Source organism: Denticeps clupeoides, chromosome 4 (assembly GCF_900700375.1).
Source record: "Denticeps clupeoides chromosome 4, fDenClu1.1, whole genome shotgun sequence".
In the NCBI taxonomy this organism is placed as follows: Eukaryota; Metazoa; Chordata; class Actinopteri; order Clupeiformes; family Denticipitidae; genus Denticeps; species Denticeps clupeoides.
In genome coordinates this window covers 31,151,985-31,286,185 of record NC_041710.1, presented here as the reverse complement: position 1 = coordinate 31,286,185, position 134,201 = coordinate 31,151,985, and the positions used below count along the sequence as shown (strand labels likewise).

The 134,201-nt window shown below is 47.3% G+C and overlaps 2 protein-coding genes across 11 annotated transcripts; one reads left to right on the top strand and one right to left on the bottom strand.

The window, feature by feature from the left end:
- Positions 1-12,658: 12,658 nt before the first annotated feature.
- LOC114788215 (zinc finger protein 521-like) lies at positions 12,659-96,002 on the top strand. Of its 9 annotated transcripts, none has more exons than XM_028976545.1 (8): positions 12,659-12,893; positions 22,885-22,938; positions 28,026-28,217; positions 54,414-57,901; positions 57,984-58,068; positions 81,630-81,761; positions 85,453-85,568; positions 95,028-96,002. In XM_028976545.1, the coding sequence occupies exons 4-8, from the start codon at positions 54,770-54,772 to the stop codon at positions 95,055-95,057; spliced, it is 3,495 nt and encodes a 1,164-aa protein (XP_028832378.1). In that variant the 5' UTR covers positions 12,659-12,893; positions 22,885-22,938; positions 28,026-28,217; positions 54,414-54,769; the 3' UTR covers positions 95,058-96,002. The 9 variants fall into 9 exon arrangements, with proteins under 9 accessions (XP_028832378.1, XP_028832377.1, XP_028832372.1 ...); XM_028976544.1 differs by having other exon boundaries at positions 22,882-22,938; XM_028976539.1 differs by lacking the exon at positions 12,659-12,893 and adding an exon at positions 13,245-13,506 and having other exon boundaries at positions 22,882-22,938; positions 81,633-81,761.
- An 8,932-nt stretch (positions 96,003-104,934) lies between these two features.
- On the bottom strand, positions 104,935-127,251 carry LOC114788684 (histamine H3 receptor-like). Of its 2 annotated transcripts, XM_028977492.1 has the most exons (4): positions 125,191-127,251; positions 124,801-124,967; positions 109,828-109,997; positions 104,935-109,755 (listed from the first exon to the last, which is right to left on the bottom strand). In XM_028977492.1, exons 1-4 carry the CDS (start codon positions 125,579-125,581, stop codon positions 109,227-109,229), a joined length of 1,257 nt encoding a protein of 418 aa, XP_028833325.1. In that variant the 5' UTR covers positions 125,582-127,251; the 3' UTR covers positions 104,935-109,226. The 2 variants fall into 2 exon arrangements, with proteins under 2 accessions (XP_028833325.1, XP_028833324.1); XM_028977491.1 differs by having other exon boundaries at positions 104,935-109,997.
- Between the last annotated feature and the right edge of the window lie 6,950 nt (positions 127,252-134,201).

Genomic DNA, 134,201 nt, shown 5'->3' with positions numbered 1-134,201 from the left:
GCAGGAATGGAGGATTCCCTGCGAGGCAGTCCCGGCAGCGCAGTTGCTGGCTGGCGACCTCCCGTCGCCCTCTTCCACCAGCTTTCCTCTCACACTGCTGGGAGGGACGTGGTCTCCACGGACCTCGTGACGATCCTGGATGGGCGCGATGGGCGGAGCCATCCCCGGCACCGACTGCCCAAACGGCGTCATCCTGGTCGTCGTCCGTGTCAACCTCGTACCCCCGGAAGTCACATGGGTCATCACGGACGCCGCGATGATCTCGGACGCGCACGCTGGGCGGAGCCATCCCGCACCGACCGCCCACCGAAAATCCACGTCATCATCGCTTTCGTCATCCGTGTCCTCCCACCGGTGACTCCAAGGGTCGTCCACCCTGCGGACATCCTGGACCCATGGCGCGATAAGCTCCCATGGGCAGTACTCTGGCCATTCGGGCTGGAGGCTGCCCACCTCCTCGCTGGAGGAACCGCCGTTGTTGTTGCCGCTTCTCACCCCCCTGGAAGTGACGTGGGTCCCCACGACCTTGCGACGATCGCAGACTGGCGCGATGGCGGAGCCCAACTCTCGTCTCCCGTGCTCTCGTCGTCGTCCGTGTCGTCCCAGTCCACGGGGAGCCTGGCCAGCAGAGCGCAGAGTTCTTGGCTCGACATGCTGAAGATCGTGGGGGTCGCATCTTCTGCGCTCGCTGCCCACATCACTTCCTCGCTGCTGCCGACGCCAACGTCCTCGCTCCGCCCACTCACTCACCCCCGACGTTGTCGCTTCCGGGTTTCGCGGAGTTTCCGGGGTGACGTCATCACGTGGCGCCGCGTACCACGGCTTCTCGGGGAGAAAACGCTCCACCAGAACGGGCGGCGCGTCTCTCCCCTGCCGTCCGCGTTCGCCGCGCCGGGCTGCGTCCTTCGCGGCGTTTCTTCTCCTCTGCTTTCTACCTCTGCGCTTTTGGGTGGGTCGCTGGCATTCTGTCACGTCTACGGACTTAGGGGGGAAGGAAGCGCAGAGGTCTGACATGCTGGGAAGGGGGTTTTATTATTATTCATAAACAAACAAATACGAAGAAACAATGGCGCGGTGGCCGAAAACAGTTTAACATAAATCAAGAACTAAAACTAACCCGTAGGCGTGTGGCGATTGCCAGAACTCAAATTATAAGCAGTGTTACCAACTGAAGTTCACGAAAATGCCAGCGACCCCGAACGGGCGAAAACTTCCGGCATTTATGGGGCGTCAGGATTGCATTCCGGTGTGGAGCCCAGCTGCAGGCAATCCTGACATATATTTTTTAATGATCGCGTGTAAAAAATACCTGTGCATTGTCATAGCCCATCAGGTGTACAATCCTGTGTACAAATGCTGCATACATTTATTTAAGTATGCAGCATTTGAAGACATGCTAGCATATAGACATAAGAAGGCAGTTCTAAAAATCTCATTATATAAAGCTGCACCACCCATGGACGGAACGGCAATCATTGTTCAGCACGTTATTTGACTAATATGTGTGCTTATGATTCTGTCGATTGATCATCTGTTAGTCTGGAATAGTGAAAGTGAAGTGATTGTCGTTGTGAAACACAGCACAGCACACAGTGCAAAGTGAAATGTGTCCTCTGTATTTAACCATCACCCTTGGTGAGCAGTGTGCAGCCATGACAGGTGCCTGAGGAACAGTGTGTGATCACGGTGCGTTGCTCAGTGCCACCTCACAACCGGCAACCTTACAATGACACGTCCAATTCCTTCCCTGCTAGGCCACTGAAGCATTGCTTTCAGGGGCAAAATGAAATCTGTAGACATGACATATTCATTCATTGATAAGGGTCTATCAGCAGTCTAGATGCGATTACCACATTAGAGCACCACACACAGCCATAGAAAATATCATAGATTAAATTTGATGTGTGTCAACAGGCATAAGGAACATCCTTCTAATGATCACAACTTACAAAGCTGGTTTTATGTAACCTTGTCATGACGGCTGGACATGGCGAGGAAGAAGGACGCATACGCATGATGTCACAAAATGAGGGTTTAATACTCAATGATAAGACCAAGGGAACATCACCAGACACTGACCCGACGGCGAACAGGCACAACAGGGCAGCTTTATACACTCATTGAATTCTACAACAGGTGAACACGATCAGGGAACATTACACAAGACTAATATGAAACTCCGGTCCAAACTCCGGACCCGGAGTAACCCCTGCCGCGACCGGATCATGACAGACCTATATGAAAGTGAAAGTCATTGTAACACACTGCAGCACCAGTCCATGACAGGCGCCGGGAGCAGTGTGTGGGGACGGTACTTTGCCTCAGTGGCTTGAATCCCAAACCTTGACGGATCGGGATTCAAACCAGCAACCTTCTGATTATGGGACCGTTCCTTAACCGCTAGGCCACCACTGCCCCGTTGGTCGATAAGATTGGTCGATATTGGTCAATAAGAAAATGCAAATTTTCTGATGTTGACAACCGGACCAAGCGATCAGTCACGTTTTCTTAACTCATACACATAAAATACATGACCTGTAATAAAGCACAGCATACTGTACAAAGCGAAGGCATCCGTTCGATGAGTTTCCCACGCTCAGTAGCCTCTCTTCATCCTCATGTAGACATGTTGGTCTTGTTTGCTCAGGCCTTTGGCTGCTGTGGATGCGGCAACACTGTAATGGTCGGCCGATTATGCTATGTACCTTGGCAATTAACGCCTGTTAGAGACATAAAACCTTGAAATTCAAGCTGTTAGTGAGTCCTTGGGATTCAGTCCAGGGGCAAATCCATAAACCAAACTGGGCTCCACTGGGAAAGCTTTCTCCGCTCTTCCCTCGGATGTGTAATTACCTCGGCTTATTTGGGAAGGAGAAAAAAAAAGCGAGAGAGAGAGCGAGCTTGCTCTTGTTTGTTGATGATGCCTGAAGTGTTTATTGAAATTAATTAAGGTTATCAACACAGTGATTTGGGCCAACTTAAAACTGTGGCTGTTAAGAATCTGACACTTTGCGTTCCTCTTTTACAATGTACATGGTCACATGGTCTATTCACAAATTGGACCATTTATTAATATATATCAGTATAAATCCGTATTATATATTTACTATTTCCTGAGTGCACCTAGCTACTCTGTTCAACACCTTTGTACAGGTTGGAATAATCAAATTTGTGTGTTAATTTGGACCATGGACCAGGTCAACAAAGACCTGATCTTAAGCCACCACAGGTCCCTTCCTTACATTTGTAGTAAAATCTGTGTGTGTGTGTGTGTGTGTGTGTGTGTGTGTGTGTGTGTGTGTGTGTATATTATATATATATATATATATATATATATATGGATCTGTATATGGCTGGCAGTGTGTGAGAGTGGAGCCATGTCTTCTGTTGATTGTAATTACCATACCCCTGCTGCCTTCAGCACCACACGGCCCTCAGCCAGACATTATCAGGAGGCTGGGCAGAGAGCGGAGGCAGCTGCCCTCACCTTTCAGCACAAGGCTGGTTTCACACACCGGTGGTCTGAATACATTTTTCTACAAGAGACGTGTTCTCGGCCCCGGTCTGACAGCTGGGCGAGATGAGAAAGCGCAGGTTGCCGCGCGAGGAGGACAGATGAACAGATGAGCCCTAACAGGAAGATCCTCGGTAGAATCCGGATGCCCCTGAGCCCCAGAACCAGCAGCGGCTCCACCCTGCCGCCCGCGCCCCTCTCCCGATCCCTCCTCTCTGGGTTGCCAGCCGGGCTTTCAGCTCTGCCCTCCTGCTGGACGCCGGCAGGACAGCTGATCCTGACGCCGGAGATCCTGTCCCCTCGTGCATTAACCTTTTCCTTTAATTAACACAGTCACTGTGGCCTGGGCTGGTGTAGCCCATAGAGAGGAGAGAGGGCCAGGGAGAGGTAGGGGGAGGAGAAGAAGAAAAATGATGGGAGAAAGAAGGAGGGGGTACGGTCAGAGACACTGAAGAAGATTCAGAGAGAGAGAGAGAGGGAATACAAATGAGCGTGAAAGGGAGATGATGGAGAGAGAACTAGGTAGAAAAGGACTGAAGCTTTTATGGAGGAGAAGAGCATGTACCCACACAATTGTTTGTAGGGTTTGAGGATAAAGACTTTAAAAGTATTAAAATGTGGTTGTTGCTCACCATCTACATGGTACATTTTTTTTTTCCATTTAAAATTGTAATGTTGCAATTCATTGAAATGGCGTTGAATTTGATGCAGTTAAATCTCACAGAGGTGAATTATAAATTCCTTCAGCCTTATATCTTGATTACCGGGTTGAATTTGAAAACCAGTAAAAAAAATGGGGTTTGGAATATCAGTGAATATCAATATGTGAATATCAGTGGGAAATTTTTTTGATTGCAGATGCATTAAAAAGCCTGGACATTTGTGAGATTGTAAATGGACACACTGATTCACACACAGTCTGTCTACACACCTACACGTACACAACCGCATCACGGCTCATTAACACAATACTTAAAAATAGTACATATACTGCACTCAGTATACAGATGATGCTAAAAAGAAAGGTCTGGTATAAAGTGCCCATAGACTGTGGCGCGCTCATGTGACTCATTTAGAAACCTCAGACGGGGACCCAATAAAAAGCTGAGGTAGAACTGTACATTGCGCCCGACAGCTTCGGCCAAAACAAACATCTGTTAAACTAAATGCAACGTCCCTGTTAGACAAAATGAGAAGAATCGGGAAAATCTCGAGCTCAGCAGTCTGAGCGCCGCTCGTATGTCAGAGCCGACTGTAACTGCACTTGAGGTGAGCCGGAACGACGTTCCGGAATGTTCCGAGAGATAAAGGCGCTGCCACGCAGCGCGCTACTGATGGAAGCTGCGACCGGTGGCCTGATTAAAGCGGCTCATTACGACACAGTGCTAATGAGACGCGGACGCGGCGCAATGAATCACTCTCTCCCCAGATTAACGCCTCGCGGAGCGGCCGCTCCCCCAGCGAAGTCGGGGCGCCATCTCCTCGCCTCTGAGGCCCGATAGTGTGCTCGGGCTTGTCATTTTTGGAAGTGGGACATGGGTTCTCTGGCCGCCATCACAAAGAGTAGCATCTTCGAAGTGCAGTACCACGCGATAAATATAATTCTGGCTAATAACAGTGATTAGCATCGAGCGCTCGCCCAAAGCCTTACGCCCATTAATTACAAAATCTTAAACTCTTGTGAGTCACGTTGGAGAGTCATTTAGCGACAGAAAGCTCGACAGGCCATTGTCCTGATAAGTGCGGCTAATGAGTTATTCCGACGGCCTTAAAACGCCACTGCGGATGGATAAAAGCTTTACTGTGCTCGAATGTCATATGTGTGCGTACGGCGTTCGTGTGTGTTGGCATTAGCGCGTTGGCGTGCCGGGGGGACAGGCTGCAGGACCTTCCTTTCCCGGAGACCCGAGCAAGGGCAGGCTCTCTTCCCAGCCCCCATAGATCATGCCAGGCCTGGATGTCACTTCGCCAAGCGGCGGGCGGGCGGATGCCAGGGAGTCCCTCTCCTCTCGTCGCTGGCCCGCCCGGTGATGCCGGCGCGCTCAATGACCTTGATGGGAGCTGCCTCGGCGGGACAGCTTGGCCCGGTAAAGCGCGGTGGTGGCGGGCGTCCCAACTGGCAGGTCGCGGCGGATCGGCCCGAGCCACATGTCCAACAGCGATGCTAACAATGACCGTCAGCGCAGAGTGCGGGGGACGTTGGAAGGGTGAATCCTGTTAATTCCAGATTACGAGCAGAACGTTGGTTTCTGACTCCGTTCTTCAACAGAAGTTGCATGTTTAAAGCCCTGAGCAACACACTGTTTGTTATTCCTCTTCTCTTTTCTCCCAAGCAGGAAGAGTTTGGCTCCGGAGCTTGGAGAGGGCCGCTCTGCGTCCACCCTACGCGCCCAGTGTAGGTGGTGCTGGAGCGAGCAGACGCAGCAGGTCACTCCCCTGGAAGTCCTGGACAAAGGGGCTGGGGCGGCTGCGGAGCCCCCCATGAGCAGGCCTCCCTCTCAGGGTCCGGGCGTCTGAGGCAGTGTGGGTAATTATAACAGGCAGCGAGCACGGAGAAGCGCTCAGCAATCTCGCAGATGAATACAGAGCCGCCCCTCGAGGGACATATTCACATCTCAAAGTTGTAGTAGATGAGTTTTAATGAGGCAAGTCAAGTGTGCATGTGTGTGTGTGAGCTCACCAGCCCGGCCGAATATGGTAAGTGGCAGACCGCAGAAATGCATTATCGTTTTTTCGTATGTGTGGGGGGCACGCCGGGGTCTTGTAAGAGCAGCTCACTAATAGGCCTTCAGCAATCATTATTTCACACTGAAATAAGTTTATTTTGGACGGCACTTCGCAGCTAGGCCGGGGGTCACATGCAAAAACACAAACAAGCTAAGACAGGGCAGCCACAAAACCTGGGTGGTGCGCTTGGCACAGCAGAGAATTATGGGTAGGCAGGGCACCAACCAGCACATGCTCATCTCCATTCAGAATGCTCACATGTGTTTACTGCATCAGGTTTACCTCGCTGCCTCTGGTCTTACAGTATGACCGCTCACTCTGTGGCCTGTGGCACGAGACTTGTGGCCAGTTTCACTTCTGCCGTCTTCATTCACAGAAACATGACCCCCAGAAAACACGTCACTCCAACATGCTACCCTGTACTACCTGTCAGTTATTTCTGTGAGTTATAATATAATTATGCCAATAAAATTCAATATTTGAAAGTGAAGTGATTGTCATTGTGAAACAACTGCAGCACAGCACCCAGTTACACGATGACATGTGTCCTCTGTATTTAACCATCACACTTGGTGGGCAGCCATGACAGGCGCCCGGGGAGCAGTGTGTTTGGACGGTGCTTTGTTCAGTGGCACCTTGGCATTTACATTTACATTTAAGGCATTTGGCAGACGGCCTTATCCAGAGGGACTTACAACATGCTCTGTTGTAGTTTCTATAGATAAGTCATTTCTTATAACAATAAGAAAGTTACACATTCATCTAAATATTCTCTAAAGAGGAAGGTCTGCTTGGCCCGATTCGAACCGGAAACCTTCTGATTACGGGTCCACATCCTTACCTGCTTGGTCACCATTGCCCCACTAATGAATTCTAATGAATCAGAAAAAAGAAAAGTATTTATTTAACTAAAATAAATATAATTCATAAATATTTTTACATTAAATATATAACAATAAAACTATTGAATTAGGCAAGTTAAGAAAGGGATGTGTCAGGGTGGTCTACCACCGTGGTCAGGGCACAGACACGTCAGAAGCGACTGGGTACAGAGTAAAGATGGAACCTCCCACATTCAGATGCTCATCACACCATCCGGTGATGTGCATGTGATGGCTGTTTGTAGGTGCGTAGAAGGTTTGAACTGGAAATGAGATCTTAATGCACATCACACAAGGCAGGACGAGTTGTGATGCCTGCGTTGTGTCTCTTTTCGCAATTACATCACTCTCACCTGCAACCGAAACTCATCAGTATTCTTCCCATAGGCCGACGTGTCACTGTTCTCCTTTCGCTCTTTGAAGTCACGCGTTTCATATTCTTGATCATCTCAGTCCAATTTTTGATCACCAACGTGTCAATTTGCACACACAGAAAAGTATATGTTCCAAACAGTAGCTGTCCCTGCGGAGAAGCCGAGCTGTCTGGCTGCCGCGGCGCCTCCTGGTCTTCGGAGTGGCGCCGGCACCCACCGCACATGACAGGCGTTGCCGCAGAGTTCGAACCGCCGAGCTGCCGGGGCCCTCTCCGACTTTGTTGCTAATGAAAGCAGCAAAACAGCGGCGCGGAGCTGGGGGAGCGGGCCGTGTTTGTCTCCGCCTGTTTGTCTTTGTGTTCTCTTTCTGTGTGTTTGTGCATGGATGTCTGAGGGCGGACGGGGAGTAGGTTGTGTGTGTGTGTGTGTGTGTGGGGGGGGGGGTACAGAGGGGGTTCAAATTTGGGGAAAACAGCTTGACAGAGCGCTGGGACTGGGGTGCAGGAGAAGACAACAGACGCGAATGAAAGTGAACGAAAGCACCTACAAATAAATGTTTACATGCAACGCTGTAGTCTGCTCAGCTTTGAATGCGCCAATAAAGCACATCACGCCGCCCCTGACTGGCTTTCTTGTTTACATGCTCTTTTGTGCACATTGTTTGGCAGCTGGTGGGTGGGGAGCGTGGCGCGAAAGAAGAAAGCGCCTGTCAGGATTTAAAGGTGTCCCGAAAAACTGTGAAATTAGATGTAATAAAAGTACAAATGTTACCTGCAACTATGTAGGTCATAAGTTCCCAGTTAGGCTCTTCAAATCTCACGTTGCATCAGACAAAATGCTTGCGCTCGCGGCGATTTGCAGTGACAGATCTCAAACAAGAAAAACAATACTTAATTCCATCAACTTACAAACAAACAAGTAAATATTTCCCGGAGATGCATTTCTTCTTTCTTTCTATTACTACACAACCAACCTGAATGCTTGCAGCCGCTTGCTTCCATAAGTGTCGCTACGAAATCATTCCACTACACGCACAACTTTTATAAAACTGCACGATTTTAAAAAGTTTAATTTAGAATTATATCACGCTGAAATGCATTAAAGTCAAATCACCTCCAACCACCAAGGACAAAACTCTATGGGCGCCACTGTTTGTGCACAGTTTAAAGCTTTTTAGTACAATATAAAGCTCTTAATTCAGTTTCAAATGTTTCTCTTGCTTCTATGATGCAGCGCTTTTTAATTATTCAGATATATTAAATAAAATATGTTATTGTTATTAGTAGTAATATCTTATCTTACATTAAAGATTTAGCCAGAGATTCAAGTTTGCTGACTTCTATGCTGCTCCCCCACATGAATATATGAGTAAAAGTGAGCATTTCTGAATTTTTATGTTCTATTGTTAGTTTAATAGGTAAAGCAGACAGCAACTGGTTGTGCTGTCATCCAAATTCGCAACAGTCTAAAAGGGTGAAAACAAAGCAGAGCTGAGGAACCTTCTGGCAGGCACTAACCTGGGCAGATCAGAATCTGATGATGATGTTTTGGGAACCTTCTGGCAGGCACTTACGCTACCTGGGCAGACCAGAATCTGATGATGATGTTTTGGGATGCATTCAAGATACTGACTTTTTGGAGTGCTCCGGTTCCGTGCTCCAGGCCAGAGTTTCATGTTCACTGTGCGTGTTCCTAATTTCAAATTCAAATTTTATTTGTCACATACATAGTCATACATAGTATGAAAATTGTGTTCTGATTGTGTGCGCTTGTTATGTTTAGTATAACTGTGTCCTTTCAGTGTCCTGTCTCCGCTCGGTTGTTGTGCATTTTACGGTGTCTTGTGTACTGATGTGAGATACAGATACGCGACCACTAGCCGAGGGTGCACTTGAAAGAGCATTATTAGAAAAGAGTTTAGGGAGAACTTGGCAAGTGTTGGCGAACCCTCACATTCACTCCCTCAGACATACATATTGTCATTGTTGCCCAGCAACTTCATTTTTGCCACAAAGATTTTGGCTTGTCAATGTGGGCAGCTGCTCATTTCATTTGAGCTTGAAGGTGTTGGTTTTAGAGCAGGGCTTCTTTCTTTGTCCATGGCAGCGTAGAGCTCTTGACTCTAGACAGTGACACTGGTGATGCTCAGCTGAGAGTGACAGGTCTCCTTAGTGAAACACCTCTCAATAACATGCATTGTAATGCAGTTGTTTGTACTGATGATCTTGGGTTGATAGAGATCTACAATTCCCATTTTTGGGGATTTTCACTGTGAATAGACTTTCCCATTGTCCTCAGCATTAGTGAATACAATCAGTTATGTCAAAACTTCTAGGGCAGTGGTGACCTAGTGGTTAAGGAAGCGGCCCCATAATCAGAAGGTTGCCAGTTTGAATCTTGATCAGCTGAGGTTCCACTGAGGTGCCACTGAGCAAAGCACCGTCCCCACACACTGCTCCCCGGGCGCCTGTCATGGCTGCCCACTGCTCACCAAGGATGATGGGTTAAAAGCAGAGAACACATTTCGTTGTGTCACTGTGTGCTGTGCTGGGATTGACAATTACTTCACTTTCACTTTTTAAAAAACAAACTTAAGGCTCCAACAATATGAGTCCTCAGACTGGACAGTGTGGTGCCTCTACAGAAGGAGAAGCTAATCCAAATATGTAGAAAATACAAGTTTGATTTATATTTGGGGATCACCAGAATGGATAGGCAGATGGTGGATGAGGCCAGGCACTGAGGTGCAGGGATAGGCCGGGACACCAGAAGATGTGTCAAGGAACAGGAACTATTAAAAAAATCACTACCTGGACCATACACTAAATAACATTTTAATATTATGGCAATCCAGTAGAGACAAAGACTATTGATTTACATTCTCGATCATTTGATTCCTTTTTGGAGAAAAGATATTTGTAGCGGAATAGTGGTAAGCAACAAGTACATTCAGCAAATTTACATTTACATTTACAGCATCAGTAGAACAATCAGTACTTAAAGGGACAGTTCCCCCTGGAGAAACTTAGGCTTAAGTGTCTTGCTCAGGGACACAATGGTAGTAAGTGGGATTTGATCCTGGGTCTTCTGGTTCATAACCGAGCGTGTTACCCACTAGGCTACTACCACCACAAGAATTTTGGGTGAAAAAAGACTGCAGGCAGACACCGTGCGCCCAGCCTTGTTCTTTTCCATATTTCTATCTAAACTGCAGCATGCCTCTCAACCAGAAAGTAAACCAGAATAACAGAACTCAAGATGGGAACTCTGCAGGTTCCATAGGTGCTATTATTTTGTGATATATATACATATATGGCCACTTCATCTACACATTCTGATGATTGTGCATTACTTTGCAGACCATTGTATTAAACAGAAGATACAAACTCCTGTTCAACACCATTTTCAAATCCAGGAATCAGCACCACACTGGACTCACCACCATTCGAAGGCTTCCATGGCTGCATCCCGACACTGGTTTACATGGTAGTAATAGTAACAACAACAACAATATATGTATGATTACGTCATTAATTTACAAAATTGTGTTTCTTGGGAATAAGCAGCGTGAGCTGAATTAAGCTATACTTACTGAAAGCAGCACAACTGAACCTAAACTGAATGCTAAAGAAATTCATCATTTGATTAAAGGCATTTTACAATATTGCTATATATAATGTTTAGCTTGTGACTGTAGGCACGTAATTGTACAATTTATTTAGTTACCTTCTACAAAACAAATACCAGTATAGTCTATAATATTACTCATAATAACAAGCAGACAATGGAGGTGAATTTATTTTATAATTTATTATGAATACCTCTGCAGAACTTAACAAGGTGGTGGCATTGTGTGCACCGTACACATACCAATACAATACAAGCCAATACAAACCAGTGAAACAAAACCACTGTTCATCTAAGCTGCAAGCAATTTAGTTTACAAATCCCAGCATGTCAAACATTGATCAAATATTGATTTACCCAAACCTTTTATTGCAGAATTTCTTTATTTCCATGAAACAATGACATGACATGTGGAGAGAACGGGAATCTGTTCTCCTGCTGTTCTCTGAGCTGCAATACAATATTGTTCTCCATCCGTAGACGTTTGCTTGTAGGAGATTGTTCGTTACCACTTTCACTTTTTAATCTTTGTTATTATTGTTCTACATTTTTAGATGTAGAACTTCTGGAACATTTCCCGAAATGGAAAGATGAAAAACATTTAATTAAATTCACTAAAACGTATGATGAGTACAGTATATAATTTTGGTGGGACTGCCTGAAAGGACCCTGCATGGCAGAATTTAGGCCTCTGCTGGCCGTGAGGGCTGGTCTTGGTCAGGGTTCTGATGGTTCGTAACTTACGACGCTCCTCTCCTCTGTGCGGCTGCGTTTCAGGCCGGCAGGGCCGTGGCGGCAGCATTCCTAATGATGGAAGGGAAGGCCAGGTGAGTGACAGGCCAGGGTTGCCTTGTCACGGCAGGTGACAGAGGTCAGGGTTCTGGGTGCTTTGAGCATTTACATTTATATTCACATTTACATTTATCAGAAGCCCTTATGCAGAGCAACTTACAATCAGTAGCTTACAATCAGGGTTAAGTGTCTTGCTCAGGGACACAATGGTAGTAAGTGTGTTACCACTAGGCTACTACCAGTGGGGCAGAAGTGTTGATCACCATGCGTGTTCTAAACTGTTACTTCAGTCACCGTCAGCCATTTCCAAACATTTCTCCCGCATCCCCACAACACAGAAGAAGTCCCAGAAGAGATTGGAGACAGAACTGAGCTGCGTGTCTCCGGGGTAAGGCGCCCACAGCGGGGGACATTCCGAGGGTCTAATGGCACAAGCTCCGGCATAACGAGGCAGGAGAGAGAGGTGGGAATGCTCCGGAACATTCCGGCGACCTCACGTTCAAACACACAGGCCCTGACTTTAATGAACGGAACGTCCAGCCCAGGCAGGCGCAGGGCTATATTAAGTTAATATTTTTCGCAATCAAGAGCAACCAGAACATTAGAACCTCGGTGCGTGGAACATGGCAGGGAGAGAGAGAGAGAGAGAAATAAAAAAAAAAGAGAGAAAAAAGCCCTTTCTGCCAGAAGGGGGACCAATCCGTCTGCCGGAGAGCCGACTGGCGACTCCCGATCCGGCCGCGCCGCGGATCCAGGCATCCGCATCTTGCGGCGGCCCCGCGGATTTTAATCATGCCTCTCTGTCTGTGTGTGAGTGCAGGCAGGCTGACAATGATTTCCTCAGTGATTACGTACAGAGCGGGTCCCTGCGGGGTAGAGGCCCCCTCTGGAGCCATCCTGATGGCTTTGGGGGCCTTGCTTCCATTTTCCATTATTATGTGGACTACCGGAGCGACAGCGCAGTCCAAGACCTTGCAGGTTTGTGATGAGGAGGGAGCTCACGTCTTCTCTCCGCTACTTCACCCTCTTTTTTTTTTTTTTTTTTTTTTTTTTTAAAGCCATTTAGCCGCGGAGTTTTAGTCCAGATTCGGAGCCGAACCCGCGATTAGCTGCCGGGCGCGGGGAGAGAGACGCGAAAAATGACTTTTACCGCCTGACAGTTGGCTACGTGAGGGGGAAAAGTCGCGCTTTTTTTTTTTTTTTTTGCCTTTTATTTTATTTTGCGGCGATTTTTTTTTTTGCTTTTCTCGGCAGGCGTTTGCTGGCGCGATTGCGATTGTTTAAAAAAAAAAAGTCGAAATTACCATTATTATCGTTTATCGCTCGGAGATGGATCCGCAGGACGGGATTGAGATTTTGACACTTTGCCCGGTGCCGCAGTTACACTAAAAAAAAAAGAGAAAAAGCCGCCAGCAGCCAGCCAGCAGCCAGCAGCCAGCCAGCCAGGCACCGAGCAGCCCGGTGATGGTTTAGCTTGAGAGCCCGGCGGAGAGCAGGTATCAGCCGGTATCGGCGCGGTCTGTCCGGCCAAGTTCAGCGCGGTTCTGTAGGATGTCGCGCCGCAAGCAGGCGAAGCCAAGATCCCTGAGAGGTAAGTGGGCTCCGGCGCGCATCCTACGGCATGCTACCGGGTCCGAGACCCCCGCGAACCGGCGCTTTCTCTCCCTCGCTCCCTCTGCCGCCCCCTCCCTCCGTCCTTCCCTCCGTCCTTCCCTCCTTCCTTCCCTCCTTCCTTCCTCGCTTTTCATTTTATTCGCAACTGTGGCTTTCGGTCGTTGCGCAAAGACGCGTCGGACTCGCCAAATCGGAGCTGCGGTTGAAACCACGCGCGGTAATTTCTCAAAATGTCTTTTTACATTTTTGTAAATGTATGTATGCATTAATTGTCGATCAATGTCAGAACGGAGAGACACTTTCGGGAGTTTATTGGCGGTCTGGCGGAATGTGGCGGGTTTGTGGCGGCGCGTCGCGTCACGTGACCGCGTTCCGGAGAGTAAATAACAACAAAAAAAAAGACAAACAAGCCCGCTGCCCTTTGACCCCGGGTGACAAGTGTCCCGTCCTGCCGAAGTGTGCACTTCCGCTCCTTTTTGGAGAGCCTCGTGTTTTTTATTTTTTCTTCCCAGCAAATGAATTGTCCCCAATTTCACGTCCTCAGCTTGAGGTCCGAGTTGCTCCTCGGAAGCCGCCCGGTGAGGGGGACCATTACACGGGGAGGGAGGGTGGCACCGGCCCCACTTCATCAAGGACACTCGGCAAATAAGACGTCTGGGGCCAGAGGACAGGAGTCAATAAGGACCAAACGGTGACGAAGCGGCCTTCTGCTGCCGAGCGTGTGTGTTTTCGGTGTAAAGGGAGGTCGCCGGTAACTTATGGTGCCGGGTTTTTTGGAGGGTCGGAAACTCAACGCTGTTTCTGACCTTTCACTGTGAGAGTCATTTTTTGCGGATGGTGACACCGTGGCTGCGTTGTCACCGTGTCACCGCGTTGACGTCAGCCCTAATAAAGGAGCCGTGGTTGAGACGCTGGCCCCGGCCGGGGCTGGCACCCTCCTGTTGAAGGGGCCTTTTTTTTTTTTTTTTTTTTTTGGCGGGATGATGTCCTCGGCGCGCTGACAGATGCGACTGAGGCCGAGGCTGCGGCGCGCTCCCTGGGACGAAGGCGCGGTGTCACCGGTCCCGTCTCAATTAAGTGTGTGAGCAGAGCGCGGCCGCGTTATTGCTTCAGGGAATAAATGCCACCGCACGGCGCCATACATCATCCGCTTATATGCAAACACGCTGGCCGGCCGCTGACATTTACACAGTCCTGCCCATAGTAACGCCACCGTCCCCACCGTCCCCTCTGTCCCCTCCCCCCCGGGAAACGCGGGAGGGGCTCTAATGGCTGCAGTAAATACAGACGACCCACCTCAACCTCCCTCTCTCTCTTCTGTTTCCTTCATGCACCAATTGGAATTTTCTTTTTTTTTTAATTCTAATCAGCCAATTTATTTTTGTGGATTTTGTAAAATTGCAAATGTCCTTTTGTAATGCTCTTTCAGATCAGTAAAATGCAACCCTACATAACTTTTTTTTTTTTTTTTTTTTTTTTTTTCTACAGAACTTCCTCGGCCAGAGTAAATTTTGGGGGAAAAAAAGCGTGTTGAAGTACAGTCATCTGTGTGTGTGTGTGTGTGTGTGTGTGTGTGTGTGTTTGAGGCGGACTCGTGTTAACAGGAGTTTCTTTGAAAGTGCTGCTCACCGCTTTGCGCTGCCTGAGCGCTATAAATGATGCTATTGTACCGAAACTCCCTGGAGAGTTTCATCAGGAAGGAGCAATTTATGAGGAAATGTGCTGTTAAAGTCGGGTTAAATAATATCATCATTTTGATTAATTTTACAGCACAGAGGGCCTTCATGCAAAAGATGGATTTTCCAGCGGGTCCTACATATTTTCTCACGATTGCAAAAAAAAAAAAAAAAAGGTGAGGTGTGTAAATAATGAAATGATCGTTTGTAAAATGTGACTCCAGTATCGCCCTAAACTAATGGTCCATGCCGGAACGCTCATTAACACTTAGTAATGTGACACAAAAATATGCTATCATTATCATTAAGGAAATTGTCATGGAAGCATTTAAAAAAAAAAAAAAAAAAAAAAAATCCCATTAGCAGGCCTGTCACTGTTCCTGACACTCGCGCTATAAGTTGCACGCGGTGCCACGGGACCTGGCCGATATTTCGGCGTCTGTGGCTCCCTCCTTCACAATTCATTTATTTATTTAGCATTTTTCTTAGTTTGTTTCAATCACAGTCGTTACGACCACTAAAAGAAAGAATAAGATGATGCCGCGGCCGTGGAGAGGATTGGTGACCCGCAGTGACGGTGACGGGTACCTGCGGCCGGGTTCCATCACGCTAGTGGTCGGTACATTTTCCCCGACGCTAAACGGCGGGCCGATTCCGAAAGGCCCGTTAATTGACGGGGCTTGACCACTGCGACCTGCTCTAAATTGAGCGGCGGTCCCAGCGGCGGCGGCGTCTTTGTCAGGCCCATTGTCCTTCCGTCCGGCGCTGCCGGTGTCCGGATTTATTCGAGCCGGGAACGCCTCGCTCGTGCACGCTCGATTCCCTGGACAGAGCCTGGAAACAGAACTAAACGTCCCTAAAGAACAAATTGTCCCTGGACATGGAGGTCGGGCTGAGCGGCTGGACCGGTGTCGAGGCGTGGCGGCCGGATCTGCCGACGGAAGAGAGGGTTCCGTTAAATTGGGAAGTGCAAGCTTTTGCAGGGGCAGGAATAGTTAACCGGACTCGGATGGAAGTGTCTTCTGTTTGAGGAAGGTGTGGAAAATGACGGCGTGGCCCCGTCTGCCCCCGCCCGAGCCGAGCCGAGCCGAGCTGGAAGACTGGGGTGTTTGTTCGCGGTGGAAATGGTTTGTAAAGCCCCACACGCCGCTGGCTGGCTGGCTGGCTGGCTGGCTGATGACATATTGAATGTAGGAAGTGGCTGCCAGGAAATAACAGTGCAGCACGGACACTTCCTCTATCTTTATTAACCATTTTATTATTGATAAACCCCTCATTTTTGTATTAAAACTAAAGGATGAGGCTCTTGTTGGAGTACGGCTATCAGTTGATATCTGTGCCATTTCGACAAACCTCTCATTGTCGAGGATCTAATTTAATAATAATAACCCGATGGCACGTATCATAAATAAAGCGCAGCGTGGTTTACTCCTCAGACACGTCTGCGCGGGTGAATAATGTGCAGCTCTAGTACGACTTACGGTGGACGTGGTGGCACGCTGGCGTTGGTGGTTTAATCACTTTAATGCTGAATAAGTTGCTGCCTGCAGACAGAATCGCGTGTGTCCAGCGCTAAAGCCCGAGCGGTAAATAATGCAGTAAATTAGTATCCTTTTCACCGGTGGCTGGTGGTTCGTTCAACCAGTCTGGGAACGTTCAGAAAAGAAATTAAAAGTATAAATAAATAAGAGAGCCATTTTAGCAATTAAATATGCCGGGGCGGCTTTCTGCCTCTGACAGTTCACTTAATGTTGCCTTACATCTTAAAGCCCATGTTTTTACTGCGGATTAAGCAAGTTACACTGTGTTCCTGATCTTCATTCTTCATATAAACGTGTGCATTCCAGAATTTGGCTGAATTGCCAACTAGAATGTATTTTACAATAATAAAAAAAAAAAAAGCTTTTTTCCTTAAAATATTATTTTCACCCTCATTTATGCACATGGCTATCGTGTGTCAGATTTTTTTATTCTCTTATCAGCAGTGTAATAAATGTGCAGAATACATACATTACAGTCAAGCCGCACTTCCACCAGGTACCACCACCGTCTTTTCTTCCTCCCTAACCGTCCGGATTGGGATTGGGATCCGGATTGCTTACCGGTGGCTGCAGGCCCCACCACTTCTGTCTGAGAAAACAGTTCAGAGTGGCATAGAAGGCCGTCAATTTCTCTGTATGTTGGTGATAAGTCACGGTGATTTAAGGTCTGAGGAGCATTTGTGGGGTGACCTGGACCTGAACAGACAGTCGCCTCCATCTCCATGTCTCCAGTTGTCATTCCACCACGTCACGTTGTTGATGCCGAGTGCGGCTTTTTCCGTCACAGAATAAGTTCCTCGATGGGCAGTAGTATTTCAGTAGAGGAACGAAACTGTAATTTTACCTTTTTGTGTTGAGTTGGGAGTGGGATTTACAGCATTTACTTTTTAAATGACCCAAAAAAGGAATATTCTGTTAATCAAAGAAGCACGCAGAAAAAACACAGTTTGTCGTTTTATTTTGTACCATGTACCATAGAGCCCTCCTTTATACACCTGTATATGTAGCACCTACTGACTTTTAAAAGAAAAAGGAAATTGCACATAAATAATCGGCAGGTGTCTGCGTTGAAACATGAGAGATTTTTTTACTTTAATCCTCAACTACACATATACCTCAAATACTTTTTTACAACCGTACTTTTAACAGTTGTCTTCTTCAGCTGACATTACTTTGTCACACACTCACAAGTCATTGATCACCATCGCCGTCGTCCTCCTGTGCACTCGAGCTTTCACGCGGGAGCTCTATCTCCTTCTTCCGAGTCGCATCATACGCACTTCATCCGTGCACAAAACGCGAAATGGCTGATCTGGTTGTGCGTCATTTGTACTGTATAGATGTGGTGCTGTTGGTGTGTGTGTGTGTGTGTGTGTGCTTCCGTTGGTACATTTCTGGGTTGTGTAGAGGTTGTGCTATGTTGTGGAAGCTGAGAAGGATTTTAATTTTGTAGAATGGTCGGATGGGAGGGCCAAGAAAATGCAGAAAAGCGTGGCTCACTGCTGCGGTAATGCAAAAGTTCTGCATTCTTTTTGTTTTTAGAAGAGATTTTCTGCCTGAGCTCCTCTTATCTCACCAACAGGGATGGTAATCAAAGTAAAGGCTTCAGCCTCCTCCTCCTCCTCCTCACTCGACGTGTAAAACCTGCCAGTTTATTAAGGTCCCCCGCTCTGATTTAAATGATCCGCTGCGTCTTGGTCTTCGCCGCGAGGGACAAACTCATTAGGTTCACGTGGTGTCCCCATGCCGGTGTCCCACTTCCAGGACCTTCTCCCTGGGACACCCTCCAAACACACCGGCCAAGGCCCCCCCCACTTCAGGCCCCATCCACACTAGACCGTTTTTCTCTAAAACGGGAACGTTTCTATGCGACCTGGCCCTGCGTCCACTAGGGGTGTTGAAATGAATCGATGCGTCACGATGCGGACGATTCTACGTCAATGCCATGTACAACATAATCGATTACATCATAATGACGTTGCTTGGTGAGTTTCTGGCGGTGGCACAATGTAATAAAAAAAAAAGTAGTGCCGGCAGTGACTGGCTGCCTGATTTGAGTACCGTCGCGGTCCAGGTAAAAGTTTCACGCTGCGCGCCACGCCACTTGGCGGCCTTGTTCTGGCACTGTGGTCAATTTTGACTGCTGCACGCTGTGACGTCATTTCGTTTCATTACTAATAGAATCCAAGTGGGCAAATGTTCTTTCAACCATTTTGAAACACACACACGAAGCGGGAAAATGAGGAAAAGCTGATGTGAGCAAAAAAAATTAAAAATGGTGCGTTCAGTCCACGCTCCCCTGATGCCACGGACGTCTGAACCAGGTCGTTTTTCTGCCGTTTGTGGCTACAGGTTGGTGTGGTGGAGGAATATCTTGTGAAGCATGCAGAGAAACTACCAGTATATACGACTGATACTAGGTGAGCGAGGACTAAACAGAGTTTTTCTGCTCATTTTAGCAAATCAAAGTATCCACACAAGAATTTGAAAACATAATGTGACCATGTAGAATATTTATGGGATGTATCATGGTTCATTCATATCGAGGCATTGATAATCACAATCAAATCGAATCGCGAAATAGGTGAATTCACACCTCTAGCGTCCAAACGGAATTGCCGCTTCTGGAGACCCAGAACCGTTATTTTCAAAAATAGGTTCCATAGTGAATTTTCCACGTGTGATTTATTAACCCAACCTCCAACCTGACCTATAACCCCTAACGCATCATACATACAACAATGCCGGATAACGCGTTCGTGGCTATGCTGCAGCTGCAGAAACTCGTAAATCTACAAGAAATTCTCTCTACGGTGCACATTTCTAACGAAAAGAGGTGTTTAACTCACCACGGAGGATAGTTCACACAGAATTTCGCATTGCACAATGTGCAACCACATTGGCCACACTCTAGAGCCTTGACTTTGGCCGAGAGTGGGGAGTTACAGCGCCACTCACAGGTGTGGAGGGGTGTTAAAACTGTTCACCGGACGACACCATTGCAGCCAACGCTCCTGTGTGAACGCAGGAGCCAAATCCCCATTTTAGAGAAAAGCGTTGTGGTGTGGACGGAGCCTCAGATTCTCTAGGTTTTTGCCAAGTCTTTCCAGTGGGATGTATTTTCAGCCCTCCTGTACTCTGTTAACGTCCAGCCAAGACGAGCATTGGGAAAACTGCAAAAAACTTTCCCGTTTGGAAGGAAGCCTGTCGTTTCTCCCTCCTGAATCGGACGGTTCTTGTGGCTTTGGTTGAAGCTCTTTTGAGGGCCCCGAGGTTCAGTTGCGTTTTTCTAGGAGAATGTGTCTGAGATGGATGAAAATTAAATAATTGACACCTTTTTCATTACTAATGCATGTTAAGTCAGCATGGTTGCTCCATCTGAAATTGATCCCCCCTGATCTAAAGTATGGTGGATTTGGGGCTGTGGGGGCTACTTTCCTGCCATCTAGTCCAAACGGGTCCCCAACACCAACCACCACGCTTATCCAGCCGTAATTTCCCCCCTGCTTTTTTAATGAAGACCACGGGCTAGCGGCTCTTGCGTGTGTGTGGGGGGGCTTTCTCTGGGCTCAGACAATGAAAGCGTAGATTGAGGAGGCGCGCTGGCGGCTGCGCTCGCAATGGCGGGGTTCCGGCGCCGAGGTGCGGACTCTCCTTGGTGAGACCCTCATTTTCCACGGAGCAGGTGGGAGGTTTTTGTTCTCTACCTGCTGCTAAAATCCATTTAGTTCTCAACACCTGACACTCGGAGAGGAACTTTTCCAGTCTGAGAGAAGGGGGAAAAGTCTCTAATGAAATGGCTGCATGTATATAACACCCTCTCCGATTGTCAAGGACAAAGGGCTCCATTGCCATGTAATGAATTGGCCTAAACACTTAAGATAGATTCGTTTGAGGAGCGTTCAGAAAGGCTGCCAGCTTTGTTAGGATGCGTGGACACGTCCAGGCTAACCAAAGCAGGTGACGTTTCTTTATCATGTCCGCCTCTGGCTGGAAAAGCATTACGGGCACTTAGAATGTCAAATTACTGTATGAATTAATCCACAAACTCAAACTCACTTGTCTGCTGGCAAGTCCTTGATGCCGACACACACATGCAGCACATAGGCATTAGGGCTTTATATACACTGCTCCAAAAAATAAAGGGAACACAAAAACAATACATCCTAAATCTGAATGAATGAAATATTCTTATTAAATAGTTTGTTCTTTACATAGTTGAATGTGCTGACAACAAAACCACACAAAAATTAGCTATAGAAATCAAATTTACCAACCCATGAAGGTCTGGATTTGGAGTCGCACTCAAAATTAAATTAGAGAAACACACTACAGGATGATCCAACTTTGATGTAATGTCCTTTAAACGAAGCTCAGTAGTGTGTGTGGCCTCCATGTGCCTGTATGATCTCTCTACAACTCCTGGACATGCTCCTGATGAGGTGGCGGATGGTCTCCTGAGGGATCTCCTCCCAGACCTGGACTAAAGCATCCGCCAACTCCTGAACAGCCTGTGGTGCAATGTGGCGTTGGTGGACGAAGCGAGACATGATGTCCCAGATGTGCTCAATTGAATTTAGGTCGGGGGAACAGGCGGGCCAGTCCATAGCATCAATGCCTTTGTCTGCAGGAACTGCTGACACTCCAGCCCCATGAGGTCTAGCATCGTCTTGCATTAGGAGGAACCCAGGCCCAACTGCACCGGCATATGGTCTCACAAGAGGTCTGAGGATCTCATCCTGGTACCTAATGGCAGACAGACTACCTCTGTGGCTGTGCGGCCCCCCCAAAGAAATGCCGGCCCACACCATTACTGACCCACTGCAAACTGGTCCTGCTGGAGGATGTTGCAGACAACGGAACGTTCTCTACGGCGTCTCCAGACTGTCACATGTGCTCAGCGTGAACCTGCTTTCATCTGTGAAGAACACAGGGCGCCAGTGGACACAGCAGACCTTCTTGCCACAGCTCGCATTGATGTGCCACCCTGGATGAGCTGCAGTACCTGAGCCACTCGTGTGGGTTGTAGACTCCGTCTCATACTACCACGAGTGAAATTACCGCCAGCAATCAAAAGTGACAAAAACATCAGCCAGAAAGCAGAGGAACTGCGAAGTGGTCTGTGGTCACCACCTGCAGGACCGCGCCTTTATTGGGGACGTCTTGCTAATTGCCTGTAATTTCCACCTGTTGTCTATTCCATTTGCACAACAGCATGTAAAATTGATTGTCAATTAGTGTTGCTTCCTAAGTGGACAGTTTGATTTCACAGAAGTGTGACTGACTTGGAGTTACATTGTGTTGTTTAAGTGTTCTTTTTATTTTTTGAGCAGTGTATATATGAATTATATAGAGAGAATAGGGGAAATAAACATAAAATTATTGCCACAATGTTAAATAATAGAACTAAAGGACTTTCAATAAGTAAGGATCTGAATATGTAGCAGTATCTACATTTTACAGTGACGCCTTTCTGCATATACTGTCTTAAATAATGTAGTAAAAAGCACACTCACAATTTGCAAATTGCATTGATTACAATCACAAATTGTGCACCTCTAATTCGCACCAGTCCATTATTAGACTAACATTATCAGACATACGTATAGGAATTTCTTACATTTGCAGACCTTTTAGAAATGATATGCAATACCCGCCATGCCGAACAGAAATAAACGGCATGAACATGTACCGATCAGCCACTGATTGTGGGACCACTGACCACTGTGTGTGGGATATTCCTGGTGAGCGCTGCTCAGTAACTAGACTGCCAACGGACTGGTGTCAGGGTCATGGGCCGCCCAGGCTCCTTGAGGTGAAAAGGGAGGCTATATACCTGACGGCACGAAAAATGACTGTCCGACCGGGGTCCCGCCGCACAACTCGCAGCAGGTGCAATGTCTCGGTGGCCCAGAGCTGATTGGTTGGAGCAGTGTCTGTCTGGCCCTTCTATAACGTGGAGGTGTGCTGAACCGGAAGCTGGGGCTGCAGAGGTCGATCGATGATTCGTATTTAGAATATGACAATGGACTCTGTAACCTGAAAAGAATGTCTGGAGGTGCTGAAGCAGACCCTCCTTTCTAACTATCTTTTTCTATCTCTCTCTCTCCCTCCCTCCCCGCTTGCTCCTGGCAGTAGAAGATCATGTGACTGAAGACCACCTTGCTCCGGGGCAGAGTGCCATTGCAAACGGTAACACTCACAACGTTGTCAAACTGTTTTGTGCTGTGTGTGTGTGTGTGTGTGTGTGTGTGTGTGTGTGTGTGTGTGTGTGTATGAGCGACCGAGGCCAGATGAATGCTCGCTGTCACCTCGCCGGCGTCTCCTCTGGCCTGCAGGCTCGGCGCGCTAATCCAGGCCAGGCTTGAGCAGCAGCAGTCTGAGCGAGGCTCCGGACTGCAGCTCTTATTTCATTTGTCTCTGATAAAGGTCAGGTCTCCTGTGTGGTTATTTTAAACCTGATATGGATGACTCTGCCCAGCGGCCGGGGAGACACCCAGCGCACCGAACAAACACGCGCCGCGACGCATGGCCATCCCTAACACACTTCTGAGCCCCTCCACCTAGAACTGGAGGAGAGCTGCATGCACACACCTCATGGTCGGAAGGTTCGACCTCTCTGTATATTAACATATATCAAAAGGCCTTTATTATTAATAACATGTAAAAAAGCTGCGGGAAATAAGATGCTTTGCAATTCAAAAGCAGATGATTTTGAATCAATCCAGCAAAAAAAAAACCTTTTTTTTTTTCTTTGTTCAAATATGGGGCCTGTATCCTTAATCAAAATCAGTTCAGATCATAAAACAAGTGAAGATCCACACCTCTTGATGTTGTTTTTATAGTGGACCAATTGAAATGCACATATTATCCATTAGCAATAATAATAATAAAAAAAAGCATGAAGCCATTATTGATAAGGAAAGTACTGTTTCAGTAATGCAGTGGTACCACACCATTTTACCCCACTGCTCCCTGTGCGCCTGTCTTGGCTGCCCACTGCTCACCAAGGGTGATGGTTAAAAGCAGAGGACACATTTTGTTGTGTCACCATGTGCTGTGCTGCAGGGTTTCACAATGACAATCACTTCACTTTCACTTCACTTATTCTCCTTGTTTTTTTACTGTAGGCAATATAGAGTCTATATAGCATACAGGATTATATAGTTTTGATTATCCTATAGGGTGTGGGATTAGGATTTTATATGGATGTTAACAAATGTAATTTTGGCAACTTCAGTTGAAATTGTGCTTGACCCTCTGCAATCTCTAGCGCCCCCCCCAAGGGGGTCATGAACCACAGGTTGGGAACCACCACAGTAGAGGAGTATGAATAGTATGTCAAACCCACAGTGTTGAGTGGATCTCTTCGGTGAGCATGCGTAAGGGATGAAGTGATGCACAGTAATGTAACGTTCAGAAAAACTCTCGTTAAACATCTCTGCTGTATTTGAGCTTGTGCACGTGGAGCGTTGCGACTTGGCCTGATGGAGGATGAGGAAACTCAGAACCCAGAACGCAGCATCGGCGTATCAAAATGATGTAACATGAAGGTAACGAGAGCGTTTGTTGTCTCGATGGCATCTTTGTGTTTGCTGTGTGCTGATATTCAGCCACTGTTCTTTCAAGTCACAGAGATGCAGCATCTGGGATGCTCCACGGGTTCTGCGCAAACTGGACCTGTTGTGCTAGTGATGGTCTCCAACGTAGAGCTGGTGGAGATGTTCTAGGTGCACGTCATATATTACTGTGGTCAACGGTGAAAGATGGCGGATCAGCATGTGGTGGTACGAACTGAGCAAGTGACTTGACATGACAATCCCAATGGAATAAATAGAAAAAGTAAAAATAAGTATGAAAGTATGTTTATTGTTGATTATTGGCTTCATGACATGAGATTTGGTCTGAAGGAGATTGTCCGTTTTCATGCACGCTTTTCTACTGCGTGGAAAATAGTGGCGAATATAGCGACTTGGACGTGTATAACAGGCTTAATGCCGTTTCTTGAAATTTTTACATGGGTGGAATCTTTCTTTTAGTAGCAAAACATTTTGCCATGAGTGGCATTCGAAGTTTGCAGATTGTTCCAAGACGTTTTCATCCATTTAAAATGCACGATATTGATCCACGGCGACCGATCTTTCGTTTTCGAGGAAGAGTTTAGTCTTTTGCGAGCAGGTGGCGAGGGGGTTAAACACGGCGTTGGGTGGCTGCCTGTAATTATAAGCACATGCTCCTCGTGATCGGCCTTCCTCCCTCGCTCTCCTCTCCTGGTCTCTCCTTTTTTTTTTTTTTTTTCCCGCCGTTCCGAGAGGGCGCCGGGGCTGTTGAAGTGGAGCGGACTGAGCCGGACTGATCTTAGAGAGGTGCAGCAGAGATCAATGCGCCGCAGGAACCGCACCGCAGGGCGGAGCGAGCGAGAGAGAGAGAGAGAGAGAGAGAGAGGGGAGGAAGGAGAGTCTTCTGCTACAGCAGCCTCTATTATTCATTTCCTTTGTTGTACAACTGCACTAATGGCGACAAGACGGCGTGCTCGATACCGCAACCCCTCACGTGCAGGGAGGGCAGATAGCGCGAGAACGGGGGGGCTCGTTCTCCGTGTCCAAGTCTGACCACTCGGACCCTGCGCCGTATGCTGGCAGTGTGGCGATGTCACAGGCCACCCAGACGCCCCAGTTCTCCACGTCGCTCTGCCCCTCCTTGGTGGCTTGCTGCATGTCCCTCTGACGTTCAGAATGCAGATCTCCTTATTGAGATGCGCGGCTGTCTGGCGGAATCTGCGCCCCGGCGTGGCCCGAGACGGGGCAGAGCCCATTTACTGATCTGAGGACGCCGAAAGTGACAGGAAAGAGCTGCAGACTGGAGCGCCGCCGAAGTTCAGACGTTTCCTTTTTTCACCCTACTGTCTTTTTGCCTGTAATGAGACTCCTCCATCCATGAGGAAAAGGTTTTTCAATCTTAATGTCCTCCAGTTGCCTCTGAAGTGGATCTGGCACCTTTGATCAGCCCGCCGACATGCAGAAGCTGCCTGTTTTAGAATAAAATCTTAATTTGGCCTTGGGGGTTGGGGGAAGGAGGAAGATGAAGATTACAGACGGGAGTGAAGGATGAGTCCTCTGGTCTCCTCCGAGCTGGGAGGTCTTCCATCGAATCCCCCGCTCTCTGCGGGTTTGAACCGAGTCCATGTCTGTTGGACTCGGCGTCGAAACTCCCCGCGTTCTGGCCAAGCCCCGCCCACTGACCTCATCTCCTCCCGCTTTCGAGCTGCGCGAGCCCCGTTCTGGCCCGGCTCCCGAGAACAAAATGCCTGATCAGAGACGCGCCGCCGCTGCCATGCATTAGCCCTGATTTTCCCGTCGCTTTTCCGGGGCTGGAGCGAGTGAGCGGGTTTTTCCTTCGGCTGCGCCAGAACTTGTCTTTTCTGCCACGACGTGACCTATGTTGGTGTTGGGGGGCGCCCTGGTTCCCTCTTGGGGGACTGCGAGTGTTTACCCAGCAGGTTGGCGGGGTGGCAAGGCGGTGGAGAGAGCATCAATTAAAGCTCGATAAATATTTAAGGGCAGCCGTGCTCAATAACGTTAAGGTGGGGGCGAGCGGCCCCGGTCCGTCGTGGGAAAGGTGAGAAATGATAAATGTCACCAGGCCTCGACGGCTGGGAGGGCTGAGCGATGACAGTTGCCGCGGCAACGAGTAGGATGTTGTGCAGGTTATTTCTGATGCCATCAATCAATGTCCACCAAAAATCCGGGAATAAAAACATCCCTCTCGGCTCACACCTGAGGATCACATTACTGCAGCAAGATATTATGGGCTCTGATCATAATTAGCATTTCTTAAAATGAAATTGGACCCAAAGATAAAATTGAGGGGAAAAACTGAAGAAAAAAGTAAAATACCATGTGAAACTAAAAATCCAAAATTTTCCTTTTACATTAAATTCAAGTCCAAGCATGTTGTATTGATACATTTGAAGAGGACACCCCCCCCCAATAAATAAATAAATAAAAAATAAAAAATAAATTTTGTAGTAGAAACACAATGATTGGGCACAAATTATATTTATAAATGAAATATTTGGTTAAAATTTTTTTATTTTTATTTTTTTTCGTCAATTAAAGTGAAACTTTTTTTTTTTTTTTTTAAATCAGTCACTGAAATCTTAATAAACTGCCATTTATAAAATGGTGACTGGCACTGTGTGTTAAGCTTATCCAGTGCCATTGCCAGTGTGGAGATGGAGGGGCTTCATGCTCATGATGCCCACCATTACTAGTCATTGACAAAGAGGTTAAGGAAGGTTTAACAAACATGGTTATCAGAGGAATTATTATAGGCAGCAAGAGTGCGTTCTGTTTGATTGAGGGATTTTCAAGTCGGTATGTCAGCACCAGCGTTTCAGGGCTCACCGTCTGATTGGCAGTCTGTCGTATTACAGCGCCATTGATCCCCATCTCCTCCAGACGGGACTCGGGTAGGAGAACGTCCACATCCGATGGATTAATGACTCCAAAGCCAGATGCTCCGGACAACAGTTCTGACATTGAACTCTAATCCGCCGGATCACTGCGACCCCCTTTAACCTGTCTGGCAGGAAGCGCAGAATCTCTATGAGTTTGCAATGTTCCCATGGGTCCATGGGGCCGGGGAGGGGCGGTTTTCTCCGGTTGGTGGGCTTTTTGTCTCGTCTAGAATTCTAGAAGTGTCTGTCAGTAGGAGAGACAGTCAGCATTGGGTGCATTGTGAGTGACATTCCGTTGAGTCAGGTGACCTCACCGTGTGAGTGCTGAGACCCCCGAACTGCCCTCCGTCCTGGTTTCTGGCGCTTTGTGCTCAGATCTAGATGTGGAACCCAGTTTCTAAATGGGGGCAGAATTGAGACGGAGACGATGATGATGATGATGATGATGATGATTATCATGTGCATTATTTAGTCCAGTGTGAGGCTGGAGTGGGTTTCAGACTCACCTACTGGGTGGGCCTACAGGCTCAAATATGTGTGGCAGGCAGCATAGTCCCCTACTGTGTGTGTGTTTGTGTGTGTGTGTGTGTGTGTGTGTGTGTGTGTGTGTGTGTGTGTGTGTGTGGAATTGCTTGCAGATATTGATGTGTGCAGCTCTCGGGCGCCTGTGAACATGGCTAAATTATTCAGAGAAGTGTGTCACATCGAGGCCGTAACACACACCAGTCGGCGCGGTGAAATGCTGCAGAAAATCTAGAGATGAGATGCGAGAAAATGACCCCTCGCCCCTGATTCGGCCTGTCCTGGTGCCACCCCACAGAGCCAGGATTCCCGCCAGAGAGGGCTGAGGATGAAGAGGGGCTGGGTCTGAGGAAGAGGCAGCGCTCTCCAGCCGTCGGGGAGGACGAGGAGGAGGAAGAGTCCGGGCTGCACAGCTGCCGCAGCTGCCGGCAGGTGTTTGAGTCGCTGAGCGATCTCACCGAACACAAGATTAATCACTGCCAGCTGACAGGTAAACACACACGCACACACACACACACACACACACACACACCGCACCGAGCAGCTTGGCACACACACTCACACAAAACCTTGATCTTTTCACTCTTGCTCTTTATCTCTCATAGTTGCATGCTTTTTAGGTTTTTGATTAGGTTTAGGGGTTTTTTCCTCTCTCACTTACTGGGTTTTTTTTTTTTTTTTTTTACACACAAACACACACACTCACACATATATACACACACACACACACACACACTGGGAAAATATGTTGTGGTCCAAACCAAACAGAACCTAATTTCTTCACAGAATTAATGCACATTTATTCTGGTTTCTTGTGTTTTCTCCATCTGTAATCTCTCCCTCTCATGAGGACTGTGTGCGTGTGTGTGTGAGTGCGCGCGTGTGTGTTTTGGCAGTGGAAAAACTTGCCTTGTATTAGATTAGACCACACACATCACATCACACACCAGTACAGGGACAGGCGGGAAGACTGGTGCGTGTTAGTAGGTCTGAAGCCCCTGGCAGGTCGTGTCTTTGACTGCCTGATGTATGATGGCAGCTAAAAATACCACGGCAGGGAGGCAGGACACACACACACACACACACACACTCTAGAACTAATGATGTCATTTGACAATGTTTGCCTGTGTGTCCTCTTCATCACTTCTGCAAAAACAAACTTTCCTCAATTCGCTGATTGTGTGAAGCTGACGTTGAAAGGGTGAACACACACACACACACACACACACACAATGTTGTCTTCCACAATTAATCCAGTTGGATTTTCCCCACCACTCCACCTCAAAAGTCCCTCTTACTGCAAGAAATTGTCCTGAAAGTACCCCCAATAAATCTAAGATACAATTTAATGTACATTTATAAAAATATAAATGTACATTAAAAAAATATAAATAACTACTTGTTCAGTATTTACAACAATATATATATATATATATATATATATATATATATATATATATATATATATATATATATATATATATATATATATATATATTTTTGTATTACAAATGTTCTAAAACGTAGGGGGAAATTTCCCAAAAAATAGAAGTTAAAGGGTTCATTTTAATTTGTTGTGAGTGGTGTAGGTTTAGGTCTTGTTACACCACCGCGGAGATGTTATAGCGATTGAAAAGTAAGTGTGTGTGTGTGTGTGTGTGCGCGCGCTCGGCTCTTTGCAGTTTTTGGGACACTTTCAGACGAGTCATGTCCGTAATTTTCTTCATGATTAATTTTGCGCTGCTGCAGACGTCCTGGTTTTTAAACCTGCCTGAAGAGTGTCCTTCTACAAATCAGCCCTACAAATTACTCTTGCAATGCTGTATTTTTATTTTTTTTACTACGCCCCCCTTGTTGAAGCTAAAAAAATGAATATAATTGCCATTAGGCTTTGGTGCTAAAAAATTCAATTTGTATTTTTTGGTACAGAATTGGACTTTGCTGATTTAATCTGTTTGAGGTGGATTATTTAAATCAATTCAGTCTCAAGATTATACATTTTATTTGAAATAAAAACACTCATGTTGACATGCTTGGTGACTCCAGGTGTGATCGATGCTGCAAATTCAGAACGACCACACCCCAGAGAGAGAGAAACAAAAGGAGCGAGGGAGGCATAGAGAGATGCAGCCCGCCTCCTCAAATCAATGACGGCCATCGCCCGGCCAGCCTGCGGGACCTTCTTAACACCTTCAGCCACTGCACTGCGCCGGGGACGCCGCCGCTATAGATCGGCCCGCGACCCTGATGCAATTGGTGCTATTGATCAAGCTGATGCTTGGCTGCAGGAAAGAACCGGGAGAAGAGAGAGACGAAAGAAAAGAGGAGAGGACTGCAGGGAATTGTCCCCAGAGACCCCGGCATCTCCATCTAGGGCGCGGGTATTGAAATCTGCGACCACGCCCACGCCCTCCCCAGGGGGCGCGGGCTGGGCTGCCGAAGGTGCCTGAGACAGGGCCGGGCGGGAGGAATTCTCCCCTGGAGGCGGGTGGGGGGCTGGGCTGGGCTGGTGCAGGAATGCTCTCTCCAGCGGAGGGGCCGGCCTCTGGGGCCGGCTCCTGGCTCCAGCCCGGCGGAGGATCGGGTTTCCATGGCAGGCCCAGCATCCTGCTGTCCCGGCCTCCGGTTGCCCTGGGGAACCGAGCAGGAGGAGCTCCGTTTCTCTCCCAGTCGCTTCAAAACTCCGAATGCTGCCTGCCTGCTGCACCGAGCACACAGACCATACTGTACCACACATGGAGGCCACACCCCGCTCCTGTCCCACCTTGAAGACTGCTGGTTTAACCCCTTGTCCTGTGACCTTTTGAATTAGGTACCTTTTCCTGTTCTCTAGGCTGAGCGATGAAGCTGCGACGGTCGCAGGCTGAATAAATGGGGAGGGGCTTAATGGATTTTCCCATGGATCATTTCAGATTTTAGCTTCAAAGGTTGGCCGAAGGTCACTGAACCTGCTAACCTTTACATAAAGAGCATAGATCCTGCAGTTCAGATTCAGTTTTATTGTCACAGCATCCCAGGCAGTGGGTGACGTTACACATAATTACATATTCAATGCACATCACTGAAATACTGACATAAATCAGAGTAAATCTGTGGAAGCTGCCCTCTTGTCTTCATTTAGGACCCGAATGCAGTGGGGAATAAATTACTTGTAATATATTTTCTGCCTGAGAAACATAAACTAGGAGATGAGGTGGGTTTTTTTTCTCACCACTTTGAGCATTTAGGTTTATTTGATTTCAGTTTTTTCACACAAACAGGTTCATGGCGTTTAAACCAAGGGTGGAAATTTAACATGTTAATTGCGATTTAATTCATTCGAAAAAATTATTTTAGCTCAATCGCACTTTGAATTCAAAGCAAAGGAGAACTGTTTTCAGTGGCCGATGTCCTCAATGTCAATGTCCTGTTATCGATTACATTGACCAGGGCTCTCAAGTCATTTCAGCATTTCAAAGTTCACATGCCACATTTCTGGCATTTCTCACGTTTTCGAAATTATTAACGTTTACCGCACAGAAATGCCTACAGCGTGTTTTACAAGCCAATCAAAGCTGTCAATTTCCGCCACGTGTCCCATGACCAAGAGCTTGACACTATTCATGTCCAAGTCAATTATTTGATTTTGGCCTCTTTTTTTTTTTTTTTTTTTTAAAACCCGCATGTGACCGTATTGGAGTCTGCAGACAGGCTGGCTGCGTTACATATGACCGCATTTCACACCGCAGGCACGTGCAGCTGCGCTTCCTTGTGATCTTCCTCTTCACCTCTGCTGCGTCTTGGCGTCTCGTGCCACTCTGGTATGGAGGGACTCCCGATAATGAGGTTCTGAGCAGGAAGTGGGGTTTGAAAGGAGACCCGTGAATGGCCTGAACGGCCTCACGCCCGCCCGCCTGCGCATCCTTTGTTTGGCGGCGATGTGTGCGGACGCACGTTGCGTGTGTGCATGTTTGCAGTGTTAACTGTAGCATCATTAGAAATTCAGAGCAGAAACAGCCTCGCGAGGACACCTCCCCTCTCCGGGTTCGCTGCGGTGCATTATGCACCGTATAAACTATTTATTGGCCTTTGTCAGCGGTGCGGCACTTTATGCAGAAACACAATCAGACGAGTGCTGGGAGAGGTGCTTTCGCTGCAGGCGCAGGAAACCTGGATGCCACTGAGCTACTTCTGTGTCCTCTCGTCCCACATGGCGCACACATTGACACACAGACACATGCCTGTGCCACTGTAGGAAGTAATGTTCACACAGGATGTCAGAATCCTTGCCATTTATGGGCCACGGTCTTAACCCATTACACACTCATGCAGGCCACGGGCCTGAACACACCCTGCTGCTCTGCTGTCGCAGATTGTGGTCTACCTCATATTATTCTACCTCTAAATACACCAGTGGCGTATGTGTTTATTTTTCATGTTGAGCTTTTTTTTTTTTTCTGCACTTTACTTGATATTTCTGCGGTCTAGATTGGCCGTATATAAAGGTCCCTTATTATGAAAGCAAAAGTTTTTATATGGGTCTTAGTGAGCTCCTAATTACAGAATTTCAGCCACTTTGATCCAGTCCAACAATGAGATTCCCCAGGACGCGCCGTTTCGGTGTCTGTAGCTTTAAATGCTAATGAGGGCAGGACGAGAGTGGCCTGTAGAAGTTGAGGAAAGGACGTCATCAACACCATTCACCAACCACAATGTTTGCCGCAAACAGGAAGTTGGGTTTTTTTTCATTCAAATGTAATTAATTCAGAGTATCACGTGACAGAACTAGGATGACATAAGGGAACAAATTCCAAATCCAACCATCTGAGCTGCCATTCTTGGAACGCTGAAGCAGAATAACCATAGCACTCTTTACACCTATCACCATTTCTTAAAGTTGCACAGTCCAGCATACATTATACTGTGTGTTTTCCCCTTTATAACCTTATAACGATGGACAGTGGTGTGTGTGTTTGATTTATACAGCAATAGCAGCAACCCTTGGTAGACGTTAGTCTCCTTGGTTACCACTGTCAGCATGTTTCTTCTTCTCAGGACGTATCAGTGATATACTGTGAAGACGAGGGAACGGTCTCAGAAACGCTTCTGCTCTGATTCTTACCGTAGTATTTTTTTTCTCTCCTGCTTGCCCATCGATCCAGACAATAGCGCAGTGAGAGCTGAGAGCGGTTTGCATTTTTTACATGTGATTGCATGTTGGCTCCTGATGATGGGAGCCTGGCAGGGCTCACTTTTTTTTACATTAAATGTTAATGTTGCTCTGTCTGTCTGGCTGGGTGCATTGCCAGGCGCTGGGGTCCCTGTTGGCAAAAAGTGTAAAACTAATACAGAAATACATCGACCTCTCACACACACATTCTCCCCCTTTGCATTTATTATGCTCATGGGTTGATGCCGGATGGGTTACCTGGATCAACTAAGGGAGGGTCCAATAGAGAGATGGAGTGATGTGAAGAGACTGAAGGGAGTATTAATGAAATATGTCTCTACCTCCTATTGTAAATTGTGCTTTGTTCTTTTTAATCATTATTCTTTTTGGAACAAAACAATGCAGAGATAAACCCCAAGTATGAATAAGTGCACCAGAACACTTGTTGTGGTCACATGCTCACGCTCTCTGCTCAGCCTAACAGGTGTCAGACGTGCTGGTTACAAATGAGCGCCTGCTCTGTTGTTACCGACTGAATTAATAAACAATCACAAGAAGTGTGAAACATAATCAAACACACACACCACGTAATTATGATTTTCCATTAGCATATCAAATGCCAGAGAGCTTTTCGGGGTGTCGTGCTTTTTCAAGATAATGCGCGTGTGTGTGTACGTGTACAGGTGTGGCTTGCATCACCCAAACCTCACACCCTATGTTGTCTATATGAACATGTTTTGTGAACAAATGAGTTCTTTGTGGTTTTTTGTCCCTTAAACTGAAGACTGTGTTCTTTGTGCACGGTTTTTAATTGCATCAATATGCACCGTACGCATCAATAGTAGAGAGATAAGCAGCAAAACCTGAAAATGGGGTCAGGATATTCCACGATGACAATATTTATTACAACTTCAGCTGTAATTTGTTTTAACTACCATATACAAACATCAGTGTCTTATTGGTGGACTTGTGGTAAATCCCTAATAATCGTTGCAAATGTAAATGCACTACATCGCTATATCATGCATTTCACAATATTCCTTTTTTTTTTTTATATATAAGCATTTACACTGGTATCGTATACTGCCCCCAGCAGGGCAGTGGCAGTGTACGGATGTGGCATTACAGCAGTGACCAGAACAGTAAGTCTCATGTTTCAGTGCTGTGTTACATCCAGGATCTTATCCTTTAAACAAGCCTTTGTAGACCTAGCCAGTCCAAGGCTGTAGTCTTTGGATGACGTCCTGTCTGCAGCACACGTCGTAGCAGGTTCCCATTGAACCTTGGGCTACATTGTCCTGTGATGGATGGGCGGAGCCTTAACAGATGCGATTTCTGTGCAACATTTGAAGAGGCCTGTGAATTGGGATGGCCTTGTTGCGCCACTCTCTCGGCCCAGAGACCCTGGAGGCATGTAGCCCTGGAATTGAGACATAGATATTTTTTTTCTTATTTCTGTGCCAAGGAGATCAGTATATACTTATCAGCCATAACATTATGAAGTAATTTTCTAAAAAATATATATTTTCAGAGACCAATCGATACAAAAAAATGACCAATTAGCACTGGTATGAATACTTATTCCAGTTTTAAATAGTTTCCGCGAGAGACACGTTTTAAACAAGGCAGCAGCAAAAGCAGTTCTGTAGCACTAAACTTGCTAGAAAATGTAAAAAAGCAAAAGCACTGGAAGTATTTCAGATATCAATTAGGTGAGCGGGGAAAACCAAAGGATGTGTGCTTCACAGTTCTCTCTATCAAAGTGAGCAGCAGGACCAATTTCGTAAAGCATTTGTAACAACACTCCGGATTATACGCCGAGTATCAAGAGGGGAGTAAAGTTGTTCAAACATAGAGCAATTAAAATATTCATTTTGTCAAGCAACACTGTTGAATTGAGTTAACTTTAAGAAGTGGCTGTATCTGGGGCGTGCACCTCTTTAGCTGCGCTGAGATTTTGAGGTGAACAAAAATGTCTTCTTTTTCAAGAGCTGAGTTGTCTGGATTTTTGAGCTTCTTAAAACCTTCGCTAGATAATCGTATTTACGTATTTACATAATCGTATTTATTCCAGCAAATAATGGGGGGGGGGTTGTGTTACTAATATTAGTTTTATTAAACTTTTCCTCTGGGCTAGTCACTCCTTGCCCTCCCAGACTATTCTTTTATATTTATATTAAGAAGATTTAGTTTATCAATAAATGTACATGAACTAAATCGTTTTTTTTTTTGGGTGGTTTTTCTCCCTCAGGGTGTTCATAAAGGGCTTGAGTTTTGGGGGTGTCAATTGACAAGCTCAATGAGATGTGCAGTGCATCCAGAAAGTATTCAAATTGCATCACTTTTTTTCCACGTTTTGTTAGCTTTTTCCCCTCTCAGAATTATACATACAACATGAAAATTATACATACAAGAATAAAAAAAGTATTCTTTGCCTGTTTCCCCTGATCACCCTTGATGTTTCTCCATCTTAACTGGAGTCCAGCTGTAGAGAAAACAGTCCCACAGTTGACAGTTCATGTCAGAGCACAAACCAAACAAAAAGTTCTGCTGCTTTGAAGGTCCCAATAGAACTGGCCGGCCACCTAAACTGAGTGATTGGGGGAGAATGGCCTCAGTCAGGGAGGTGACCAAGAACCTGATGGTCACTCTGTCAGAGCTTCAGAGGTCCTCTGTGGACAGAATAGAAACGTTTGGTGAAAGGAACGAAAGCCTGTATGGTATAGTGGTCAGACGAAAGCTACTCCAAAGTAAAAGCCACATGGCAGCCTGCCTGCAGTTTGCCAAAAGGCAGCTGAAGGTCTCTCAGACCTTGAGAAACAAACTTTTCTGGCCTGATGAGACAAATATTGAACTTCTTGGTATGAATGCCAGACATGACGTTTAGAGGAAACCAGGCACTGCTCATCACCAGACCAATACCATCCCTACAGTGAAGCATGGTGGTGGCAGCATCATGCTGTAGGGATGGTTATAAGCTGCAGGAACTGGGACACTAGTCATGGTAGAGGGCAAGATGACTTCAGCAATGTACAGAGACATCCTGGATGAAAACCTGCTCCAGAGCAGTCTTGAACTAAGACTGGGGCGACGGTTCATCTTTCAGCAGGACAACGACCTTAAACACACAGCCAAGATATCAAAGGAGTGGCTTCAGGACAACTCTGTGAATGTCCTTGAGTGGCCCAGCCAGAGCCCAAACTTCAGTCTGGTTGAACGTTTCATAAAATGGACGTGCAACAATGCTTCCCATCCAGCCTGATGGAGCTTGAGTGGTGCTGCAAAGAGGAATGGGTGAAACTGGCCAAGGATAGGCGTGCCAAAGCATCTGGCATCATATTCAAAAATACTTTCTCTGTGTGTGAGGGGGGGGTGATTTGCTCAGTGTAACCTCAGTGACACCTTGGCGGTTTGGGATTCGAACTGGCAACCTTCTGATTCCAGGGCCGCTTCCTTAACCGCTAGACCACCACTGCCCCCAAAAAAGTGACTTGAGACTTGAGGCTGTCTTTGCTGCCAAAGGTGCATTGACAAAGAATCGAGCAAAGGCTGTGAATACATGTGATTCTCTTTTTTTTTTTTTTTTTTTTTTTTTTTTTTTTTTTTTTTTTTTTTAAATACTTTAAAAAATGGAGGGTTTGGCACATTTTTCACGTTGTCATTATGGGGTGTTGTGTGTAGAATTAATAGGTAAAATGTATTTAATCCATTTTGGAATAAGGTTGCAACATAACAAAATATCGTAAAGGTGATTCATGGTGAGTAATTTTGGTTGCACCGTACTATATTGATTTTGGGCAATAATACATTAAGGTTGGTGTCTTTGTAAATGTAATTGAATAGTATGTTACTGATGTACCCGTCTATACCAGGATTTGGCGCTGAGGTTCAGCATTCCTGCACATACCCTGCCCTGCACCAGTGTTTGTTGAGTGCAAAACATTCTCGCTGTGATTGGATTTTAATCTAATAGCATTATCGCACCCTCCCATCTCCCAGCCCGTTTGGAGCCGATTGGCCGGCTCCTCTGGCAGCGCATCCTGATTTGCATCCCTAAAAAGCCCATGAGCCTCCTCTCCTGGCTCCGCCCGTACCGCTCCAGCAAAATCACCCTCACAAGATTAGACCGCGATGGTGTCCAAACAATGAGCAAACCGCGCTGGAGCAGGGTGTCGTGGACGCCTGATCTGAATGTAAGGCGTTGCGCGAGGGTGCGGCAGGGGGGTGGGTGGAAATGTAATTTGTTTTGCACCTCAGGCAACTGGTCTTTGAGGCCTGTAAATATGCAAAAAGAGGCAGGCCATCAATATTCCAGCCCTTGATGGATACTAATCTCCAGTGCCGAAGAGACGGCGGCAGCACTTTTAAAGGCCTGCCACCACACCTGTGACAGGGAGACCAGAGGCAGTGGAGCTTCATCTCCTCATTTCATCTGACATTTAGTGGTACATTAATTCATCAAAACATAACATCGAATGTCTGTCGCCTCGTATCTCCACAGTTGGGGATCCTCCAGGTAACCAGAATATTCCATCCATCCATCTGGTCTTATGTGTTGGGAGATTACATAGGAACAAAAATTAAAGCATTAAAACTACAGAACCAAAAAGAACAGATAGGTGTGATGTGGTCCCAAGATGTAAGTGCATTAATTTTAGTTAGTTTTCCAGCACATTCCACAGATCTGTGGAATTTAGAAGGCATGTTTTAGATGGACCTCCAGCCATTCTAGTGTAGGAGGACATTTTATTTCTTTTAAAAGATACGATCAGACACTCCTTACTGCCATCATGGAATTCAGGTGTACATGGTCTAGAAGAACCTTTTTAGGCAGGGTACGTGCCAACATCCACATAGGTGCAGATCCATTGTCCAGAACATCATACTTCCTTGCCCAGTTTGTCTGCATACTGCTTGTCTTTTTTTTTTTTTTTTTTTTTTTTTTTTTTTCTCCCCCAGGTAAAAAAATACAAAGCTTCAATTGACCAGGAGACCTTTCTGAATGGTCCATAGTCCAGTTCTGATGGTCTTGTGCCTGCGTGACAATTGATGGATAGATAGATAGATAGATAGATAGATAGATGCATTTTATCATCACTATAAAAGTACAGCAAAGAAAAAATTAAATAAAATACACAGTCTGGAGTATTAACAATTTAGAGTAAGCAGTAAGTTAAAGTTCAGGTAGGTGGGTGGGTGAGATGATTTGAATACACGTGAAATACAGAAGTACTCTGACAAATTAAAGTTTGTATTATTTAGAATTTTGTCCGAAGTGAAATGTTTTAAATTGCCGCACGTTGCTGAAAGATTTTGGGGACAGGAACTCTTTATCTCACTGTGAGTTGGGATCCCTCCTGCCTTTCTCCAGTTAAATGTATAGATCCTTTGGGGAGCCCTGCTCAGTACTGCAGTGCTGACATGAGGAAGCTTTACTTCGAAAATGTCTCCTTCCTCTCTTATTAAAGAGGTCTGGCTCAGTCATCTCCTTCTCGCTCTCACAGCAGGACAGGTGTGAAGGTTCATCTTTAGAGCAGCCCAGACCCACCCTCTGCTCTGATCTCCACAGTCATTCTGGAATCACAGATAAAGCTGCCCGAGGGGCACTTCACCTCAGAGCATCAGAACAAGCAGAACATGCCTGGAGCAGGTTATTTCTGCTTCTGTCCCTACCTCATTGTTTTAGGGGTATTATCTTCAGAATAAGAGCGTAGCATAATGCTGAGAAGAGCTGCAGGAGAATCACATGTTATGGGAGCTACACAACCTCTATGGTAGGACTTCACATTCTTTTGGTTAAGGAGCAACATGGTGCAGACTTATAATTGTAAGTAAGAAATGAGGTTTGCTTATAGAGCACAGGTCAGTAGAATACACAGGAAAAATAGAAAAAACTGTCACACAGAAGCAACCGTGTGTCCTGAGTGTTGATGAATGGAGCACTTTTAATGGCAGTGACTGCAAATACTGTCACCTTTAAAATGTATTTAAATGTTTTTGAGCCAAACTCATGCAGCGGAAGTGAAAAATGTATGCGCATTAGGGGTGTGTATTGGCAATGATCTCACAATATATGATGCGTATCACGATACATTGTGATACTGTATTATACTAAATTTGTCCTGCTGCTCGCTTTGGCCACCAGAACTTTAAAGCACTTCTTGCAAATGACTTGTCCAAATCTTTTGCTTTTTCCCCATTCAACTGGTTGATAATCAAAATACTTCCGGAGAGGGCACTTTTTACATTTTCTAACAAGCTCTGTGCTGCAGAATTAATGCTGGAGCTGCTTTTGCCGCTGCCATGTTTAAAACACTGGGTCTTCCAGGTAGCTGGGGGTGGGGCTTTTCACTGCAATGCCTGTTGAAGATTGTAGTTTGCCAGCAATTTCCATGAACTGCAAGATGCAAAACTGGAATTCAAGTATCAATACAAGGGCTAATTGTTATTGAAATCGATACAAAAATAAATCGATTGGTATCTGAGAATCGAATACACTGCTAGGAGCAGAATCAAAAAAATTGAGATTGCCTAATACCATAGTGGTAAAACACTACTTTCAGAATAAGGAATAATTTTCCCATTTATTTACAATAACATGCACATATTGAATATATAGGGAGGGCCATTTATATGGATACACCTTAATAAAATGGGAATGGTTGGTGACATTGAACACATTTTATAAGTGGTCCGAAACTTGTAAATAACTCATGAAAGAATAAAGTTACGTTAAAACCATTTTTTTGTGAAATTACCAATAAATTTGATGTCACATGACCCTCTTCCAATTGAAAAAAACAAAAGTTGGATCCAAGATGACCGACTTCAAAATGGCCACTATGGTCACTATGATCTTGAAAAGTTTGCCCCCTCACATATACTAATGTGCCACAAACAGGACGTTAATATCACCAACCATTATCCACATAAATGGCCCACCCTGGATATAGAGGCCTGAAGACCCAGGTTCCAATCCCGCTTACTGCCATTGTGTCCTGGCGCAAGACAAGACTGTCCCCTGTAACTACTGATTGTAAGTCGCTCTGGATAAGGGTGTCTGATAAATGCCATAAATGTAAATGTATTTTCTATAAGGGTTAGCTCCTAAGGAGCTACTCCATTTCTTCCTGTGACTTTGGCTCATACAGGTGCTCTGTATTTGCCTTACAATTTTCTATCTGCACTATTGTTATTTTTGATCAAGAGCATTGTAGGAAGGAAGAGACTGAGAAGATCCTGAGAAAATTCCAAAATTTTCAAGGAGGATTCAAAATCCTCATCCTTCATACGATCATGCATGGTTGTGTATCCAAGTGAGGTGTCCCATGTCCGTCTTCTGAGGTTTGAGAGAGGAGCTTGGTGTCTGGGGTGTGAAGTTACTCAGTGAAGTCACTGCTTTGGTTTCACCATGCATGTCTTTTGCATTGGCTTCAAGTCTATTCAGTTTCATGAGCCATGAGCCATAGCTCCAACCAACTGGCCTCGGCTGTGTTGGCTCCGAATTGCTTTCTTAGACCGTACTTTAAAATTAATATATTACATGAATACTTAACAATGAAGGATAATTGTTTGCCATGATCCATTTTGGAAAGTTTAGCTAATGTAACATAAAATTGGTTTATTTCACAGTTTTACCCAGATGCACAACTTGAGAGAGGCTGTGGTGACATTTCAGTGAACTCTGACCGTTTGCTCCTTACACAACCTCCTTACACAGAGGACACAGCAGTTGCTGGTTGCATCAAATGTAAAACTAAATCAAAAAGACTGGTTCTTAAAATCAAGACCTTTTATTATGGACCAGCCCAAACCTCTTTACCATCTTGCTTTCTACTTGCTTGTTCGAAAAACATCTGCACATACAGTATCTGACTATTAACATGTGTTAAAAGAAATAAGTTTCATTCATTAATTACTCCGGTTATTAGTATTGTTGTTCTGTTGTACAGGTTGTTGCTGTCAGTGGAATGTGGGTGGAGTAGAAGTAGGCGGCCATTTTACTCTGCTTTCACCACGTTAAGGATTAAGGATTTACCCCCAGGATGTGGTTCACTTGGACCTCAGCTGAGAGCCCCAACGCAGCCTTTTAGGCAGGCTGAGCGCGTGCTGAAAGTCATTATGCCGCCAATCGACATTCACCTTTCCTATTTACCTGCACACTGCCTGCGATGGGGGATCATTAGTCGGGAAGCATCAGAATGTGGTCAGCGGCCTCTTCCACCCGCGAGGTCATCGGCTTCAATCGTCTCCAAAGCCCCCCCATCCATCCATAAACACGTCAGGGCGGTCCTCTCCGCATACGGTTTGGATGGGGTTGGACTGTAGACTAATGTTTGGTGCTTCCAGAATGTAACTGAGATGTTAAAGTAACATAAAAGACATAATTTTTTAATATGTCAAGGAGCCCTTCTCGCTTTCCATCCATTCATCCATTCATCCATCCCCATCTTTAGTCTTTAATTACCTCTTTTTCATTAATTAGTCCCCTCTGTTCTTAATTAGCTTTGCTCTCCTTTTAACGTCTGCATCGTCCTGGAGCTGCTCTGTTATTTTATTCAAATTTTTTTTATTATTATTCGTTCTGCGTATCTGTTCTTCATCTGTGCGCCTGGCCTTTACTTTCCTCTTTTCCCCACATTGCATTCCTCTTCATTTCCGTCTCTGTCTGCCCCCCCCCCCCCCCCCCCCCCCCCCCCCCCCCCCCCCCCCCCCCCCTCCCGGTATGTTGTGTGTGTGTGTGTGGTGTGTGTGTGTGTGTGTGTTGTGTGGAGTGATTTTACCCAGACACGCAGGGCTCAGGGTAAAGTAGGGTCCCTCGGGAGTGCGCTCTGCAGCCCGCAGGTCCTCGCCACCATGAATACATTATGATCCCCATTTCCATTCTGTTGCCACGGCAGCACTTTCACCGCCGCCAGGCGACAGAGACGTTACCGCGCCGATGCCCTGATAGGAGCGTCTGATCGTATCCTACATTCCCAGCTTTTCTGGTTGGTCTGCGCTTGTTGCATCTCCAGGCGGCCATTTTTCCTCCCCGAACCACGTGCAGACCGACAGACACGCAGTTCTCCCGCGGTCGGATTAAAATGGTCTCCCACCCCCCACCCCCAAAAAAAAAGGCCACGGGCTGCGGGTCCGTCCACATCGTCCCCGCTGTTCTGCCGGCAGCTCAGGTGGAGGAGGCGGCGCAGGAAGCGGCGTCCCTGGAAATGGCCGGCCGCGGTGCACGCGCCCAACACTTCACTGAGCAATCTGTCAACATGTCAGCAACACATGTTTTGTAAAAAGCCTCCGGTGGGGGCCGTGGGGGCCGGGGGGAGGCGCGGCTCCGCCAGACCAGAGAGGAAGTGCTGCTCCCCGGAATGCAGTGGATTTTCTATTGCCGGCGTTCCGTCCCGCGGGACTGCCCCCCCCCCCTCCTCGACTGCACTTCAGAAATTTGAACGGGGGGGGGGGCTCAGGCAGGAAGGGGGGGGGGCTTCTCTTTTTCTCCGAGCGGCTGAAATTGTGGAGGTGCATTGTGGCAGGTCCCCGAGCGGCCTTTTCTAATACCTGAGTTTCTGGAGGAGCTGGAAATTACCGGCGGCCACCCCCGGGGAGGGCTTTATCCACACCAGGAAGGAGCGCCGCTCACCGGGGGGAGGGGGGGGGGGGGCTTTAATGCACGGCAGAAATAAAAGAATCTCGGGGAGACGGGGAGACAGAGAGATGCCGTTTCTTTTTTGTTTCTCTCTCTCTCTCTCTCTCTCTCTCTCCACCCCCTGGTCCCCGGCAGCCCGGCTCTCCGGTGGTGGGTGGGTGGGTGAGTGAGTGAGTGAGTGAGTGAGTGGGGAGGCTTCACTTGAAGGGCCCTCGTTTAATAAACTTTCCGAGGAGGCCGGCGGAGCCGACAGCCAGACAAATACCCCAGTGTGTTGCCTTTCGTCCGAGCCGCTGCTTTTTCTTCTGTTCGTGCAAATTTGATTTCTCCCTGTGCTCTGTGTGTGTGTGTGTGTGTGTGTGTGTGTGTGTGTGTGTGTGTGTGTGTGTGCGCGCGCGCTGCTGCTGCTCCGTGTCAGTGCCTCTCACTCACCCACCCCTCTCCATCCCTCCATCCATCCCTCCCTCCCTTCATTGTTTATCTCCCCTACTTTTAAGCCGCCGCTCCGTTCCCATTCCGCTCTCTCTCCTCCGTCTCTTCGGTGTCCGCCGCCTTTGTCTCCCCGCGTGGTTATTATTATTATTTTTCTCCTCCCGCCACGCGTTGCCATGGCGCGGGCGGGCCGCCGCGGCGGAGATTAGCCGCATTGTTCACCTGCACGTCGGTGGAGCGCAGCAGGCGCGGCTCACGCGGCCGCCATCGCAGCGCCATTTGCCGCCCTGATTATCTGCTTCCAGGTCGCGGTGTCGGTCTCTTTTCGTTTTTTTTTTTTTTTTTGTATTAAATCGCCGCTGATGGTGTCGTGCCAAACGATCCTCCTCTTCCCGCGTTCCCCCCCTCAACGTGCCGCTTTCGCCCTGTTTGCCCCTCACCTTTACCACGCCGGAGCAGACGGAGTTCGGTATTCAGGCCGGATCCTGCTCGTCTCAGACCTTCCGAGTTTACACTGACCCCACACACACACACAGACACACACACACACAGACTTATTTTTAATGTTCATGGATGATTCATCATGTCTTTTTTCATAACCTGAAAAACAAGACGCGCTGCCGTTCCGCCGGCTCTCCGCGATCGGTAAATAATTCAGCTGCTTCCTGTGCGAGGGCCCGGCCTTAATAGGAATGCCGTACCTGTAGCGCGGAATAAACAAGTCCGGAGCGCCAGGGAGTCGGAGGGATTTGGACTCCGGGCGAGCGCCGGATATAAGTGCTTCTCGGCCGAAAGCCGGGGAGCCCGACCGGCCGCATTAATTAAGCCCTGCAGAATAAAGGGCGGCCGGGGCCCGCAGGAGGCGCGGCCCCGCGGCATCCTAATCGGCCGGCCGGCATCCATCACGCGGGACGGGGGCCTGATTTCCCAGGGGGCCGCGCGGCACCTTTGCTCCCGTCCCCCTAATGAAGACACTAACTGCTGCAGAGGGCCCCGGCCCTGTCCAGGTCTCGCGAGGTCCCCCGCGTCTCCCTCTGGTTCTGTCTGCGTGTGTGAGGAAGCTCCCGTCGGAACGCCACGAACTCTCCTTCCTTCCTCGGACCGCGAAAGACGCTCTTCTCCGGGCCTCATTTCCCAGCATGACACAAGGCGTCCTGAGGAATAAAAACCTCCGCTACCGTGGAGATATGTGGAGGGACGAGGTGGAGGGACGAGGTGGAGGGACGAGGGAGGTCAGGCCGACCTGCCGGCGAGGGGTCGTCGAGGCGCGGCTTAACGGCAGCCCACAAACGCGCTTTACGCGCAGACGCGTAAAACGGCAGTCGACGCGCCATTAGCGCGCAGTAAAAAAATAATTAGAGCGGGCCGGTAATTACGTCCAGAGGGGACGCAGATCAGACGGGGTCCAAAATAAATAAATAAGGAGCGGCACACGCCCATGGCCCTGCGACCGAGGGTCCTCTCTCCCACCTACCCATCTGTCCCACCCGTCCCCGAGTCCTGCCCGCCCGCCTCGGCGGAGCGAGGATGAAGACGTCGCCTCGTCCGGAGTGTATTACCGTGGTGATGGAGGAGGAGGACGGGGAGGAGGACATCTGCAGCCTGTCTCCCGCAAAAGCCCGCTCACTTTCTGGCACCTGCGGCGGGAGAATGAAAAGTAGCCTACAAAATACTTGCTGGAGTTTACCTCTCACGCACCTGTGTGTGTGTATTGTATAAGTCTGTGTGTGTGTGTGTGTGTGTGTGTGTGTATGTGTGTGTATTGTATAAGTGTGTGTGTGTGTGTATCTGTGTGTATCTCTGTGTGTATGTATCTGTATGTGTGTATTGTATAAGTCTGTGTGTGTGAATATATGTGTGTGTATTGTATAAGTGTGTGTGTGTATCAGTGTGTATCTCTGTGTGTATGTATCTGTATGTGTGTATTGTATAAGTCTGTGTGTGTATATATGTGTGTGTATTGTATAAGTGTGTGTGTGTATCAGTGTGTATCTCTGTGTGTATGTATCTGTATGTGTGTATTGTATAAGTCTGTGTGTGTGTATATATGTGTGTGTATTGTATAAGTGTGTGTGTGTATCAGTGTGTATCTCTGTGTGTATGTATCTGTATGTGTGTATTGTATAATTCTGTGTGTGTGTATATATGTGTGTGTATTGTATAAGTGTGTGTATGTGTGTGTGTGTGTGTGTGTGTGCGCGCACGGCATGGATAATTATTAATGAATGCTCTGTCTGTCTGTCGGGCTCGGCAGTGGAAGGGCAGGAAATGTTGACATCTCAGACAGGGAGGCGTGAACAAGTCCACCGTCTTGCTCGGGACGTCTCTCGCTCCGCACCGGCCCGGCCGTCCCGGTAGTGACAGGGTGAGGCTTGACGTGGAAATCAGACTGCTGCTATGCGGCATTAATCAGGCGCGGGTGAGGGGTCAGCCTTCCGCGGTGAATGCTGATGCGCCTCTCGGCGCTCTCCTGCGGACGCCCTGGACGCGGTTGGGACGGCCAGACTGGTGCTCGGAATTTGACCGGTTTGAGCGGGTCACGGGGCTGAAGGCTCCGCCGCTCTAATCGTGGTTGTTCTGATAAAAACCTGCACCCTCCTAGCCAGGGGGTGTAGAGTTTAATCGCATAATCGACGCATTGCGATGCAGACGAGGACGATTCTGCATCGATTCAGTGCGCGACATAATCGATTACATCATCACGACGTTGCTTGGTGATTTTCTGGTGGCGGTATAAAAATTCCCATTACATTTACAGCCTTATCCAGAGCGACTTACAGAGCGTAGTTATTCTCGTTGGACCTTGACCGCCACGCCGCGTGACATATTTTCGAGCGACCAGTAGAATCCAAGCGGGCTACTTCAACACACACACACGAAGCGGGGATGGAGAAAAGTTGCTTCTAGGAGCCTCTACGACATAGAAAAACACGCATATTCCACGTTCCGTATGAAGGCGGCTTTACAGAAAGACGCTCTGCGTTCAGTCCGCGCTCACCTGACTGCACGGACGTCTGCGCCAGCCATTTTTCTGCCGTTTGTGGCTTCAGGTTGCAACGGTTTGATTGGTGTGGTGGAGGAATACCTGGTGAAGCATGCAGAGAAATGTGTGCATGAAATGTGCATGTACGACTGATACAAGGTGAGCGAGGACTAAACTCAGTTTTTCTGTTCATTTTAGCAAATCAAAGTGTCCACACAGCAATTTCAACACAAGTGATGTGAAAGTGAAGTGATTGTCATTGTGAAACGCTGCAGCACAGCACATGTTGACACAATGAAAAGTGTCCTCTGCTCTTAACCATCACCCTTGATATCGAGGCATTGATAATCGGAATTGATTTGAATCGTGAGACCAGTGAAGGTTTACACCTCTACTTCTAGCTGGGAGTGGGCCATATACTCTATATATCCCGGCTTGTTTCATACAAATGCACTATATCGTGCCCATCGAGTATTAAACTTAATCTTATTATTAAACAGACAGCATGTACTCTGCTTTTCGATGTTCGATTCTCTGCCCGTTAAAGCCGACGGCTCCACACTTTGTCCATCCAGAAGTCTCCTTGCGCATACGTGTCTTCCCTCTCGCTGTCGCTGAAAGATGATACAGTTGAATTAAATCGTTCTAGTCAACCTCTCCTCCATCTTGGTTTGAGAGCCCACTTCCATGCCTTGTTTCTATTGGTCGTGAGGTCAAAGTTCAGCAAGATTCATGGATGGGTTCCAGAGCACAGCGCCTTGCATGCTGCATTCGACCCGCAACCGGCTCAACAGCGGAGGGAAGCGAATCCGTGGAGAGAATTGAGAGCCCACGCCATTTCAGAGACAAGGAAAATCTTTAAACTTTGTTTTTAATTCTTCACATTGGTTTCATTTTATTCAATACATGTCAGAATTTAGCATTTTTACAGTTTATTTAGAGACAGGAATTTAGATGAAATTTCAAAGCATCAAGACACATTTATCATGCATTGTGATTATTGTTTTCAGGCCATATTGCTATGTCTAACACAACATGTACAGATTGAGGAGTGTTGATTGATTTTATTCCATCAACAGTGGCACCGAGACAGTGATTTCTGGTTGTGAGATGAGAATTATGGTCAGTGGTTTGATGTGTTGTCCAGTTGGTACCAGGTTGTGGCCCAGAGTTTTAATGTTGGCCACCTCTGGTTTGTAGAAGTTGGGAATTACTGCTGTTATGGCTGTAAATGCGCCGCAGATCTGAAATCAGGGGACAGGATGTATCAGGAAATGGCCGGGCTGTTGTGAGTAATCAGCCCGTGCGTTTGTGTCCTCTACCGCCACAGCCTGTCGCTCTCACCCCGCTGTGGCCGGGGAAGTGGAGAGGCGAGGGGGGCGGCGGGGGTCTGAGCCGAGGGACAGATTGCCCCCACCCAGAGGGCCACAGGGTACGCCGGGCCAGCCAAGGCCCCGGGTGGAGCTGCCTTCCTGTTTGCTCTGCCACACCTGAGCTGGTTACCTCACATACACACACTCGCACATACACAGCGCAATATCAGTCCACAGAGGCCAGTCTGAGCCTGACATTTTTATTTCTGTTTTGTCTTCATGTAACGTTTACAGCAATTTAATGAATCATCAGCACACATAATTATGAATGAGTAGTTTTTAAAAAATTCTGTAGCCATTGTTCTTCCTCTCTGTGCACACAATCCTGTACACCCAAGGTCTGCTGACGGAACAGCGCCTGGAAGTGTGTCTGGTGTCCGCCTTTCTGTGAGGGTGTAAGGCATGACTGACTGTCCTACTTTCCCTCCCGCAGCCCTTCATTTGTCTGACTTTCCTGGGCAGCCACCAGCGCGCTGTGATTTCTGGGATGATGACCAAACGCTGCTGTCTGAGCTGGGGGACGGGCGTAATGTGGACAAAGCGGCCGGTGGCCGGCCACTCCCTTCCCTACAGAGCGAGGGGGAGAGATTAAAATGAAAGTGAACAAAACAAACAGTTCAGAATTATGAATGCCACTTTTAGAAATGGATAGCCTATGTAAGGTGTGTGTGTGTGTGTGCGTGTGTGTGTTTGTGTGTGTGTATATATACACATTTTGACCCAGTCGGTCACATTCAGCCTGACTGTACAGGAAGTGCTGGTCCCCCTGTGGCCGTCTCCAGTGGCGTTTTGATTGATCTGTGTCAAGGGGACTGACATTTGGCTGTGATGAGTAAAGAAGTGTATTGTATTTGCTTGGGGGGAGGATAAGGAAAGGGGAAGGGGTGATGAAGAAAAGTGAGAATTTTGTGAGTGAATCAATTGAGATCATCTGACTCACTGAAAGCTACTACATTCAAATTCTATTAGCATTAATATAGAATATTTAATATCGAATATTTTCTTAAAAAGCTGAATAGCATTTCACTTGTAATTGGTCAACAACAATCTTTAGCTTGGTGGTAGCTTGGTGTAGTGGTGGCTTAGCGGTTAAGGAAGCGGCCCTGTAATCAGAAGGTTGCCGGTTCGAATCCCAATCCCCCAAGGTGCCATTGAGTAAAAGTACCATCCTCACACGCTGCTCCCTGTCATGGCTGCCCACTGCTCACCAAGGGTGATGGTTAAAAGCAGAGGACACGTTTCGTTGTGTCACCGTGTGCTGTGCTGCAGTGTTTCAGAATGACAATCACTTCCCTTTACTATCAAGTAGCATCCATATGAATGAAGGACCCGAGGTTTCTAAGTATCATACTGCCTTGCCTTCCCAAAATGCATCATGTTGCCATGTCCTCCCCATGTCCGCAACGCACACCCACCAAGTCATCAAATGTGACTCACCAGAAGAGGTGTGAACCTTCACTGATCTCACAATTCGATTTGAATCGATTACGATTATCAACGCCTTGATAATTGATGAATCACGATGCATCCCATACGCTTTCTACATTACATCACATGAGGTTTTTAAATACGTGAGTCTGGGTCTCAGTTCACCCGTGTGGATGCTTTGATTTGCTCCAATGACAGGAAAGCGATCGCCGTTCAGTCAAATTCCCACTGAAGCTAAACAGTGACGAGTGTTAAACAGTTTCAAGCAAACACCAGTGAAACGGCAAATAAATGCAGCTCCAAAGCGCAGCCAAATCTGTGTATGGTGTTCAGAGGCATTCATTTTGAGCATTAACGTAGATCGTGATGCATCGATTACGAGATTAAATTCAGCACCCCTGCTCACCAGGCCAGGACTGTAGTCCTGACTGTAGTCCTGCACTGTAGTCCTCTTCTGATGCTCACATGCCCATTGAAGGCACTTTTGCCGTTGCCCATTCAATGGTTCTCCATCCCTGGACCACTTTTGGTATGTGGTGACCCCTCATACATCTAGCCAGTCACTCAAATCCGTAGTAATCAGGCGAATCCGAAACCCCTGCTTATCTTGGAGGGCTTTCCTGCAGCAGTGGATCTCTGTCAATGTGAGACACTCCGGCTTCAGCCTCTCCAGCGACCGAGAGTGATCACCTCAGAAGAAACCTGCCCTCTGATCCGGGGCTCGACTCTGTGCCGGAGGTGACATCGCGCCGCTCAGACGCGGCTGCAGAAACTGAGGTGCTTCGCGGCGACACATCAGCTCTCCTGGGGGACATGCAGAGCGTCTGAAGGATTCAGTTCTGCCAGCGCTAGCCGCGGTCACACCAGACAAGCTGACCGTCGCTTTTAACTTAATGAATCAACACAACGACAAAAAAAAAAGTACATTTGCGCAGATATACAACAGTTTTTAATCCACGTACTCCACGTAACTGATGACGATGGACGGGGAGAGAGTTATCACACGTCCCTTCTCAGTCCAGGCTTTCCAAACTTCACACGGTAGTCTACCATTGAACTGGTGATTTGAAGAATCAGGTTCTTGACTTCCAATTAGTCTCATGCTTTTAATAGCCAGATAGTGTTTCCATGGCCCAGTGAGAGATCTTTTTAGTTGGTCCCCGTCCAATAATCGTGCGTCATGGTTCTGGATTGAATTATTATGGCCACTATTTATAGAAATTTATAGAAATTTTATATAGTCTTTTACGCATTGAAATAGTTCTGATCCAGCTCACCTTGGTTGGTTCCCATCCAGATATTTTAGGGCATAATAACAATATGATGAAGGGAAATATCTGATAATGTCCCGCTGCTGCCGATTTTTAATAGGCTCATTTTAATTAGCGGCGAGAAGTATTGGTGTTAAAAAATACTGGTTGGCTCTGAGCAGGTCCCAGGTATTCTGCCACCGCAAATGTGATTTTTCTAACACGTTCGGCCGAGGACTTTCACAAACTTTGGTGGTGCCAGCGAGTGAATGGGAGCGGTTCGGATGGACACACTTTCCTCTTAATGTGCCAGTCTTCACAGCCCGCTCACAGACGAGAGGTGCTACATTCACCTGAACTTTCACATCCTTACAGCTCCAATCGGAGCCCCGAAAACAAGCCCCTTCCTTCCTGTGGCGGCAATTAGCACCGTACCATGCCGCAGTACCTCCGCGTTCCCTCGTTATCTCTATATACACCACTACCTGTTCCTTCCTCTCTCTGGCTCACTTCTCCACGTCGCTCCTGTTCTTTTGTTACGAGTCAAGCACCCTCGCCATGGAAACGTCCACTTCAACGTTGGACTTGTTAGTCGGAGGTCACATTGCTTTGCTTTCTTCTCCCTGTCTGCACGATAGATTTAGCTGTGGGTCTCGGTTTGGGTAGAGATTGCAGGGGATCTACACAATTTCATCTGCACCGAGGTTACCAAAACTGATATTTGTTGACATTAAAGATCTAAAATCCCAATAATCAAAACCCTGTATAACGCTGTAGGTGTAAAAACAGTGTAAAACAGGGAGAATATGGACAAAACAAATGCTGTTCATTTTTATTAGCAAAAAAAGGTTTGTAATTTTGTTCCTTTAATGCGTGTGTGTGGGAAGGATTTGGGGTTGGTGGGTCCTAGCTTGTCTTCAGGGGAAAAACCGGTTGGCAACCACTGGGTTAGAGGGATGGTGCTGACGGCAGGATGTGACCTGGAGAACTTGTGATGATGTACCTGTGCTCCAGGTATCCAGCTGTTTCAGTTGGAATCTACTTTATTCTGTGACCAATACAGTGACGTTAACAGTAAGCAGAGTCACGCCGGCCTTACGACCGGTTCAAGGGTTTCGTGGTGTTTTTTGCGAGAAGTGGCAGGTTGCTGCTTAGTTTTCACTCTTCATCCCAGGCCCCGCAAGCCATGGTTAATGCAGTCCAAATAGCACCAAGAAAAGCCTCCTCTGAATGACAGCGGCGGCTCCCCTAACAGCCTATTAAAGGTTCAGCCTAGATGCCGCCGTCATAAGCCAGGCCCAACGGGAATAAACGTGGCTGCCCCTAATTTTTCTGATCAATCAAGTTATTTAGTAATAATTTGAAATGAGTTAACATGTTGTGTTTAATTGTGTGTTCCATGACAATTGTCTGATTGTGCAATAGTTTAAAGTTATAACATTCAGTCTTAAGAAATGACCAAAATATTTAGAAAATGTAATAAAAAAAAATAAATGCAATTCATCGACCTGATTAATCATCCTACCATGCATGAAAAAAAATACACCAGGGGGCTGTGGAGGCAGCGGCTGGGGCAGCGGTGGCCTAGCAGTTAATCAGAAGGTTGCCGGTTCGAATCCCAATCCACCAAGGTGCCACCGAGGTGACACTGAGCATAGCATCGTCCCCTCACACTGCTCTCCGAGCGCCTGTCATGGCTGCACACTGCTCACCAAGGGTGATGGTCAAAAGCAGAGGACACATTTCACTGTGTCGCCGTGTGCTGTTCTGCTGTGTATCACAATGACAATCACTTCACTTTCTTCTACTTTCTAAAGGTGTGTGTGTGTGTGTGTCTGTGTGTCTGTGTGTGTGTGTGTAAGTAAAAAAAAAGATGCACTCCTCAGTTCATAGGAATTTCCACAAGTCTCTTAGCAGAATATCGATGTCTGACACTCGTCCTCACTGGTGAACTCTGTCCTGCCAAAGTCTTGCAGTAAACAGATGTCCCCAGCTGTCCCAGAGCGGCCTGGCAAATGTGCTGCTTTGTTCTGGCCTACAAATATTAAAAAGAAAAAGAGGAGCAGCCGAGAAGCAGCAAAGGAAAGAAGGCGGGAGGGGGAGGAGCTTCAAGATGGAGCTCTTTCTCCTGGCCTCTGACAGGCCTCTGGTTTCGGGGGGTGGGGGGGCTCAGGAAGGCCTTGGCAGCCCAACAAAGGTCGCCCTTCCGCTGCAGGGTGTCGGTTGTCAGGCTCCTGCATCCCCTCTGGCCGAGGCTCAGACAGGGCCGGCGCGCTCCGGCCCCGACCCGCGGGCCGCTGGAAACGTGGCGGCGCTGGTGTTTACTCAGGCCGCTGGGCCGCAGCCATTTCTCCCTCTCGAGCGGAGGAGGGAAAAACACGGCGAGGAAAAAATGAAAACCAGACGCCGTCTCTTTCCTCCGAGGTCCCCCGAGGCCACGGCGCTCTCGTCCACGGGCGCTCGCACACTTCTCGGTGTCTGTGTACGCCGAGAACGGGACCTGGCGGTGAGACAGATCTACTTCATTCAGGACTCTTTTTGTTGTTTGGAGATGGAGAAAGGAGATGGCCATGTTTAGAACCCGTGCACGAGCGCGTTCTACAAACCGGCGCTCTTCTAGCCGTTAAAAAGAGCGGGACTGCAGCAGCCGTGTCCGTGAACCCCACTCTGGCGAGGCCGGGCGGGGCGGGCGCCGTGCCAGGGCCGTCCTTTCAGCGCCCTGAAGAAATAGAGGTGCGACCCCCTGACCCCTTCTGTTTCCTGCAGATAGGACATTTCCCCCGCACCCTCTTCAGAGAGAGGGCACCTCCAGACGTCCAGAATTCAATTTTCCCTCTTCTGACCCATAAATCTCCGCCGTTTCCCCTTGTTTTTCCTGTTCTCCAATCTGACTCACATTTTTCCAAAGGGTAGGGAGCGTCATGATTCGCTTCCACGCGGAAGCTCAGCGCACTTCGGAGTCGGCCGAGGAAGAAGTGTCCAGCAACCTCCTGACCTCCTGGAAGGCGGCCCCCTCTCCCGCGGCAGAGTCACGAGCTTCCTGTTTCAATCTGCAGACGGTTCCTTTAGATAAAGTTGGCGCGGAGGGCGGCGTTGGGGAGGGGCTTTTTCTGACAGTTGTCCAGTTTACCGAGGTCAGGGCCCGCACCTGTCCGTCCTTGGAGCTACCTGGCGGGGCATCCTCTCTTGCTGGCACAGGCCCTGGCACAGGCCGTGCCGAGCGGCTGCCAGGATGCCAGCGTCTTACTGTAGACCGGCCCAGCCCTCCCTGACAGATCAGCACTAGCTTTGATGAACTGTCACCGTGGCACTTTTACATGCATTTTTAATTTCCCTTTTTTCCCTTCTCACGTTGAGCGGAGCTCTCGCAGACAGTGTTGAACGCAGCCACACTGTTCTTCCAGAAGCACCTTTCACCGCTGCTTGTAATTTGTCCTCTGGTTGCCAGAAATATGCCTGCGCTCATCATGATTCATGCCTTCCTGAAGTAAAACTCAGAAAAAGAGGGTTAAAAAAAAGAAAGAAAGAAAGAAAAACAATGTAATTCTAATTATTATAATCTCTTTGTCTTGCACCGGGTCATATTAAGGTCTGTTATTTGCCGAAACAGTTGAAGTGATTGTTGAGGAATAATGGAAATGTTCTCATTCACCTCACGTGGGGCGTCCATCTTAAAGCTGCTTGTAGACCAGCCCTGGGTGGAAATGTCAGCGATTGCTTTTTCGGTCCCAGCAGGTCTAGTAATTACATGGCCACATACAAGGTTAATTGTGGTAAAAGCATTTTCATTTTCTCGTTCTTCCTTCTCCGCCTTAATTACGCACTAAATGACTTATTCAAATGTAACTTTCTTAAAACGACACCCAAAGAGAGGCATTGTTTGTAGTAAGCACATCTCAAGATGAAAAGTTTAAAGTAGTGTGGCAAATTAAAGGCAACGTGTGCTTGACTTTATTCAATGGAAAAACAATACTTTGACAAATAATAAAAATGGTACTAATTTGAACATAAGTGGAGTTCTATGGAAGCGTAATGAATCCATGTGAGAAAAAAAATAATCTGCTCTGATTTTTTCCATCTGAAATAAAAATCCCATTTAGCTTTGTTAAAAGCTTTGGTATAGTAGCATGCCCAATGTGTTTTGATTAATTCAGTTTAATTTTGGATTGGATTCGAGACAATGGGAGAGAGATGCGTCGCCAACAACCCCCCACCCCTGAACCCCTGCTCAAATGTGGTCAAGCCAACCAGTACGGCAGGCTTCATGGATATAAAATGAATTCAGGCTGGTTGCCTGCATCTTCATCAAGCGAAATCGTTAATTCAGAAAAAAAAAAAAAATTTTGATGCTTTATTCCGTTCCACTCATTGGATCTAGTAATTTCAAACATGAGTTATAATCTGCAGGTCTGTGGGTTTTTTTTCATACAGATGCTGGTGACCTTGAGGATGACCCTTCATGTTCCTGGCCAGCATCTTCACCCTCCAGTAAAGACCAGGCATCTCCAGGCCAAGTTGATGAGGATGATTTTGGTGAAGAGGAAGGGGGCTCTGGCCTGCCGTACCCGTGCCAGTTTTGTGACAAGTCGTTCAGCCGCCTCAGCTTCCTGAAGCGCCACGAGCAGGGCCACAGCGACAAACTCCCCTTCAGCTGCACCTTCTGCAGCCGCCTGTTCAAGCACAAGCGCAGCCGAGACCGGCACGTCAAGCTGCACACCGGCGACAAGAAATACCACTGCGGCGAGTGCGATTCGGCATTTTCCCGCAGCGACCACCTGAAGATCCACATGAAGACCCACGCCACCAACAAGCCGCACAAATGCTCTGTGTGCCGCCGCGGCTTCCTGTCCCCCAGTTCCCTCCACAGCCACATGCAGGTGCACGAGCGCGGGAAGGAGGGCGCCGGCATCTCCCGCGCCGACGACTGGAAGCTGAGGGAGACGCGCAAGTGCAGCCGCTGCGAGGAGGGCTTCGACGTTCCCGAGGAGCTGCAGCGGCACATCGCCGAGTGCCACCCGGAGTGCTCCCCGTCCGACGAGGGGGCGCTGGGACCCGGCCTGCAGTGCATCTACTGCCACGAGCCGTTCGGGGACGAAGGGACCCTGCTCAGTCATATCGATCAAGCCCATGGGCGTGACCGAAAGGGACACACCTGCGCGGTCTGCTCCGAGCACTTCCCCTCGGTGGAGGAGATGTACTCGCACATGGACGCGCACCAGCTTCCCGAGTCCAGTAACCACAGCAACAGCCCGTCCCTGCTCACCGTAGGTTACACTTCTGTGTCCAGTACTACCCCGGACTCCAATCTCTCCGTGGACAGCTCCACGATGGTGGACGCGGCTCCGCCCGTTCCTAAAGCGCGTGGGAGGAGGAAGAGGGCGGGCCAGCGCTCTTCGGATGGCGCGGGGAGGGCAGCCAAGCAGCCAAAACTCTCCTACAGTTGCATTTACTGCAGCAAACAGGCCTTCTCCAGCCTGGCAGTTCTGCAGATCCACCTAAAGACCATCCACCTGGACAAGCCTGAGCAGGCCCACACCTGTCACTTCTGCTTGGAGGTGCTTCCCTCTCTTTTCAACCTGAATGAGCACCTGAAGCAGGTTCACCACGCAGAGGAGCCCTCGGCCTTGCTGGCCAGCCAGTCTGACGCCCTTCTTCAGTGCAACTTCTGCCCGGAGATCCTGGGCGACCTCAACGCTTTGCAGGAGCACATCCGCTGCTCCCATGGATTCCCCAGTCCTGTTGCCAAGGAAAGCAACGCTTTCTTCTGTCCCCAGTGCTTCATGGGATTTCTAACCGAGGCCACGCTTGAGGAGCACGTGCGGCAGACCCACTGCGACACGGGCAGCTTGCGCTTTGACTCTCCGTTGGCCGTCAGCTCCAAGGACCCCATAGTGGAGGTGTACTCCTGCTCCTACTGCACCAACTCGCCCATCTTCAACAGTGTTCTGAAGCTGAACAAGCACATCAAGGAGAACCATAAGAACATCCCTCTGGCGCTGAACTACATCAACAACGGAAAGCGTCCCCACAGAGCACTAAGTCCATCTTCTCCTATGTCCATCGACCAGCCCTTTCTCAAACATGGTGGCTCCTCTTCTCGCTCAGCAAGCGAGTTCATCTGCAACCAGTGTGGTGCCAAATACACCAGCCTGGACCTTTTCCAAACACACCTCAAGACCCATTTAGACGGAGTACTGCCCCAGCTCACCTGTCCCCAGTGCAACAAGGACTTCCCCAGTCAGGAGTCCCTGCTCAAACATGTGACCGTCCACTTCACCATCACCTCTACCTACTACATCTGCGAGAGCTGCGACAAGCAGTTCACGTCGGTAGATGATCTTCAGAAGCACCTGCTGGACATGCACACCTTTGTGTTCTTCCGCTGCACTCTCTGCCAGGAGGTTTTTGACTCCAAGGTCTCCACACAGCTTCACCTGGCGGTCAAGCACAGCAACGAGAAGAAGGTGTATCGCTGTACGTCCTGTAACAGGGACTTCCGGCACGAGGCAGACCTGCAGCTGCACGTGAAGCACAGCCACCTGGAGAGCCAGGGCCATGCTCACAGGTGCATCTTCTGTGGAGAGTCGTTCGGGACCGAGGTGGAGCTCCAGTGCCACATCACCACCCACAGCAAGAAGTACAACTGCTGCTTCTGCAGCAAGGCCTTCCATGCCATCGTCCTTCTGGAGAGACACCTGCGCGAGAAGCACTGCGTGTTTGAGGGGAAGTCCCAGAACTGCGGGACAAACGGCGCCGGCGACGCAGCCGGCAAAGAGGACGGCGAGACGCAGGGCCTCCTGAACAACAGCCACGGCGGGGCGGCAGCCGGCGAGTCCCACAACAGCCACGACGGCAGCGAGGAAGACGTGGACACCTCCGAGGTCATGTACAGCTGCGACATCTGCGGGGCCTCCTACACCATGGAATCGCTCCTGACCAACCACCAGCTCCGGGACCACAACATCCGCCCCGGCGACAGCGCCATTCACAAGAGGAAGGCCGAGATGATCAAAGGCAGCCACAAGTGCAACGTCTGCTCCCGCACCTTCTTCTCCGAGGCCGGCCTCCGGGAGCACATGCAGACCCACCTGGGCCCCGTCAAGCACTACATGTGCCCCATCTGCGGGGAGCGCTTCCCCTCGCTGCTCACGCTGACCGAGCACAAGGTCACCCACAGCAAGAGCCTGGACACGGGCAGCTGCCGGATCTGCAAGATGCCGCTGCACAGCGAGGAGGACTTCCTGGAGCACTGTCAGATGCACCCGGACCTGCGCAACTCCCTGACGGGCTTCCGCTGCGTGGTGTGCATGCAGACGGTCACCTCCACCCTGGAGCTGAAGATCCACGGCACCTTCCACATGCAGAAGACCAACAGCCACCCTCCCGCCCGCCACGCCCTGCACCACCAGCCCGGCCAGCACCAGCAGCACCATAAACTCTTCAAGTGCGCCTCCTGCCTGAAGGAGTTCCGCTCCAAGCAGGACCTGGTGAAGCTGGACATCAACGGCCTGCCGTACGGGCTGTGCGCCGCCTGCGTCAGCGCCGCGGGCAGCAAGAGTTCCAGCCCCGCCCTCAACGGCGCCAAGCAGCAGCAGCAGCAGCAGCAGCAGCAGCAGCAGGGGCTGAGTACTGCGCCCGCGTCCACCGCCCCGCCGTGGGGCCAGGGGGAGAGTCTCAGTCCCGGCGAGGCCAAGAGCAAAGGCATCTCCTCTTCATCCTCATCTTCCTCCACGTCATCGGCGGCCGTGGCCAAGGCCCGCTGCTCAAGCTGCGGCGTGAAGTTCGAGTCCGAGGGAGAGCTGCAGGCCCACGTGCAAACAGTGCACCGGGATGCGGCGGGCGAGGGCCAGCTCAGGACCCCCCAGGTGTCCCCGCTGCCCAGAGGGAGCCCATCACAAAGTGAAGAGGTGAGGGGGCATGTACGTATGGTTTCAGGTTGATCAATGGTCTATCGCAGCAATTCGAAATGATTGATCATTCCAAAAATCTTTCTGCACCTAGAAGAAGACCTACCAGTGCATCAAATGTCAGATGGTCTTCTACAGTGAGTGGGACATTCAGGTTCATGTGGCCAATCACATGCTTGGTAAGTGTCACTCATACTATAAACGATACACTATATACTATTTCTGAAAGTTTGGACTTGTACAATGGCCCTGGATCAGACAACACCCTTATCCCGGATAAGAATTCCTGAATTAAAATGAGATTAAGTTACTTTTTTAAACTAAAAAAAGTGATAATTTGAGTTTTGTCACCTCTATCAGCATATATTGGGTGGAAAAAACAACACTTTGTCAAATTCTTAAGATCTCATGTTTTTTTATTTCATGGCATAGTTATAGTGTTTTATAGTTTTTTTTTATGTGGTGGTATTTTATCTTAAAGATATTCAAAGTGCAAACAATTCAGCTATAATTTTACAATTGGTTTGGTTTTAGACTGTAATTTGGATTTAATTACATTTCATGAATTTATCAAAACAAATTATAGAAAGTTTACCCTTGCCTATGCAGTTTTAATACCAAGACATGAATCTGGGGGGCTCATTAACTATACATAACTTATTACTGTTTAAATTAAAATTTTGTAAAAATCTTACAGAGTTGACCTTGGACACAACTTTAAAAAAAGCCACCAATTAAAACAAAAAATATTAGAATGCTGTTCATTTTAGATTTTGATTCAAACAGATATTTTGTTTGCCTTCCTTAAATGTTTGAAGAAATTAATTCTGTTCGGGGACAAGGGTGGTTTCTGCTCCAGGGCAAGTTTAAAAGAGATGAAATTAAAAGGCAGGCCAAAAACTGTATGTATTGTATGTAAATTAATAAGTAATTATTTATCATGGTAGCTTGTAGAGTAGTTTAGCCTCAGTTCTCCCTGTTATCTGAAGGAATGCAGTATTATTCTTGCCACATATGTGCTTATTTTATGGTGCTGCCCTGAAGTAACCTGCATGTGGGTGGTCAGCATGGATGGATGTTACACACATTGTAACAGTGTAAAAATTCCCACACACTCATGGCCACGCAGAAAAAGGAATTCACAGGCACATTGAAACATTCTTGACACCCTTCCTGGATAGGAGGACAATAGGGGAAGTAGAACATGTCCCAGATGAGCTCCGTTTGTTTTTTTTTTTTTTAAATCACGCTGCTTGGCCGTCAGATTTTTGGTTGCAGTCAGCAAACAAGCCTCATCTTGGTGACCCCACACTGATCACCACTCACCCTTATCCAGTAGCTGAGTTCTTCATTATTCAGATGTTCTACCATTGAATGCATCATCTATAAATCAGTCTTGCTTTCACTGACTTGCTTTTGTTTGAACATATTTGACCATAAAAGCTCACCAAGGATTTCACAGTGTGCCGTTCAGTGTAACAAGTAGTCAAAATATGAGTCGAGCTCATATTGTAATTTTGAGGGATGAACTGAGCAGCACATCAAGCCTGTGCCGGGTGTTGAACTGACACCGTGATGATACATTTACATTTACGGCATTTATCACACATCCTTTTCCAGAGACACAATCAGTAGTTACAGGGACAGCCCCCTCCCTGGAGACACTCAGGGTTAAGTGTCTTGCTCAGGGACACAATGGTAGTAAGTGGGATTAGAACCTGAGTCTTCTGGTTCACAGGCGAGCGTGTTACCACCCTACAAAACATAAGTAGAATGTTTTGCCATTAAAAGCACATCAGAATGTGCCAGAAATGAGAACCTCTGTGGCAACAAAACGTATCTTAAAACCCTGGACAAACACCAGGAATCCAACTCCTTGGCCTTTTTTACATTCTGGGTGCATGTTTGGCTGATACCCCGTGGCATCGCAGGATGCGAGCCTTACACGCCGTCTCTACTTGTTTTCGCCGCATTTGTATTCAGGTGGAATAATTGAAAGGAAATTCGAAATTCAAACAGACGCGTCTCCACCGCCAGCGGTACGTGGGTGTCTGCATTCCAGACCCGCCACCTTTATTCATTCATTTATTCTGCTTGTTTGGTGGGTCTTTCATTACGCGGCATTATCTGCTTTCTTCCGTGGGAGCGCGGCGCATTGATCTGGAACCAAACCGCCTCTCTGTTTGGGACGTGCGCCGAGGCGGTGTCGGCAAATTTAAACACGGCGGGCGATTCTTTCAGGAGCGCCTTCGTGTTGCATAAACAGGCTCAGATGGAATTTTTCTACCCCTGTTTGTGTGGGTGTGGGTGGCAGTGGAGTGCGCGTGATTTCTTAAAACCCGACTACGTGTGTGTGTGTGTGTGTGTGTGTGTGTGTGCGTGCTGCTAGAACTCTTTTGATTGTGTACCTGTCATTTGAGGTCTAGACTCACTAGTTGCTTTCTTCTGGGCTCCGGTCAGCTGCTCTTAGCATTAAGGTTCAGAACCTTCAGTAGATCCGGCACGACGATGTTCAGGGTTAAGATCAGAATTCCTTGTGTCTTGGACACCTTGCACTGTAGTGTATTTCCTTGTATAAAAGAGAACTTTCTTCAGGCTTGGCGAGTTGAGCCCGCGTCTCCGGATGCTTCTGTGGAAGTGATCCCAGCGATATTAAAGGGAATATTTGCATATGAAATTGTTGGGAGTCGGCGCCGATCGGCACGGGCCTAATAACCAGGCCAGGCACGGCCATCCCGCCGCAGTCCCTCAATGACAATGGGGGTTAAAACTGGACCGGCCGGCGATTGCCGCACGGCCAGTTCGAGCCAAGAAAGTGCCGGAAAAAAAAAAAAAAAAAAAAGTCCTCATTTGGAAAAAGCTCTAAATACCTTCTCCCCTGAAAAGGGGACACTCGGCCCTTTTAATGGCCATCTGTGGCGGAGAGGGGAGGCTGTGCGGGGTCATCCGCGCTCAGCTGTCGCCGTTATTAGCGTAGGTAATGGGGCAGACGCTGCTCTCTTTAGGGCCGCCGTCACCGACGCACACCGACGGCGCTATTTATAGCCGAGCGTCCAACCCGCAGCCGACCCGACCTGGACGCCGCGCTGCGCCGCGTCGGGCGCCAGCACGTCTTGATGCACGAGCACGGGGGCCCGGACCGGGGAGGCGGCGGAACATTTAACATGATAATCAGACGGAGCGGTCGGAGCGCGCCAGCCACCCAGCGTGCCCCGAGATGAAGGCCCCGCCCCGCGAGGGCCAGATGGACCCCGCCCGCGTTCGCGGTACAGCTGGCCGCTCTGTTCGGGGACCTGATGTGATGCTCCTATCAAGGCGGGGGAAAAAAACCCCGATATCGCCACCGACCAAGGAGCAATTTTACAGCGGAGCAGAAGGCAGCTGGCCCGCTCCTGCGCTCGGAGTTTGCTGGCATGGCGCTCCGACCGGGCCGGGGGGGGGAGGGGATTTACTCCATCTCAGCTGCCGCCAGCGCCATCAAAGCTGTCGCATCTTTTCCTGTCCGTTGAAGGTGTGGGTTTACGGATCTGCTTGTCCTTTAAACAGAGTTCAGAGTTGATTTTGTGGTTTATTAGAATAGGAATATGCAGACAGCTCCTGGGCGTGTCGGTGGAACCGGGAGATAATGACCGAAGCCCCGGTATGAGTTGTGGAGAAGAATGTGAAGGCCTCTCTGACAGATAAGCGGTCGGGTTTCGCCAGCAAGACATCACTTCAGAATGTTCTTCTCTGACAGCAGCGTGACCCCTGACCCTCGGAGCTCCATGGGAACCTGTTTTCCCCTCCTCCGCCCCGCTGCGTCCGAAAGCCGCGGCTGGATTTAAAGAGCCCTGATGCGCGAGACCCCGCCCGCTTTTTAACTCTGAAGGACATCTGTAAACACCAACAAGGCCGGGGAAATTTCCAGAAAGCCCATTTTGGGGGTGACCTCTACCAGGCAGCGCTTTTGGTCCGGTGACAGGGGCCGCGGATCAGCCAAGGCGCGGAGGGGCTCCGGCGGGCCGCGGCGTTGAGGGGGCGGTTCGGGGGGACCGCGGGGGTGCGGGTCACTTGGCCGGGCGCGGCTTTTCGAGCGGAGTCGGAGGGCGGCACATTTGCTGTACAGCTGGCCGCTCTGCGTGAAGCGGCTCCGTGGGCCGTTACCGCGCAGGAGAGGAGCGCGAGGCCCGGTGCCCTGCGCCACCCTGCGCCATGCTGCACCGCTCCCGCCCAGCCCACCACCCACGGGCCGCCTCCTGGCAACCGCGCCCTGCACTGCGCCGGGCAGAGAGCGCGTACGGGAGCGCTGGTGCCGTAGACGATGGCGTGGAGGTCAGAGAAAGGGAAAATATTTGATTGCCTGGCATCACTTTGCTTTTGACATGAGAACAGCCCCGGGTGGGGGATTGACCGCGCGCTGACCAGAGATCCTGCCTCAGTGTTGGCACCCTTCTTGGTTAACACACAACCTGCTTCTGCCTGGGATGGAAGGGGGAGCATCCATAGCAGCTAATGTTACACCGGAGGACTGGGATATAGCAGACATATGGCGTGTGTGTGTGATACGGAATATTACACACAACTGCATATATTCACCGCACTACAGTGAAATATGTCATTTAGAACAGACATAAACAACTCGATATACAGGTCAAAAGTTTAATCATTTAAACATTTACGTACAAGCAGAATCATAAATGAATGAGAAAGGTTTTTCTGATAATTAATTGTGCTTTTAAAGCGACAGTGTTTGGTTAATGAACCCAGTAGTTCCTCTCCACAGGAATGCAGATACTCGGCTGGAGTTTTTACTGCACTCTTGAACGGTAGGTAGTGTAGCTAGCGTGAAGACCTGAAAGGAGGGTGCTACGGTAATCTGGACGTGCGGTTATGACTGCGTTGGCCAAAATACTTTAACCTCCAAAGGTGGCTAATGTGCTCGTAAAAAAAAACGCAACAGCAATATTCTACATTAAAGCACAAATTTAAATGTTTTGTCTTAATTTTAGCAAATGTAGTTTTTCCATCTGTGGCTTTGGTGATCGTACAGGGTTGAGGAGGTACAGCGGTTTTGAGGAATTTGAGAAATTCATCTGGCGGACATGGCAGACCCCTTCTCCTCCCCCACCTCAGAGAGGCGACAGGCAGGGTTGGGAGCATTTCCACGGTTATTAATTGGTGATTAATAACACCTCCGTGTTCGTTAGCACACTCACCTCCTGCTCACTCAAGTGTGCTGCCGTTAATGAGCAATTACACACACCTTCCTGCTCCACACACTCTTACATACAAACGAAACTGTACGTGCTCTAAAACATGCCTAGACACACGCAGAGGACACACACACACACGTACACACGTGTAGAGTTTTATCCCCACTCTATCCCCACATTCACCAACACCGAAGCAACACACTGTAAATGTTAACACCTATACAAATACAACACACCTTTGACCTCCTGAACCCATGCTGGTGCGTCTTGCCATCATGATGTCAGCTTCAGATCTTTGTGAAAGACAGGTGTGAAATAGCCTCTCCATGGACTAGGCTTGCTTTGAGATCTGGAGAATTTGGAGCCCAAGTCAACGCCGCAAACTCGTGAAAGTGATTGTGTGATTGTGAAACCCTGCAGCACAGCACACGGGGAAACAACGAAATGTGTCCTCTGCTTTTAACCACCACCCTTGGTGAGCAGTGGGCAGCCACGAGAGGCGGACCGGGAACCGACCCGGCAACCTTCTGATTACCGCTATGCCACCACTGCCCCTCATTGGTGTGTTCCTTACACCATTTCCATAGCATAAACTTGCTATCACTGCATGAATTATTTTCATTTCTTTATCATTTCACTTTTATTTTCTCCATGGGATTAACATTCATGTTGTGCTTGTCTTCCAAGACTCATTTTTCTTCACAATTTCTAGTGGGTTTGATGTCTCTTGACAGCTCTGCTTTAGTGACGGCTTCTGGTAACCCGTTCCCAGCATGTGTTGAGTCACAATTAAAGATGCGCTCAACACCGCTGATTCCAGGCCCCTCCCACCTCAGGCACAGGACCTGGGAGGGCTGGGGGCTCCAGAGCAAACAGACATTTCTGAGCACACCCCGAAAAGGTCACCCCTCCGAGGGGGCCGTGTGGGGCTCTGCGCAAGAGATGAACCGAGTGACCGGCAAACATCACTCGTCACCGCACAGCATTCAGAGTTCGACACAACAGCCGCGCTGACAGCTGATATCAGGCTAAACATGAGATGAATAAGCACAACACACACACACACACACACACACACACACATCCCGACACTGGTACTGACAGCTCATAAACATGACACAATAATAAGAGAGACTGTTTTAATGCTAACAATGTTATCAACCAAGACCGTTAAACTCTACCCACTTGTCATGAAATATGTTTGTTTTTTTTCTGAAGACTGTGTGTGTGTGTGTGTGTGTGTGTGTGTGTGTGTGCGAGTGCGTGCACATTTTTGATAATACAGTTTGCAGACCAGGGCTAGATGCGCTTTTGGTGCGGAACGCTGCCAGGTTGGGTGGAAGGCTGAGGCAAGGTCAACAGCTCTCTCTCCCTCTTCTCTCTATCCCTCTCTATCCCTCTCTCTCTCTCTCCCACAGGCACACACTAGAGACAAGCCACCATCTGTCCACTATAGCCTGCCCATACACACACAGACCCCCACAGAATAGATACTTGCATGTAAACACACAGTGTGTGTGTGTGTGTGTGTGTTTGAAGAATGTATGAACTCACCTGGCCCGGCACTAAAAAGCCATTTATATCGTTTATATCGCAGAACACTGTGCTGAACGGCAAAAGATGAAACACACACACACACACACGTCTGCTGTTCTTCACCTTGTCGGCCCCTGGGGCTTGGCCGGTGCCACGGCTGCTGATTGGCCGCCCTCAGCGAGAGGCTTTACGATGCCCTCTGGCCAGTGCCAGCGTGCCCTGCAGAATGTTCCAGAGATCTGTAATGGGTTTCAGGTGCTGCGGGCAAGTAGCTGCTACCCCCCCCCCCCCCCCCCCCCTACACACACACACACACACACACACTCCACTTCTTCTCCCAACACAGCTGCCACCTTTTTCCTTATTAAGTTTGTGTTTTGCTCCGTGGAGACACATGAGAAGAGATGAAGGAAACCTGAACGTCCTCCACAGCCGGGTGGGATGAGTGACATTTATAACCTGTCTGTCCGGTACCAGTGTCATCACAAACACACACAGACCATAATGCCAGACCAAGATTTTTTTGGATTTTATTTTTTAATGTCAACTGAATGTCCTCCTCACGCGTCTTTTTCCATTCCAGTGAGGCAGAAATGACATTTCTGTCATTTTTATTTTTGTGTGTGTGTTCTGTACCCTCTTTACAATATATCTACATATAGCTGATTTTTCTATATTTAAAAATGAATAAAATATGTTCTTTATGGTTGCTGAGTTTAAGCTCCTCACAAAATAAGTGGCGGGTGTGGACAGTGAGTGGTTGTGCTGCGTCTTTTTGTTCTGATGCAGTTTTAATGTTACCGAGCTTGTGTGTGTGTGTGTGTGTGTGTGTGTGTGTGTGTGTGTGTGTGCGCGTGCATGCGCGCCGTGGTCTGCCTTGTTTAAGTGAAGTATGGGACCTTCTGGTATGTCGCACGTGCTCAGATGACAGGATTCCTCCTCTCCCCCTCCCGGTCTCTCATTCCATCCTGAACGTCAGAGTTCATTTGGAACATCGGGGGCGACGCGACTCTTTTGTCTAACCCCCCCTCCACCCGCCCCAGCGCCTGGAGACGCAAACCTTAAGCCACTCTTCCACTGATTAATCTTTAACGTTTATAATTACTAATTAACTTAGTAAGAGACTTTTAATGTAGTCCTCTTTCAATGGGGGACCGAGAGGACAACAGATCATTAGCTGCAGTAATGAACGTGGAAGAGGCAGATAATGGCTTGTGATATGCCAGTGCTGACAGTTATATTAAATGAGGTGGCGGCTGGTGGGAAGCCCCGGCTCATGGACCAGGAGGACAGGGCACCCGCTTCTGGTGGAAGAACATGGAGGAGGGCTCGTAAGACTAGGCGATGGCAGGCCGACTTACAGGAAAACTGCTGGCCTGGTCTTAGAATCAGAAAATATAGACTTTTTTTTTTTTTTTTTAAATCAATGAAATACAATTCATTTCACACTGAAACTTGAAACTTCTGCTCATACTTTGGTTTCTCCATCTAGTTCTTTTTAAAAAAGACATTAAACTTCAAAAGAAATTTTCCAGGACTGTATGGAATATATGCTAATCGTTTTACCGGACAGGTCTTCAGACTAAAGAACTTTCCAGAACCCTGCTGTTGGGGGGGTATAAACTACTATAAACACACAAACTACAGGGAGGGTCGGAGGGTCAGGTAGAGTTTGATTTAATTTGAAACATTTCTGATAAATGATTCCTGTAGCCCCGTGGTTTTAATGGCCGTGTTTTTATGTTGAGTGTGAGTGATGCCCGACATAAAAACGTTAATTGAAGATAGTTGTAATTACAGGCAGCGACCATCATTAAAAGAGCGATTTTGCAGCGTTTTTGCTGTTGTAATGACAGTAGTTGTGTGACTCTGTGCTGAAGTCGGCCCACTTCAGGGAAAGGTGCTTATGGTGTAATGATGATTATCATTAGGAAATATTAATTAGCTTTAGCATTCCTGACCCACAGGCTCATCGCTGTTGGAGGGGTGACCCCATCCCTCCCTCCCACCATCTGAAACGAACACACACTCACACACACAGGTCCTATCCATCCACCCGTCATTGCTCACCTCCCGAACACACACATCTTGCTTTCTGTGTGCTGTTGTATACATGTTAATTTCATAAGACTAAGGTGACATGGTGTGTTTATTCCATTTCATAAGCAGTTGGTGTGTGCTTTGTGTAATTATCCAGAGGCGTTCACACACATCACAGCGGGCCATGTGATGCCACTGTGTTGGGCTCGCTGACTTCTCTTCCCTCCCTGTTATTTCACCCTTCAGCAGCGATACAGTGTCCCTTCTCAGCTTTTATCCATTCCTCAGATGCTTTAAAGACACTCTACAAGCCTTCATCAGAGATCAGATATAGAGAAAGCTGATCAGACCAGTATCAGTATACCAAAGTGGGAGAGAACTTCCAATGGGAATGTAAATATGTGATGCATGTTGGGTCCACACATTCTTCCTAAAAACCTAGTACTATAACTAATGTTTCATATGCAAATTAGTTGTCATTAAATAATAAAGGGTCCGAATGAACTCCGATCTGGGGTTAAAGGTTACAGACCTTCAACACATGTATAGTAAGTATTTACAGCCTTTGCCATGAAGCTCAAATATATACAGTCCCACAGTTGACATTTCGTGTCAGAGCATAAAACAAGCAAGATTGTCTGTAGACCTTCGAGACAGGATTGTCTCCAGGTACAAATCTGGGGAAGGTTACAGAAACATTTCTGCTGCTTTGAAGGTCCCAATAAGCACAGTGGCCTCAATCATCCGTAAGTGGAAGAATTTCAAAAACACCAGGACTCTTCTTAGAGCTGGCCGGCCACCTAAGAGAAGGTGGAGAGAAAGGCCTTAGTCAAGGAGGTGACCAAGAACCTGATGGTCACTCTGTCAGAGCTCCAGAGGTCCTCTGTGGAACCTTCTTGAAGGACTATCATCTCTGCAGCAATCCACCAATCAGGCCTGTGTGGTATAGTGGCCAGACGGAACCACTCCTTAGTAAAAGGCCCATGGCAGCCTGCATGAAGCTTTCCAAATGGCACCTGAAGGTCTCTCTCAGACCATAATTTTCTGGTCTGATGAGACAAAGATTGAACTCTTTGGTGTAAATGGCAGGCATCACATTTGGAGGAAACAATTTTCCAAAACCTCAAGTAAACTATTTTTCACATTCTCATCATGGGGCGTTGTGGTTCGAACAAAATGTGGAAAAAGTGATGCGCTGGTAATACTTTTTGGATGCACTGTATGTGTTTTTTCTAGTAATAAGCAGTAAAGAGTAAAACAGAGAGCAATGCGACGTTCCGCTATCATCATGATCTACTGGTACCGAACAAGCAATTTGCATACCTGGTTGTGAGTATGCGGGTTAAATTCTTATTCTGGGCATCCTTATGGGACTGTCACTTGTTGTGACAGTCCCATAAAAAAAGTCCCCAATAAAAAAAAAAAAAGCTGCAGTAAACAGGTTGACCTGCCTTTTTGAAACTGTAAGAGCGTGACATTCAGCAGACGGTAGAGAATACGCGCGACATTAGAGCCCAAAGTGCTGACCTGGTCCTGCTGTAAACAACACTGGCCCCTCGTACCCCTCATTAATGCGAGAGCAGGCCGACATGGGGCTTCAACATTCTTTAACGTTCACAGTCTACTGATAGGAAGAGCTTGTATCTGCGTGCATTTGTCTATTAGTGAGGACCGAGTAAGAGATTATTTTTTGCCTTTTGTCAATATATAGATCGATACAGCTGTAGTTAACTGGAAAAATATTTCAGATTTATTTATGTAGTTAATAGTCATTCACCTGACGTCTCACCCCACATTTCTGTGTGCGTGTGTGTTAGGGCGTAGTGTGTGTCTCTGTCCCCCTGTGTGCCCCCCCGGCCGGGCTGCCAGTTGTTTGCCGGTGTCTCCGTGTGGAATTGGCTGAAATTAAAGCAGTGGAATGAGGCCCAGGTCCCAGTCTGCCGCGTCCCGAGTCTTCATCAGCATTCTGCCGATGAGAGTAATTAAAGCCAAAATTAATTCCGCTGTAAGCAGAGGAGCCTCTGAATAACTGATATTAGAGGCTGCATGATGAATGCTTGGCATCAAGGGAGGTCTCTGGGGACGAGGGAGAAAAAAAATCACAGATCTCTCTCTCTCTCTCTTCCCCTCATCTTCCCTCGCTTTCTTCCTCACCAACTCTTTTTCTTTGTCTCCGTTATTCCGTTTTTTCCCCTCTCTACGCCACTTTCTCTCTCTCTCTCTCGTTGCCTGGCGAGACGTTGCTGGTCATGGCGAAGGCGATGTCCTCGATGTTCTGCCTTTTCTGTACTCGGTCACGACACTAAATATAAAGAGTTTGAGCGCTGCGCTGCTGTAATTGGTCAGGACAGTCATGTCTCTGACCGGCATATTTGCGCGGCGCCTCGCCACAGTGCTGCTGGACGTGTGAGATGTTCGCTGGAGCAGACGCAGGGCTGGAAGACAAACAAGTGAAGTCATTTAGAGGGAAGCAGCCGCCTGGCGCTCGGGGACGCGCGTTATTGCGTTATTATTGTCTGTTTCCACTGGGCTTACAGCACAGGAAACGACCCGTCCCAGCGTCCCCATGTTACATCTGTACAGCAGAACCTCACCGTAATCTTCTTCTCTTGGATCTTTACCAACACGGGCAGTCTCCTTTAATGCAGCTTTTAACCCTTGAGTTTTATTTAAATTTAATATAAAGCGAGACGTTTCAATACAAACAGGACAAATATTGATCCTGGAGACATTTTCTTTACATTTACATTTACATTTACAGCATTTACCAGACGCCCTTATCCAGAGCGACTTACAATCAGTAGTTACAGGGACAGTCCCCCCCTGGAGCAACTTAGGGTTAAGTGTCTTGCTCAGGGACACAATGGTAGTAAGTGGGATTCAAACCCGGGTCTTCTGGTCTTTAAAGGATTCCTTCCACACTCCTAGGGTTTGACAGGAGGCCCAGATTATTCTTATTAAAACATAGTTATTGAATAATCTTTACATCACAGGTCACTCTGATTGGCTCCAGGGAGTATGTCTGTTTTAAATCTATGCGGTCACAAGGTAACCTGACGTCCTGCTGCTGAATAACGTTGCTAACCAATCAAAGATGAATAAAAGGTTCATTTATTAATACCGGAGGACATTATGTAATGACAACAAACGAGGTCAGGAGCCATCTAAAATAAAACTGTTTCTGAGCACCTGAACTTGACCTTTGACCTCATGTCTGACTGCCTGGCTCACCAGTGCTCACCAGCACCACCTCGCCTCCATTTCTGCTTACAAATGAAGAAGAAAGTATTCAAATGCCTGTGGTGAAATAGCAATATGTTGTCAGTGGTTTACATCCGCTGGCTCCGTCTGGACGTGTGTGTTTTTTTGGGGGTTTTTTTATGACGCACTCGAGCACACACACCTCGGTAAAAATGTCTTCATAAAACTAGACCCGGCCCTGTTCCTGTGCTTTAGCTTCCGCTTCCTGCTTTAAATGAATCTTTGACCTTAAGGTGAGAGCATAGCTCCAGATAATGCTGTCTTACCGAGCAAAGGAGAATTCCCTCCTGAAATCTTCCAGCAACATGGAGGGGCTGGAGAGGGAGGAATCGATCGGCACGCTCCCCTGGCTGTCTGTGTCCTGGCTGAATTACTGAAACAAGATGCTGCACTTAGGAGCCTTCGGAGAAACGGAGAGCGAGTGGAAGAGAGAGAGACACTTTAAAGGGACATGGGTGCCATTTAGACCAAGCTGCCCTGTCACTAAAAGCCGTCAGCGATACGTCGTCTGGTTCTGGAAGAGCATCACACTGTCTCACACACCCGTCCCTTATTGTAGTGCGAGGATGTTTTCTGTCAGTCTGTCCATAAAGTGCATTATTTGGGACCATGGTGCAACCTCAGGACTCAAATTCGTCAATTTGGTAATAATTTGGTAATTTGGTAATAACTAATCAGTCAGTCTCGATCACGTAAGCAGCTCCAGCGTCTAAACCCCTTTTCCAGACGATTGTGTGAAGTGTCTGTGGGAGGGATGCGGTGTTGCCAAATTGTAGAGGTGTGGCGATGTATATGTGCTGGAGGGGGTATTACCCAGCGTGCACCAGCGCTGACAGTATGCAGGTAGCGTGTTGGGCGCTTGTGCGGTCCTCTGCAGCATGTGCCACTGCAGCTCAGTGTTTAATTGATGAACATCATCGATCGGCCGGAGAGCCAGGCTGCCCGGCCCTAATTTATCTGCTGATTGAAAAGTGAAAACAGCAGACAGTGCAGTCTGTCTGACACACACACACACACACACACACACGCACGGTGTCCGCGAGGAACGCCAACACATCCCACTGAAGGGCACGGAAATACGGGCAAATGTTCATAAAGAGCCCAGTATTACACAAAATCTCCCGTGGACCATCATTTCGGTATGCGTTTCTAATTTTGAACATTTTTAGTTTCCATCAACAGATGGAAAGGTGGAAATGTGAAATTTGTTAAAAAGAATTTATATATATATGAAGTAAAATATTGACTTGAATTGACTGGTAACATTGTATGTCCACTCTAGACAACGTTTTTATCCGAAAAAGTCTATGATATTTGTGCTGTGTTCACACTTTTAATAAACTGGATAAAAGAATTTCAAGGTCAAGGTCAGAAAAATGCGGGTTCGGCCCAAGAGTTTTGTATCGTTCATGAAGGCGTCACAGATTTGTGATTGAGCCCGGACGTGAGCGCCCTCGGATCCGTAACGCCGACTCGCTCACACGCCGTGGCCGCCATGCATAAAGAGGGAAATGAATCCGGCTCGTTTCGGAGACAAAGAGACTCGCTTTGGGGACCTAATCCCTGTAAGGGCCATTAGGTGGAAATTGCCGCTCGCATATTCCAGCGCTTTTGATTAATTACGGACGCGCATGTGCTCACGTAAAGGGGCCAGCGAAGAGCGGGGGACAAACAGCGTTGCGTCCGAGCCCCGTTACGTCCAACCAGTTCAATTACTGACACGCATTTGGCCACCCGGACGAGGACGGTGGCCCGGACGTCCCGGCGTGTTTTATAAATATGTAGTCGGCGAGGTGTCCCCCTGGGCGCGTGCGATCACCGGCGGATCTGCGCGGTACCTGCAGGTAGCGTTCTGATCTGGGAAGCAGCCTGAGCTCCTCGGCAGAGGAGCCGCAGAACAAATCCGGGCTTTCTGGGCTTTGTCATCCTGAAAGAGCCGAAGAGCGTCGGTGCGGCGTCGGTGTGTGTGTGTGTGTGTGTGTGTGCCGCTGGCGCCGTACCTGATCTAGTTGACTGGGCCGTGTAAGTTAGGTAGGCAGTCCCCCCCCCCACTTGGACGGGGCTTAGGCAGCACCTTTCCCGTTCCGCAGGGACGAGGGCCAGATGGAGGAACCAGCAGTGGAAGACCAAATGTTCAATTGGATACAGAACCGTCGGCGGGGAGGGGCCGCGGGCAGGGACGTAAAATGGCTGGCCTGCTCTCTCCGAGCGGCGCGGCGCGGCACGGAGGTGCAGTAAGGCGGGAGCCCTTCTCCAGGCGCCAGCTGGGCGTTTAGGAGCAGCTCTTCCCTCGGCAGACTCCGCCAGCCTCCGAGCAGCTTGACTTTACCATATGTGGAACCTTTTTTTTTTTCTGCTCCACCTGGTTTCCCCGGGGGAACCGTGCCGCTGGGACGCCGGAGGCAGGTGAATTGCTCTTAATGCACGGCACTGAATCACTGGACCAGCAGAGAACGAGGGGGGTGGAGGGGCGAGCGAGAGAGAGAGAGAGAGAGAGAGAGAGAGGTGTCTGCGGGGAGGAAATGGATCTGGAGAAAAGTCCGCCTCGGACCATAGCGACCTTGGAGCAGCCGAAATGGGCGACGTTCCATTGTGCCCCCCCCCCCTCGCCGCTCACTTTAATATCCAGTGAACCCCCCCCCCCCCCCCCTCGCCTACGCATATCGTTTTTCTGAGTGCTTTTTAAAAAGCAACTCAATCTATCCTGCAAACTGCCTGTGTCTTCCATTTGCTCCATTTACCACATCCTCCACTGCCCCCGGCAAACCGGCCGCCCTCTCTCCTCCTCCACCTGTCCCTCCGAATTCACCCGGCAAGCCGGCCGCCCTCTCTCCTCCTCCACCTGTCCCTCCGAATTCACCCGGCAAGCCGGCCGCCCTCTCTCCTCCTCCACCTGTCCCTCCGAATTCGCCCGGCAAACCGACCGCCCTCTCTCTTCCTCCACCTGTCCCTCCGAATTCGCCCGGCAAACCGGCCGCCCTCTCTCCTCCTCCACCTGTCCCTCCGAAATCACCCGGCAAACCGGCCGCCCTCTCTCTTCCTCCACCTGTCCCTCCGAAATCGCCCGGCAAACCGACCGCCCTCTCTCTTCCTCCACCTGTCCCTCCGAATTCACCCGGCAAACCGACCGCCCTCTCTCCTCCTCCACCTGTCCCTCCGAAATCGCCCGGCAAACCAGCCGCCTTCTCTCTTCCTCCACCTGTCCCTCCGAAATCGCCTGCTACTTCCGTCCGGGTCCAGAGACTCGTAGACGAGCCCGTTCTGTTTGTCTGTTTACCCAACTAATCGGGCCTTTGTTTTCGCAGCAGTTAGTCGCGAGATTTATGTGCCTCCGTCCTTTTCCCGCCTTCCTCCCAGAATGCCGCAGGGCCGCTCTTGTAATGCACCAAGTGCGGCTCGGTAGACAGTGTTGGCCCAGCAGATGTATCGTTTTAAGATGCAGCCATGAGCAGCGTATGCAGCATCTTCCATACGCGCCTGGAAGACAGTGACTATTAGCAAACAAGAAAGCGCCAGTTAGCGCAAGCTAAGCAGGGGACGCTACAGCTAATTAGCCGACGTTTCTAGTCACAGAAGAACAGTCACGAACAGCTGTACTTAAGGCAAATATCTTATTTTTTAAAATATATATATATTTAACAGAGCGCTGTAGCTGTAATGAAGTGTAAACGTGTAGTACTAGGGAGGGGGTTTTAATCAGTGGTGGTGAATACATAAAAGGTGGAGTTGGGAGTTATAACTCGCACAGCACGTAGGCTTTCCGTCTGTGTGTGTGTGTGTGTGTGTGTGTGTGTGTGTGTGTGTGTGTGTGTGTGTGTTCCTTGTACTAATCCTTCCAAATGGCCACTACTACTTTGCCAGCATCGCAATGAACGGAGCTTGGAGGGGGCGGAGCTTAAAGACATCAACTGGAACCTTCACTTTAAAACGCAACCAATCCCACCAATCAGCATATGGCAGAATAACAACACACGTTCAACCTATCGCAGCCCAACGAATGCTGAGGTCGGAGTCCGGCAGGGGGCGCTGCAGCCGGGGCAGAATGTGTGACCCCCGGGCCGATTCGGCCGCCATTCCTCGCTACTCCTGTTTGCGCAGCTGTGTCCCCCGATTAAATTACCGGACCCCGCCCCCTGCCAGGGAGTCCCGGGGGCAGGCCCGCCCCACAGCGCCCCCCGCCGGCCTCCGCGATGATGGGAGGTGAAGGCGGGAGGGAGAGGGGCGTTTCCCCGGAGACGCCATGGTAACAGCCGCGTGGGGGCGGGGGTCGGCGCTGTCAGCTGTTCCTGCAGAGACCGGAGCGGAGCGGGCGTCCGCTGGGAGCCCCGCTTTCTGCCCGGGTTTGGCTTTTTGGTGTGTGTGTGTGTGTGTGTGTGTGTGTATAATTGAGCGCGCAGAGGGATCCTCGTCACTCCGTCTCACAGTTCCGAGGTGAAGACAGGCGCCCGCAGGGGCCCTTGTCAGTGCGTTTGGGCGCTCGGTGCAGACTTCAATAAAAACACACAAAACGAGTTCCCCCGGAGGGGCGCCGCGCCTGAAACGCCTTCACCGGCGGAACACGTCTCGCTTCTGAGCGGAGCGCTTAGTGCGCGACCCGCCGTCACCGCGCGGCCCGTCCAAATTACCTCTGTCGCACGTCGCGACATTTTTATTCCGCCGGTGAGCTGGTGCAACGGGTTGGGTGTAAAATAGGACAATTTCTCGTCTTCGGGGAGCCGCCGCATCGCAGGTATCGGAAACAAGTGAAAGCCATTTTTAAAAAACGTCAAGATGTCGCCAGTCGGGATTCCCGGAGCGCGACGCCACAGTCGCCTTTTCCTCCCGGCGCTTTCAAATATAAACGCGCTTTTCTTTGTTTGGGTGACTTCATTTTGTTTATTGGCGGCGGGAGCGGCAGGAATTTTACTCCGCGAGTCGGAGCGGCTCGGCGTCTCTGCGGAGCCAGACGTCGACGAAGTGTCACTTTCCGGTCTCCGCGGAAGCTGCCGGGAAGTTGTGGAAGCCGCGTGGAAGCTGTCAGTCACGCCCGCGTGTGGTTTAATCGCGTGTGTCCCGTGTGTGGACTCCCGGGTTTTGATGTGGTATTGAGCTGCTGGAGTGCGGCGGTGCCTTTTGTCTACTTTTTTTTTGTGGATGTGGCAGTGGTGGACTGGCAGGCCACCGGTGGACCGGTTCCGTCGTTGTGAAAGTGAAGTGATTGAAGTGATTGTCATTGTGATGCACAGCACACGGTGCACACAGTGAAACATGTCCTCTGCATTGAACCCATCACCCTTGGTGAGCAGTGGGCGGCCATGACAGCGTGTGGGGACGGTACTTTGCTCAGTGGCACCTTGGCGGCTCAAGATGCGAACCGGCAACCTTCTGATTACGGGGCCGCTTTCTTACCCGCTAGGCCACCACTGCCCCCCTGTATGCGGACCAGCTGCTGAATTTGGGCGGCGTTAGGTACCGGCCTCCCTTATGGAGGGCTCTTCTGTCACTCTGGGAAGGGCCCCCACTGAACCCAGCCCGGACCCCTGGTCGCAGCCCGATGGGCCACAGAGCCATCACCAAAGGAAGGAGGTTCCGGCTGGGTGTGGCGTGGCCAGACGTGAGGAGATTTCTGTGGAAATTCGGACATTTCGCTGATCATTAGTAGGAAAGTCAAGGGGGAAAAAACGAATAGTCTAATAAATGAAGATTTTGGGAATAGTTTTGTATTTATTCATTCATGTCTTCCATTAACTACTCACAGATAAGTGTGTGTGTGTGTGTGTGTGTGTGTGTGTGTGTGTGTGTGTGTGTGTGTGTGTGTGTGTGCGTGCCCGTCTCACCGCGCGCCCCCTGCCGTTGTGTGTGCGGAGGGTCCGGGTCGAGTTTATTATCTGCACTCTGTATGCAGATGAGCGTAAATATGAACGGCGCGCCGAGCGTCTCCCGCAGTGTTTGCCGGGGTAATTGCGGGTCCGAGGGAGCGCATGCGTTGGCCAAATTAACGCGAGCGGGGCGCAGGTGTCCCAGCATGCAGGTGGGGCGCGCCGCTCCAAATTTCCCATCGGCCGCCGAATGGGAGAAGGGGACGACATTACCAGTCCGGACACCCGTAAGGCGGGGCTTGTTTTCCGGGCAGCGCCGGAGCCCTGGAGTCCGGCTTTTTGTGAAGGGCGTGATGAAGCGAGTGCGGTGGTCCTGCGCCCTTCTACACCCCAATGCTGTATTTTATTTTCCACATTATTATTATTTCCACATCCACCAAATCCGCTTTTTTCTCCTTCTGTCCTATGTGGATTCACGTAAACGTGTCCGTGTGGGGTAGTTGGCAGACCGACGCTCACGGTTCTATTTGTGCTCGTCCGTAGTTATTCCAGCTGCGTTGGCGGTCATTCTGGTTTGTAGCATTATGCCCGTGCGGCATGCGACTGTGATGTTCTTCTGCGTTAATACAAGAAAATAATCCATTTATACTACAGGGTGGGCTATTTATATGGATACACCTTAATAAAATGGTGACATTAACGTCCTGTTTGTGGCACATTAGTATATGTGAGGGGGCAAACTTTTCAAGATGGGTGGTGACCGTAGCGGCCATTTTGAAGTCGGCCATCTTGGATCCCACTTTAGTCTTTTCAATAAGAAGAGGGTCATGTGACACATCAAATTTATTGCTAATTTCACAAGAAACGTAACTTTATTCTTTCATGAGTTATTTACAAGTTTCTGACCACTTATAAAATGTGTTCAATGTCACCAACCATTCCCATTTTATTAAGGTGTATCCATATAAATGGTTCACTCTGTACAATGATGTTGCTTAGTGGGTAACACACTCGCCTGTGAACCAGAAGACCCAGGTTCAAACCCCACTTACTACCATTGTGTCCCTGAGCAAGACACTTAACCACTTCGGTCCACGCCCACCTGATGCCACCAGCGTCTCTTTTGGCAATGCGAAGTATTGATAGGATGCTTCGTGATGATGGAGGCTGGTGAAGGTCCACGCCTCTGGTCAATGCGTGGCCGCGTGCGCCTAGGCCCATTTCTCCGTATCCGTATCCGACCGTAGCTGTGGCCAGGCTGGTTCCTGCCGCGTTCCCCAGGCCGCAGCGCCGCCCCGGCGGCTAATTACTTACAGGTGTCCCCCCCCCCCCTCGCTCCACTCTGTCCTCATCTAATGAAACATGGAGGGATAAATACATAAAGAAAGAAGAAGAAAAGGAGAAAAGGGGCGTCTGGAGGAAGCGGCTGAATGTGCTGCGTGAAGCAAATTATCGGCCCGCGTAGATTCATCACCTCTCCCCGCTGGATTTGGAGAAGGGCCCTTCTAATGAAGTTCGGCCCGTCAAAATGAAGGGACTAATTCTGATTTAGCTGAGGTAATGAACTTCCCCTCTCCCGGCGCGAGAGGACCACGGGGCGAGAGCGGGGAGGGAAGAAAAGGAGCGAGGACAGGGGGGAGAGGAGGGAGAGAGCGTGTCTGAATGAAGAAGAAGAAGAAGAAGAAGGGGGGAAAAAAGCATTATGCAAAATGGCTGTCTGGTATTTGCTGAAATGTATTAAATTTGCGGCGCGGGTGCCGGTGTTATATAAAATTATGCTAATGCCTTCCAGCCCGCTGCGCGGCGGGGCCTGCTGGTCCGGAGCATGCGCGCTGGGCCGCCGCACGGAGCGCGCTCAGTGGGACTCTCCTTTTCTATTAAGGAAAACCTCCAGACACCTGATGATGAATTCTCTTTTGCCAAATGCTCCCCCCCCCCACCCATTTTTTTTTTTTTCTTCAAGGGGCTAAAATACGAGCGTTTTTTCCCTAAATGACTCGGGAGAGAGAGAGAGAGAGCTGCGAGGTGCAGCGGGCTGGCGCCGGGCGGGGGGCGTCGAGGGAGGGGGTCCCTTTGCTCCCGGCTCAGGGAGTCAATTAAGGCGAGCGCTGATAATTATAAAGCGCGGAACGCGGGGCCGGCTAATTGTCGCGGGCCCGGCGTAGAGTCGGCCGGCCGAGCGCCTGGGGCCTGTTCTTTTTGCGCTCTTTTGTGTCAAACATCCGTCCCCTCGCTGGCACGAAAGACCCGGCGGACAACGGGGAGGCGCGGGAACAGAAAAAGGAGCGCGTACGCCCGTAATTAACTTTACAGTCTGCGGTCTGCTGCCGCCGGTGATGGCTGAGGACAGAAGCCTCCGTCTGACGGTCCGGGGGTGACTGGTCACTTGATGTTTTGGACGCTTTATTGCTTGGTAGAGGTGTTAAGAAATTATCGATACAGCAATATATCGTGATGTCCCCTGTATCAAACAGTATCATGAAAAATCTATATTTTGTATACAGTTCTGAGTTATGTTGTTTTGGCTGAATTATTAATGTAATGTGGTCCACACAGATCGTACACGGCATCTTGTATTTCAGCTCTTTTTACATTTTCAGTGAACTGTAGAATATCGCAATGTGTCAGTATCACGATATAGCATGATGTAATCGTATCATGATTGTCACGTCCCCTTCTAGGGGTTGGGAAACATAACCAACAAGGGGAATGTGTACAGTGGGAATACACAGATATCAGGCCCAAGTGGAATATTGTGCTTTTATTTACAGTGAGTAGTGAACAACCAACCAACCAAAAGTGCTAAATACAACAACTACACAACAATCCACAGAAGGGACAACACACCATGAAAGGAGAGACAATACAAATACACAACAAAGCCACAACTAACCACTCTAACACACAACAAAGGCTTATAGCCAACTCTACAACACTCCAAAAACTCTCCCCTCCTCCGGCTCCACAACAGTGAGCCGCGACTGGTGGCTGGAATGGTCCTTAAGTGCTCCCTGGGCCTGTGCGTTGATTGGCTGGCAGTTGACAAGGGAATTGGTGGGCGGAACCAGCAGACAGCCTAAAAGGGAAACAGCGAGCACCCCAAACCCTTCTACGTAACAGTCATGTATAGCGTATCATGAGATCCTCACCAGTACACACCCCTTGTTTGGGTATCTGCTCGTTTCGTTTGGTCCTGAGATGACTGTTTTAACGTTTTTTTCCTTTCTCTGTGTTTATTTGTCTAAATCCTAAAGACCTACCTGTTGTTTTAAGAACTAATCAGACGTTAGTGAATGATCTGTGTTTTTTAATATAGCATCGTGAAAATCTGACCCGTCACCACATATAACCTCTAGCGGCTGCTTCCCCAAACCACCGCAGCTTCCTGCCTACTGACCTTTGCTGACGTCGCTGAAAGCTAATTGGACGAGAGGGACTCCTGTGTGGGGTTTCATGTACCCTACCACCCAGTCACTGTGTACGTGACCAGGCCTTTCTGCTCCGGCTCTGGGCCTTCATGGCTGATTAGCATGCAGCATGCTGGGGGTCTGCATGTAGACGTCTTTCTCTTGACTTCTTATGTGTCCAGAAGCTCTGGAGGTTGTAGGGTGGGGTCACCACAGGGGTCCCACAGTAAAAGCTCTTTAATCCGGTCCCCCTTCCTTACAGTGTGCGTTGTCGAGGCTGTGACACATTTTTTTTTTTATTGTGTTAATGCAGCCCAGTTTTTCAGTGCTGGAATGCTGGGGGGTGTTTTTACCGCTGCACTCAGACCCTCCGGGGGCTCCTGCTCTCCGACTTTCTTCCATCATGACTCACTAACAGCCCGCACCACTGCAGCCAGCAGCCTTCACATACGGGGACTGCACCGTCTCCTGGGAAGACACTCATGGCAGTACACACACTCCCAGATACACACACACACACACACACGCATTCAGACCCAGTGTAGCCCAACCCTAAACACCACCTCTAAAAACAAACCTTTTTGAATAAAAAATATATATATATAGTGTGTGTGTGTGTGTGTGTGTGTGTGTGTGTGTGTGTGTGTGTGTGTGTGCGTGTGTGTGTGTGTGTATATCCACATTATATTACTCCCCCTCCCCTACAAACTCTCACAGAATTCACATGTGAAGACACACATATACATTTCAACACACGGGTACACACACATACACACCTCAAAACACAGTTGAACCTTTTAAAAACGGGACACGAACTCTCTCCGCATGGGTAGAATTTGGAATTTCAATGAGTTTTGCTGAGGATCACAATGACTGATTTGAACTAGTGGCCAGGGTGTGGTGGGCCCTTTAAGAGTAAGTGTGTGTGTGTGTAGCACTCTTACCCTGGAGACCACAGTAAATCTATGTATCAAATTTTTTTGTGCCGATGCCAAGTGCTAAAACTGATCCTCCGGTCCCTGCGGCCAGCTGCCTCTCAGCAAGACTGTTAGTGGAGGAGGGGGCCAGACCGGGGTAAAGGGTTTAATAAAGCTGTGCAGAGCACTCACACACACTCCTACAACACACACATTCCATCGCACACCGACCCAAACCTACACTTGGACCTTCAGTTACGTTTCCTACATCCGTGTTTCCAGTACATGAACAATTTTCCTTTTTTTTCTACCTTGCTGAGGACGAAGATACATTTACACTCAAGCAGATGCTCCGTTTCAACAGCCTCCGCGTGAGGTCACTTCCTGCATTCTTTCCATCTAAGCCGGCCTGACCAATCAAAGCATTCAGTGACAGGCCCCGCCCCTCAAAGCACCCCTTCTCCCACTTTCACCAATGTGCGTGTGTGTGCGAGCGTGCATTCTTTTTTCATAGTTGGTTGTGTTAGTGAGTGTGTCGTGGTGAAAACAGGGCTGAGATGGAAATTTCTCTCTCACTCTCTCAATTGATTTTTTTTTTCTGTCTGTTTTTCATCCAGTGAGCAGAACTGCTTATGATTACCAGATGTTATGTGCACACACACACACACACACACACACAGAGTTTTATCACTGTTACTGGGCAGCCAGATCATATGTGCAGAACCGCGATTTTCCAGCCCTGGTGAGCCGTGTCGTGTTTACCACATCTTTTTTTTTTTTTTTTTGTTTTTTGATTGGTCCCATTGCAATAAAACTGCAGAGTAAAAGTGTATTTAGAACAGAAGAAGCAGATAAATAAAAGCTGAGTGGGGGGAGGAGCTGTTCAGGTGGCGCTGCTCGGTCCAGCCTGCTCAGGTCCCTCTGGAGCGTCGGTGGGCCACAGCTGGTGGGGGGGGGTTGGCATCAGATGCCCCATATGCCGGGCGCCGGTCCACAGGGAGGTGGGGAGATTCAGGCGCACATGAGTCCTCCAGGTCAGCGCATATCCAGGGTACCACCGGCTCTTGCCGATTCGCCACTGACTCAGCACCAGACGCACAACCAATGAGCAGCCAGGCTTGGGAGACACTTAATCTGAAGGAAATGGATCTGCAGCCTGTATTACCTTCCCCGGCGACCGAAACTGTTCTCTAAATCCAACTCTTTTATTTCGAATGTTGTACACTCTGCACGTCACACACACACACACACACATATATGAATATGAATATGTGTACAAATTAGTGTAAAATCTCGCACAGTTCTTCTTAGCACAAATTCCGCTACCTGGCTGGAGAGCAGGACCTGGCCCAGGCAATTAGGACCCCTGCTGGCCGTTCAATTTATGCCTGATGGGAGCCGATCACACATTATATTACTCCCCCTCCCCCTTTAACCACGAAGGTCTCAGTCTGGCACGATCGACACACAGCAGTCGCTGCGGAATGAAAGCAGGAGTGGCGGCGTGGGCGGGGGGGGCCACACTCCTCCCGCATTCACCCACTCATGTGCGTGTGCTGTTTTCTCCCTGTCCTTCACCTTTTCCTCAGAAGAAGGCCTGAACCACGAGTGTAAGCTGTGCAGTCAGACGTTCGACTCGCCGGCCAAACTCCAGTGCCACCTCATCGAGCACAGCTTCGAAGGCATGGGCGGCACCTTCAAATGCCCCGTCTGTTTCACAGGTAAGTCCAGCGAGTGTCCTCCTGAGGTTACCTGTGACTCCGGTACAAGGACGACCAGTGGCACAAACTGGGAGAGCAGGGAGCGGCTTCACACTCCCGCACTCTGAATTATTCAGGAATGCGGCGGGCACGGAGACGGAGGGAGGGAGGAAGGTAGTGCTAATTGTGGATGTTGGTGTTAATGATCTCATCTGTCTCTTAGCACGTACGTGGGGGGCTGGTCCTCTCGGGAGAGCAGCACACCCCTCCGCCAGTGGCAGAGAGGTTAACTGTCTGGATAATGAAATCCGTACGAAGCTGTTAGTCCCAGATCTCTGCAGTGCGCTGTCGTGTCTCTCCTCACACCCTTCACGTCGTTGGTCCGGCCTTCATTCCGGCCTCAAGTGTTCTGCTGCAGGGAGGAAAGGAGATAATAATAAACGAATCCTACATTTAGGGACATAGTACATTTATCTTTTAAGTCCTGGTTGAGAATGCTGCACTTAATCCGAAGGCAAAACACTAGAGGCAAAAGTTTTATTAATATTTCAAATACTGCTTCCAAGACTGTGAAGCTGCTTCCATGTTCCATTCAATTCACTGCATTCCGATGGAGGTGGAGTTCATCTTTGAAATACATTTAAAACCCTTTCAGACCCTCAGCACCGAGGTGCACATTTCAATTTGGCATCTCTCTGACTGAACACGCCTGTTTCAGCAGTCAGGAATGACCTTCTTCAGTACGAGTCCTGAACTGCTGATGGCGAAACGTCGTGTTTTTCCATCCATCTGTAAAAGGATTGTGTCGCGTCGTTGAGCTCCACCCTTCACCCCGTGCTCCTATCTATCATGACTAGGAGGGAAAGTCAGGATCTGGAGCCAGGACCCCAGAGGATTAGCATAACATGTAGACCCATCACTTTATAAAAAAAAAAGAAGGGAAGAGGCGCGGAGAGAGAGAGGCGGATCCTCCGCGAAGACGCTACGTGAGACAGGAGAGCGGGAGCTGGAGAGGAGACAGAGCAGGAGGCAGGACGGGGAGATGAAGAGAGGTCCAGAAGCCTGTAAGATGACAGGAAGCGGGGTCTCGCAGGGCGCGTTTGACAGGTGTCAGAAGTGGGGGAGCCTGCAGCGGCAGCGCCGTCTTTCCTCCCGAGGCCTCTGCACGGCGCTGTGGAGGTGGAGGAGGGTTTGGACCGCAAGGATTCACACCAACAAGAAAGAGCCGGGGATGAAAGCCTTCTCCAGCACTTCACTTTTCCTGTCAGTCCGCACAAGTGCACTTTCCGAGCGGGTAGAAGATGCGGGAATGCAGACACGTGCAGACACACACGACTTTGATGATGCTGTTAACGTCGTTACGACTTCTAAATGGCAAACGAAAGAACACTTTTTGAATCTAGATGACTTCCGGTTTTTATTGAAGAAGATCGAGGTTGGTTCAGCATGGTGAAAACGGCACCTCCCTCCTCGCCTCTCCCTGATTTCAGGGTATTCCAGTCGAAGAGAGACGGAGAGACGGCCAAAATAACAGCCCCGCGAGCAACTTCATCCTGTTTAATTGATTCTCTGTTCTATAATTTCCTGCCATTTATTTATACGTAGCGCCACGCTACTCGAAGGCAGAGGGGATCGGTGGCTCTTCGCGATGATTTATTCACTCCCACATCCACTTAGTCCGTATATTCATGTCAAGGAGCTGCTCGCAATCAACTCGTCGGAAATTCTTCCATTCCCCCCGATCCGCGCTTGCTCCGCTCTTCTAAACTATGTTATATCTTCATCACCTTTATTTACATTTACAGCATTTACCAGACGCCCTTATCCAGAGCGACTTACAATCAGTAGTTACAGGGACAGTCCCCCCCTGGAGACACTCAGGGTTAAGTGTCCTGCTCAGGGACACAATGGTAGTAAGTGGGATTTGAACCTGGGTCTTCTGGTTCATAGGCGAGTGTGTTACCCGCTAGGCTGCTACTAGGCCACTACCTTTATATTTGATTCTACTACACGTGCCAAAGTGCCTGTATAGTCAACCCCATCTCCGGTGGTCATGTGACCTCCAAACGGTTCCGCCTTTGAACCCTTTGACACAGCCCTCGTGGAAGAGGTGAAGCGGTGGGATTCTGACAGGAGGTGAAGGAGAGACGTCGGGGCTTCACGGCAGAGGACGTCCCCGTCCCCTCGCAGTGGCTGCGTTCGTAATGAAATTCAGCTCTCCCGGGCGCGGGCGATGCTAATGTACCGGATGCTAGCTCCCATCACGCCGGCGACGGGGAGAGGAACCCTCACCTTTTAATCTCCGTCCCTCGACCCCACCCGCCACCTCCAGCTCACACATGAAGGGGAGAAGTTGTTTTCAGCCCCGAAAGATATTCAAATGAGCGCTTCAACTTATCCCCAGTCTTCAGGCCTCGGAGACTCGGCGCATTTCCTCGCGCTCTAAACAGTCGTCCTTAAACACGCGGGGTCTGGGATAACAAACGGCATGTTTGAAGTGTCCCTTTGAGAATTTGAGTGCACACACACACACACACACACACACACACACATCAATGAAGGCAAACACACCGGCTGGTGTGGCCCATTGCTTAATTAAAGCACAGATAGAGTATGTATTTTAAGTGGCCGCGCCACGCCGCACGCGCATCGTGGGTCCGCTTTTCCTGGGCGTGAATGAATAAGTAGCGCGTCCGCATGAATATTTATATTGCTGGCATAATTAGCGGCGTGGACCGGAGGCAGTGCCGACTCCGCCGCTTGTTTATTTTCTGGCTTCTTGTCCCCGTCGTGTGTGTTTGGGGCTAAATAAAGCGCATCATTATTCTTAAGCGATGTGCGCAGGGGCGTCTCCGTCGCCGGGCCACGCCGGCCGATGAAAGGCGCCGTGGCCGCGAAACCGCACGCTTTATTTTTAGCCCCCGGTTGGAGGCACGCAGTGGCCCAGATTTGGGGCGGCCCTCTGTGGCATTTGTCACTGTTCCTGGCCACTACGTTTAGGCAGGTGCGGTTTCGCCGCTGAAAAGGCCTCCTGTTGGGCTGGCGCAGCGTTGGTGGCACCCCGTAACCCTCGGCTCTGATGGGCCCGGTCCCCAGGCGATCCGCAGCCATTACCTAGTCGGAGATGCGCCAGAGCGAGGGAGTGAAGGATCAGACCCGCTGCACGGAGAAACGACTCCGGCAGAACGCCGCACATCATTATGGGCTCAGGTGCTGGATACAAACAGGATGTGGAAAGGAAAAAAGGTTCAAGGGGGGCCACATCCACACAATGAAGCCGAAACTCCGGGGAATTCGATTTAAACATTTTGTTCTCGGTAACCTTCGCCTGGTTGTGGAAGAACGGACGAGAGGAAGCCGAGCGCTCGCTTCCATCACACAGGACGTGGGCAGACATGACATTACGTTCAACTGGTGCATGAAGGGTCCTTCTGGTGTAAATGCAGATTCTTCTTCAGATGCCAGACAACAATCGGCTCTAGATCGAGACTTTTCCTCCAGCCCCGACAACATTGGATCATATACCCACCATGGGAAAGAATACGCAGAATAGTGGCCTTCAGACGATGCAGGACATCAGATGGTGGTTGTCATTAAACGCGCTCTGAAGCTGTGCTGTAGTTCAGGGTGCTTAGATGAAAAAAATGGAAGACCACAGTCACAGCGTTTATACTCTGACTGTCTTTTTTCCCCTCTGTACGTCTCTCTGCAGTGTTTGTTCAGGCCAGTAAGCTCCAACAGCATATCTTCTCAGCCCACGGCCAGGAGGACAAGATCTACGACTGCTCACAGTGTCCACAGAAGTTTTTCTTCCAGACGGAGCTGCAGGTGAGCGCCACCAATATGTCCGACCCTTTCACAGTGTCTTCACAGTAGAGCTCTGTACTACACTTTCAGTATCTGAGGGGGAAAAAAATTATTCTCAGACTTTAATCGATAATAAAATTCAGTATCGAATTTGATATCAATTAGGACTGGTATCGATAATTAAATTCCAGTTTTGCAGCTGCCGGGTTCATGGAAATCGCTTTAACAGGCATTGCAGCAGGCAGCCTCTCTCCCAGCTACCTGAAGGACCTGACGTTTGCATGAGACACACCAAGCTTGCTAGAAAATGTAAAAAGCAACAGCACGGTCCAAAAGTATTTCGGTTTGGGTCGGGTTCGGCTCAATTTTTATTAATTTATTTGGGTCCGCTTGCGCGGTAAATGATCGGTCAGCAAAGCATTCGTCAGATGATTTTAATCGTGATGGGAATATGAAAATGCTGCGGAGGTGAAACGTTTAAAAAGCTGTAATTGTCGGGTCTAATTCTGTCGGACTCGGGCCATGTCGGGCCTATCTTTTCCGACACCATTTCTGTAATTGCTCAACGTGAAAATAATTTTCACTGTTGCGGCATGAGAAGCAAGGAGTGCTTTTTTTATGTTCGGCTTATTCATGTATTTCTTTATTCATTCGTTTGTTATCTATTTATTTCCTTGTTTATGCAGGATGTGTGTGTATATTTAAATATTGTGTTCTTTTAATTTTTGTAATATTCAAAATTTTTCTTTCTTTTTTTTTTCTCTCCCTATAATATGGAAAATACTATCCAGTAAATTTAGTATCATGACAAGCCTAGTATCTGCATCTGTTTGCCAGTTTTATCCTCAAATTTTATACTCAGATAATTCCTGAATATGTTTGTTAGGTTGTCCCCTCATAATTGGGTTGACCTGTCCATATACAGAGTGACTTTGAATTCAGCTCCTCACTACTCTCATTGCAACACTTGTAGATATTGTTCTGGTGTGTGCAACACATTGGCATGTCTCTGGGGTCAAGTGACCACGTTTAACTCTTATTTGGGGCTTTGGCAGCAAAGAGGAAAATACATAAGGCTAAATATTTTGGTCGTTTTGCGGCAGTAATGTTTCTGTTTGTTTGCTCAGAACTCATGCATCTGTGAGAATGAAACATGGTCAGTGTTAACTGCGGGTGATCAAGGCCTCTCGCACCAGCGAGCTGCTCTGAAACGGCATCCACATTTTTACATTCCGGCTCCAGCAGCAGAGCGCGGCATGCAGGGCCGCAGGGAAGGTGAACGCGATCGTTATCTGTAGACCTTCAGAGTCAATATGCGACAATTCTCCAAATCTGACACGCAAACACCCAGGGGTTGCCATAGAGACAGCAAATAGCAGGGCTTCTGTTTGTGCAAAGCTTGTCTGATTGTGAAGCATGTTCCATGAATTTTGAAGCACCTTGTTAATGGTGACTTGCACACAGAAGCATCCCACGGACGTTTTCTGCTTCACGCTTTGTTCTGTGTTTGGGATGAAGCGGCGCTCGCCTCCCTCAGGTGCTCACACACACCGACGCTATTTTAGGGCCGGGTGGTTGCTGAGGCACGTGAAAGACCCCGATGGCCGCTTCGGGCAGGGTTACGAAGCGTCAATACGAGATGCTCCATGCAAAAAAAAAAAGCATCTCATGATACACATCATGCGGAACACACACACACACACACACACACACACACACTGGGGGATGTAAGCCGGCGTGATGGCTGGCCCAGGTAGGTCTTCTCCCGACCCTCTTGTCAAGCGGATCGTGCTCGTCCCGGAGCCGGCGAGATGTTTGATCGGCTAGTCAGATTTCAGCCTGTCTCCCCCACCGAGCCCTGCCTCCCTCAACATTGGCTGCACCGTTCTCACACAGCCTCCTTCCTTGACACTCTCTACTCATCATCTCTGGCAGGGGCGCGGGAGGTCATAGGTCAAACTCATGCGTGGTGGGGCAGAGGACCGGGGAAGGGTTGAAAGGAGGGAGATTTTATTTATTCCTGCAGAGTTCCTGAAATGCAGTGACAGGCATCTACGCTGCCCTAACGCGCACACATACTCACAAACACACACACACACAAACACACACACACACAAAGCCTGTGTGTTTTTATCACAGACTGAAGGGGCAGAATGATAATGCGAGAGCTCTTTAACTCCCAGACACACACAGACAGGGGAATACTCAGAACCTTACTTCATAGCTGCTCCTGAGTAGAGTTTTAGTATTTAGCTGTGTGCCCGTATCCCACGTTGGGTTGAGCAGGTAAAAAGGAGCCAACCAGTTGAGTAGGTGATCCATGATTGGAAGCCCGAGATTGGACCGTTTTTTGTCCAAACCGGCCTGGTTCTCTTCAGTTCCTTCCATTCCAAACCGAACGCTACATGCTGCAACATTAAAAAACGAATAACCAAAACTTAGCTGTACCTGCATAATCATATAGAGCCATTACGCTGCCATTTTAACCAGCAGGAACATCAGCCGCAGAGCTCATTTTAGATAGACTGTCAGTGGGGTTATCCCACGGCTCAGCTGTTGCTGGAGAAGCTCTTCGACCGAACATACGTCCCATACCGCTGCTGAAAGTGAAGGACGTGGTGGATGCCGCTGAAACGACTGGGACTGGATGCTCCATGGAGATGAGAAGGGAGGAATCAGTTCTGTGCATCTTTAATTTTCTCACTTTGGAGCGTGGCGTCCCTGTTGTGAGCCACCCTGAAGCATGTTTGCATTTGTTTGGTCCTCCGTGGCTGCCTCTACCTCTTCCTGTTCCTTCTGAAGCGCGGTGATTTGCCCGGTGCGACAGCCTCACTCGGGTTTGAAGCCCCTTTTAAAAACCCCGTCGCTCACCACGCCGAGTGTTCCCAACTTTGACATCATCTCAGAAGTTCCTGCTGGAAAGGGAAGAACAGCAGTGAGATGGATGGTGTGCTGTGTGCGAGTAGCTGTCAAGACCCAAACAACAGCAGCGTGGTGATAGCTGAGCTGTGATTGGCTGCTGTGTGTGAAGCCACGCCCTCTTCTGCAATCTATTAAAATTCTGTATGGCTGGACTGTGTGTATGTGCGCGCACATGTTAAAAGAGTCTTTAAGAAATTGTGGGGATGTTTTGTTATCTCCTCACGGGATCTGATTGTTTGTGTACAGGTTTCAAGCGATTGTGTGTGTGTGTGTGTGTGTGTGTGTGTGTGTGTGCATGAACGTGTGAGTAAACATGACGGAAGTTCCCAGGCGTGTGTGTAGTGTTCTCTCTCTTCTCGCTCCCAGTCACCGCTGGGGAAGTGGAGTCGGAGCGCACCGCGGTGGGGGAATCTGTCTCAGAGTTTGATCCGTGACACGTTTGTGTAACTTTCTCCAAGTTTGGCAGGGGCGGCGCCTAATGGAAGATGAGTGCACGTTTAGTGTTGGTGTTAACACGGTGCAGGGTGTAGATCATCAGGCGATATGTACACTCATGGGACCGAATTATCCGGTTCTGCAGCAGATTCTGCGCTGATATGTGGTTCTGTGCCCTTTTTACATTCATATGGTACAAAATAACCTATTAAAATTTTTTTTACATAATCAGTGGCCACTGAACATGAAGACAGAAGTGTTAGAAGTGTTGCTATAGCAACTGTGGAGACGTTTACAGCATTACTTACCCCGAACATGGTGAAAGAGCTGGGGGACTCGGGATTGCTTGAAGTAGCAGTGCGTGGGTGCTTGCCGTGGCGTGGCCACAGGGGACAGTGACTTGAGCTGGAGGGGGACCGCGCCGGGGATCCGACGATCCCTGAGGGCCGAGTGATGCTGGCGGTGGCAGCACACCGCAAAAAAAGGGCAGCAGGAATCATCGTGTTCGGAAATGGGTCAGAACCAGGAAGAGCAGTCAGTCCGGAGGGGCAGGCGGTGAGACGGCAGCATCGGTATCCAAACGAGAACAGACGACAGACACACGTGAAAAGGGCCAAAAAGGAGGGAATCCGATCAAAAAACAGAAGGAAACAGGGAGGGGCGGTGACACGGGGACGGTCACGCACCCACTGTGGGCGAGGAGGTGGCGTGGGAACATTGGCAGAAGCAAAGCACATTAAATGTGCAACTGGTGAATTTATATTCAGTCAAACGGGACATTTTCACCTTTCATCTTGTTGGTTAGAAATTAGAGCAACTCGTCATCATTTTTTATAAAACACAGGGAAGGGTGGTTGAGGGGGAGGCAACGTTGAGTTTACGGTTCTATTCACCGACTAAGGCTCCGTCCACCTGAGGACGCTTTTCTCTAAAATGGGTTTTTGGTTTCTTAAAAACTTCTACATGGAGACACTGAGAAGGTCCTGAGGCCGTTCCTGAGTGCGAGGGGCAGTGGTGGCCTAGCGGTTAAGGAAGTGGCCCCATAATCAGAAGGTTGCCGGTTCGAATCCCGAGCCGGCCAAGGTGCCACTGAGTAAAGCACCGTCCCCACACGCTACTCCCCGGGCACCTGTCATGGCTGCCCACTGCTTACTCAGGGTGATGGGTTAAATGCAGAGGACACGTTTTATTGTGTCACTGTGTGCTGTGCTGCAGTGTTTCACAATGACAATCACTTCACTTTGAATGCTATTTTATCACCCCTCCACGCCTGTAGGTGGCGCTGTAACTCCCCGCTCTCCTTGTTTGGTGTCTAGTTCTCCACCGTGGTGAGTTAAACACGTCATTGTTCTTCAGCCTCGTCTTTTCATCAGAAATGTGCACCATAGAGAGGATTTAGTGTAGCTGCTGCAGCGCAACCATCAGCGTGTTATACGCCATTGTTGTATGTATGACACGTTTGGGGTTATAGGTCAAGTTGGAGGTTGGGCTAATAAAAAAAAAAAAAAAAAAACACTTTGCTGTCCACACGGATACAAGGAAAAGAGAAAGTCAGTCTGAAACCCGTTTTGGAAAATGACTCTTCTGGGGCTCCTGAAACGCCGTTTCTGTGAGGACACAAGGCCATGTCTGCTAGAATGTTTCCAGTTTTAGAGAAGAAATTTCGTGTGGACTGGACCTGAGAGTTAATAACATGAGTCGGATATCAGTGGCGTAGAATAGTCTTCTCTACGTACCTCTGCAGCACAAACACACATTAGCGACGTAACGTCAAATGTCATTTCTAATTGTTAAATAAAAAAATCCCTAACTGTAAAACCCAAACCAGATGTCCTGTCTTGTATTCCGAGTTTTCCTGTCTCTCTCCTGCTGCACTGGCGTATCTGAGTGAGGGCAGCGGGAGAGGAGAGTGGGGAGAATGAGCTTTGTAACCGGGACCAAATTGCACAGCCCCCTCTCTCTCTCTCACTCTCTCTCTCTGGGTGACAGTAAGCCCCTCCCTTTCTCAGTCTAATTAGAGGATGTAGCCCAGGGCTTACACCCCCTCCCCCCTGACCAGCCTCCCTAAAGAAACCACTTAATTGGGTTCCTCAGTCCTCGACTTCTTTTTGTGTGTGTGTGTGTGTGTGTGTGTGTGTGTGTGTGTGTGTGTGTGTGAAAGACATCTGTGTAGACATCACCTCAGAATTTAACTCTTCTTTTTTTTTTTTGTCTTTGGGGTAATATTGTAAGTTTTTTTCTTTTTCCTGTGATGTCTCTCTCTCTCCCTCTCCAATCGCCACCCCTCGTTCTATCCTTCTCCCTTAATGAGGCCCCATAATAACACAGCAGTCGTCCAGTTGTTGTGCTTCCTCTGTCAGACAGCAGGACCCCGGCTGAGTGCACTTTTACACCAGCGTTCGCTTTGCTACTTGGACGCTGTAATGAGTGTCATCTGGAGCAACAAAGCAGTTAAAGGATGTGGCTGCGCCCCCTCCAGCCCTGCTTTATCACTGGGGTGGTGTCAGGTGTGTGTGTGTGTGTGTGTGTGTGTGTGTGGAGAGAGAAGGAATTCAATGAAGGAAGGAAGGCTGAATCACTGGCACCTTTAGGACCTTTTTCATTACCCTGTTTTACAGATACACAAATACACACACACACACACACACACCCTTGGCCCACCCTCACCCTTCAGACGTGTGTCCGTCAGTCCCGAGGCACCACACTTCAAACAAGGCACTTGGTTTCCATGGAGACAGAGGCGTTTGTGGCCACTCAGAGGACAGGTCGCCTCCCAGCTGCCCGACGGTGTCCAGACATTCCTGAGTTATTTCTGACCCAGAATCGCGCGTTATACAGTGCAGTCTCCCAACCCACACCAGGCCGAACCTTAACCCACGTCCACTCAGCATTTATTAAATACGTCATATCGCCTCTACAATAACTAGAACACATATTTCTGTCTCTAGTTTACTCCAATGCGGTGTCTTTTTTTCACCATCTGACGTAATAATAGATAGAACGTAGTCAGGTTTTGTGTGGAAATATCCACCCGCAAGCCCGCCCCTTCTCCCATCTCCAGCGGTATTGATACGCATCAGAGCGATGGGAAGTGGCAGAAAGGATGATTTGTAAATAAATCAGCCCTCCCCGGGCGACACCATCCCCACTCCCATGGCGCGTTGCACCTGTTTGCATGTGTGTATTGCCCCCCGCAGTGCTTTGCCCCAGTCCCCACCCTCTCCGGGGGGGCATATGTGTGTGAGGTGGGGGCTGCCTGCCGCAATATGATGTAATGGGATGAAAACGGGGGTAACGATGGCACAGCGCCAACAGGGAGTCATGGTATTGATCACAGAAAACCTAATTTCGTGCCGAATCGACTGCTCAGGGTTACCTGGCTGAGTGAGAGGAGTGGAGTGGAGCATGCTGGGAAAACCTGTTAAATGTTTCGAAGCGCACTGCTGGGGCTATACCGGAAATATACTGAACACAGCGGCATGGGGCCTACAGAGCAGTGGTACCCATGTTGTGTATAAAAAAAAACAAAAAAAAACTCCTTAATTTCCTTGTTGGCAAAGAGAAAAATCTACTGACTGATTTGACTTTTCTCCTGCGGTGGCTTGTCAACAGAAAAAGGCCCTTAATTCCAGCCCGTGGCTTTCGGCCTTCTGTTTGCAGATCTCGTCATTTTCTGAGTTGTAAATAAATTGAATCTCGAGATTTAAATAAAGAAATAGCGAGCGTTCTGCTTTAAATGTTGCTAGAGGCCATTCCCTAACAGTGGTGTATGCACCCTGGTTGAAAGGGCAGTGTATATTATCGAGAGTAATCCCTACTCATATTTTTCATATTTGCAACAGGGCTGTTTTAAGGGCTCTTGACATGAGCTCAGATCTCTGTCCCCAGAACTAAAGTCAAGTCCAGAAAAGGGACTTGCATCCCTGCTCCCAACGTGAAAGAACAGAGTGGGTTTGAGTTTTATATGCCACAGTAAGTTTATTAGTGTGTGCAGAGTGCTGTTTATGCAAATAATTTCAACCCAAATTGTCCACAATGCACACGAGCTGTCTGATGATCATCTGAGACCAAGTAACTTCACGCCGCAACCAGCGCTTTGATATGTGTAGGCCGGGGTCGTCTCACTCCAGTTTCGCTCTGGTAGTCGCCACACCCAAACCCACCCAGAATTCATCTGTACGAGACGCTACAACCGCCGGCCTGTCGTTCACTACGTAGTTCACAAATGAATAGAAAAAGAGCGTAAAGACGGCACTTCAGGATATGAGGCTTCAGTTTAGTTTCAGTTGTTGCTGATTTGTCGTCACCATATTAGTAGACCATCACACTGGTGTGCAAACGTGGCTGGTTTCGAATCGCGGAAGGTTTATGATCGGTGGACAGTCTGAGGCCTGGATGTTGTCGTGTTGCATATTGCAATGAACAATTGTTTCCTGCTGCTTGAATTTATTGATCTTCAGCAAATCCTCCACCACATCCAGAGTGAGCCGGTGAGAAATGCTGATGAGGAGGACGGCAGACTTCATTACAGTTCTGAATCCGACAGCATGGAGCCGTGCTCTGTGGGAATTTTACCCATGTCGAGGACTGCAATTATATCATGATGAAAAGCCAAATTGCAGTAGCTTTAGTTCCTTGATGTTCTTAGAAGAACACCTGGCTACCAACAGGTCCCCAGAGAGGAACAACTGGCACATGACTGAATCAAAACCAGAAGCATCACGTGCCGAGGTCCACGCGTCCTCCTCCATCTTCCTCCCTCCTCCACCTGTACGGCCGGTGGACCGGTGGAGTCGCTCAGCGGCGTCCTTGAATGAGACAACTCCTCACACGTTTAAGGGGATGGTAGACTGCGGTCGAGCGAGCTCTCCCTCGGGGGTCTCCTCTCTCCTGTAATAGCTGTTACGAGCCCTACATTATATCCCAGCAGCCACATTCCTTTGGGGTCCTCACACACACACACACACACACACATCTGACACAAGCACTGAAAGACACACACACACACACATGCTGTCTCTCTCTCTCTCTTCCCCTTTCTCTCCGTGTCAATATCCTGCCATTTGAAGTCACGTACAGCAGGGGCTGCTGGGAGACTCTGAGGAGCCGGGCTGGCGGCAACGTCCTGCATTCATTAATAAGGGGCCGCGCTTCTGCTCCTCAGGAGTGGGCGGGTCTTCCCAAGGGACCGGCCCCCCCTCACAGATGCTCTTATAGGAGCTCAGCAGCAGGACGCGCAGATGCTGCCCCACCTAGCCGTGGTCCAAGGTTACGAAGTCATGACCGCCGTAACGGCTTGGGCTTCAGGCGGGGATTTCTGTTTATTTGGTACCGTGCGTCAGAATAAAAGCGGGCGTGCGGCTCCGTCGGGCTTCGTGGTGTGTGTTTGTGCGGATGGCAGGCGGGTGACAGGTGTGCGTAGTCCATGCCAGCGCGCCGAGTCCAAGGCCGCGTTTTTACCGGAGCGCGGCAAGTGGGGCATGTAGTTTGCATTAAAGGGATTAGCAGTCACTTCAAAAGGTGACCTGGATTCCACCCACCAGGGAGAGCAGCAGCGCACCCCCCGGCCCACACTCCCCTTTAAAGAGCCGCCGTCTGGCCGGGGGCTCCGCCGTTTCCGGCCTTCCGGCCCATCTTCAGTAAGATGTCAGGTCGCGTCCTTCTGCACAATCACTCCCTCCAACAGCGACAGGGACAAAATGACACGTGGAGAAATAGATCTTTTTTTAAACGAGCTTCTGTGTAAGAAGGGAACATTTCCCCAAACGGTGAATAAAAGCCTGTGTCATTTCCTGGGAGTCATGTGACTGCGAGCGGTAGCAGGTTAACGACGCCGTTTGTCTCCTCGCCGTCCTGCGGTAACTGAGTGGTTGTCATGGTCACAGCTGCCGTTCCCGCGGCGCGCTCCTGCCGATTGAGACGTCGCCGGGTGTCAGCGGCGGCTCGTCAGCCTTCACCGCCCCAAGTCCCCAGATCGCGGCGGCCGACTGATCTCCATGCAAATGTGGAGACGCGGAGAAGAACGCCATCCAGGATCACAGACGCGAGGACTTGTCTTTCTGATGACAATGAAATTGTTCTGTATGGTAAAACCATGTGTGTCCCCTGTCTCCGTCTCTCCAGAACCACACGCTGAGTCAGCACAGCAGTTAACAGGCCTGCGGTGACCCGTCATTGGCTGGAGAGAGGACGCCACGCCAGACACGCCAGCGCCGTCTCAACGCGGCAACCATCCGTGTGGTTTTATCAGTGTTGCAGAAAACGACAAAAATAATAAACGAAATAAAAAATAATAATTGAATAAAATGACGTTTAAGACGAAAAGAAACGGAACTCGGCCGTAAAAGAAAAGAATGAAATTCTTCTGTGCGTTGTTTTGGCCGAGTTGTGTGTAAATACTTTGCCTGTGTACAGAGTGTTTGTGGGGACGTGCGACGGATCCAAGTGGGACCGAGGGGGAGGAGCTCGGCCCGGCTCGACCCCCTCGGCGCCCTCGCTACCAGCGAACTGCGGCCTCCGGCGGACGCGCCAACCGATCGGAGTCTGATATATGCAAAGGCAGCGAGACAGAGGATCCCCGCCGAGCGTGGGAGACGTCTCCAGCTCCCCCGTCCAACCTGTACATCCCCGTTATTAATGTTTACAGCTCCGCCAAGCCGGGATATGACTGGGGGATTCCTCCCCTCTTTTCTTACACCACCGCGTCATCCCCCCTGTTCCGTTCCAGTCCTTCTCAATCCCCGGCTCCTGGCTCCCGGAGAGCGCCACGTCTGCCCTGTACTCATTTCGTGTGTTTGATCCGTTTGGTCCGGAGCGCTTGTGTACCGACTCGCGCCCCCTCTCTTGTGTTCTAAATGAGTTCTGCGGTTATTTCCCTCTTCTGCACTTTTGTATGAAGCTCATGCTCGGACTCTCCGGTCTGTGGACAGGAGACCAGTTCCATCTTGGCACGCTCTGGGAGAGGAAGATGCGCTGCCAGTTTTTGTGGTCATAAAAAAAAAATGTAACATATAAACATGAGCTGAGATCTGAATTTGGCAGACCTCCTTTTTGTGTTGCACATGTGATAAAAATATTAAAACTGTATGATGAAATGTGCCTGTGTCTCATATCTTTTTCCCAACTGCTCTACTTATTAAAAGCATTAAAAATGTGAGGAAAAAAACTCAAATTGAAGGAAGATTTCATAATTTTACTTTGCACACTGCAACCATGGAATATCAGCGAAATCCAGCAACTGACCATTGAAATTGTCTCAATGTCTCAACTAATCTCAGGTAGACAACTAGTTTACACTATTAACAAGGATATTAAGTGGTGGGTGTAGTGGTGGCCTAGCGGTTAATGATGCCGATCTGCCAAGGTGCCACTGAACAAAGCACCGTCCCCACACACTGCTCCCCGGGCGCCTGTCATGGCTGCCCACTGCTCACCAAGGGTGATGGTTAAATACAGAGGACACACTTTGTTGTGTCACCGTGTGCTGTGCTGCAGTGTTTCACAATGACAATCACTTCACTTTATACAGTTGCAAGCAACGGGATGTGAACCCTTTGGAATTATAAATGATATAATTAATTTAATATTGGACAAATTGGTCAGAAATGTGATCTGATCTTCCTCTAAGACACAACATTAGACAAACACATAGCTGCTTAAACTAACACCACAAATCATTATATGTTTCCATGTGGTTCAGTAGTTGCAACATTCCACTTTCAGTTCAGCAATATTTTTGGGATGTCTGGGATGAATCTTGAGGTCATGCCACAGCATCTCAATCCGGTTGAGGTCAGGACTCTGGACTTTTTCTTTTTTTTTTTCCTGTTGAAGCCCTTCTGTTACTTCTATGCTTCAGGTCATTGTCCTGTTCCATCACCCATCTTCTCTTGAGCTTCAGTTGGTGGACAGATGGCATTAAGTTCATTTTGCCTTCGATTATGGCAAAGCAGCCCCAATTTGTGATGCCCCCTTCTCCATACTTCACGGCTGGGATGAGAGTTTGATGTTTGTGTTCTATTAGGATCCTTCTTTACCTCATTGAGCCTTCTGATCTGTGCTCTTTACAGAACTCCTAGGCAGAGTAGCAACAGTGCTGAACGTCCTCCATTTAAACCTACTTTGTCTGAGCGTGGAGTGATGAACCGCTATGCTACTTTTGTTACTACTAATGTTACTTTTATAACCCTTTCCAGCTTTATGCAAGTGAGCAATTCTTAAACGTAGGTCTTCTGAGAGTGCTTTTGTGTGAGCCATCGTTCACATTAGGCAATGCTTCTTGGGAAATCAAACTCAAAAACTGGTGTAGGTAACTCGTAACTTTTTATAGGGCAGGGCAGATTTAACCAACACCTCCAATCTCATCTCATTGATTGGACTCCAGGTTGACGGACTCTTGACTCCAATTAGCTCTTGGAGATGTCATTAGCCTTGGGGTTCACATACTTTTGTTCAATAAAAACATAACAATTATTTGTGTGGAATTAATTTAAGGAGACTCTGTTTGACTATTGTTGTCAATCCAGATCACAGTAATGTAAGATCACATTTTATGACCAATTTATGCAGAATTCCATATAATTCCAAAGTGTCAGCAACTGTACATGGAGGGTGCTGATTAATATGTCATGTCTCCCTATTAAGCACCCTGCTGGCATTGTTCATCTCGAGGTGCATTGTACTTGATGATGATAAATGAAAATATGTCTACAAATAAGATCGAATAGCATCGAATTCCAAGACAAGAAATAAAAACCACAGATGGAAAGGCAAATTGGACGCATATTTTCACAGATTCCAATTTACCTATTTTGGACAAGTCTTTAAATTCAATCTTGCAACCTTTGTTATCTGCCCATCCATCTAACATTCCAGGGAATTGTCACTAATAAGTACAAATATTCAAATGTTCACAGACCATAAATGTGTGTCTGGCTTACTGGCCTAAATGAAGGACAATGGGCTGACAGAGGGGAGGGATTACTTGTGAAATCCACTTTTCCAGTTCGGCACTGGCCACTGCCCCGAGTCCAGTTTACTGCGCCTTTTGTAAAGGGGACAATCTGTTGGAAATTTTGCAGCGTGGCCATATAAGAAGCAGCAGCAGAACGATCCATCTCTCCCATCTAACTGTTGGGCAGAGTGGAGGTTGGCAGGCGTGCAGATAGCGTTGCTCGGTGCCAGGCACTTTTAATGAGCTTCAAGGGCATTTGAACCTGGTGTTGGCAGCGTCGGCCTGCCCCTCGCCATCCATTACATTAAAGCGGGTGCTGGCCTCCTGCTCGTGTTTGTGATTTAATTAAATTCTCTCGGAAACGCAGAGTACCGCCTCGCCGGGCACGCTTCGGCTGCATGTAAAGTACCCTGTACACGTGCACGTGGGTGTTTGTCACCCGACAGTCAGGCCATGCAGGGTGCTGCTTGGGATGATCTCAGGGGTGTGCTTAAAATGTTCTAATCACACACACACACACACACCCCGCCCAACTCCGACTGCGATGGAAAGGCCCCAGTACCTGGTCATACACACCACTTACACTCAAGGCTGTGGGTCTCTTCAGAACTTCATACAAATCTTGCTCACGCCGTTTTAGAACATTTGTGACATTATTTGCAAGAACCAGAACATTTTCTTGAGGTCCCTGACTTTAATGGGTTGTCATGGGATTAGGATTATGTAATAATTCATTTATAACACACTTGTTGAAAATATATTACACTCTTATTACCCAAAAAGTTCTAAAACCAACACGTTAAAGTGTTGGCTCCCATAGTTCATAGTTCAGATTTTGAATTTCTTAACAGAGTTACACATTTTGAAATGTTTTCAGTCATTTAAATCGATTACTTGACCAGATCATGACTTAAAAACATTTAGATGTAGTTAATAAATCCCACTCTTCCTAAATGAGTATAATTTGTATAAATATGATTCTGGTTACACTCGGTCCCCGTTTGTCCGGTGTGGGTTTCAGCGGCTCCACTTTACGTTCGGCGCGCGCTAATTACAGCTCTCAGCCTGGAGAAGAGCAGCCGTGTTTGGGGCGCAGCAGGGTTTTCTCGTTCATTTCGAGGGCTCTCAGCAGGGGCCGGGCTCTGGCGGTGTGACTCGCCGCGGTGGCGCTCGTTGTCCAGCAGAAGCGCACCCCGTCCTTGCTGCCGCGCTCACCGCCCCTTCTCTCTGGCTTATTAATGTATTTTTGTGCCGCGGGAGACTGTCCGTTTGTGAAGTCTCACCACGCTTTGGCTGAGCGTTCCTCACCGGGGGCCTGGCGAGACTCTTATGGCATTCAGTGTGCGCACTGAAGCATGGGATCCAGATCCATTTGGCCAGGGGGTCCATCGGGACCGTCTGGGGTAACCCAATCTCTCACACCGCTCGTCCCAGGGCAGACGCCATGTTGGAGGCCAGCAGCTCCAGGCCGGTCTGCTCTCGCTGCAAAATGGCCGCTCCAAATCTGTCCGAGCGGAATGGATGCAGGTTATTCCAAAGACCGGAGGGGATGAAACTGTTTTTTTGGTTTTTTTTGCCCACCTCTGAACAACAAAGCGAGCGTCTTGATACAGTGCGGTGCAGCATAATGGGGAATATTAACGTGCGCCGAAACTTCAGTCTGGCAGCAGGAGCGCTGCCTTCTCAGGTGATAATTGGAGGAGGAGGAGAGGAACTGTGAACGCCGCCTTCAGGCCTTCGAGGTGTTTCAGAGAAACCTGCCGACACCGAACCCTGCATTACCAGAAATACAGACGACAAGAGGAACCCGGCAGGCCAGACTTGGTAAACAGCCCGAGACTTCTCAACCTCTCAGGCCCCTCACAGGCGCCGCGGACTCTCCGGCCTGCAGCAGCCTTCGTTGCTAATTCTGCTCCCGCCGGTGAACGCCGATGGCTGCAGGGCCAGTGTCTTCAGCCGCCAGAGAGGGCCACCGGGAACCGAGTCCCCTCCCTCCAAACTGAATTAAACAGAACTGCAGTCTCCTCAGAGCAGGAACTCTCCAAACTGGATGCCTGTGTGCTCAGATGACAAAATGAGGACAAAAGAGTGACTGGTCTGGTGGCGGAGCTTCATGTAAAAAATATGACAGAGAGAGAGAGCGAGCGAGAGAGAGATCCATTTTAACTCCTGCCTTCTACCGAATCTTAACATGGATGCTGCACATCCCTCACACTGTCCAACCGGTATCCAGTCTATCTGGAACATTCTTCCCCTAATGACTTCTAATATCGTGGTTATCATATAGACCCTAAAAAAACAATAATTAAATAGAATTATACATATTTTTATATCAACACTTCAGTGCTAGTGTTCCATGATCAGCCACACATCTTCTTTAACATGGTGAGATGCTGATAAACTCAGAACAAGGACATGAACTGCTGCTGTACCATCTTTACCATTTACTGCATTATTTGTCGTTTAATAATGGATATAAACCATATTATGTTATTGAATTGTTCATTTGTAATTCTAATACTGGACTGACACAAATCTCAGTCTTGCTTGTTCTCACTCTCATCTGTTCACTCACAAACATCTGCCTCATCTGCCTAATACTTTACAACATTATCAGTGCAGTCCTGCCTGGGAATTCACTGAAAACCTTTGTGTCCGTTGCATCAGGTCTGTGTGGAAATTTGAGAGAGGTTGCCAGATTGGATTTTGTAAAGACGTTATTATTTCAAATCCAAGAATGCGACAAATTGTACTCCAGTCTCTCTGGAGAAGAAACTTCCTTTAGTTCAGGGCGTTGTAAACCAAAAATGACCCCCGGAGCATAAGAAAAAATTGTACAAGTTACTGGCACTAATTAAGGTAAAAGTCCCAAGTGCTCATGGGGACACATGAGCCAAACTGACCAAAGTTGGCATGCCCACGATGGCTGAAGTCTGTAAACTGTAGAGCAGCAGGATGGAGGAAGCACTCGTGGTTCCAATCGACATTGGAACCTGCCTACGAGTTTGGGCAGATGGGTGGAGCTCTAGCAGTGGGACCTTTATTTTAATTGTGTTCCTGCCTGTTCCTCCACTATCGATCGGTGGTTGCAAGCTAATCGCGCCGCTTACTAATGTCAGTGTGTCATTTTCTGTCCTTGCCTGGTGATGAAGCAGGAAATGTTCCATAATGGAGTCTCCCCGGATCTGTCTCTCTCTTTCTCTTGGTTCGTCTGTCTCTCTGCTGTTCTTGTGTATTGTAAGCAGCGTGACGTGGTCCCCCCCACCCCCCCCACCTTGTTCTTGCAGCTATTTGTTATTGTCTCCCTGCTATCGAGTGTTTGTCTCCTTCCTGCTCTTCTTTATTCTCTCTTTCTGAGGCGAAGAAAGGGAAAAGTTAATTAAATATGGAACGAGACGGAGCAGTGTTCCTTTAAACCATCATGTCATTAAAATGGCATCCCTGGGAGATGAGCTTAAAAGGAGCCAGAGAACAATGTCTTCCCAGTCAGATATTTATGGGTCGCGTTATGTAAACACGCTCTTTTTATTCTCTATGTATATTTCATGTAATTATCACTTTTTGTAACAACTCTCCCCTGAGACTCGTGGCGGCAAGGCTCTACTGGGGGAATGTCATTAGAAAAGCCCATTATTCCAGCTCTGCAGCGGTGGGGAGAGGGCAGCGGAACCCAGGCAGATGCCTTCTGATCCCCGCGATCCATTACCGCCTGCAGCTTATCAATACTGTTATCAGGCCGGCATTAAGCACTCTAATCCTCACCCACGCAACCAGGCTTCTGTCGGAATGTTGTTTCGGTGTCACGCTTCGGCATTTTGATGACACCGTTAAATGAAAGCCGCAGCACAGTCTGAGACGCGGAGCACCCGCGCCAACTCCACGGCAGCAGAGGCTTCCTGCAGCCTGGACCCACGCAGGAAAAGTTGCGCCCAGGCAGGTGTGATAGAGCAGAAAACTTCTCAAGGCTTCCACCCGAGGAGAGAAGGCAACATATGGAGCGAAGCCACCGTCATACTCAGGACCCTCCAGGACGCGGATATGAGAGCGCAGCCTTGTCATTTCGAATGGCTTTGTATTTTATCCCACCGAACCCCGCTGCCATAATACAACACGGTGATGTAACCCAGAGAAAGGTCACATGAGGAGTTCATTAAGAACGGAGACATCCACAGGAATGGAGTAAAACTGTTCAAAGTACAATTGTACCTAATGTAAAGCCATTTCTAATAAAATACATTCAGTTTATAATCCAAACATGGTCCCTCTGTCTTTTACTTCTAAATTATAACAGATTACATGGGTTCACCAATAAAATATCATTATTTCATCACAGCAAAGAATTTCATTCCTGACTGGCTGCAAATAGGTAGGAAGTATATTTTATAGTGTGTTCAACGTTTTAATTTATTACAAATTTACATTTCTCAAAAATCAATACATCAAAAAGTACAAATTCACATATTGGCTATTATAGTTTACTGCAGTCAAGCACACTTATAACAAACAGGAAATGATTATTCTAATTACTAATTATCTAAAAACAGCCTTGCCAATGGGCTCCTTGAAGTTTGCTTGGTCACCTGCCAACAAACATGAACTCGTCATTCACATTTAATTTCTAAAATAATTAAAATGCTTCTCCAAGTCCATTTGCACTGCTTGGTCTTGCTAGATTCACATAAAAGGACAAAAAAACATGATTACAAGTATATAATCCTTTAAATGTAAATGTCAAAAAAATTGTGAACATAAATATTTTAAGTGAAAGTGATTCACTGCATCACAACATACGGTACTTTTAACCATCGCCCTTGGTGAGCAGTGGGCAGCCATGACAGGCCCCCGGGGAGCAGTGTGTGGGGACGGTGCTTTGCTCAGTGGCACCTTGGCGGACCGGTATTCGAACCGGCAACCTTCTGATTACGGGGCCGCTTCCTTAACCGCTAGGCCACCACTGCACAATTATTATTATGATGAGGATTGTGGAAACTTTTGGTGGAAACGAGTTCTCCATGACAACATCCACTTCATGGTCCATTCTGCTTCATTTCTATTAAAGGTTTATATTTGCTCTCATGGTTTGACTGGAGGTTGATGTTGCAAGCAGAACACTCCATGCACTGTGTAGACAAGCATGTTAGTTCACTGTCCATTTATGGGCCAACATTTGATGCTTGGTGATTTCCCATACTTGGTCACGTACATATTTTTAAAAGGCTTTAGTTAGACTAGTAAAATACATTGTCTCTAATGTCCCGTAAACATAGTCCCTAAGAGAAATTGATGAAGAATTCCTCTGGCCTATAAAGGAATCACCTCTGCCCCCTCCACCTTGCTGGGTTGACACGTCAAGTCACAGCAGAATCGCTTTTAATTGATGACTGAAATGAGGGTGACTCCTCAGGCCACCCCTCCTTCTGATTAAACGTATCTGTTTAATTGTCAGGCACCATCAGCATCCTGAGAGGATTCAGAAATGAGTTATTTAATCCTGACTCTGCAAATCGCCTCAGCAGACTGAAATGACAGAAATGGCGGAGAGAAAGAGTGAGAGAACTTTCAAACGTGTGTTTAGCTGTAATATTCAGTACATAAAATATTGATTCAGCCCTTCCTTTTGGCAGGGTGAGGAGGGAATTGCCTGAGGCTCGATCGCCCGCTGTCCATATCTCCTCTCTATCTGCAGGGCCACAGGAGGCATGAATCTATGGAACAGATTTACCCTTATCTTGGCAGAGCTTGACTTGTGAGTGGCAGCCTCCTGACCGCCCCGTCCTCGCGTCGTTCTTCGCTCGCAGTAATGAGGTCTAAAAACTTCAGGGGCACAGGTGTGCACCACGAGGGGTCACCACCTGAGAAACGGGCTCCAGCATGCAGACGTGAGGAACATTGAGTGGAGGTCGGCAGTCTAGACCAGTCAACGTCCTGACAGAAGCTCGTTTCGTGAACCTGGACTAAGACGCAAACGTACACATTTACACACTCTGAGCTCTGGGTGAGAAGATGGTCTCCAATTCGGGCAGATGCAGCTGCGTGAGGCTCTGCATGGTGACAACACGAATTGAACCCAAGAACATCTGGCAGGCAGCACTGCAGCCCAACTTGATGTCATAATCAGGAGCAGCTTGGCCAATGCTCACGAGGAAAGCACGAAGTAAAGCCGCCGCATGCCAAAATCAGATCTAATGCTAATATCATGCCCCAGAACACGTGTGCTGGAATCAGAGCCACAGGACGATAACCAAACATGGTGCAAATTTAAACTCACAGAACATGTATAGACCCACAAAGCAAGGATGTTCACATTGCCTCTATCACAGACAGTAATCCCTCCATACTGTAGTCTTACAGAATGTAGCCTATTTCAATTTCTGATGGGACCCACGCAGACCCATGTGACAAAAGGCTTGTCTGGGTAGTTGAAAGTATTCTGTTTTGGTGGAGATGTTACATTAACAATGTTGAACAGTTGGCTGAATTGCGAGCTCTACCATTGTTCGTATGATCATCACCCTCTGTCGTGCAATCATATTTTCACTGCTCTGAGAGCAGAGGACCGAGCAGTGGGCTAGAAAACTCACACACACACACACACACACACACACATTGAAAAGAGTGAAAACCATCACAGCTGGGAAACCATGGAAGAAGCACAGTGACATCTAATGGTGAGTCTGCAAATGCACAGGAGCACAACTTTTCTACATATCTGTCTACATGTGCCTTTAACCTGATGGAACCAGTTTTCTTCTGATATTAGGATGAAAAGGCAAGATACATCTCTTCAGAAGTTATTAGAAGTAACTCTTACATTCCTTTATTGAGGCTGTACATGAGTGGCTGATTTCAGAGAAAGCTATGTGTCAGGATCCGGTCCGAAATGGGGTTACTCCGGTCCGGAACAGGATCCGGACCGGAGTTTCATTGTTGTCATGTGTAATGTTCCCTAATCGTTTTCACCTGTGTTTCATTGTATAAAGCTGCCCTGATCGTTTCTGTCCGCTGTCAGGTCTTTGAAGTTATGTTCCGTGTTCACCAGTGTCTACGTCTCGGATGTCTCCCCTGTCCTGTGATTCACTAATTAAACCCCTGTTCCGTGATGTCAGGTGAAAGCGTCCTTCATTCCTCGTCATTCCTTGTCACTCCTCGTCCTCCTCTCTGTTCACCCGCCGCGTCATGCCCGCATGGACGTGACACTATGCAATTATGCAAGACTTTGCCATCTTCAAAATTTAGCACCATTTCCTACAAGACACAAGAGCACTGTTCAATTTACTGTTTTTACTTTTTCATCATACAAGTGGTCTTGTTACTGGAGCACTATTACATTTTAAAAGCTGCACATGCTGATATTTAATGGGAATAAATATGTGTAAAGTGGAAACAAGCTAATACAAAGAACAGCTCAATCCTCAAACCAAAGAAGTTAATCTACCAGTGTGCAATTTTACAATAATTAAATTGTAATGATCGAAACAATTTTATAATTACTGGCCAATAAAAAATACACAAAATACATATTCTTTAATATTAGGTTATATGAAGGCTGCACCAGCAAACTGCAAGCTGTCCCATGTAAGGTTCTCTGAGCAACAGCAACAGTAAAGCATCTGCAGTCACGCTTTTTTTCCAACTGTCCAACGTCAAGGGAATATGGACCCACTAATCCACGGTCAGAAATCAAGCCTTCATAACACACATAGTCACACACACTGAAAGAGAATTTAATCTAACTTGACCCTGTACTGAGGAAGTAACTCTGACCACAATAAAGAAAGCCATCAAAACAGGAGTAGAAGCAAATCTGTTGTTTACAGTAGTGTTTTTATCAAATTCATGATGGTATATCTTCTTCAACAAACCCTTTTCACGTGACAAAGATAAGACAAGATGCAATGGTGGTCATGTAATGATAACTATAACGAAATATGTCATGTAAAACTGTTGACGAATAAAAGAGACTATATATGGTTTACCAGAAAAAAACGAGACTAAAATGTCTCTTCATTTTCATTTCAGGTGTTATTTCCGTGTTAATTTTATGCAGTATTTTTGTTTCCTGTGTCTCCCATCCATTCTGTTTTGGTGATATTTGCATGTTTTAAAATAGTTTTTGTCTGTTCTTTACTAGGTTATTGTGCTATATGACTGGATTAAATAGAATTGCTAAAATAGAGACTAAAATACAAATTTCATTCACTAAAACTAGACTAAAATGTCATCAGTTCTTGTTGACTAAAACTAGACTAAAATATCCATAGATAAATCTGACTAAAATACTCAGACTTTTAGTCAACTGAACCTTAACTAGACTAATAAATATGATTGCTGGACGCAAAGAGTAGAAAAAATAGAGAACAGGCCACCAAAAACAACTATAGTTTAGAGTGGGTGAAACAGACTGCTTAGCAAAAAAAATTAAAATAGGGACACAATAGTAGTAAATGGAGTTTGAACCACTGACTTTGTGAACCAGTGACGCTTCTCATCAGAAGTGTTCATATGCTACTACCACCCTGCCAAATGCTAAATACTGTAAATGACATGTAAACTGTCATCGAACCTGAAAGTTCCACAACGCATGTTCCTTGAATACAGTTTGACTTGGTCCATTACAAATGTGGGTTAGCAAAACAAACCTCAAAAGGTTCTTGCCACCTTGTAGCAGAAAGAAGAAATTGTGAATCCAAACATGGGGACTGATTCAGTATTTTATTCTAAAACAATAAAAAGTGAACATGTGCATTTGCTTATTATGTTTCAGCTGTGATCTGCTTCTACTGATGTATATTTACAATTTGCTCCTTATGACCCATTGTGTTGCCATTGCTTTTCCTCATATCGTGTTCTATTAAAATGATGTCTCATTCTGTCTTTGACTGCAACTGGGTTGATATGACAACATGCAAATGATGTAGCAAGTCACCTTGCTATAATAGATTAAGGGCAAACAGTGAAAGGCACCTACACACAGTCTCACACCAACACTGCTGTTTATGTCTTTATAATACAATATAGAACTGTGATCGTTCCAAGCCTGATCCTAGCCCAACAGAATCCGACCTGACCCAAGCTGACAAGCTTTTTAAAATCTTGGCTTTCTTTGAGTACGCTATGAGTGCCAGACTAAGAGGGAAAGGAAATGTGTGGGGAAATGAGCGGATTTAAAACATAATCGCGAGAGGCAAGCCTCCGTTTCCCCTCCTCAGCATCCATTTTCGCGTCTATCTCATGATAATTAAAATGCATCACTTGACAACGTGACTGAGATTTGTGAATCAAATTAACATTTAATACAAAAAAAGCATTAACTAAAACACATTTACAACATGCAAAACTATCAAGAACTTTCATTGTGTTTGTTCCCATTCATCTTGATAGTGTGCAGCTGTATGTATAAATGCCTTTTGTGCTTCGTCCTGGTCGGGTCGTTAACCTGCATGTCTGGTTTTGCTGCATGCTCGTGTTCTCTGTAATAATGCTTGTGATAAGTCATGCGAGTGTGTCCATTTGTCCACCATGATGCTATGACAGAAGTAACTGACTACCTCATGGACAAAGCCAGCTTCACCCTGTGGATGTTTGTCATCCAGGCCAGTCATCTTTTAATTGGCCATGGTACGGCTCCATGTCCAGCAGGGTCCTGATACGGCAGAATGTTTGCGCGGGCGGTCAAGGATGCCTGCACCACGTTCCCTCGTTGGCGGCGTGTGAAGGTGAGAGAAGCAACTCCCTTTGGAGGGGGATCTGGATGAGGAAGAGAGTGGTGGTGGAAGGGGTTCGGCTGGAAACTAAGGTCCTCTGGATTAGTATGAACCTGTTGCCACACGCCCATGAACTGCTTAGCGGCCTTGGAGGCGCACCAGGACCGGAAGAGGTTCTCCAACATGTCAAAAACACATTTACCAATCACCGAAACGAATTTACAAGCAGCGAAAGGATATCCGGAAAGGATAGGTACTAAAGGCCGGAGTTCGTGTTTGTTGAACGATCGTTTACCACGTGAGCTTGACCCCATCTGACCTGACCCAACCCCACTCGACCAGACCTAAATGATAGAAATTGAGCCTGAACTAAATCTGATACGATGCGTCAAGACAAGATCTACATCTCACAGATGTGTTCAGATATGTGTATAAAGCCAGTGAGGTAAACAGGCCACAAAACCCTGCTTTTAACAAACTCACACTGGTGCGGACACACTCACACACACACACACACACAAAGAATCATACACCTTCCACAGAGACCCACCTCACACACATTCACATCTCACACAAACATTTTCCTGGACACATTCTGAAGAATACATACTGTCAGTACATTCAGTGGGCAATGTTGGGGAGGAGAAACACGGCGGGGCATCCCTCACTACCCTGCTGAGAGAAGGAGAAGATTTCTGCTCTTCCCTGTCATAGAGCTGAAATGTACTGCTCTTCTAGCCGAAATGGCTTTTGTCAAAAAGAAGCTCAGCCCTCGGGGTGTCCTGTCCAGACAGACAGATTTCGAGCAGAATGCATCTCTCGAGTTCTGTGGCTGAAACGCAACTAACCTTTCCTGACTGTAACATGGGAACTGTTTTGATGCATCTCTGATTTTTCAGTTTTAACTTGCATTATGATCTGCTAGTTCGCTAACCCAAGTGTGTCAAGCAAAAACAATCTTTGTTCATCTCATTGTCATCAACAACACTGGAAACAAGGCCAAATCTCTAATCATTTTAGGAAGTTTAACAGAGGCAAATATATAGGGTTTCTTAACGTAATTCATCTTATGAGTTATGTCTCCTGCTTCTGGAAGGGTTCAGTTTGAACCTGTGGCTATTCTTATCATGTCCTGTCCTGTCCTGTTTGTTTTTATTGTCCAAGCCCTTATAATCTTCCTCATGCAGTTTTGTAGTTTTATTCTAATTAACTTCCCTATTTTAACTCCCATGAATTGCCATGCATGCACTTGTCAGTCGTTAGCGTTACATGCGGCAACTTATTTCATTTTCATGTATATATTTCATTTGTATATATGTTTCTGACTGGGGTGTCCACCTCAGCTGACCTTCAGCATCTCTCTCAAACACTAGCTATGTTTCATAATAGGGGGTTGCCATAGACAAAAAGGTCTACAGAACCAAGCTGTTGCAGGGCTTGTGCGTCACACATTTGGCGTTGATTTGGACAGAAAAGTGTCTTCTTTGAAACCAAGGGACAGAAAGCATATAGTAAGCAATAAACACAACTCAGCAGATACACAAACTTAAAGAAAGAGTGCAATGCTCTTCGCAGTCGACCACAGTCCATTCAGCACTAGATGAGTGCGTGTGTGAGGCTCATGACTGTTCCTCATCTATGGAAAGCTCGGTGGCCCGTGGCTTTCTAGGTGGGATCGCTGGGTGGATGAGTGAAGCGGCGTTTAGGGCACAGGATTCGGGTGAATGCCCGCCTGAAGCTGCTGTGGCACACAGGATACAGGAAGGGGTTGATGGCCGAATTTAGCCAGAGCAACCAGAAGCTGACCTCGTACCAGTGGTGCTGAACACAGTGACCGCGGCACGCCGCACGGATGATCATCAGCAGCGTGTACGGAGCCCAACACACTGCGAACACACACACAATCACCGCTAGGGACTTTGCGATCTTCCTGTCTCTGTTGAGACGTGAACGTTGTGCCCCGCCCACTGTTATGCTGTCTGTGCGGCCCTGGGGCGGAGACGACATCTGTGAGTCCAGGGAGCCCTTCTCATCTTCGTCACTGGTGGTGTGCATCTTGTTTTTCTTCTTCAGAATAGTTGCTCCGGGGGTGAAGAAGGAGGAGAAGCGAGATCCTCGCACTGTTCCCGAGGCCTCGGGACCTGGCCGCTGGTCCCTGGTATCTAGCCTCCTGCGCCGGATGTTCAGGTAGATACTGAGGTTGAAGAAAGTGACTGAGATGAGCGGGGAAAAGAACTCCAACACCGAGGCACTCAGCAGGAAGTACCAGGTGTAGTAGAACTCGGCAAAGCACTCGTCCGCCGGCACGCGGCTGTGTCCAGCCGCCAGGTCCCACAGGAGGATGGCTGGGCCATACAGCAAGAAGGCCAGGATCCACACAGCCACCATTTTCACTATGGCTCCAGTGGCCCGGCCCTGTCTGGCACGGTAAGACACCTAAAAACAGACAAAAGTCAAACTCATGCGTAAAATGCACAAATGTGTCATTCGTAGGTTTTACTCATTTAACATACGTTGATTTATGTGTAAGGAATCAGATTTGGGCCAAAATTTTGAAACAAAACTTTCCTAATATCAATCAAAAATATGACGTTGAAATGTAAAATAAGAGGTCAGATTTTTGACACCATACACTGGTGTAAGATGGGACGTCGCAGGGCCATGACGTTTCTGCACCTTTGTTTTGCGTAGAGTTTCATCACCTCTGTTTTCCATATCTTTGTCAAATGGCCTTCCCCAAGCAAGAGGTGTGAAATGCCAGCCATTTGCCTTTGCCTGCCTCAGACGGGAGACACCGGGGGCGTGACAGGGAGGAAACAACAAATTCTGATTGGTCTGTGGCAACTTCCTGGGAGTGAAATGTATAAAAGAATGGTCTCATTGACACTAGGGGCTTTTACTCCTTCTTTTACTTTCCTTTCCATCGGGAACTGGGCCTTCCTGGGTCAAGTTTTCTCTCTAACTCCTGGACCGGCAACTTCTATGAAGCTTAGTTCAGGCTTTTCTCTCTCATTAAACATTTACAGGATTTATCCGACACCCTTATCCAGAGCGACTTACAATCAGTAGTTACAGGGACAGTCCACCCCGGAGCAACTTAGGGTTAAGTGTCTTGCTCAGGGACACGATGGGATTTGAACCTGGGTCTTCTGGTTCATAGGCGAGTGTGTTAGCCACTAGGCTACTACCACCCTCTCTTTTCCTCCTGTATTTTATTTAGGGTTTTCTGTAACATTGGTACCTTTTTTACATACAATATTTACATGTAACTGCAATAGTAATCTACTGGTGTTAATAAATTAGAAACTGTTCATCCATTTAACCTCTATTGTGCCACGCCTCTTCCTGCCAGGTAACATCAGGTTGGAGTGGTTTTAATACAGTGCTTTTGTGTAGAGAGAGATTTTTTATCTCCATAGTTTTACACTGGAGAAATGATATCTCCAGTCTGGTCTGGGAACGCCTTGGGGTCCTGCCGGAAGAGCTGGTGGAGGTGGCTGGGGAGAGGGCTGTCTGGGATTCCCTACTTCCCCCGCGATCTGGACCCGGATAAACTGAGGAAGATGAAGACGAAAGCTTTTTTGCTTACACCTCTTTTTTATTTTCGCATGTCGCTCCGCCCCGTTTTACGTTTACGCTACCTGAGGATTCGTTTGGACTTTTAGCAAAAAAATTTTGTGTGGGCAGGGCTTACCTGGTGCGCCAAACAGAATTTGAGTGACAGCTCTGTTCCCCGGAAATAGTGATGGGAAGTTCGCTCACTCTTGTGGGATCCGTAGCCTCATATCTTAGCATTTATTGTGAAATATGAATGCTTTGTATGTTGATAAATCATATTTGCCAAGCAAGGCTAAAATATGAAGCACTCTGAAAAGAGCAAACTTCACATCACAACTCTGAACCCTATCACTGCGAGATGCGCACAGTAAGAGCCATTTGCAATCATATATTGAATGAGATTTGATCAAGTGCACGATTAACATGGTGCCAAAATCCTCAGGCAGCGTAAATGTAAAACGGGGGGTTGTAATTTCAAAATTCCTGCACAAATATGATTCGATATATGTGTGGCATCACATGATCCTCACCATCCCTGGGTGGGTAAATGAGTGGGTAGGGTGACCAGATTTGAGCTAGTAAGAAACCATACACCCCAAAATATGCATATACCAATGCTCAGACATGAATGAATATATATATTCATTTATATTTTAGAAAATTGTTACAGCAAATATGTATTAATGTTGCAATGTTTCAGTACTCAAATATAACAGTGCTTGTTGCAAGATAGTGAGAAGAGAATGCCAGCAATAGAACATAATTTATATGATTTTTAAAAAATATTTTTTTAAATGATTTGTTTTCATATATATTTTTCCAAATATTGTATCAGATGGGTTAAACCAAAATATTCAGATTCTCACAGGTTGATTTTGATTTTTTTTTTTCTCCCTGGAGAATGTCAATTGTCACAGCAGTTAAAGGTTACAAGAATTCACACAAACAAACTAATAAATCTAAATATATATAAATAGCGCTCCAGCACAGCGGTGTGTCTCTTGCCCTTCTCAGGGTAATGAGATGTCATGCAGCTGCTTGAAGGGCCCTATTAGGGCCTCACCCAGGCACCTAACAGCCAGGAAAGAACTGCACTATGGCTGAATGTGTATAGATACAGTATGTGTGAGTGAGAGAGAAGTGAAGTCTGAGAAGCCTTTTTTAATGAGAGAGGATAAGTGACCAGAAATAATGCCCTTATCGACCCACACAGGTAATGCAGCCAGCCTGCAGACGATGACCACCTTCAGCAAACTGAGGCATTTTCTGTACATACACAAAAACCTGGATTCATTAGTCTGCAGCACCAGAGCTCTGACAAGCTGGCAAGGAGTGAAATGATCTTTTCAGACATCATTAATATACAGTCATTTTTAAACAGTGAGGATTGTAGAGATATGCAATACATAAACTACAGTTAGAGTCTAGCGAACATTGTCACTACCTTCACATTTTGATGTTATATAATCAGTAAAGGAACTATATTAAAAAATGTGATATAGACTTCATATTATGTCTCTAGTTGCTTACATTTACATTTACATTTATGGCATTTATCAGACGCCCTTATCCAGAGCGACTTACAATCAGTATTTACAGGGACAGTCTCCCTGGAGCAACTTAGGGTTAAGTGTCTTGCTCAGGGACACAATGGTAGTAAGTGGGATTTGAACCCGGGTCTTCTGGTTCATAGGCGAGTGTGAGGCTACTACCACCCTGGTATGTTGACCTGGTAGCATTGCACAATTTTTGTCACCTCAGCTTGCTTGAGGCAGTGATGGCCTAGCAGTTAAGGAATCGGCCCCGTAATCAGAAGGGTCAGAATCCCGATCCACTGAGGTGCCACTGAGCAACGCACCGTCCCCACAAACTACTCCCCGGGCGCTGTCATGGCTGCCCACTGCTCACCAAGGGTGATGGTTAAAAGCAGAGGACACATTTCTTTGTGTCACTGTGTGCTGTGATGCAGGGTATCACAATGAAAATCACTTCACTTACAACCTATCTCATTGGACAACACTGGCTTCCAAGGACAGTTATTGCGATAAGCCAAAGGTCACTTAAGGTCACGCAGTTACCTGCTGAGACCATTAGTATGAACATTCCTTTTCTTATCATCTTTCAACTTAAAAACAGTGAGCAATGAAGCTGATAAAATGGGTCTGGGACAGAGCCCAAATGAAGGTGTGAACATTTACAGTATTTAGAAGACCTCTCCTGTCCAGTGTTTTTTATTCCATATCTGGTCTTCATATCTGGTCTTCATACCTGTATAGCGAGGCTTAAATCAACAAGAGAACATTCGCTAAGTTACACAAGCCTTAAAAAATTACAAAGCAAAAAAGGACATTCAATTTAATTCACTTAATTTTTTTCATCTCTTTGTAATTGAAACGTTGTGTGTTTAGTCCAATAGATACTCCTTAAAAAGGCAAGCCTTTAATCATTGCTTGAAGATGGGAGGGAACTTGGCCATTCTGATGGTAACAGGAATTGGTTCCACCATTGAGGAGCCAGAGCTGAAAAGAGTCTGGATGCGCGTCTTGTTGTTTTGAAGAGAGGAGGCTCAAGAGGAGAAGTGCTTGATGCTCTGAGGAGACAAGAAGTTACCCGCTGTTTAATTAGTGATGAAAGATGGAAATGAGCAGGTCCATTCATCGCCATTCATCGTTTTGAACTTAAGTCCATGCAGATTTCGTGGCAGAGGCATAGCAAGCAAGAACTTTGTAACTTTGTGAGCAAGTCATGCAAAAACTTGAGTGTATATCAAGAGTATATCTCTATTTGGGAACATATCAGGCTGCAGTGGCTCTTCATTTTAGACCATGGCAGAAGCTGTCATTATTTGCTAGTCTAAAGAAAATGTTTGGGTGGTAGTAGCCTAGTGGGTAACACACTCGCCTATGAACCAGAAGACCCGGGTTCAAATCCCACTTACTACCATTGTGTCCCTGAGCAAGACACTTAACCCTAAATTGCTCCAGGGGGGATTGTCCCTGTAACTACTGACTGTAAGTCGCTCTGGATAAGGGTGTCTGATAAATGCTGTAAATGTTTGTCTGTACAATAAAACATTGGCTCTGTCCACACAAAAAAAGGGTTTATGGTTTCTAAAAAACCTGCGTCCACATGGAGTTTTATCTGAAATGTAGACGCAGAGAACATCCAGAATGCTGTCTTGTTTTGCGTCTAGTTCTCTTCTGTGATGTGCTAAACTGCCAGAACACGTATCCGGTCTTGTCTTTTCATTAGAGAGGATTTCTTGTAGTTTCTTCAATAGGCCGATGTGGAAATAAAGCTGCTTTCAGACTGGCCATGCCACGTCCAGTCTGAAAGCGGCTTTAATTTATACAGCTGAGTTGGGTCGAGTTGAGTCGGTGTTGATGTAAACTCGATGACTGAGCATCGAATCTTCGGCCGGTGCTGGTTTAATATTGTGGGAATTACCTGCTTCCTCCTTCCCAGGGTGAAGAGAAATCCACTCTTGGAACCCGTTTTCAAAAATTAATCATTCTGGGTACCCTGAAACATGGACGCAAAGACGGAAATACATTTCCGTGTGGACCGTGCCATAAACAGTGGATTACTCAGAGTACTGCACCTCTCCTCCCATACGATTCCATTCAAATAACACTTATAATAATCCACAAGTCACAGGAGAAGATAATGGACGTAATGGGATAACGAACACAATCCAAGATCTGAATAAAGATTGTAAATTTAGAGCCCCATAAAATGTGAAGACACATTTCGATTGTGTTTGTCAGCACTAACAATTGTGTTCTCCTCCGCATGGGATGGACCCTGCTGAGTTTTTCCAGTCCGGCGCGAGTGATAGCACCTGCACTCAGGCCAAGAACCGTCTCACACAGATCCACCGCAGCCTGACACGGTTTCTCTGTACGCTTTATACCAAGACTAATTACATCAGAGCAGTACAACAACCCAGAGAGAGAAATCTAACTGAAAATGCCCCTCCATCCCGGAAGTACGGGCTGTTCCCATCTCATCCTTCTCACCTTAGTTTGAGATTGAGGGGAAGAAGGACAGAATCAGAGATTTTACCACCATGGTTTATATTGTGCATCCTGACAAATATGTTCTCAATAGGCTTGCAGCATATTTCATGATCTTCTGACATTTGCGCTTATGTAGCGAAGTTCCCACCCAGTAATGGAGTGACGAGACGTTCAGCAATGCTCCACATGGAGAAACACATCAGCAGCATTGCCAGCTGGACACTGTACCTGGGGCCTGGAAAGCTCATGACGAGGCTATAAAGGAGCATCTGCTCCTGCCTTCAGCCCCCTCAGAGACCCCCTGTGTTCTTTTTTTTTTTTTTTTTTTTTTTTTTTAGAAAAGACACGAAGCACAAACTCAAGATGATTCATCCATTTTCATACGTTGTTCCCATTCTGTAGAACTCAGCATGCTAACCCCGACTTTTTTTCCATGGTTCATTATCATTCATATTTAAATTATTGACTGGGATTATTCACCAGGAAACATCTGAATGAAGGGCCAGATGTCCTGTTGTCCTCTTGCCTCTGAACATTATCTGAATCATCCTCCCCAGCAGGAACATCTGACACCCCAACACCCCCAGAACACCTGATTATCAGGACCGGCGGTTTGGGTCAGCCTGGTGGAGTCAGTTTGTGCCGTTTCTGGAAAACAGCTAATATGTGGGGTGGTAGGGGTTTGCTTTGCCCAAACCAATCAATACATGAATCCTGAATTCAGTAATGCAATAACCTGGGGGGAGTGCATTTCTCACCCTGATCATTTTTTCAATAAAGAGGCAATAATGTTAACATACATTTGAGAGAACATGTGTTAGATAAGGTGGACTTAGAGGATGCATTAGCAGTAAAAATAAATGCACAAATTACAAAATATACTTGTTTTTGTGAAACGTGAATCCTCCAGGTGAAATGACAGGAAAGATGGCGGTGAAGTAGACCGAACAACATCCTACAATAACCACTGGGTAGATGCTGAGAACTGAGGAAAAGATGTGATATTGTGAATGAGTAGGAAAGTAACTAATCGTGTGTTTTTAACACACAAGTCTGTGCATTTGGGTAAAATGATTCACTTTATAATGACCCATTTTATTCCACCTTCTTGTTTATACTGGCAGGAAGAGACAATTTTCTTTTTGAGTTCTTCACAGTTGGACTCGATGGGAGGTATTCCTGTCCCGCATTAATGAGATTTTAGTCCTCCAAGACTCCTGCACTCCAACTCTCATCGCTTAACATAAAGAGCGTAATCAAGGCTTTAGGATTTATTAACAGTTCCTGAGTGTGCTGAGCACGGCCTGGCTGTGCAATCACCTGGAGAGCAGGGAGTCTTTATGTCAGAATCCACGTGTTGTTGTCGTCTGAACTTCACTGCCAGATCAAGGTGATTTCTACACCCCTCCTAACAAACCATTCAGCCCTCCTGACAAACCATACATATTCTTAAGACTAAAGCTTGTAAGGTTTGGTGGTTTGGTGCAGACACACCACAATTTCACCGTTCCTGTGTTTGAACACATTATCCACATGATTCCATTTGAAAATTATGTGCATTTAAAAATACCAGATTTATCAATAAATCATTTCAAAATTTTTGTGGGAAGTTTGTTTGTAGATGCGTGAGGAATATATGGTGTATGTGTGAGGTTTGTATGCAGACACGTGAGGAATATATGGTGTATGTGTGAGGTTTGTATGCAGACACGTGAGGAATATATGGTGTATGTGTGAGGTTTGTATGTAGACGCGTGAGGAATATATGGTGTATGTGTGAGGTTTGTATGTAGACGCGTGAGGAATATATGGTGTATGTGTGAGGTTTGTATGTAGACGCGTGAGGAATATATGGTGTATGTGTGAGGTTTGTATGTAGACGCGTGAGGAATATATGGTGTATGTGTGAGGTTTGTATGTAGACGCGTGAGGAATATATGGTGTATGTGTGAGGTTTGCATATAGTTGTGTGAGGAATATATTGTGTATGTGTGAGGTTTGCATGTAGATGCGTGAGGAATATATGGTGTATGTGTGAGGTTTGTATGTAGACGCGTGAGGAATATATGGTGTATGTGTGAGGTTTGCATGTAGACGCGTGAGGAATATATGGTGTATGTGTGAGGTTTGTATGTAGACGCGTGAGGAATATATGGTGTATGTGTGAGGTTTGTATGTAGACGCGTGAGGAATATATGGTGTATGTGTGAGGTTTGCATGTAGACGCGTGAGGAATATATGGTGTATGTGTGAGGTTTGTATGTAGACGCGTGAGGAATATATGGTGCATGTGTGAGGTTTGTATGTAGACGCGTGAGGAATATATGGTGCATGTGTGAGGTTTGTATGTAGACGCGTGAGGAATATATGGTGTATGTGTGAGGTTTGTATGTAGACGCGTGAGGAATATATGGTGTATGTGTGAGGTTTGTATGTAGACGCGTGAGGAATATATTTAAGTTTTAAGTTAAGTTTTTTAAGTGAAGTGATTGTCACATGTGATACACAGCAGCACAGCACACGGTGCACACAGTGAAATTTGTCCTCTGCATTTAACCCATCACCCTGAGTGAGCAGTGGGCGGCCATGACAGGCGCCCGGGGAGCAGTGTGTGGGGACGGTGCTTTGCTCAGTGGCACCTCAGTGGCACCTTGGCGGCTCGGGATTCGAACCGGCAACCTTCTGATTACGGGGCTGCTTCCTTAACCGCTAGGCCACCACTGCCCCTATGGTGTATGTGTGAGGTTTGTATGTAGACGCGTGAGGAATATATGGTGTATGTGTGAGGTTTGTATGTAGACGCGTGAGGAATATATGGTGTATGTGTGAGGTTTGTATGTAGACGCGTGAGGAATATATGGTGTATGTGTGAGGTTTGTATGTAGACGCGTGAGGAATATATGGTGTATGTGTGAGGTTTGTATGTAGACGCGTGAGGAATATATGGTGTAAGTGTGAGGTTTGTATATAGTTGTGTGAGGAATATATGGTGTATGTGTGAGGTTTGCATGTAGACGCGTGAGGAATATATGGTGTATGTGTGAGGTTTGTATGTAGACGCGTGAGGAATATATGGTGTATGTGTGAGGTTTGCATGTAGACGCGTGAGGAATATATGGTGTATGTGGGAGGTTTGTATGTAGACGCGTGAGGAATATATGGTGTATGTGTGAGGATTGTATGTAGACGCGTGAGGAATATATGGTGTATGTGTGAGGTTTGTATATAGTTGTGTGAGGAATATATGGTGTATGTGTGAGGTTTGCATGTAGACGCGTGAGGAATATATGGTGTATGTGTGAGGTTTGTATGTAGACGCGTGAGGAATATATGGTGTATGTGTGAGGTTTGCATGTAGACGCGTGAGGAATATATGGTGTATGTGTGAGGTTTGTATGTAGACGCGTGAGGAATATATGGTGTATGTGTGAGGTTTGTATGTAGACGCGTGAGGAATATATGGTGTATGTGTGAGGTTTGTATATAGTTGTGTGAGGAATATATGGTGTATGTGTGAGGTTTGCATGTAGACGCGTGAGGAATATATGGTGTATGTGTGAGCTTTTCTTGATATATGGCCTAGGGGGCGCCTCATAAAATATTATTCAAAATCTAAAATTAAAATTAAAGTGTAATGTTGAAACATTATTGCACATGAAAAAGTAATTGAAATGGAGGTGGAAAAATAGATTTAATGTCATTAAATGCCCTGAAGGCAACAGGGTAGTAGCTGTTGTTTAATCTGTTTGTCCTGGTTTTAATGCTGCTGTATCTCTCACCTGATGGCAGCAGTTGGAACATGATACAGTGGGAGAAAGATGTGCATTATTTAAATGGTGAATTCATTTCTGTCTTGCAAACCACATTTTGGTATGCTGCATGCCATAATCTAGAGACATAAAAAAAATGATCAAAGCAAAGAACTCGCTTTATGAGTGCATCTGGCCACAGAGTCTTTTATCAGTAAAACATTAAGCAGCATTCAATCACTTCAAAACTGGGCCACATTTCGAGGCACAAGAGCAGTTACTAATGCTCATCTGGAAGAGTTGCCTGGCTACCACTATGCTAAAAAGCCACCCGCATACAGTCGCTATCAGCAGAACTCCAACTGTCTTCCTCCAACAATTCCTCCAACCCTACCCTGCCAAGGGGTTCTTTCCTATACCTGTGCCAGGTATGAATGCAAACTAACCTTCCTGGTTGAGAAGGATCGTTTTTGCTTCTCTGCAACTCCTCGGGGTGGGTTGGGGGCATCTATTTGAGGTTTTAGATCAGAGAGTGCCCCAGACAGAGTGGAATCTGGAAGATCAAAGCTAATGATGAAAGGACAACGGTACTCTGCAATGATCTGTATTTGTGGCTCTGATGTTAAGTCTTTGCGTGGAGAACAGAAAGATGCATTGTCCCATTCCCTCTCAGCAGCATGTCAAAGTCGTGCTGCACCCTATAGCAGACTGCAGACGGAATACTCCTCAACACAGTTCCCTGCTATAACAAACGCAAATCACACCTTGACCATCTTAGCCCTGTATCTTTTCACATGATTTGGATGATTTCGCTGATCTACAGCGGGTTTTCAGCACTGTCAGATACATACTTGAACTGATTTCATCAGTTCTTGTGAGATTCTCTGTTTTAAGCTGATCATGAAGCTCAAAACAGACTCTTCCGAACAGTAATTGTAAATGTTGCATATAAAAACCTACCTTGGTGTAAATGTTTTGGATCACTATCTTGATGGCAGATCCATCTGTAGTTTCTAAAAGACTCCACATGTATTTATCCTGTTGAACCTTTTAATCGATCTTCCTTGCGGCAGTCTTAATGATTTCATTTTGCTACTTGAATCCATCATCACAGAGCTGATGTTCCCAAGGTTGGCTCCAGTGCGTATTTTCAGACACTGCGAGGATGCTTTATGGATTACACACCTTACAGAATCAGAATTGCAAGCAGTATGGACTACATGAAGATGACCCTCTCTTGCCCTTTCAAAGACAGTTTCCTCTAGTGAACGCTCCTATGAAGCATGACAGATCTGATAGATGTGATTTATACGCCTACTTCCTGAAAGATATTGTTAGGTAAATCATATTTAATGTGATCCACAATAGCATGGTGTTTATAGATGGTAACATACTGGGTAACTGTAGGATAGTACCGTTGCTGTATGGCTTTCTCCTAAACTTTAGTGCTTCAAGAGACATCAACAGGTTCCCCTTGGAGTATTCCACAGTATCTTGCATTATGCATTATCAATGTGTATTATCACTAAAAAACAAAAAATAAAAAAAATCTGCATGATCCTTTCAACATTTACCAGAATATTAAAACTTCTTAGACACATACCGTAGATAGCATAGGTACTGGCACAGCAGGTATATAGTGTGATATGCATAACATACAAATCCCATAGTGATGTGTCTGTAATGACAGTCTTCAGATGGGCGTGGTCACCGGTCCTGGGTCACTGAGTGCAGGCCATGCCCCCTCCTGATTCAAAACACCTATTTCCCGTCCTAGAAGCAGAATGCCTGCACCAGTGGTCCGGGCCCTTGTCTTCACGTCGCTGGTCCCTGCGGTTTTAGTACAACTCTTATGTCCAGTTGTCCATCCATGCCCAGTTGTTGGTGTTCCCTTGATTGTGCTCTGCCAAGATGTGTGTGTGTGTAAATGTCTCAGATTCCCATTGTAAGTATTTGCCAATGCCTGCTAACCCTTGTCTGTTTTTTCCTTCCAAGTTGGTTGTCTCCCTTGGTCTGGATTATTTTCCCCTGTCTACCTATGCCACCCTGTCACCTTGACATCCTTTCCCACTCCCCGTGTCCAAACTCCCTGTTCACTGACCCTGAATGTTGTACGTTTGACAATGTCCCAGTTTATATTGTCATGTCTACAATAAACCAACCTGGAACCAAGACCAAGAACAGGATGTACAGACGTGTAAAATCACAGACACTTGCTGAGATTAATGTTGCATATTACCAGCAAATTTGAAGTATGTCTTCATCTTGCAACAGCACCACCTCAAAACAAAGAAATATGTAATAATCTATAAGAAGTACAGCTATTCTGTGTACTACACTCGTAATCCCAAAGAAGAGAAGAGAGAACTAGGAAATTATTAATTTCGAATTTGGATGCAAACACAACAGTGTAGCTGGAGTGGAGGAAGTGACACCTGTAAACCGCTGTGATTTAGTTCCCTGGGTTCTTACTACACAGTCTGCTGAGATTAGGTCCAACAGAACAACAGCATTTACATTAAAATCACCAAGAGCCAAATAATCTGCTCTGTGTCTTGGCTGTCAAAAAGAAAATGGATACAAAAGGTCACAAAAAGCTGTTATTAAAAATTATCCTATTGGACATACAGCAACACGAGGCATTTACATTCCCTAGCATGAACGTGATGTGATTGTTCATTGTGATACACACAACGAAATGTGTCCTCTACATTTAGTGTCCTTTACCCGCTAGGCCGCTGCTGCCCAACAACACAAGCCCAAACCAGTGAGAACAAAAGCAGCGGGACGGCCTCCGAAAATGATTAGAGACTGGCATTTTTTTTAGTAAATTTCATGGCACGCTAAGGGTCGATATCATTAACATTAATTTCCTTGGATTATTGAGCAATCATTTTTGTGGATATACCACTACAGGAAATCTGGGACACACACACACTCCAAGCAGCAGCCAAAGAGCGAGTTAAAGTGAGAATCTGGTTTACCAGTGTTGAATCATGTCTCGGTCGAGTTTCAGAGGAAATAACTGATTACCAGTGCCACCATAAAGCACGTGAGTCATTTTTATTCAGGTTATGATCAGGATCACAAGGTCCTTTTCTTGGTAAATGTCACAGCATGTTTTGCAGCAACAGCCATTTATTAAGTGTTCCGTGACCATCGAGCACCAATCCAGCGGAATATACAGTGAGCTTCCACATTCATTCACCAGACTGTACCAGGTTGCCAGACCAGCAAAACAAAAGTTCCACTTAAAAAAAGTGAAGTGAAGTGATTGTCACTTGTGATACACAGCAGCACAGCACATGGTGCACACAGTGAAATTTGTCCTCTGCATTTAACCCATCACCCTGAGTGAGCAGTGGGCAGCCATGACAGGCGCCCGGGTCCGCTTCCTTAACCGCTACGCCACCTCTGCCACTTATACAACCTGTCAAAAGTCTGGTGCATTAAAGAACAAAACTGAAGACAGTTGGACTATAAAATAACCCATGTGAGGTTATGTAATAATTAGAAAAAATAGCAAACAAGAAAAAAAGTTTAATATTTGCATTTCTCCGAATCAGGGAGCTATTGCTGTGATGGCAGCGTTTCCCACTCGTGTCTTCTCTCCACCACCTTAAGTCAGACAGCGGGGAAAGTCGAGTTCCAACAGTCCTGAAGGTTTATACTGAACACTTTCTTATCATTCACTCATGTTAATGATCATCTCATGAAGCAGCCATGAAGGTAAAGAGGCGAAAAAACTCATTCATCAAACATACTGCACATTCTCCAGCTATATTAGTCTCCATATTTGCTGAAGAGTAGGTGTGTCCTGGCCGGTAGTGTATGTGTGGAAAAGCAACACTAAAAGCACCACGATGAGACGGCCGAGTCAGGCTAGACCAGGATCTTTTGTAAACTGTGTAGTCCAGTAACGTTGCGTAAGAAAACAAAACCAACTCGGCTTCAACTGGAGAACAACGTTCTCAGACGTTCCCTCCCATCACTGGAAATAAACATCTGACGTTACCCAGGGCATGTTTGATGAAGCACACTTCAAAGCACTAAAACACTTCAATGAGAGTACAGCGTCTCTGAAGTGGGATGAGGATGGAGAAGATGCGAGAGATCTGGGGACTGGACAAAGGATGTGGAAACAGTAGTGACCGCGATAGGATGAAGCAGCTCAGTGAAGACAGGGACACAGCACTTATGTCTGAAACTATCTTCTCAATTTAATCTAGACCAACCTAAAAACCATTTTTATATATATATGTATATGTATATGTGTGTGTGTGTGTGTGTGTGTATATATATTAAGGTATATTATTTATACACAGAGCTGTACTGGTTTCAACTACACGGAAAAAAGTGACTACCTACTCACACCTAATAATTTGTGAAAAGTGAAAGTGAAGTGATTGTTATTATGATGCACAGCAAGCACAGCACACGGTGACATGGCGAAACGTGTCCTCTGTATTTAGCCCATCCCCCTTGGTGAGCAGTGGGCAGCCATGACAGGTGCCCAGGGAGCAGTGTGTGGGGACGGTGCTTTGCCCAGCGGCACCTTGGTAGAACTGGCAACCTTCTGATTACGGGTCCACTTCCTTACCTGCTTAGCAACCACTGCCCCACTATTTAGCATTGACGTAATGAGCCAATTAATGTCAATGCTACATTATTAGGTGTGACAGATTCCTTGAGTTTGAGCCAGTTTAACCAGAGCTGACTTTTTTACCATGTAGCACGTTGGGATTTTAGTGTCTGCACAAGCAAGTAATTGATGAGCCAGGAGAAGCACCCACATCGCTCCATTAAAAGCTCTCCCCCTGTGTTCAAGGATCAGACACATACTGAAAATGTCCTTTCTGGATGGACAGCGACTTAACAATGGATTGTTACAGGATGAAAAAGTGGGTAGAACATACAAAACTCTTTTACAGGTTTCATGGTTCTATTTGTTCTGAATAATATAACATGTTTTCTTGAGGGTGTATCAATTCTGTGCTGCACATGCCTTAGCAAACAAAAGATTATGCAGCAAATCATCATCAGCGTATCTTGACCCAGTCCCAAACATACACTGTTCTGAAAACCCTGTTTACTATGCACAGCAGCGCCTGCGATCACAGGACATCAGTTGGCCTGAAGACGTGCTCTGACATGAATGAGTGCGGCAACAATGGTACAAAATCAGGTCAAATGAAAATGTGGCAATGCAATAAAAAAAGCTCATAAAGGGGAAGAAATATGCTTTTCATGGCCATTGTATGCAACGTAGATATGAATCTTTTATATTCTCTCATTAATACTTTCTGCAAGGACGTTACAATGTCTTTCTTCATGTCAACCAATATACCAATAAATTATATTTATGACGAAGAGTCATATGGCCTCAGGAAATAAAGCCCCTGCAATCTCTCCACTATCTGCTGAAACGAACATTTTTATTTATGCACTGCCACGTACAGAATTAAGTGCAATGGATGATAATTTAGTCCATCATCAGAATGTCAGTGTAAGGAATGAAGAAGAAAAAAAAAAAAAAACAGTCAATTGTCTAATATGGGAAGGTTTATCGTCACTAGGGTGCTCAGTTATTAGAAACCTTATTTAAATGGAGGATAGACTAAATGCTTACATGTCAAAAATAGTAAGACCAAGCAACAACCAACAGATCTACTAGCGTAAAAAAAACAAGTGTATATACATATACAATATCATATTTCATATATGTATGGTGGTAGTAGCCTAGTGGGTAACACACTCGCCTATGAACCAGAAGACCCAGGTTCAAAGAGACTGTCCCTGTAACTACTGACTGTAAGTCTCTCTGGATAAGGGCGTCTGATAAATGCTGTAAATGAGAAATGGAATGAATATAACGATGCCGATCAAGGCGCGTGCCGGAGAGGTGCCACTCACCGCCCTGGTGACCGACAGGAAGCGGTCGTAGCTGATGAGGACGATGCTGAAGACCGAGGCGCTGCAGAGAAGGTAGTCCATGACCAGCCACAGCTTGCACAGCGCCCTGCCCAGCATCCAGCGTCCGGACACGATGTACGGGATGTAGACGGGGATGCAGAACGCGCCTGGGCGCAAGAGACGCGGTCAGCGCGTAAACGCTTCCACGGCCGCCGCCGTTACGCACGCCCGAAACACTAAAAACCGGCGACTCCTTCTCATGGAAATGGAACCGATACATAGTTCGTATCGACGTCACATTTCGAGGGCAACCCCGAAACGAAATGCGCAAGGTGCAAAGTTTGTTTAGCCCAAAAAAAAACGCGCAAATTGTTTCGCTGAGATACTCACCAACAAGGAAGTCGGAGATGGCCAGATTTAGGAAGAAGTAGTTGCTCTGCTTCCGCAAACTCTTGTCAACTTTAAAGGCGAATATGACCAGCGCGTTCCCCAACACCGTCACGATGACCAGGGTCACCATCATCAGCATCACCAGGATCGCCATGGCGGGTCCGGCGAGGAACGACCCTCGGATGTGGGGAGAGTCTCTCTCGGCGAGCTCCCGGCTGACGTTGACGGCGGTCCTGTCTCCCCCCATCACGACCGCCGGTGACGTGTGCGTGGGCTCGGCAGCTTTATGAGGGATGGCCGGATCCGGGCCACCCCGCCCCGCCTGCATCAGAGCTTCGGCTTTTACAGGCTGCCAGGCATCGGATGCGCAACAGGTGGACGAGAGCATCATTTCATTTCTACGCGCTTTCGACTATTTAAATCGAATTTCAGCAGTTAGTGAACGTGTCCATAATGAAATCAGCGGGTTCAATTTGCGTGCTTTCAGCCTCAACACAGAAGAAGAGAATTTGAGTTTGGAAATGTGGAATCAATATGCATGACCCGTCCTTTCCAGAGAGAATGCATCACTGACCATGCAAAATCATGTCATCATGGGCGTGGTTGGCATGATTAGACAAGAAGCCCATGACAAATCAGATGAAAAATCAGAGATAGACCAAAAATAGCCTGTGGGAGACAGATCTGCATTATTTCGGTGGGTTGGACACAACACACATTCTCTGTCCTCTGTCTAAGTTATCGTGGTATAATTAAAGTGATATTAACCTACAGTTTGCAGTGCATGCAACCATGCAACACATTTTCAGTTTTTACAAAGGCTGATGAATCACAGTCAATTTTTAAAAATTACTACATCATTGCAGATCTGCCTGTCTAATATTTTAGTCAATTTAGCATAAATGTATATACATTTTTACATTTAAATCCGGAAATCAATTATGAATATCCACAGTCTAACCTATCACAGCCAGGCTTCCCCTGGTGACTGTTTATGTGTCTGTCCTGTCTCCTGAAATATTTATTCCCAGAGCAGAGCATTCCAGAAGGATGATGCTCCCATTCATACAGCATCCATATGGCATCACTGAATGGTTGATGACATTATTATATGAAAAGTGACGCAATTAATTCACTCATCACCATTCATCCAGTCCCAATAACCAGCATGATAATATTCTACAACACAAAAAAAATATTCTTTTAATAATATTTTACTATATGTGTTATGTACTATATTATGTTACATCTGGGAAAGGTTAAACGGAGAGTTCATGTTCATAGTATGAACCGGGGGCAAAATTCCAGAAACAATACTGGGAACAGGCACAATGTTCAGGGATTATTTTGTGAATCTGCTAAATTAAAGTACTGTACAAATTTCACAGAACTAGCATTACAATTTTGCTCATCACACTGGTGAGTTCAGTTAGTATTATTAATTATCATTACACCCTTTATAAACATACCTTGGAGTACAATTCATGCAATATAAGGAACCACATATTATTTTAAAATAATGAAGGTAAAATGTGTTTTGTGTTTTACTGGTTTCTCTCCCGTGTTCTCCTGGTTTCTAAGAAACACACATGAGTTCAAGAGCAATCAGATTAATGATGAACCCACAGATTATTAAAAACCATATAAAATGGTTAAATGTCAATTTGTTTCACCAGACATCAGTTCAGAGGCAAACCGTGTGTGCTGTGTTGGTGACTACTCGTGATGGTGGTCCCGTGATGGTGGTCCCATCATCAGCATCCAAACCAAACCTGCTGTGCTATACTGACAGTGAAGCGGCACAGAGGCAGTCAAGCCAAAAGAACAAAAAGAGTGGAATCGGCAGGAGTTGGAATTAAAGTTGGATATGAGCTGCGGGGTCGGCGGTGTGGGAGGCTGTCCCTTGGGTTTACACACCATGGATTACTTTCATCATAATGTTTGTGTTGAAGACAAGGTATGAAGCTATAATGAAACTGACATGATAATGTCATGAAAAAAGAGCTTTTTCATTTCTTAATATAGATAAGGTATGAATATGTGATAGAGACTTTTTAGGCCATTTCCCCCATAAATGTTATGTGATTCTGAATGAACACCTCGTTCCTGTTTTTCCTTTTTTATGTGCACTTGGATTTGCATTCAGATTGGAAACTGTCTGAAGAGCGCATTTTGGTTCTTAAAGATCAGTGATCCACTCAGAGCACTCAGACCTTCAAAGGTGACTGAAGGACTTTGTATTTACCCTCCACCAGATGTATCCCAATAATGGCTGCACCAGTGACATTCAGAACGAAACCAAAGGGCAACATGTAATATACAAAGAGAAATGGGAGCCATTTCAGACATGGGCTTACGACAAATGGTTTCTCTATGGAAATGTGGCAGAGCAGAGTGTCAAATGTTCTGAAAAAATATGCACAGTCCGCAGTAGTGATTTTACCACAGAAATAATTCTGAGGAGCAGTAATACTGCTAAAATCCATAGCAGAAGAAGTGAAGGGGCCAGTGGTATCAACAACTGCAGTGGTTTACACCCTATACCCTACAAATGCTACTCCCTGCATACGTTTACCGAAGAAACTTCAGGTGCAGAGTCTTTATGTTCACACCACCAACTGGACTAGCACAGATAAACGTTGCTGCAAAGCGGAATGGGAACGCTACGAAACATGGCATGTGTGAAATGTCTCGGTTTGAACTGGCAGTGTAGAAAAAGACTCCCACCAACTGCTGAGCTTCAAAGGGCACCCTGAAGAAGTAAAGGTCACTGCGTAAAACAGGAAAAGTTTCAGACAGACTCCAGAAGGTGTGTATGCGTGTTGACACACATGGGTCAAAATCATTTTTAAATTAACGTTAAAAATTTGCGTGAATAGGTGTCGACATATTATTGAGAAACATATTTGCCTGAATGTGATTAATGCGTTAATAGATCGCCTAAAAATGAAGTGATCCAGCCTTATCTAGAATGGTGGAATCTTTTCCTCACATTTACTCTGCCATTTCCTGAAATGAGGGATTTACAACAAATGAGGCAAAAACAACAAATGCCAATACAACATTCCCCGCCACTGTGTATATGCTACATGGGAGTCTTCTATATACTGCTAGTGGGTTTTTTGGTTGTTGGACAACTGCACATTTTGCATTGATGCCAGTGACCAGCTCAGCACAAATAGTTTTGTATCTGAGAGCTGACGACGTACCAACTGTGCTCCCCCTGCAGGGTGAAAACTGCGGATCCATTAGCATGATGAATGAGGCTGGTAGGATGCCAGGATTATCTCCATACCAGCCAGGAAGATATGGCTGAGAATGACAGGGTCCACTGTGGTCTGGATATCAAGAGAGAGGTGAAAGCTGAGAAGGAACGGATGCAAAAAAGTGAAGTGGTTGTCAATGTGATGCCCAGCAAGCGTAGCACATGGTGACACAATGAAATGTGTCCTCTGCATTTAACCATCACCCTTGGTGAGCAGTGGGCAGCCATGAAAGGGACACGGGGAGCAGTGTGTGGGGACGGTGCTTTGCTCAGTGGCACCTCAGAAGGACTTTGACGGTTCTGGAATCAAACCGGCAACCTTCTGATTACTGATCAACTTCCTTACCACCACTAGCCCTAAACACACGCCCAATGCGGGGCCTCATGTTGGTGTATGACTGCTGTGACCAGTATACTGCTGCAAGGGTGCTGCTAATATTTAAGTTCGTATCATTAATAAAACTGACAATGAAGCTGAATATGTGTGCCTCATTTCCCGATGAACCTTGACACCAATAATGCTACAGGACCTTTTATTATCTAATATTTACCTTTATTACTTTTAATATCTTGTCAAGATGTAAAGATAGTTGTGTGCTGATCTACTTCCTGTGTTATTATGGAACATAGATCTGTGCATATACACATGTAGTATAGACATACGCAGGATGTTCCACCTTATATGGGTTTTAAAGTAGGTCAGCTTTTTAAAAAATATTTTAAACTGAACCATGATTATGATTTTAATGGAGACAGATCTCACATCATTTTCAACTGTCATTGAGACTGTGTTCCTGTCTGTCTCACCATTTAGTAAAAAGTAACAAAGCACAATTACTGATTTCATCTAAATTCATGCCCTGTATGCTAATCTTAAGTGACACGTTGTACAGTGTCGGCAATGCATGGGTTTCATTGCAGTGAACACCTCCAGAAATTTGTGATTTTTTTTACTTATGTGAGCCAGGAGTTTCATTAATAATCATTCACTCCAGAATAGTAGAGGGACAGAGAATAAATCCCAGCCAGAAAGGCTGCGCAGCAGAACCTCCTGCCAGCTGTGCAGACCCCCAGAGGGCCTGGACCTACAGGCTTAGCAGGAACTGATTGCAATTCTATTTATGGGCTTTGCAATGTTTTTAGCTTCCTTCATCTTTAATGCACATACCTGCTGAATTATTCCTCCCCTACTCCAGACATTGAATGTCTGCCTACTCTAAACCATGCACCAGCAGCAGCAGCATAATCAAGACGGGAATTATGTTTCTAACTCCAGTCAAATGTATTGCAATTGTTAAAACTCATTTGGGCTTGGTAAATTAGAGTTTATTTAGTTCAATGTATATTGTATGTTCATCATAATGTGCAGGCTGAATAATATGTATAGCATTACTGATATTAAGTCTAGATATTAATTTCATCCCTGTTTTCTGAAATAATGTAGAATTAATAGTTTGTTCAGCACTGCTGTGTGCTGATAAGGGCAGATGGGAATTATTATTATAACTGTAATCAGCATTAGGCCTCACTATGTCACAGTTAACAGAGCAGAAATGAAAAGAACACTGCCATGAAAACTATTTTACAGAGAATGCATTTCTGTTACTGATCGATCTGCTCAATAAATATATATTGTAGAATTGAATAATTTTTGTCTGAAACCATCTGTGCCTGTACAAACCTCCACATTACTGCAGAAGTTCATGTTCCTGAGAAAAAAAGTGAAGTGATTGTCACTTGTGATACACAGCAGCACAGCACATGGTGAAATTTGTCCTCTTCATTTGACCCATCACTCTTGGTGAGCAGTGGGCAGCCATGAAAGGCACCCGGGGAGCAGTGTGTGGGGACGGTGCTTTGCTCAGTGGCACCTCAGTGGCAACCTTCTGATTACGGGGCCGCTTCCTTAACCTCTAGGTCACCACTGCCCCAAAGTTGTATTGCCTACATGTAATCGGGGTGAAAAAATTGCGTGTTTTCTTTGTAATTGAACTTACCCTTGAATGATTCTCTGAACTCAAATGCTGCCTTCTTCTTGCTCCCTCTCTGATTACTCTTAATCCTGCTCCTCTGATGCTTTATCCTCCGATGTGCATGACCCTGGAACTCTGACTCAACAGCTCGCCGTCTTAACCTAAAAGTATGCCACAGTAACTCAAGTCTCCTCCTCATTACCGTGTGCCCGGCCTCCCGTCGCAAAGCCTCAGTGTGCGTGCTCCCTCACCCGGCCCTGATCCCCCTCAACTGCCGCCTCCCTCCTGCGCTCCAATACTCCACATTCCCCAACCTGGACCATAACAGCAGGTCATGCCACGTGGGTAAAATTTTAATTTTTACTGATCAATAAGTTCAACTGAAATTCAGTTGAACCATCAATATTTGCTGTTAAAGTACCATCTAATTGCTTCAGATTCTGTCTTTTTTTCTGACTGTCTCCTGCTGTGCCGAGTTCCTCTGCATTTGCTCTCATTCTCCTAGAATAGTCCCTGTTGAGGATTCTATCTGCAGGTTTCTTTTGATGTGGAACTCTGCTCGGCGCCATTATCTTGTCATTTGCAGGGGATTAGACGTTGGTGAGTGCGGGGTATGGCCTGTGCTAAAGAACTGTGACAGCTTACAGTAATTGGCATCCTAATTACTGTGAACACGCTTTGGGCCCGTCTCTTTGTTACACAAATTTAACAAACAATGTCAGATGTTTGAGTATTCTGCAAATGGATGCAAATGGATTATGACCAAATGACCTAAGACTTCAATAGTTTCGTTAAATTATTCCATATCATGAGAGATCGTTTCCAAAAACTCTTTCACTATATTTAACTTCTTCCATTTATTTGCAATAAAAAGTCTGCACTGGAGAGAATCACACGCTGACTTGAAGCAGATAGATCTCCAGGCAGTGGTTATAATGGTTCATAGGCAAGTGTGTTACCCACTAGTTACTACCACTACCATGTCCAGACTGGATCTCCCTCCTCCTGGATGTTCCCCAGCAGAATGGCAATGCAGCAACAGTGCCCCAACCCACTGCAAAGAGTGTTCACCACCCTACCCGGCAGCCATTGATACCAGCTCCCCACACATGCCCACTAATCTCTAGGCATGTCAGCGGAGCTGTCAGTGGCTGCCATCAACCTTCTGCAAACAACCACCACCACCCCGACTCCCATTCTCTTGACCCCGCCTCCAGCAGAGATCCCCTGTTTTCTGTGTGCAGGTTGCTGAAGGGGCCGGTGCCACCGCCATCTCAATTGACATCAAGGGGCCAGCCAGAGGGTCTGGGTCCTCCTGTCCTGGAGAGGATCCCCAGAATCGGACCCTGTGGTTGCCATTTCCCCTGCCACCGGTGATGGAACTCGGTCGCCTTGGAGTGGCAACCTTGAGGGGGGTGTTGTGGTGCTAGCATGGGGGGCTATAAACCTGGTGGCTGTTCATTCCGAAAGCTCAAAACCAACTAAAGTCGATATTCGATAAGCTCTCTTATTTGTGTGCAATCTTGGTTGTGTGCATTCCTCTGACTTGCACAGGAGCTGTACCATAGGCAGTGTGGGTGGACTTCAAAAGCCCTCTAATCAGCCGAGGAAGAGCAGAGAGAGAGTAGACAGTGCCACATTCAAAGGCCGGGAGAGCTTTCCCTAGCACCACCATCACTGCTGCTATGGCAGACACATATCCAAAAGTTTGTGGGTTAACATCTCAAACTGCGTAAAATGTTCACCACGTGGTGTGGTGTGCTGTCTATCTATGCTGTGTATACACAGTGATCTACCCATGTTTTCCCTGCAAGAAGTTTGTTCAACTGTCATGAAAAACAGCAATAGTCTTTCCACAGCCTGCTCAATCAATGCAACAATGTTGGATCTTGTGACCCATATTTACGTCAACGCCAAACCATTCGTCAGTCTGTTTCAATCAGGTCTCTAGAAGTCTTTGTAGTCCTAATCTTTTAAGATTAATTATCAATGTGCCAAAACCAAAAATCAAGGCACGTTTCATAAGTCTCATACCATATCAAACCCTCATACCATATGCAAAGCACCACAACATTGTGGCAGAAAACGGCATATGCATGTAAATGTAGAAATGGAAGGATACAAACACACGACTCACTGACAAGGGGAGTTACTGTAAATCAGGGTACGGGACCCTCACTCTAGAAATTAAATGTGGTTAAAAGACAAATAGCATGAGAACAGGACATGGCTAGGATATATTTATACTAATAGATAATAGATGGAAACCATTAGAGCAACACAATACAAGGCAAAATGTCCATGGAAGAACCCTGCACCATCCTCCTAGCCGCCCAGATGACGCAAGAAGAGGCCACCGGAGAGCCAGAGGCTCCCAGCAAAGAAGAGGCAGACAAATTGATGGAACTCGGAAGCGATGGATGCTCACTTGCCATACATCCTTTAAAGCAGCAGTGAGGGCAGCCACCTGAGTTCCCGGGCCCATCTCTTTTAGAGCAGTAAGTTTAGCAACTGAATGTCCAGGCCCACCTCCATTCTGAAAGTGGCGGGGGTGGTCAACTGGGCCCATCTCCTTTAAACTAGCAGTGAAGGTGGCCAAGTGAGTGTCCATGCTCACCTCCATTCTGAGACTGGCCATCACTCAGGATGAAGTCAAGTCCTGCCCCAAGTGTTTTCTGATGTGACAAATGTGACAATATGGTCGACATATTGTTATCACACCATCCAATGCTCTGGTCAGATTATTACAGTAGCACTTTAGTCTGTTTAGATTTCACTACAAAATGAGCAAAACTAATTTCACATTTCATGTAGAATTGTTCACAAGCAGAATTTTAGATATTTTTCAAAAAGCAATTATGGCACTTAAGATGTCCTATGGTTTCTGTCTGATGCTCTGCCTCCAGATTTCAGTGGCGAGCTCAGTACCTGTGTCTCCAAAGCGTTTTTTGGCTTTCAGAGTCTCTCCTGATGCTGACTCCCAAATAGCTTGTGCTCAGAGGGGTCTTCAAAGCCAGTGACTGCCTCCACAGCTGAGATCTGACCCTCATTAGCTCTAAAGGCTTCAGACATTCTGAGATGAGAAGGTGATAAGAGGGTTAGGCGTCTGAATGGGCACCCCTCCGCTGGTACTCCCATTAGGCCAGGGCATGCATGCACTGCTGTAGCATACCGTGCAGCACCCCTGCTGCAGACTGGCATTTCCTCTCTGGTTTTATTCATGCTTATGTAAATCACTTACCTTCAAAAGACAGAATTATTAAGTTGTGCTGATGTGTCTTACATGCAACAAAAGCCACACATTTCTGCCATTGCTGAAAAAAAAAGTGAAACCCTTTTGTGTAAAGTGCTTGGAAAGCAAATGCCAACTCTTGCAAAGAGTTCACAAAATCATATTGTTGTTGTTATTACTATTATTATTAAAACATTCTGTCAGACTCTTAAGTTATTTGCGGGTCCATGTCCATGTATATATTTATTTGAATTTTTTCACCCATTCTGGTTGGTTTATTATTTTTTCCAACAATTTTTCATTATTTTATTTAAAAGGCTGCACATTGCTTCTGATTTGAAAAAAAAAAAAAAAAATTTGAATCTATTTGGATATCCAGGTACACAAGACCTGGCAAGTGTGCCAAACTGCCAGCAGCCTCCATTGCCAGGTCCCTGAAAATGGCCACCACCATAGTCAGGTTTGCAAAGGGAGCTGATCACTGTTGCCACCACAGACCTACACACGCACATCACCCAGGCCCCTGCAGGTCAAGACAGAT

What these genes read in the sequence shown, in the direction of transcription:
- LOC114788215 (XM_028976538.1), top strand. Translation starts at nt 13,467, where the DNA reads ATGTCGCGCCGCAAGCAGGCGAAGCCAAGATCCCTGAGAG. An exon ending in GTGAAGAGGTGAGGGGGCAT is followed by an intron (nt 57,902 to 57,983) that starts GTACGTATGGTT and finishes TTCTGCACCTAG; the next exon opens with AAGAAGACCTACCAGTGCAT. An exon ending in TCTTCCAGACGGAGCTGCAG is followed by an intron (nt 85,569 to 95,027) that starts GTGAGCGCCACC and finishes CCGTCTCTCCAG; the next exon opens with AACCACACGCTGAGTCAGCA.
- LOC114788684 (XM_028977491.1), bottom strand. Translation starts at nt 125,581, where the DNA reads ATGATGCTCTCGTCCACCTGTTGCGCATCCGATGCCTGGCAGCCTGTA. An exon ending in CATCTCCGACTTCCTTGTTG is followed by an intron (nt 124,968 to 125,190) that starts GTGAGTATCTCA and finishes TCTTGCGCCCAG; the next exon opens with GCGCGTTCTGCATCCCCGTC. An exon ending in TCCTGTCGGTCACCAGGGCG is followed by an intron (nt 109,998 to 124,800) that starts GTGAGTGGCACC and finishes GTCTGTTTTTAG; the next exon opens with GTGTCTTACCGTGCCAGACA.